Source organism: Magnolia sinica, chromosome 17, assembly GCF_029962835.1.
Source record: "Magnolia sinica isolate HGM2019 chromosome 17, MsV1, whole genome shotgun sequence".
Lineage (NCBI taxonomy): Eukaryota > Viridiplantae > Streptophyta > Magnoliopsida > Magnoliales > Magnoliaceae > Magnolia > Magnolia sinica.
The window spans coordinates 39,779,892-39,924,070 of record NC_080589.1 but is presented as its reverse complement, the minus strand read 5'-3'; the positions used below and the strand labels follow the sequence as shown (position 1 = coordinate 39,924,070).

General features: G+C 38.8%; 3 protein-coding genes and 1 non-coding gene across 11 annotated transcripts in view; 1 reads left to right on the top strand and 3 right to left on the bottom strand.

Moving 5' to 3' along the window:
* Window positions 1-7,181, bottom strand: part of LOC131231107 (transcription factor MUTE) — a 7,301-nt gene extending 120 nt beyond the window's left edge. Inside the window, exons 1-3 of the mRNA XM_058227199.1 lie at window positions 7,056-7,181; window positions 4,375-4,758; window positions 1-463 (exon numbers count right to left, since the gene is read on the bottom strand). The exon at window positions 1-463 is cut by the window's left edge and continues 120 nt beyond it. Coding sequence (XP_058083182.1) covers window positions 398-463; window positions 4,375-4,758; window positions 7,056-7,151 — 546 coding nt within the window. The 5' untranslated portion in view covers window positions 7,152-7,181 and the 3' untranslated portion in view covers window positions 1-397. The remainder of the gene's footprint in view (window positions 464-4,374; window positions 4,759-7,055) is intronic.
* Window positions 7,182-45,676: 38,495 nt separating this feature from the next.
* LOC131232090 (small nucleolar RNA R71) lies at window positions 45,677-45,783 on the top strand. Its single transcript, XR_009164693.1, has one exon. It is a non-coding gene; the product is annotated as a small nucleolar RNA R71 (small nucleolar RNA).
* Window positions 45,784-65,041: 19,258 nt separating this feature from the next.
* On the bottom strand, window positions 65,042-123,615 carry LOC131230405 (dual specificity protein phosphatase 1-like). Of its 8 annotated transcripts, none has more exons than XR_009164017.1 (8): window positions 123,501-123,615; window positions 116,924-117,171; window positions 115,881-116,016; window positions 104,388-104,508; window positions 89,087-89,232; window positions 88,478-88,666; window positions 66,106-66,162; window positions 65,042-65,268 (listed from the first exon to the last, which is right to left on the bottom strand). XR_009164017.1 is itself a non-coding variant. In XM_058226311.1 (7 exons), the coding sequence occupies exons 2-6, from the start codon at window positions 117,029-117,031 to the stop codon at window positions 66,137-66,139; spliced, it is 537 nt and encodes a 178-aa protein (XP_058082294.1). In that variant the 5' UTR covers window positions 117,032-117,171; window positions 123,501-123,615; the 3' UTR covers window positions 65,042-65,268; window positions 66,106-66,136. The 8 variants fall into 8 exon arrangements, 3 of the variants coding, with proteins under 3 accessions (XP_058082294.1, XP_058082295.1, XP_058082296.1); XR_009164015.1 differs by lacking the exon at window positions 88,478-88,666 and adding an exon at window positions 78,298-78,360 and having other exon boundaries at window positions 66,106-66,194; XR_009164013.1 differs by lacking the exon at window positions 88,478-88,666 and adding an exon at window positions 78,298-78,360.
* Window positions 99,283-100,942, bottom strand: LOC131230404 (uncharacterized). Its single transcript, XM_058226310.1, has 2 exons — window positions 100,139-100,942; window positions 99,283-100,029 (listed from the first exon to the last, which is right to left on the bottom strand). The coding sequence occupies exons 1-2, from the start codon at window positions 100,343-100,345 to the stop codon at window positions 99,496-99,498; spliced, it is 741 nt and encodes a 246-aa protein (XP_058082293.1). The 5' UTR covers window positions 100,346-100,942; the 3' UTR covers window positions 99,283-99,495.
* Window positions 123,616-144,179: the final 20,564 nt, after the last annotated feature.

Here is a 144,179-nt window from a genome sequence, read left to right as displayed (position 1 = left end):
TAAAATGATAGATCAGCTGTCTCTGATACATTGGTACACATGCAGTACTATTATCTATATCATTTTCACGTAAATAAAGAGAGCTGATCACCTACAGAAAGATGTATGCCAACTTATCTGCCATTCACGTATTTATGGAGATATACCCACTCGTGCAGAACATCCATACCATGCAAACAATAGAACCCTCCACGACAATCACACATCTTGAAAATCAGACCGATCCATTCATTAGGTTGGCAATTGATTTCAATATCATGCATGGCCCACCTGGTGAGCGCCTACCATTTGAGTTGTACAGATGAGCTGCATTAGTGGCATGTTCGTAGAAATATGGGACTGCATGACAAGTTAGCATACATCCCACTGAAGGTAGTTCTAGCAAGTAAATTGCACTTTAGTTGAAGCTGTGCTGAACTTCGATAGCTAGTTCCTCCACGCTGAGCTGACATTCGAGCCCAATCTGTTGCAAAAAAAGGAAAGAATGTTTCGTGAATCTACCGATTGCTATATATATTTCGGACGGTTAGGATGAAAATGTCGAGTGCTAAATCCAGGAAACAAATGAAGAATCGTCAAATGAACTGAATATGCGGCTATGTAGGGCTGAAAGTGGGGCGGGTTCAACCCAACTGACCAATGACCAACCCGTCATTGGGTTGAGCTCACGCTGGATGTATCGGGTTTAGTCTCAAGCTTTGAGTTATATAAACACCAACCTGATAAAAAGCTAGATCGAGCTTGGGTTGAGGTCTCAAGTTGTCCGACCCAACCTGTACACTATGGATATATAAGTTATAAATTATATTTGAGTGCAGATCATCTGTCTGGAAGGCATAGAAAATTCTACTGCATTGGGTCTCATTGGTCCACACCATTTACGATAACTCAATCTAACAAGATACGCCGGATTCCTCTTCCTAAATATAAATTTTAACTTGTTTGTTTAGAAAAAATGAAGTTCTTTAAGATAAATAACTATGTATATATTTACTAAAATTATAATTATAAAAAGTAAAGTGTGCATTGAAATGTGATAGATTAATGTAATAACGAAAATATTACCATGTATCCACCTGGCCAACCCCACCGAGCCCACTTGAGTTAGGCTCGGGTAGAGGATTCCCAACCCGAGGTTGGGTTGGGTTGGGTTGGGTTAAGGTTGAAATATAGGAACCTTGGCCTAGGCTAGGGTTGAGCACCAACCCAACCCAACCGGCCGACTTTCAGCCCTAGGGCTATGATCTATACACACTGCGTCAAATCATTTAGATGGTTTGGATTAAGGGACACATCTGCCACGTGCACTGCGGCTAAATGCATGCCTACGGCTCTCGTGCTCTGCCACTCCATCAAATAAGGTAGGTCATGAAAATAGCATGCCATCCTCGTAATTCTTAAACAATGGAAGATGATACGGTAAAGCGCGACGAACCGGAATACGACAGGACCACATCTCTACTGCAAACGTGGCAGGCTCATGTTTCAATAAGGACTGTCCATCTAGTGTCCCTAATTATGGATGGCGTATATATAAAAAATCAAACTTCTTAGAGGATCGTGGGCATCACTTTTCTTCACATTCTGACAATTAATTTTGACCATTGACTGCTTTTCTTGACAACCGTCGCATTGAATTCATCACTTGAGTTGACTACGATCATCCGATAGGTGTGTGTCTTAACTGTGGTAACATATTCACCGTAGACACGCAATTCATGATACAGATCTAGAGCCGTGTTACACACGATTGGTAGAACATAGCCCAAGATCCACAGCGAGCAATCGGACAATCTTAACCATCTGATTAATTTGCCTGTTGAATCTGAACGTCTGGTATTTATATTATGCTTGTCCATTTGGTGCTGCAAATTAGACGGTTAAGATCATTTCATGAGTATGAATTTAGGGCTACACTCCTTTCGAGATGACGCCCACAAATTCGAAGGTGTTGATGGATGTATATGTAGGGCCACAATTTAAAGGAACTGAAATCAATAACTACTCTGATCCATGCATAACGTAGGATCCACTCTGCAGATGAGCTGATGAAAGTATCAGGTAGAACATCTCTTACGAATCGGTTTAAAAATTCTTGTCAATGGTTTACTTCCAATTTACGTGCATGGCCTGCCTGATGAGTCCATCCCCATGATTTTTTTTGCGTCAGATCATCTTACCTTATTCACGGGTCAGATGCGCACTTGCCAGTAGAGCTGGACAACTCGACTGGTCCGACTTGTTTAGACCCGATTTATTCCGAACCAAGTGAGTTGGTCCAAACCTAGTAGGCTTTGCCCAATCTGAACTCAAACCGAGTTGAGTTCGAGTTACCCAATAACTCGACCTAACTTGACCCGAAACTCGATCCGGTCAGACTTGACTTAATCTGAAACCCGACTTGACTCGGATTCAGATATATAATAAAAAATCCTAATTTTTATGTATCTTTAGCCCTACCCTGCAGCATTCGACTCAACTTCAATCTATCCCAAACTCTCTCTCTCTCTCTCTCCCTCATCCTCCTCTTCCAAGCCCGACAATCACCCACCACCATCACTACTCTCCCTCCTCCTCTTCCAAGCCTGTCAATCACCCACCACCATCACTAATCTCTCTCTCTCTCTCTCTCTCTCTCTCTCTCTCTCTCTCTCTCTCTCTCTCTCTCTCTCTCTCTCTCTCTCTCCAACTTGGTGCCAATTCTACCTGACTCAATGCTTTTGACTAGATTGGACTCGGTCCGGATCAATCCAGGCCAGACCCGGACTCGAATCGAGTCAAGCATGCTAGACTCAGTGCTGAGTCGGGTTGAGTTCAGGTCAAGCATATTTCAAAACCAGATCGAGTCGGATCAGCCCCAACTCGACTCGATGCCCAGCTCTACTTGCCAGGTATGGTGCATTCGTTTGGAGTCAAAGTGCATTAGGAATGAGTCACACGTGGGTAATAGCGGACAGGCTAGTTAAGCTATCCTCACTGTCTTGGTTTCATGTATCTAAAATCAGGCAAATAATCAAGTGGGCCCATGTGTACAGCAGTTTTGGACAATTGGACAATGTCACTTTACCTTTCATATGTGGTAAAGGCGTGGTCCACCTATTTGATCATATAGGCCTGGATTTTTGCATGTGGTATCCACATTATTTGGATCTCCTGAAGGGCGGCTTTGATCTCTCATTGTGGTATTCACAAGGTAGACATTCACCTCATTTCATTGGCAGTTAGAAGTCTTTGACGCAAACTGTTGGATTTTTTTTTTATTTTTTTTTCAACAATTGAAGTCGTTTATGTGGTAAGGCTTTCCTTAGATTGGATATTTGAATATTTTGATTATATAAAGGTTACTATAACTGTTCATGTTAAAAGCAAAAGAGCCAAATTACCATAGAATTGAAATAATCTAATTGAGATTTTTTAGTTGTTGTCTATCCACCCTACAAGGAGAGAATGGACATGTAAACGGTTTGGATCATTTGAAGATAACCCAAATTCAAATGATAAAATGCCTACCTATTTTAATTGTTGCAATACATCTGAGTGTATTTCTAGCCAACCTGGTTTCTTCAATATTGTTTTTAAGGAATGACAGCATCTTTAATAACTAATGAGATCCACGCAACTACTCACATACTTATTATCTGGACCTTCCAATTGAAGGGCTGCCTCTTGAATGGGCCATAACCCATATCATATAATACACTTGTGTAGGAGACCTAGACCATTTAACAAATTCATAATATGTAGATAGAGATACTATAGATAGTTATATAAATGGATTTATATATATTTATTTAGATTTTCTAGAGATCTTCTTCCTTTTCCATATATTTCAATCATTCTCTGCAATTTGAGTCATGATATTTCAATGGTCTACCTATCCATAAACCCCTCATTGCCGCACATGTAGCAGCTTGGCATGTGTATGAGACATCCATCCATATTTGTGTACGTCCCAACTTGTGCATAGCCTCTGTCCACACATGCATGTGGACCATTGGAAAACATTCTAACCGTCCATTTTTTGTACATGTTATAAACCTAACAAGTTGACTGGCTGGATTATTGGTCCATGTCATCAACACTAATTTACCCACCTGATACATGGATAGATGTCCCATATATAGGTACGTATAAATTCCTACATCTTCCCTTTGTTAATATTGCTTTACATATTTCAGTTCATAGCAAGCCAAAAGCATTAGGTTGCGTTTGGATGCAGTATAAAATTGACTTGCAATTGTTATTCTAATAGAGTAGAGAAAACCAAAATCGTAACCTTCCTGCATACATATCAACCTGTTCACAATTCAATTCACTTGTGCATCCAAACGCAGCCTCGGTGAAGTTTATTGGATTAGCGACATGATTTCATACCTTAATAACGAAGGAGTAGAGGACAGTGTCATCCATGCTGCTGATGTTGAGATGAATAATCTCGAATGAGAGATTCTCTAACGTTGTGATTATCTTCGTGACCTGGCCAGGGATCCGCCTTGAGATCGTCCTCAGGATGACATTGGAGCCAGAGATCTTGGCTTCAACGTCTGCGATCGAAGAGTTGCAGCATGCACTCAGCTCCTTCACATGATCAAACCCAAATGAGCCATCAGGTGGAGGGGTGACCTTAAACGGCCTTGGGCTGGGACCAGGACTTGGACTTAAGCTTTTCCTTTTTTTCGTGGACTCGAGAGACTGTAGGACATGGTGCAACTCCTTAATGAATTCTATTACTCCACCAATAATCGATGCTTGGTCTCCCTTCATGCATAGCACATATCAAAAGTAAAACAAAATATGAGAGAGAGAGAGAGAGAGAGAGAGAGAGATGTAATTTAAGTGGGACACTTGAACCGTCCATAAGGAGGGCCTCATCAGAAGCTAACCTGGTGTAACAATCAGACTGGTTTACTCATCATGAAAGGCTACACTTGTTCGTTGAATCTGGAACTTGGCAGGAATTTTCTAGCATCGATTGTTTTTACAAGGGTGGCCTGCTGGTTAATGGACCAGCCTGATTTTGGCCGCAGGTCAACTGCACAGTGGGACCCACCTTATGCACGTATGCTGCATGTTTAGAGGAGAGGTGTAGAGGTGGCACACCTCGTCAAAGGAAATAGTTGCTCTCTTAGAAAATAGAAAATACGAGATTTGTTGAAAACTAGAAAATAACCGACTTTTTCTCACACAAAGAAAATCAAACCACTTTTTGAGCCTATGGATTCTCTGTCCAAAACAGAAATAGAACTGATCACCTACTGCTGACTGCATGTAAACTTAGCATGTAGTCCAATCTTTATAACCAACCTATTATTTTAGGACAGAATATCATCTAACGCAAAGATCATGGCCAGTCCACTTGTCAGGTGCCTTACACCATTGAAATAAATTGATAGCCAATGGTTTTGACTCCCTTTTGATGGGTTTTTAGTAGAGGTGTACACGAACCAAGCTAGCCTGGTTAACTCGCTCGACTCGGCCCGAAAAAGCTTGACTCAGCCCGACCTGGAACTGAGTTTCTATGATTTTATATTGAGATAGATGTCTTGAACAAGAAACAAAATTTCTGGCTTTGACCTGGCAATACTCTGCTTTATATATATATATATATATATATATATATATATATATATATATATATATATATATATATATATATATATATATATATATATATCTATCTATATATCCTTACCCTAACCATTTGAATTTGTTAAAGCCATTCCCATGAACTTGCTGTAAGGTCTCAAACTGGCCCGAACTCGCCCGATTGCTGACCGGGTCGAGTTCGGGCTAGATATGTTGGCCCCGTGACCGGGCCAGGCTGGGTTCGGGCTGGGTATGGCTGGTGGCCGGGCCGGGCCGGGTTGAGCCCAATTCGACCCAGTTCAGCCCGATGTACACCACTAGTTTTTAGTTCCTCCCGTCTACATAGCCACACACCTCATTCGACGAGACCCATGACCGTAGATGGGTTGTACCCCAAAAACAAACTGACCTGAAGATCGTAGCCACTGATCAGAGGACTTTAAGTAGTGAAAAATGAATGATTAGACAAAATAAAATAAGATAAAAACATCCAACCAAGGTTAACATTCAACTGCAAAAAAAAAAAAAAAAAAAAAAATTGTCCTCCACTGACTGGGATTATTTGACTATCGAGTATCTTTGTGGTATGGACCATCCTCAGTAGAGCCAAATACATGGGTCGTCTGAAATTGGATCTTGTTCATGATTGTGCTTCGTAAAGAGAATTTTATTATTATTATTATTGAAATCTTTGAAGGTAAATATCAAACTTCTACCTGTATATAATAATATAGTGTAGTGCATTTGGTAGCAGCTCTTCTTTCAAAATAGAAGTCATTCTACACATTAGAATAGCATCTATTCTAGAAAAGAAACTGCCAAAGGAAGCTTATGTTGGTGTTATCAAATGCACCCATAGTCTTCCAAAACATTCAGCTTGCAAGAAGTATTTGATACTAAGAAAAAGCAATGAAATCATCATTGGCATCTTTTCTTTTCTTTTTGCATTTTATTATTTTGAAGTTATTCTTTTCTATATTGGTTATTTAAAAAAGATGGATCACCTGCAACTGGTTGCACGCTACTAAACTCTATGCCTTCAGAATTTTGGTTTCCAAATTTTCCTTTCACTTACAATTATCATGTCTTCACTATAACGTGATGCTACTTCAAGACATGATTTTGAATCCATGAAATAATAAATCTAATAAATTAAAAAGCCTAGTAAAATCACATCAGCGATTTTTCTAGGCTGGAATTAGCTGAAAGGACGATTGGGTAGAGTGATGGATACATCATGGATAGGCCATTGCCTAAAATTGGCATTTTAGGCATGATTTTGTTGTTGTTGTTGTTGTTGCTGTGGCTCACATCCTAAGAGGTGGCCCACTTTTGCAAGGAACGATCCCTCATCATCTGCAATAAACGGCTTGTAGGTTTGGTAGAATTTACTAAACGGTACGATCTCAAAACATTTGCCATATATAAGTATTTGTTTCTCCTAATCCTGGTGATGAGGAGATATTTACTCTTTTCACGTAGAAACACGGCGTCAACGAGCGTAAAACCTTGAGATGCTCGTTCATTTGCTTTCTCCTGTTTCTCTCCACAGCTATATGAGACATGGCTCTCTCTCTCTCTCTCTCTCTCTCTCTCTCTCTCTCTCTCTCTCTCTCTCTCTCCACCCTTACAGATTTATATACACATTTCTACGTGGGTGTGGGTGCATGCATGTATATATACGTGTGTGCATTGCCAGCGAGAATAATTACTCAATAGGATGTGTACATTCTCAATAAATGGGTTGGGTTGCACTCTCGTGAGCTTTTTTCTTTTGCTCATATGGCATCTCACGTTTCTCACCTTGGCTTCATTTACCCGAGCGTGAGATAAAGGTAAAGGAGCAACCGTCTCGTGAGGCCCAGGTGTAGGGTAATGGATATGGAGCGACATTATGTAATGTAAGGGAAATGATCTGGGCCATTCATAAGGTGGGGTTAACCATGGACATACCATGCTCGAAAAATCAGACACGTGCACTCATCTAATGGGGAAGAAACATGTGAGAGAAAAATGGACTCTTCGTATTTTCTTCTAACCTTTCATTTCTCTCACCGCTTTCTACCCATCTAATGAGTGTAGTGGCATGCTTTTTGGACCAGGGCTCACGGTGGGTGCACCTGATGAATGGCTAGGATCTTGCATGTGTGCTCCCCAACGATATGTGTGTTGCAAAAACTTCCCTCATGTAACCCTCGGAAGTCTTTTTTTTCACCCTCAGAAAACCTGAGCCTAATCAGTAGGGGATGCTTATTAGTATTGTGCCCTGAACAGCCCATGTTAATCTTAAACATTGATCACGATAGCAATGGGTCCTGTGTGAACATGTTAACTAATGCTGTAATTAATGTGAGTTTACTTCAAATCGTACATAGATTTATGGGTTAAGAGACAGGGGTTCTTCTGTTGTGCGTGGGTTCTTAAGAGTGGACACAACGGCCAGATGCCTCCACGGGAGAGTTGTGGACCATGAATCTCATGCTCAAAGTTACCATGACCATTTAAGCTAGCCTCTAGTGGCTCGTGGTCATATCTCTACGATTGGACTTAACGACATGTTTTTGCTTTGTCCCTGTCCCACATAGAATGTTAATGTTCACATATATGGGATCTTTTTATTAGATCCTCTAAACACCTGTCTTGGAGGATCTTTTCAAGTCTATCGACCAAGAGGCCTATTTTTGTCATGTCCAAATCAATTTATGTATTTATCATCACTGGTTGATCATTAGACCTAAAGACATGGGGAGTGTTTAGGTCGTGGTCATACAACAGATCGCCACTTTCTCCGAAGCACACATTCCAAAATCTGATCGACAACCGGAAGATCATCAACTCAATGCCCAGGACTACTCCTGCGCCATTCAACATTCTCCAAAATCCCATACCGCAACATCAAGCAGGCCCTAGCTCATCATATGGTCCTGTCATCAACAACATAGAAGAGTAGTATCCCGAGTACTTCTTCTCTCCTGCATAGTCCATACATAGTGTCTCATACGACTGGAAGGACGCACCCCTAGTCTTACAAGGGGCACCTTCTGATCCATTTGAACCCTTGGTCCTACAAGGGGTTGTTGTTCCCTAAAATTGTGTTAGTTGTCTAACACAACACCACACTACGCGAAAGTTGACAGAGCTATAGAATTAATGGTTTCTTAGGAGGTGATTAAGACAAAAAAAAAAAATCAATTAAAACTTAATTACTTAAACTAATATGCTAATTTAAACTAAGGCAATTAACACTAAGGCTTCTAAGTCAAAGTGGGTCCAATCACATAGACTACAATAGATATGCCAATGAAGCAACTAGTATATAATCGATAGTATGCTTGTGTGTGCTTTAGAGGTTAAGTGCCTAGCATACAATCCAATTCAAGCATTCAAATGATTTAACTGATCAAACCCATAAGCAAGAATTAAATATATACACAATTCACAATCTCAAACGCAAGCATGTATAGTGGTTCAGTTTCCCTACTACACTTCCAGTGGATGCACTTTCCTTGAGTGTATTGCTATTCACTATTGGGGGTTTTTAATCAAGTTCACCTCTAACCTATACAAGCGAACATTCTCACTGGAAGCCTACACAAGGATTTATCAAGTATACACTCCTATAGGAAGTTCCCACAAGAAACTTTAGTTGATTTTCTATCAGCTAACAGATATACGTTTACTCCCGCTGAAGGCTTCCATAAAGACTAACATATACACACTTATACCTAGTGAATTCGACCCTACATAAGACCCTACGTCCTACACAAGAACCTATTCGAGTTTGGATCACAAAATCTTACCCTCAATCTTATATAAGGAAAGAGAATATATAGACTCATTAATTTGCACGTACTTATCGAATTAAGGCTCTTTGATGCGTCATGCTTGTTTCGCTTTTTCAAAGTTATCTCGTGCTTGAATCCGCTCCTCAATTGATTTTTCGACTGTTGATGTCGATGCTTACTAGTATTTCAGCTCTAAGAACAAACACCCAGCATAAGATGTTCCATTGAGGTGACCAAGGTGATAGGATATTCGGTGAATCTCCTACAACTCATGTGAAGATTGTAATCCTAGGAGAGTCACATAGATGAGTCTTCTAGAGGATTTAGACAAATGATATGCTAATAAAATCGGGCCTAATCTCTAAAAAATGGTGGAGTTCAAAATCATCTTTAAAGTGGAGGTTAGAATCCTCATTAGAGTGAAAAATCTCAATGAATATGAGTTAGAACTTATGGGATTAAAGGTTTAGGATGTGTGGTACGAGTGGAAAACACCTAGCCTTTTATTGCACCAAAAAAAAAAAAAAAAAAGCATCCGTAAGACCAAATATCGAATGCCCTATATATAAGAGCTAAGTTCCAATAGTAAAAAATATGGACAGAAATCAATCGGTTTAATAGATTAAACTCCTCTTCGATTAATCAGGTGATGCACTGATCGATCTCTGTAATTCTAGCATTTTATTGAATTTGTTGCTCGACGATTTAGTCCATGTTCGATCACTTGAGCCTGATTGTAATCAATCGAGGATCGATCAATGACACTTATGAGTCTGGGCGATTTAGTTTAAAAGCAACTTAGGACCTCTATAGTCTATCTAAGCATGTTGAAATGGAGCTTCTCAGGCTATATGGATGATCAAAAAATACTTACCTATTAAGTCATAATCATCTAAAGGTATAAGGTTGTTTTGGGTCAAGGTTAAGGTCACCAAGGCACCTCATATATCTGTTCTTAACGTCCTTGATGCTCCAGTCTTCATGTGTCTTCAGTCTTTAGCTTCCAAGGGCTCAATCGACTCTCTGACACACAGACGCATGTGATTGACAAACAAGGTGCACAAAATAAGTGCACCAACACCCCTTATACTGCAAAAGAGTCGATGATCTTATAACGAGCATTCTCTCCTCATCCCTCGTCGTTGCCGCCAACCATGCAAAGGGCATTCTACATTAATCTAGATTGGGAATCGGTAGTCCTATAAGAAGCCTCCCCCACATAGGAGCCAATTATTATACAAGGGGTTGCTTCAGCCTCTGTACCTTTCGGAACACTCACTCTTATGCCGCATCAGCTAGCCCATGCCGGAAAAATTTTCGATCAACATCTGGTAGCAACAAGAAGGTGTTTTCTTGGGCCAATATTTATTCCGGTTGGGCACCGTACAACCAACTCAAAATCATGAGGGGTAGGTTAACCAGGTCCCAAATAATACTAGGAATGGAGGGACCCAACAGACAACAATTCCATATGAAGGCCCGTAGACCCCCACTAATTCAACAACCCAACCATCTCTCTTTAAAGCACCACTAGTTCTGGAAGGAAAAGTAACTCGGTCCTACAATGTGGTCTCCAAGCACTACCCTGAGTATGCCGAGGTGGGAAACATGAATCCTAATGGACTGTGCATCCAAAGAGATAATCACAACCAAGGGAAGACCCAAAGGCGCTCTATCAGAACTAGGCAACAAAAATGAAGTAGCCTGTGACATCACAACCCCACTAAAGACGATTCCCACCTAGATCTCTCTATGGGAACTGTTGTGCACCTCGCGCATGCACAGGGAAGCTATCATCAAAACTCTAAATGATGCACGCATGTCTTTAGATACACCACCTGAGATGGTCGCTTTTATAATTGGGTAACTTCTCACTCCCTGAGCAATTACATTCATTGACGAGGAGCTACCATCGGAGGGATGCAACCATGGGCAATGCTCGTCGAATATAGTCGTACATCACAAGGACCCTCGAATCTCAGTGGTCCTCATCGACAACTGTTCCAGCCTGAACGTGTGCCCCCTGAGAACTACAGCTCAACTATCAATCTCATATGTCCAGGTTTGAAGCATTGCAACCTGTTCCTTAGTCTTCGGTTTTTTCATTTATGAAAAGAATGAGCAAGATTGGCCAGCAAATATTTCTAAATATAAGATAAGGCAAGAGTTTTGCAAATATAACATTTTTAAGAAAACACTTGAAAAAAATGAAAGTTATATGCACAATTTATCAACAACTCAAGTACAACTTATCAATTAACACTAAGACCAATTTCCTTGGTCAAATTGTACTCATAGCTTAATGCACTCAACATTACTCATCACTCAGTATAAATCAACATAGAGTAAAACCATGACTCAGCAAAATCATCACTCACATTCGGTCATTTCCAATTAGACAGATGGGTGCCTTCATCTTGGCCACACTAAATTTCAAAAGGAGCTATTCATTCATAGGGATTTTCCCTAATGGACACGCGACCGTTTCTCATAATTTATTCACTCAAATTCATACCTCACAATCACTCAAAGAAGTCACTCAAATCAAACCTCACCATCACTCATAGCATGGCCTCACCATCATTCTTTGAATGTCACTCTCATATAGCTTTACAACCACTCAAATAATCCTCACTTTCACTCATATGATTTCCTCCTTTTAATGTTATAATGAATGAAATCAACTTTCTAAAACTAACTTGTTTTCATTAAAAATTTTCAAAAATAGAGTAACCGACTAGCACTTCCCAAAAATAGTAATTTTGTAATAATTTTCAAATATATAACTTTTCAAAAACAATACATAGCACAATTATTTTCAAATATAAGGACCTTCCAAAATAACACGTGTCATAAGAATTTTTCAAATATACATCTTTTCAAAAATAGCACTCTGAAGAGGAAATCAGGAAAACTAGGAAGGTCTTGGATTTAGAACCGCTTACCAATACATTTCCACAATTATGTAAGGGACACCCATTGGGGTCCTTCGCATACACCTCATGATATATTTCCTTTTTGAACTTTTTTTTTCCGAAATGACTAGCTTAGTTCTTTTAATTGATCGATCTTTGTCCTTCATACTATTTCAAGAAACTTACTATAAACAACCTTCTTAATTGGAATTTCTTCCTAGTACCGGCAACATACTTGGTTTGACCTATAGCTTCTCTAACTTAGCCTAGGTTTACCCAAGTGCATCAATGGTCCTTTGTGTGTGACCCTAGGGTATATATCGTAATTTATGTTTTATTTAAATTACACATATGGACAGTTTATGACTTAGGCTTACTTAGGTTAAGTCATAGAGTTTTAGGTCCAAGTCTAGCTTCTAAAGTCAAAAGTATCTACTTAAGACTCAAACCCACCTAAGTCACACTCTAGGGTTTTAGGATCACGTCTTGAGCTAATAGAGAACCTTAATTCAAAGTCCAATATTTAAAATAGTTTGGTTGAACTAGGCCTTGCATGAAATAATAATTTTGGTTACCAAAAGTCCAATTGCTGAAATACTAGGCTCAAAAGTAGTGACTAAGTCCAAAATTTCGTACAATTAAGCGCACATTAAACATGATCATGATTTGTGGGAACATTGGTGAGTCCGGGTTAATTTATAGTGCCCCCAAGGCCCATTTTCATCCTATGCCCAGAATATATCTTTTCAATGTAGCGGCTTGCCATAACTAGACCCACTGGCCTTCAAGTAGTGAAGTACGACTTCCCCCTTTATTCTTTAAATGTCTTTTTTCACAATATTGGGGCCTTTCCAATGTCCCATGATCACCAAAACACATCAAGACAACAATTTTTCCAAGTTATACCTTATAATGGTTGAACTCACCTTAAGGTCCAAAAGTACTAAATGTATAATTCATCTCTAAATACAGGCTTAACAAGGTTTTTCTAACAAGATCAGCCCAAAAATATCCCTTATAAAAGTATTTGAGCCAATTCCTTCAATCCTAGCCTTAGCCAATTTCACACGGACGTTCAAAATTGAAATCCTTGTGGTCTAATGCCTGATTATGTCTAAATGAAATCTATATTGTTCACGTGGCCGGTACATCAGTCCTAAAATGTCCATAGAATCAATTCTCAGAGGTACTCTAGTTACCAACATGCACACATGAAACTATGGCCCTAAATCATATGTTATACTATGAGAATGTACACCATTGATTAGAGTGGATTCTAAGAATTTTTTAGTGGTTCCCACATTTGCCAAAAAGCATGCCAACATAGACTTTATAGCCCCACAAAACTAGACCCCGACAATGCCTACAACTGCTCAAAAACCGGTCCCCAAAGTGGACCGTGAGTGAAACCCAAACGCTGTCCAAAATGGGTAGCGTGGGGCCCAGTTACGGTCCTCCTTAGTACCATGATGACTGGTCTAGATGTCCCTCTAACAGGTCCTAAAAAAATCATCAGATCCTCAATATTCTGTACGCAGCACAACAACTATTTTGGCATAAGTTTCAGTCTTTATTAACGTCAAGAATAGCAAGCATTATTTTTGGAAAGTACCAAGGACACCTTGTGGGCCCACAATGTGTGTTGATCATGGCTATGGTGGTCTCTAGAATATTTGTCATAAATCAGCGACCACAATGGTGCACAAATTGGCAATAAAACCGGTGAAAACAGGCGCATGGTGGGTTGTTCATAAGGACGTGTGCATGCTGTCCTTTTTGGGAAAGCGTGGAGCGCACGTATGGCCTCCATTTTGACACATTTCCCCACTGTGTTTTTTCATGGTAGTAGGTCACACTTAGTTTCGTGGTCATCCATCCAATGGCACAAAACAACTGATCAATACATAATCATAGTAGATCCAATACACTCTTTTTCCATCATGATGAATCCTTTGGCCTGTTTAGGAGCGTGGATTTGGAAACCCTGTATTCAGAACCCCTGAATTTGAAAGTCACTGGATTTGAAGTCCTTTTGTTGTGTTTGGCACCCTGGATTCAGAATTTCCTATAATCCAAAAGTAACTATGTATAGTGTGTTTATTACAAGGGTTTGAATTTAATTACTAAATCAATTTTAATATCTCTAATTAGTATAAGGATGCAATGTTTGACATAATGGTTGTGATAAGCCCATTGAAATATATATTTTGCCTGAAAATGATGAAATTCCAAGTCTTGGATGGGCCACAAGCACAGGTTCACATCCGAGTGACTAACCAATGATTTTTAACCGTTGATTTACATGGAAAATGTTTGGATGGCACAAATCATCATATTAAAGTAATTATAGTAATGCAATTGATAATATAATTGTTTTGGGATATTATCAGTGGGCCATGTGTCCAATAGATTAATGGCCCAGTGACACGCATGTTACACATGCAACTCTTTCGAAGGATTTTAGATGTAATCCAAGCTTTCACCTTGGATTTCAAACCCCCTGGATTTGAAACCCCGGTTTACTTTATGTGCCAAACATACTAAGGGATTTGAAATCTCCTCAAATCCCCCCTCAAAAATCCATGGTGCCAAACGACCAAACTTGTTCAAGGTGCATTTGATGGCCTGGATTTGTTATGAATCAAAGGAGGTCATATTTAGTTGCAGTCAGTCCATAGATTATTCCAGTGCATACGTTAGCTACCTCCAACATTTCAGCCAACGTCATCGACTCCCTTCAACGGAGCCTCGCCTCCTTCCTCTGAGGCTGGTCGGATGGGATTAAAAAGTTGCATTGGGTGAGTTGGAAGAGGATTTCCATGCCGAAATCAGAAGGCGGTCAGGGAATTTACCCTCTTAAAGAGATCATGAAGGCTTTCAGGATGAAGCTCACGTGGGCCGTCAGATTTGGTCCTTTGACAAGTCTCTGGGTGGAGTTGATGAAGGCCAAGCATCATAGGGACTTGGAAACCCATAGCGCTAGTTCAGTGCAGACGTCCACTTGTTCTCTAGTGTGGAAAGCTGTCAGGGCATGCTTCTCGTTGGTCGATAGTATTGCGCAATGTCGAGTAGGTCAGGGAACCTGCAGCCTTTGGAGGGATAACCCTGCAGGTTAGGGACTTCCTGGGTTGTAATGGCCCCCTCCCACCCTCGACTGCTCTTTCTCTTCTTCCTCAAGAAGTCACGAACCATATTTTTCAATGCGGTTTTTGCATGTCCGAGGCCCTAGACTCCCATATCTGGCCCATGGAGCCGTCTGGTTGTTTTTTTGTTAAATCGGCGTGGAAGGCGTTTCATGTGAGAGGGCTGAGGAAGAGTTGGTCCAGGTGGGTTTGGCATTCAATGATGCCCCCAAAAATTTCGTGCTTCGTGTGGAGAGCTCTCCTACATGCCATCCCTATTGATTCTAAAGTTCAGGCTAGAGGGGTAGCCTTGGTCTCCAAGTACGTGTGTTGTACCACGTCGGGACTGCTGTCTGCTTCAGTGGAGACATTGTCACATTTGTTCCTTCATAGCAGCCTTTCAAAATCAGTTTGGGCTCATTTTGGAGCCATTCTCGGCATTGCGATAGGGCCCAACCAGGAAATTGAAACAAGATTGAATGCTTGGAGGAGTGCATCCTCGACTTCAGGCAAGTCGTCGACCATCCAGGGACTGCTTCCTTTGTTCATTCTATGGGAAATCTGGAAGGCAAGGAACAAGGCTAGATTTGAAGACAGAACGGCCCGCCCCGAAGAGGTAATTTTTAGGGTTGTTAGCGGGATTAAATCCCTGACTCTGGCCTACCCTGTTTGGCCCAGTCGGTCGTCAACCGATGCCATGGTGATGGAAGTCCTGGGCTTCCCTACTCCGTCGCCGCCAAGAATGGCCCCGCTGCTAGTTAAGTGGGTCCCCTCGAGGGAGGATTAGTTCAAGCTAAATGTTGATGGGTCCAGTAAAGGGAACCCGGGTAGCTCAAGGGGTGGGGGGATTTGTAGAGGGGCGGATGACAACTTCTGTTTCACCTATGCCATCGGGTATGGCATCAGTTCCAATAACATTGTTGAACTTAGAGCCATTTGGGATGGTCTTATGTTATGCCTGCAGAAGGGCTTGCAGAAGGTGCAAGTTGAATCAGACTCAAAGCTCACAGTGGATCTGCTGAATGGTAATAGTCGGGAGAACATTAGTTGGAGCTACTGGCTTAACTGCATTCAGTCCTTACGAAAGGGTGCACTTTTTCCTTTCACCCATGTTTTCAAGGAAGCGAATGATGCGGTGGATGGCTTGGCTAAGTTGGCTAGTTTGTCTCAAGCTCACTCTATTTCAACAGTCGCTGACCTCCCTCGATCCGTTCGGGGCGCGGTCCTTCTGGATAAAATTGGGTTGGGCTTCTCAAACGTACCGATGGAGACTGAGGGTATTTTAGTGTTCTGTCTGAGTTGTTTTTCCTTTTTAGGGGCTCTATACGATAGGCAGGCCCGATATCTTTTTGTTGGGGCCTGCCTGAATGTCCGTAAATCCTTCCTTTGTTTATAATATTCAAGTGGCATAATGCCACCTTCTAAAAAAAAAAAAAAAGATCAAAAGAAAGATGGCGCCACTTACATATTAAAAGATCAAAGGATAAAAATAAATCAAAGAAACTAGCCCCCACACATTGAATGGCTTGAATCTCCTCCACACACACACACTCTCTCTCTCTCTCTCTCTCTCTCTCTCTCTCTCTCTCTCTCTCTCTCTATGTGTGTGTGTGTGTGTGTGTGTTAGATATGCTAGTTTTTACTAATTTTAGAGAGGAAATCCAATGTTTTTCAATTTAGGAAGTGAATTAGATTTTACTAATTTTAGAGAGGAAGTCTGATTTTTATTTTTATTTTTTCAATTTGGGAAGTGAATTGGATTTTGTTAAAAAGAATAATATATTGGTGTTGGGAGCCTTTATCCCTCTCTCACCACTTATCCTTCCTACTAAATGGGCTATTTAATTCATTTTGAAAAACTACTCAATTCAATCAAGTTATTCTTGAATAACAAGATATAAGGGGAAAACAAAAGTAAAAAGCTAGAGGATAGGCCTTAAACAGCCAACCTCTCCTCAGTCTACTAATAATACTACTACTTGTCCAAGAGTCCTCATGTGTTAGGTTTACTCGAATTTCACTCATATTTAGTTCTCTCCATAGTTTCTACTTTAATTTAAAGATGCATCCTTCTAGTTCTCCAGGTGGGCCATATCAAAAAATGGTCCACATATATAGACTCAACTTTAGGTAACTAGGTAAGGTGGTTCACATGCACAAGGTATGAAATTTTATTATCGCGATCATGATACAAGGTTACTATATGGAAAATATACTAAATTTGCAATAACATGCTAATAAGAAAATTAAAAGTTCAAGATGTCGAAAGCACACCAAATTAGCAGGTTTTTAAATTTAGAAAATTCAATTCTAGTATAGAAAGCTATCATGAATATTCTATATATGCGCATGACAGAAACAATAGTTAACTAAAAATTAACAATTTAACATGTGATCTAAAAATAGTAGGTATTTAACGAAAATGGTAAGTATCCAAACATGGCAAGTCATGAAGATAAAAGAAATAAAAATAAAAATAAAAATAAATCATTTTTTTCTAGGATATTACAAACTACAAGATACATATTTCATTTTTCAAATGGTCCTATAACTTAGATGTTAAAACTTTAAGGAACGGTAGCATTGTCGACTACAGATGTTGAGTATATGACGGCAACGAAAGCTTATAAGGAGGCGGTTTGGCTTCAAGAACTTATGGGAGAAATTGGTTTTGTTGGTAAACCTATGATTTTTTTTATGACAATATAGGCGCCATTTATTTGGTGAAGAACCTAGTTAATTAAAAGAGAAGCAAGTATATTACAATTTAGCACCATTTCATTCGTCAAGTCATTGAAGATGACTGAATTCATTTGTTAAAGGTAGGAACGAAAGAGAATGTGGTGGACATGCTCACAAAGATTATTCAAGTGGAGAAGTTGGATTGAAGCTTGACTTCTCTAGTCTTCAAGCAAGGTAATGATGTTGGATTGGCAGGCAAAGAAATGATTTTGTTATTGAAGCAGAGGTTGTTAAAATAGTGACACCAAAATCAATATGGGTTTAACCACTTTTAAGCCCATATGACATATGTTTCACATAAGCTAACAATGTCCAATTGTTAGTGGACCCTTGGAGGGGTATTTTTGGCATTTCACTTGTCAAATGGGGCCTTTTAGGGTAAGTTGTATTGAGGTTAAGAGATAGTTATGAATTTTGGAGAGAGGGGTTTTCTCTTACATAAGAAGAAGGGTTTCAAGAAGGGTTTCTTCTTGAAGACATGATTCAAGATTTCAAGCATTTTAAAGTGGTGCTCCAAGGTTTTCTTCTCGAGGTGTCCAAGGTATAAATAAATAAATAAATAAATAAATATCTATTACTAGCATTGTAATGGTGGAGGGTTTTTCTTTTTAAGTTTGGATTCAAGGGAGTTTTGTTGTATTCTTGAGAAAAGTACTCTATTTCTTATTTTTTGTAATATCTCCTTACTATAATAGATTTTTCTATGTCGAATTGCTCGTGGATGTAGCTTAAGTGGTGAACCGCGTATATCTTGTGTTTTTATATGATTGTGTTTGTTGGGTTTTTATCCACTACCTTCTTTCTATGTATTACAAATGGTCTTTCCATATTCTGTGTGCCATTGGAATCAAAGGATGTTTGATATTGGTGGCGTATTGGTTGGGCGATCATTTAGTCACATCAAGTGGTCAATGGTGGTTTTAATTACTTCACATATTCAATATTCTCTCCATTTGCTTGGGAATCAAAGGATGTTTGATATCGGTGGCGTATTGCTTAGGCGATCATTTAGTCACATCAAGTGGTCAATGGTGGTTTTAATTACTTCACATATTCAATATTCTCTCCATTTGCTTTAATTTGGTTTGTCAAACAATACTGCCAGAGAAGTAATTAGAAATAGTTTCAGTTTTTTTTCCATTTCTAAGAGTTCCATTTGTCTCCATAGTGTTTGAAGCTGCACCTTTTTTTGTTTTTGTTGAAAATCGGATGCTTCAAATCTATGCTAAAATAGGGGCCATCAATCGGTCGACAGGTCAAAGGATATTGAAATATTCTGTTTTTTGGGAAAAACTCTCTGGACAATTTTTGGAGTTTTCAACAAGTCAAAAACTCTGGTCAACAAGTCAACCCAACCGATCGGCGCGTCTTGACCGGTTAAACCAACAGGTCAACGGATTGTACAGTTTGCACGGTTTTGAGAAATTTATTTCTATTTCCAGTTTTTCTTATATTTATGGGTGTACACGGGATTGGGGCATGGGCTAGACGTGCTTAAGGGTTTGAGAGGATTTTGGAGAGAGAAAAGGCTAGGGTTTTTCTCTTGGGGCTTCAAATCAGTAAGGTTTCAACTCTTGTAACTTTATTATTCATAGTGCATCATCACTTTGTATCATATTTTTTTCCCCATAAGGGTTTTTCCATGTAAATTTGGAGTGTTCTCTGTTGGATTTTCTTATGCGATTGTGATTACCTAGTTTGATTTCAACTTTGTGTGCTTCTGCAAGTCCCAACAAGTGGTATTAGAGCTAATGTTGGGAAGCAGATCGAATCTGAAGACAATGTATTTATGGCATATAGCATGAAGTTCAATGTAGAGAAGTATTCTAGAAAAAATAATTTTGAACTATTGAAGGTGAAGATGAAGGGCCTTCTAGTTCAGCAAGAATTGGAAGACACACTCCTTGGAAAGCGACTGGAAAATATGAAAGAAGAAGAGTAGAACAAGTTAGATCAAAAAGCCGATATCTCAATCTAATTGTGTCTAACGGATGAGGTCCTCTACAATGTTATGAGAAAGAAGACTGCGGCTGATACATGGGCGAAGTTAGATAACATCTATATGAAGAAGTATCTAGAGAATCATTTGTATTTGAAGCTACAATTGTTCAATTTGAAGATAGCTAGGGGGGTTGACGCTGAGACCCACATTAGTAACTTCAATAGGCTTATTTACAAGTTGTTGGATGTGGATGAAGCAATAAAGGATAAAAATTAAGCATGTTTTCTATTGAATTCTCTTCTAAAATCGTATGAATTGTTTAAAGACTCTTTGTCCACCGATAAGCTAACCATTAGCATTGAGACCATTATCTCAGCTCTTTAGTCAAAGGAGGTGAGAAAGAAAAGTGGTGAACTTGGTGCTTCTACAAATGCACTAGTTACGAGGGGGAGGAGTTCTGAGTGGGATAGAAGATCTTCGTAATCGAGATCCAAATCCAAGTGCAAGAGGAAAGATAAGCTAAAGTACTAGAGTTGTGGCATGATATGACACATGAAGAAGGATTGTCAAAATTATAAGTCTAGGAAGGAGAAAATAGAGAGTTCTTCCAAAGAGGCCAACACTGTGGAATCCAATGAGGAGGCGTGTGGTAGTGACGTGCTAACCGCTTCAAAATCTGAGTATTTTGACGATGAATAAATTTTGAACATGGGGGCTTTATATAACAGACCTCTCATACAAGTTAGTTCACCAGTTAGAATGAGTGCTATGGTGGCCAGGTGTTTATGGTCAATGACAATGTTTGTAACGTGGTTGGTATTGGATCGGTGCACAGCAATATGTTTGATGGCATGAAGCATATCTTGACCAATGTGAGACACGTTCTTGAGTTGAGAAAGAGTCTGATATCTCTAGGTGCACTCAAGGCACTTGGGTGCAAATTCACTGAGTTCAATCGTGTCCTTAAGGTTTTAAAGGGGGCACTCCTAGTTATGAAAGTGATGAGGAATAGTAACCTTATAGGTTAATCTAGAGCACTTGATCGGGTGGAGTTGCAGTGTCTATAATTGATTCCATGTCTGCACGTATGTGACATGCACACTTAGGCCACTTGAACGAGTAGGGCATGAAGTTACTTTCTGACCATTGTTCGATCCCAGTTTTTAAAAGTATTGATTTTATTATATACAAGCACTGTATATATGGTAAACAGTCAAGGTTATCTTTTAAGTTTAGGAAACATGTTTGTAAGGGGGTTCTAGATTATGTGCATTCTGATGTATGAGTGTCATCACCCATAGTTTCTGGTGGAAGGTTATCATAATTCATTACTTCATTGATGAGTATTCCAAAAAGGTGTGGTTTTATTATCTGGAAAATAAATTTGAGGTTTTCACCAACTTCAAATAGTGAAATGTGTTCACAACCTCAAGTGTAGGGTCGCGATGTAGTAATAATCTCAGTGAGACTGAGGTCGAATCCACAAGGACTAATCTTATGTATTTATTCTGAGAGTAATTAGAATCAAAACTAGGAAAAGATCTAACCTAAATTAGGAAAGTAGAGAGTAATTGTGAGATGATGAATTTAAAAACTTAAGAATTTAAAGGTGAGAAACTAAGGTTTCCAGGGATCCACTTGTGATTATTAGGATGTTTCTTTATTTGATTCAAGGCACTCAATTGGAATTGGAGTCCTATCCTATCCAATTGGAAGATATTTAATAAGATCAGATCTGAACTTCCATTGACCTAATTCTCAACGGATGAAAGTTGTGAAGATTAGAAGTGATTCCATCACCTAACCATTCCGAGGAGACTATGGTAGACAACAAGGTATACCGATCCAACAACCAACATGGGAGAATTATGAAAAATAAAGGGGATTCCATCACTCATCCATGCCCAAGGGACAATGGATAACAACATGATTTCCTATTTTTACAAACTCCAAATAGAAAAAGAAGATACTTCAAGCTATTGCAGATCCATTATAATTTAAGTCACAACAAACCACTAAACACTAAAAGTATTTCTTAAATATCAAGCTAGAATTAAAGGAGTTCAACAATAACAAGAATTGTGAGACTCGTATCCTAGCCTGTACCGTTCCATAGGCTCCCGCGGTCCTCCCGGTTGAATTCCGGCGACCTGCGACGCTTATATAGCATTTGCACGCGACCTTGAGTGTCATCATATAATTCTGAGTCGGCTTGACCTAAGACCTATGTCATTGCGACCGCATCGTCACTGCGGTTCCAACGCCGTGTCTCGTATGACAATCCGAGATGTACATTAAAAGATGTAGGCCACGCTTTATTTAAACCTTGATCGCATTTGTGGGACCCACCTATGGCATGGCACGTCACCCTATGTGTGCATGACATCATCATCCTCATAATTTTCTAGCCACCTATAGCTAGTTTAGACCCCTAGCCACCTATAGCTAGTCTAGACCCCTAACCCCTCCCTTACATTCATTATGACATGCATTTATTACTCTCTCTCTCTCTCTCTCTCTCTCTCTCTCTCTCTCTCTCTTCTCTCTCCCTCCCTCTTTCTTTCTTATTTCCTAGCAAGAGAGAGCTCCCAACGTCCATTAGAGCTCTCCATTTTCAACCCTTTTGCAAGCTCTCCACCCCTAAATCCAACCCTCCAAAATCAATCCCAACCATTGAATCTTGTTCCCTTGGAGCTCTAGATCACATTGGTGGAAGAAGAAGTCCAAGATCTAAGGTGGGTGCTTCTCTCTCTCTTTTCATTTTTGTGTGATGTGTGGCCCACTTGGAATGGACCCCACTTTGATATATGTCTTATCCAAACCATCCAAGTCATGTGAATCCTACCTTATGGATGATGAGAAAACACTATCAGACCCATTAGGTGGGCCACATTCATGTGGGACCCACCTTGATAAAGCATAGGCCACATACATGTGGGACCCACCATGATACTGTGTTTATCCATGCCATCCAGCGTCCCTGGACACTGGACGTGAAGCTGGCTAGCATGGAGTGCATGTACTAACATGGGTGCATACTAACAAGCTAACCAAATATATAAATATAATATATACATAACGTCAGTGGAATTTTAGACCTTTCGGTGGGTCATTCATACAGGCCCCACCTTGATACATTAATTTAATCCAAGTCGTCCATTCCATTTCTCAGATTATTTGAAGCGTTGAGCCAAAAAATGAGGTTAATCTAACTCTCAGATGGGCCCTAGCATAGCAAATAGTGTGTTTACCATTGAAATCCACCCTGTTGTTTTGATGGGCCAAAAATATAGTGAATATTGGACTTGTTTGGTCCGTCTCAGGTCATGGAATACAATGAGTGGTGTGGATCTGCCTGATGCGGGCCGCACATATGAAAAATCGTAAGAAAACGGTTTTTAAAAAATAAAATCAAATAAAATTTTCTAAGCAGCAACCGCCTGCTACTGCTAGTGCTATCAGAGAGGACGCGTAGGCGTCCTGCGCTATTGGCGAACGGGCGGGACAGGGTCCCACTCATTGGCCCCACTGTGATGTGCGGTAAATATCCACACCATCCATTTTGTAGGCCTCCTTCGGGCAGTGGGCCACCTTGAAAATCATCCATATACGTAACTCAGGTGGCCCACATCATAGGAAACAGCAGGGTTGAACGTCAGCTATTGAAGCCCCTTTTGAGCCTCCAAAAGTTTTGGATCACCTATGAAATTTGTTTTTTTTTCTTTCATCCAGGTCAGCATGACCTTATCAACGGGTTGGATGGCATATGAACATTATGGTGGGCCCCACGTGGGACCCACTATTGATGGATATGTCCATCTAGGCTGCCCTTCCAGCGTCAAGAGGTATGGACGCTGGACCCTTTGCAATCTCGCGCACACACACACACTTATATATATAATATATATTATTATATAATACAAGATATTATATTAATAAATGTTAATGGTGGGCCACTCTTACGTGGGACCCACCTTTAATAATGTATTCTGTCCCATCCACATGTAACTGGACAGTGAATCTGGAGTATATAAAATATATTATATTATATCTAAGTGCATAATATATATAATACATTAATATTATTTAATATATATCATTATGGTGGGCCACGTACGTGGGACGCACCGCTGATAGATGTGCTACATCCAGCCATCCATCCATTTGGCCAGCCATCTATTCTTTTGGCCATCCCACCTCAAGGCTTGAGGCTAAAGATGAAACAGCTCTGATGGTCAGGTGGACCACACTACAGAAATTAGGGGAGAATGAACGTCCACCATTGAAATCCCTTTAACGGATCCTAAAAGTTCTGGATCAAATGATATTTGTTTTAGCAGGGACTTGTGAACAGATTTGGGTGGAAAATAAATCTTGTGATGGCTCTGTGTGGTTTAAACAAGTGGAAAGCATTACCTCCACTGCCATTTGTGGTATGGTCCAGATGATCTTTGGATATGATTCATTTTATTTATTTATTTATTCATTTATTTAATGCTCTGTAATGATCTCTATTGATGGATGATTAGCACGGTCCATTCGATCGACCAATTGATTCGGCCCATTGGAGTTAACCCATTTGATTTGGCCCATTCGACTAGGCCCATTCAACTCGGCCCATTCGACTTAGCCCAATTGATTTAACCCATTGTTGTAGCCCATTTGATGTACATATGGCCCATTTGTCGAGCCCACCTTGATGTATTTTGTGGCCCATTTGTCGGGCCCACCTTGATGTATTTTGTGGCCCATTTGTCCACTTTGATGTATTTTGTGGCCCATTTGTCGGGCCCACTTTGATGTACTTTGTGGCCCATCCATCAAGCCCACTTTGATGTATTTTGTGGTCCATTCGAAGTGCCCACCTTGATATACTTGTGACCTAACTGTGAGACTTACCTTGATATATTTATGAGACTCATTGGTATGGTCCAATGATGCAGCCCACTTGTTGTACATGAGGCCCATTGGTGCGGCCCATTAACACGGCCCAACATGATATGATAAGGCCCATGTACAGAGCCCACTTGCTTGAATATGAGGCCTATGGGCAAGGCCCATTAGTGCGGCCCATCGATGCAGCCCAATCGATGTATATGAAGTCCATTGGTGCGGCCCATGGACGCGGTCCACTTGATGTTTATGAGGCCCACTGGTGCGGCCCATGTGATATGGCCGACCCGATATATATGAGGCCCATTGGTGCAGCCCGTGGATGCGATCCACTTGATGTATTTGATGGCCCATGGGTTGAGGCCCAATGTGATGTATATAATTGCCATGATTGAGGCCCAATAAGACGTATGTGGGGCCTTTGTATAGGGCCGAATGTGATATATATGAGGTCTATTGCGATGGGTGATTACTCCATAATGTATGTAAGAATTATTATGGCAGGTCATACCTTGGGAGCAATGATGGTTTAATGTCCACATTGATGGGCAATGACGGTTAGATGTCCTCATTGTAACCTTCCCTTAGGCCTTGTTAGGCCCATTCTCTTCCCATAGACAGATGGGTCCGTGCTATCGGATTGATATAACCACGGCCGAGAGCCGATCTTTACATTATTGTTGATTAGTTATCCATCTATGGACCCCGCCTTGTTTATACATGTTAATTATCGGTACCGATTATCAAGGCCGATTCCGAGTGTCGATTCTGAGTATTGAGGTCGAATATCAAGGCCGATTGTTGAGGCCCAATGCGATGTATATGCGGCCCGTATCTGAGGACCGTCGTGATGTGCATTCAGGCGGTGTTTAAGGCCTAATATGATGTATATGAGGCCTATGCAATGAGGCCCATTGGGATGCATTTGAGGACCAGCCTATAAAGCCCATTATGATGTATGTTAGGCCCATGAGAAAGGCCCATTGTGATGTATTCATGGCCCATGATGCATGGCCCATTCGATGTATTTGAGGCCCATGAGCAGGGCCCGCCTGTTGTGTATATGTGTCCCTTGAGTAAGGCCCCCTGTGTTGTATATCAGGCCTTTGTGTGAGGCCGTGGGCCCATTATATGTTTGGCTCTATGTAGGCCATTCCTTGGGGGCAATGTTGGTTACATGTCCACATTGTCGAGGTCGATTGTCAACGCCGGTTGTTAATACCAGTTATGAGTATGTGACAACATAGCATCATGATACATGCCCATACGCATCATCTGCATGTTTGTTATGAGATATGGTTGATCATTGCATATGTCATTGAGCATATTATTATGAGACTCTCTGATAAGCGGAGGTTATCTCACATGAGCACGCGGTATGCGCAGGATTGAGCATGACTGGATTGTATGACTCATGCATCTCGCATTATGATTACTGTACGCCCTAGCGACATCAGGGCCGTAGCCTCCACAAGCATATCGTGGATGGCCAAATGGGACACCGAAAATGCTTAGTTCTAGTATACGGGCCCCATAGATGTCCCTGGGTGAAAATCCCTAAACCTCCATGGTCAGGAGACGCCCCAATGTCGAGACCGAGTGGATACATGAGCGCCCGAGTGCCGAATACCAGGAGGTCGCGTCTCCCACTATGTCGTGGTCAGTTGGGAGGGGATGTGGCCTTACCCGCCCAAGGGTAGGGGGCAATACTAGGCTGAGTTTGACCAGCTCATGAATGGGTCCGCTATGACGTGCCGGATAGGTATTGGCAGACTATTGGCCAGGCGGATAGTGAGGTTTCTTATGCTCACTTAGACTGTGCGGCTAGGAGAGCGGCAGTGCCATTTGGAGTGTACTAAACCCTGGTGATGATCCCAGAGATGAACTGTACTGATATCTGGATTTAGTGAGCAGGAGTTGCATACTCATTCATGCATTCATTCATTCACTATCCACTTGGGATGGTGGTGCGCAACTATTTGTTACGTGTGCCTTCGCAATGGCCAGGATTTCGGTTGGGGCGCGCGACTAACCTAAGATCAGGAGTTTACCACATTGCGTCTGACTATCCAAATTTAGGTATGAGACTGGTTTGGATAGAAGTCCATTGTGATGGACCCCATAGCCTGCGATACAACGTACATCATCCCGACTTCACACTCCAGGATGGTCATTCCATTCGCACCACATATTGCATGACATTCACGGCATATGGCATTTTAGGTTACTGCGTTTCTACATTTATATGGTCTAGATATGGCTGACACTATTCTTGAACTCATCAGGAATTGTATATTGCATCGCATCCTCGGCATTTGATATTTGGCTTTTATGATTCCTTATTTGCATAGTTGTTTTATATTACTTACGCTATTATCTTATGATTTATGATCTTGTCCGTATTTCTGCTTACTCTGATAATTCATGATCTTGTCAGTCTTTCTTCTTATTCCGATAATGTACGATTTATGGATTAGTAGTATTTTCGGTATTGTATGATGATGGCATTGTATTGAATACTTGGCACTTACCTTATGCACACACTTACACCACCCTCTAAGCTTTCTATAAGCTTATGCACGATAGATGCGTGCAGATGATGATAGGTTGCAGCAGTGTTGAGCTTGGAGCGTGCAGCGGTCTTCTGGAGCTTGATTTTCGATTTATGTATTTTCCTTTCAGTATTGTATTAAAATGTTTATATTAGTGGATATGTCATGATGATGTTGTCTTTGTAATTTGGGTATACTTGTGATTATGCTTATTATGAGTTAAACGTACATTGGCAAAAAAAATCCTCCTTGTAGGATCCCAGGATCGGAATCTGGCGTATGAACGCTAGGAGCCGAGAATGGGGTACTACGGAGGCTGTCGGCACCAGATTCGGCGATTGGGATTCCTGTGAATCTGATTTCCGGGTTTGGGGCGTGACAGGAATCAAATAAGAAAAACATCTCAACCATGCTACAAGCTTCACCCCTTTGCCTTAGCTAAGGGATCTAGCCAACCATAGACATGATTGGATTAAAAACCCTAGAAGAAAGCATTAAAAATTAAGGAAAAGGGAAGAAGAACTCTTGGGAAGCGGCTCCGCCCTTTTTCTCTACTTCTCCAAACCCTTGATATCCTAGAAAGTGCCTAGAAACCCCTATTTACAAGCAAAGTTTCATGAAATTGCAAAACCGGATCTAACTTACGCAGACTTGAAAAGGCCTAGCTATATGTCCTAGAGGGGGGGTGAATAGGACAATGCCAAATAAAATTTATAACAGCGGAATTAAAAAGAATATGATAGCCAAAATAAATCACAATGCAAGAAAGTAAAATAACCTCAAAATTCAGATCTTGAGAGGTTGATACAAATGTTGTTCTAAGGACAACCTTACACCAAAAATCAGAGTTTATGGTAGGACAACCTTATTTCTAGAAAGATCTTTGTATCAAATCTCAAACCAAAGAGGAATACAGAAATAAATACAAACTGAATTGAAATATATTGTAATAACAAATGTATTGTTCTAGGGACAGCCATACACCATAAAAATGGCAAGGCAACCTTGCTGGAACAACTTTTAAAGGAAATTGAATATCAAGCTGATAAAGGAATAGCAGAAAATAAATTCTAAACTATTACAAAATTCTCACAATGCTTGAATTAAATGATTACAACATTCACCACCATACATACATCCCACAAAAGAATAATTAAAGATCAAAAATATAAATCATTCAACCACAACACAAGGGATTATAGTGGTTCGCCTGTGTGTTCACCAACTGTTAAACAACAGCCACACAGAATGCTACTCCACTCCTAAAATCCTCACACAGGGGATATTAGCATTCACTAACAAAATAGGTTTTTCCAGGTTCACCTAAAGCCTTTACAATTGTGTCTTTGTCTGTGGGCTTACACAATTAAAAAAAACCCCACTTCTGAGTTTTCCTGGCTCTCCTCAGATAACCAATACAACAAGATTTTTCTGGCAAATCTTGAAAGAAACCAAAACAGAAAGGAATTTACAATTAAATGTAAAATACCTGATTATCTCCTTCGTTGTAGCAGCCCGGTAGAACCAAATCAGAGCAGATGATTGAATGTCTAAGTTCAATGTCCAGTACTCAATTACAATGGTTCTAATTCTAATAGATTTTAAATTAAACCAAATAGGGCTTGCCTTAATTGATTTTGATTCCAAAGAAAGGGAATCACAATTCCTCTTATCAAATTAGATTGGAATAGCAGAAACAAAATCAATTAAATAAAGCTAAGGAAAGATAATATTAAATAAGCACACTTAGCTTAGATGGAGCACATAATTATCTCTCAGAAGTTCGACGAAGATTGGCTTGAATGGATTAATTAATTTGATGATTTCTTCTGAGATTCGTGCACTATTTATAGGTGAGCAGATCGCGTCTTCGACTGGTCTAGAGAGCTCTTCGACTAGTCGAAGCAATAACAGATATTTGAAAAATCAGGCGCGATAAGCTTTTACCGTTCTACGACTGGTCGAAGGTCTCCTTCGACTGGTCGTAGGTCACCTTCGACTGGTCGAAGGTCTCCTTCGACTGATCGAAGAACCTGAAAAACATCGCTGGATTTTGAGTCGAAAATGCAGTCGACACTGTTCCTTCGACTGGTCGAACAGATTCCTGAACTAGTCGAAGTCTAACAGATTTTATCCGAAATTTGTAACAAACTCACGACTGATCGAGGAATAGCTTAGACTGGTCGAAGCAACTCTAGGACTAGTTGAAGAAGGCCTAGGACTAGTCAAAGAACAGACCAAACTTATGTAAAATAAACATTCGATTTATGTATCCAAAGTGACCTACTTCTAAGGTCAAACTAAGGTCAGTCAAACCTCAACCATGAAGTAAGGACATTGAAACATTAGGAACTAGTGACCTTGAAGTATGAGCCTTGAAGTCTTGATGTAGTTCAATCTTGAAATCTTGATGTAGTTCAATCTTGAAAGTGTCTTGAGTTCTTTACAAACTGCCTTGTACTCTTCTTGAAGTCTTGCAGCTTGAGTCTTGTCTTGTGAGCAGTTCTTACATTCAAGATTGATCCTTGTACTTGTGAGCTTTGCTTGTTGTGAGCTTAACTTGTTTATGAATGTTGATCCTTGAGAGAGCTTCACTTATGCAATTATAAATAACAGTGATTTTGGCACCATAAATTTGACAACAGACAAGGATATAAACTATAGCACTTACAATCTCCCCCTTTGTCAAATTAGTGACAAAACACATAACCAAGATAAACATAAAGTAAAACAACTGGTTAAAGAGTTATGAACCAGGTCATATAAACTGGCTTACCTGCAAATCAATATTTAATATTCAACATTCAACATTCAACCAGTTTCATTCAACTAGTTTAAACATACTCCCCCTGAGTAACATAACCAATGCTACTCCTCTCACAATCACATCGTTAAGAACAAACCATTCTCCCCCTTTTTCTCACAATATGACAAAGGAAACAACAATAAAGGAGAACTAAATAAAGGGATATATGAGAGTAATCATGAGGAGTTATGAGAGTATAGCAAAACAGTGATAGAGATACTCAGCATAGCTTCACATAGAATAAATATCCAGCATAAAACATAGATAGTATCCAACTCAAAATCAGTCAACCAAGTGCTAAGTTATAAAGTTATTACAGACCAGAAGTCTCATATAAACTAGTCAGAACCAAAACCAGATGACGGAGCAGGAATAGAGGGATCAAGTTGGTGCATGCCTTTGCTCAATCGCCTAAAATATTTGCGCATGTACTTGAATTGTAAATCATGAGCAACAGACATGTTTTTCAACTTTACATTTATATTCTCAACTTTATCCTCTAATGCACTCAGACGAGCATCAACATCAGATGGTTCAAAATCTGGATTATTTGTTGAGTCAGAATCTAGTTCCTTAAAAATGTCATCCATATTAATGTCATCACCAGCTTCTTCATGACCACCACCACCACCACCTTGTTCAGGAAGTAGATCCAGCTTCATCTTATTAATATTAGTATTGTTGAAGATCAGATGATGGATTGGTGCCTCATCAACCGGCATATCGACTAACATATGTCTAGCCAATACAGTCATTAAATAGGCAAAAGGAATGTCACTATGACTAGGATGGAGTCTAAACTGAAGAATGAAATGACAAATTAAGGATGGTAAACAAATCTGAGTACCATTGGAAATAGCATGGATAACACGAACCATAAACGAAGTCAAGTCAGTTTTATTACCCGAACGAGGATACAGATTAAATACAAAGATTTTGTGGAGAATTCCGTATTTGGGTAACAAATACCTTGCAGGAAGCGCATTCCCTTTTTGTGTCCATTGAACATCCATGTTGCACAAATCTCTAGTGAGCATGCGTTTTTCAGACATTGAGGGTTTATCAGTTAAGTTATGGATAGGAATACCCTCATCATTCACAGGAATGTCCATAAGGCCTGAAATTAAATGACGATCAATGTCAAAAGGCCCTTCTCTAGTAGATATTTTAAAAGTTAAATTATCCTGTGAGAAAGCACTAATACATGTAAATATGGATTGGGCAATGGATCGGTATGCAGGCCCACCCCAATGTAATAAGTTAACCCAACCTACAGCTTCAAGCATAGGAAGGATGTCAAAAGGTGCAATATGAATAACATCAATAGGATGTTCAACAATAACATTACGTAATCTAATGTCCCTAACATAAGATGGATCATCATTCGGAACAAGAAGATGACGCTTAGAGATAATGGTCGATCTGGAGGAAGAAGAAGGACCACGGGAAGTAGTTTTTCTACCTCTAGAAGCCATTTGCAACAAGGATATCAAGGAAATAAGAAGTTGCAAAGGATTAAGAAGTGGGTTTACACAAAACAGATTTTTCAAAATCCAAACCCCAAATCTCAATGAAATCCAAAATACAAAGCTTAAAGCTTGAAAAGTAAACAATCTAGACACAAATCTGCAAGAAAAATGTAATTGGAACACTAACCTTGAAGAACATGAATAGTGGGTTCGACAAGTCGAAGCTCAGCTCCTTAGAGAGAAAAAAACGAAATGAGGAAGAAAGCAAAAATCTCCAAATTTTAAGTGATTCCCGAGTTCTACGACTAGTCGTGGATATCTACGACCGGTCGAAGGTCGACTGGTCGAGTATACTCACGACAGGTCGAAGAATGTCCAAAAATTCATATTTCTTGCAAATTATACAAAAATTAGAATTCAATCTAGCAAATATATACACTATAATACAAGTAGGCATAAATAATCATTTTAAAATGCACATGCCAAGATCAAATTTCATCTTTTTGAACCTGCTTTTATCGAGAGATTTTGTGAAAATATCAGCTCGTTGATCTTCGGTAGGAATATATTCTAGAGATATAACTTTTTCTTCTACTAATTCGCTTATATAATGAAATCTAATGTCAATGTGCTTAGTACGAGAATGCTGAATAGGATTTTTTGAAATATTTATCGCACTGGAATTATCACAATGTAATAGCATAGAATCCTGTTTAATTCCATAATCACTTAGCATTCGTTACATCCAAACAAGCTGTGTACATGCATTACCAGCTGCGATATACTCAGCTTCAGCTGTTGAAAGTGATATAGAATTTTGTTTCTTACTAAACCAGGAAACTAGACAATTTCCAATGTAAAAACAACCACCACTGGTTGATTTTCTATCATATAGATTACCAGCCCATTCAGTATCCGAGTACCCAGCTAATTGGACACTGGTCTCATGAGGATACCAGAGACCGAGATTTACAGTACTTGCAACATATCTAATAATTCGCTTGACAGCAATCAAGTGAGATTCTTTTGGATCAGATTGATATCTTGCGCAAATACCAACACTTAGAGAAATATCAGGTCTACTAGCAGTTAAATATAACAAACTACCAATCATATTCCGATAAAGTTTTGAGTCAACATTTTTACCATTAGAGTCTTTTGAGAGTTTCAGGGTAGTACTCATAGGAGTATCGAAATTCTTGTCATTCTCAAATCCAAATCTCTTGATTAGATTCAAAGCATACTTAGATTGAGAAATGAATATTCCTTCAGGTTGTTGCTTTACTTGCAATCTAAGGAAATAAGTCAATTCCCTAACCATGCTCATTTCGAACTGTGATTTCATCAAATCTGCAAACTCAGTAGTCAAGTCAGTACAAGTTGATCCATAAATGATATCATCAACATAAATCTGCGCCATTAAGATATGATCATTATGTTTTTTAACAAACAGAGTTTTATCAACAGATCCTATTTGAAAATTATGACTTAAAAGAAATTTCGTTAGTTTCTCATACCATGCCCTAGGTGCTTGTTTTAATCCATAAAGTGCCTTTTTAAGCTGATACATATAATCAGTATTTTTGGAATCTTCAAAACCCATTGGCTGTTCAACATAGACTTCTTTATGTAAATCGCCATTTAGAAAAGCACTTTTCACATCCATCTGATAGATCTTTATCTTTCTAAAACATGCAATGGATATAAATAGTCTGATAGATTCAAGACGTGCTACTGGTGCAAAAGTTTCATCGAAATCAATCCCTTCAATTTGAGCATAACCTTGTACCACTAGTCTAGCCTTGTTTCTAATTATATTTCCACACTCGTCAGACTTATTTTTGAAAATCCATTTTGTTCCAATGATGTGTTTATCTTTAGGTCTTGGTACGAGATACCAAACATCATTTCTTACGAATTGGTTGAGTTCTTCTTGCATCGCAACAATCCAGTTCTCATCAGCAAGAGCTTCTTTTACGTTAGATGGTTCTATTTGGGATGTAAAACATACATAATTACATATATCCTCAAATTGTCTATGGGTGCGAACACCGGTGAGAGGGTTTTCAAGAATTTGTGTGGTTGGATGATCTTTAACAGTCCTCAACTCAGAATCAGTCTGATTCGATGAAGTATCAGGTTTATCAAAGATTAGTACTTCATCATTATCTGAATTAAAAATTGGCGTGTTTAAGTGATCATCAATGACAACATTAATGGATTCTTGAATCACACCAGTCCTTTTGTTCAAAACCCTATAAGCTCGACTGTTTAAGGAATATCCTAGAAAAATACCTTCATCACTCTTCGTATCGAATTTTTCTAAATTTTCACGATCACGTAAAATATAGCACTTGCTGCCAAAAACTCGAAAGTATTTAACAGTAGGCTTTTTATTGAACCACAATTCGTAAGCCATTTTATTATTATCTTTGCTAGTGTAGACTCGGTTAATAATATAGCAAGCTGTGTTGACTGCTTCAGCCCAAAGATTTTTAGAGAGCTTCATGCTATTCAACATGACATTAGCCATTTCTTGAAGCACCCTATTCTTTCTTTCTACAATTCCATTTTGTTGTGGAGTTTTGGGAGCAGAGAATTCATGTAATATTCCTTGGTCGGTACAGAACTTCTCAAAATTGCTATTCTCAAATTCAGATCCATGATCACTATGAATTTTACTGATTTGAGAAGATTTTCCAGTTTGAATCCTTTTAAAAACTTTTCTTACTTCTTCAAGGGTTTCAGATTTATCCCTTAAGAAGACTACCCAAGTGAATCTGGTAAAGTCATCAACTATTACCAGGATATTCTTTTTCCCACCACGACTTTCTATTCTGGTAGGTCCTATCAGATCCATGTGGAGAAGTTCGAGTGGTCTTGATGTAGTATTTGAATTCACCTTTTTGTGTGAGTTCTTTGTTTATTTGCCTATCTGGCACTCACCACATATTTTATCTAATTTCTGAAGTTTGGGTAAACCTCTTATAAGTTCTCGTTTGCTCAATCTATATAAATTTCGATAATGTACATGTCCAAGACATTTGTGCCATAAATCAGTCTCGTCTGTATGGACCATGTAACATGTTTGATTAGATGAGCTGGATTCGCTAATAATATAGCAATTTTCAAACGTTCTACGTCCAGTTAATATTACAGAACCCTTATTGTTTAGTATCTCACAGCTTTGATTAGAAAACCGAACACTATGGTTATTATCACATATTTGAGATATACGAAGCAAGTTATGTTTTAAGCCTTCAACATATAAAACATTTTTAAACACAGGAAGATTAAAAAGTTGAACCGTACCTTGGCCTATAATCTTGCAGTTGCTACCATCACCAAATGTGACTGAACCATTAGTCATATCTTTCAGATCCGTGAATAAAGCTTTGTCACCTGTCATATGCCTGGAGCATCCACTATCTAGGTACCACTTTGAATAACTTGTTGCTTTGAAAGCAGTGTGAGCAACCAAGCAGGTAACTTTAGGACCCATTTCATAACTGTTTTGGGTTTAGGAACATAGTTGGTCTTCTTTTGTGTATATTTGTAGGAATGACCTATAGAGTTAGATTTTAAGAGCTCCTTGAGTAAATCAACTATCTTTTCAGCTAGTGGATTTCGTTTCTGATTAAAGTTGACATGGCTGTTTCTAGGTTTTTGAAAAGTTTTTGAATTTCTAGAAAAATCTTGATAAGTACTTTTCCCTTTTGAGTTTGACGACTCTCCTTTAACAAACATAGGAGGAGTATACTTTTGTTTAGGAGGTAGATTTTTATCATAGCCCAACCTGGATAGATCGCCACATTTTCTTAATCCGGATAAAAGTTTTTCTAACTTTGGATCACCTTGGGCATATTTCCATGTGTCCTTTAGACTCAGAAGAGAAGATACTTCAGTTTTAAGTTTCTCAATTTCAGATTTTAAATCAATAATTAGGGAGTTTTTGAATTCCAAATCGCATTTTGATTTTTTAAAACAATCTGAAATTTGTGATTTTTCTAAGACAAGTGATTCAAAACATTTTTTGAGTTTAGAAAACTTTTCTTTTTGAAGTTTAAGTTTGACAGCAATTTTACAACTTTCCTTATATAGGGCATTGTAAGCATCTTGAAGATCATCTTCATTTTCACATTCACTACTCAGATTTTCTTCACTTATTGAGTCATTATCTGAAAATGTGAATTTAGCTAGAGTCATAAAAGCTTTAACCTCATTGCCCGACTCAGTTTCAGAATCTTCTGATTCAGAAGAACCTTCAGAATCAGATGATTCATCCCATGTAGCCAACATACCCTTCTTCTTGGGTTTGTCCCTTTTAGGACATCTATTTGCTAAGTGCCCATATTCTTGACAGTTGTAACATTGACTATCTTTCAAAGATTTTCGAGATTTGGGTCTAAACTTCTTTTTATCATTTGATTTTTGAAAATCAACCCTTTTCTTGCTTTTGAAAATCTTGTAAAATTTCTTAGCTAAAAGAGCCATATCATCTTCTAAATCAGAATTTTCTTCTGAATTACATTTAGAAGATTTTATTGTGATAGATTTACCTTTAGGAGCTTTAAAGTTTAACTCGTAGGTTTATAGAGAACCAACTAGTTCTTCTACCCTCATATTATCCGTATCACGAAGTTCCTGGATCGCGATTACTTTAGAATTGAACCGTTCAAGAAGTGAGCGTAATATTTTTGCATACACTTTACTTTCAGGGATTTTATCGCCAAGACCCCACATTGAGTTTACAATGTCATTCAATCTAGTGTAAAAGTCCATAAACATTTCATTTTCCTCCATATGAATTTCTTCAAATCTGGTTGTGAGGAGTTGGACTTTAGATTTTTTGACAATTGTAGTACCCTCATGTGTCATTTCTAATATATCCCAAGCTTGCTTTGCAGTATCACAGGAAATGATTATTTTGAACTCATCCGGTGATAGTGTGCAAGTAATTGCATTTAGTGCTTTAACATTTGCATTACTCTCACTTTTCTGAAGAGTGGTCCATTGGTAATATAGTGTGACTTTCATAGATTTTGAACCATCAACCCCAGTAACTTCCATGATAGGAGGTTTCCATTCAGTCACTGTGGCTTGCCACACATTTTCATCCATTGATTTAAGGAAGATCCTCATTCTGGCTTTCCAATAGGCATAATTGGCGCCATCAAAGGGTGGAGTCCTTGTGACTGAAAGGCAATCAAAATTTGACATCTTAAATAACTTAAATAGTTAGCTCAGGAATTAAATCCAAGAATTAAAAAAGAGCTATTAGGCTCTGATACCACTTGAAAAGGCCTAGCTATATGTCCTAGAGGGGGGGGTGAATAGGACAATGCCAAATAAAATTTATAACAGCGAAATTAAAAAGAATATGATAGCCAAAATAAATCACAATGCAAGAAAGTAAAATAACTTCAAAATTCAGATCTTGAGAGGTTGATACAAATGTTGTTCTAAGGACAACCTTACACCAAAAATCAGAGTTTATGGTAGGACAACCTTATTTCTAGAAAGATCTTTGTATCAAATCTCAAACCAAAGAGGAATACAGAAATAAATACAAACTGAATTGAAATAAATTGTAATAACAAATGTATTGTTCTAGGGACAGCCATACACCATAAAAATGGCAGGGCAACCTTGCTAGAACAACTTTTAAAGGAAATTGAATATCAAGCTGATAAAGGAATAGCAGAAAATAAATTCTAAACTATTACAAAATTCTCACAATGCTTGAATTAAATGATTACAACATTCACCACCATACATACATCCCACAAAAGAATAATTAAATATCAGAAGTATAAATCATTCAACCACAACACAAGGGATTATAGTGGTTTGCCTGTGTGTTCACCAACTGTTAAATAACAACCACACAGAATGCTACTCCACTCCTAAAATCCTCACACAGGGGATATTAGCGTTCACTAACAAAATAGGTTTTCCCAGGTTCACCCAAAACCTTTACAATTGTGTCTTTGTCTGTGGGCTTACAAAATTAAAAAAAACCCCACTTCTGAGTTTTCCTGGCTCTCCTCAGATAACCAATACAACAAGATTTTTCTGGCAAATCTTGAAAGAAACCAAAACAGAAAGGAATTTACAATTAAATGTAAAATACCTGATTATCTCCTTCGTTGTAGCAGCCCGGTAGAACCAAATCAGAGCAGATGATTGAATGTCCAAGTTCAATGTCCAGTACTCAATTATAATGGTTCTAATTCTAATAGATTTTAAATTAAACCAAATAGGGCTTGCCTTAATTGATTTTGATTCCAAAGAAAGGGAATCACAATTCCTCTTATCAAATTAGATTGGAATAGCAGAAACAAAATCAATTAAATAAAGCTAAGGAAAGATAATATTAAATAAGCACACTTAGCTTAGATGGAGCACATAATTATCTCTCAGAAGTTCGACGAAGATTGGCTTGAATGGATTAATTAATTCGATGATTTCTTCTGAGATTCGTGCACTATTTATAGGTGAGCAGATCGCGTCTTCGACTGTAAGGAGCTCTTCGACTAGTCGAAGCAATAATGAATATTTGAAAAATCAGCGCGATAAGCTTTGACCGTTCTACGACTGGTCGAAGGTCTCCTTCGACTGGTCGTAGGTCACCTTCGACTGGTCGAAGGTCTCCTTCGACTGGTCGAAGAACCTGAAAAACATCGCTGGATTTTGAGTTGAAGATTTTCGACTGGTCGAAGATGCAGTCGACACTGTTCCTTCGACTGGTCGAACAGATTCCTGGACTAGTCGAAGTCTAACAGATTTTATCCGAAATTTGTAACAAACTCACGACTGATCGAGGAATAGCTTAGACTGGTCGAAGCGACTCTAGGACTAGTTGAAGAAGGCCTAGGACTAGTCGAAGAACAGATCAAACTTATGTAAAATAAACATTCGATTTATGTATCCAAAGTGACCTACTTCTAAGGTCAACCTAAGGTCAGTCAAACCTCAACCATGAAGTAAGGACATTGAAACATTAGGAACTAGTGACCTTGAAGTATGAGCCTTGAAGTCTTGATGTAGTTCAATCTTGAAATCTTGATGTAGCTCAATCTTGAAAGTCTCTTAAGTTCTTTACAAACTGCCTTGTACTCTTCTTGAAGTCTTGCAGCTTGAGTCTTGTCTTGTGAGCAGTTCTTGCATTCAAGATTGATCATTGTACTTGTGAGCTTTGCTTGTTGTGAGCTTAGCTTGTTTATGAATGTTGATCCTTGAGAGAGCTTCACTTATGCAAGTTATATATAACAGTGATTTTGGCACCACAAATTTGACAACAGACAGGGATATAAACTATAGCACTTACAAGACTGTGTAACGCCTTCGATGTCATCAAAGGGGTTTGAATCCGAAAGTCGCGCCTTTTCTTCTTTCACGCTGTGTAAGTCTCTGTGTCATCGAACCGCCCTTCGATGTTATCGAGCTAAGTTTTGATCCATCGAACAGGTCTTTGAATCATCGAAAATGTGTCTAAAATAGTCCAGCAAGTTGTTTCAATATCTTCAATAAATTTGATGTCATCGAGCAGTCTTCAATGTCATCGAACACCTTCCTTCGAGTCATCGAACATCTCTTTAATTAATCGAGAAAAGAACCTAATTTGTCCAGCAACCAACTTGATTTTTCCTCATAAATTCGATGTCATTGACCAATGTTCAATGTCATCGAATAGATCTTCGATGTCATCGAATGGTTCTCGATGACAGAGTCTTTGTGATTTTTGCACTTGTTCTTTCGACTTCCTTCCTTCTCTACTTGCTTTTCTTAGATCTTAGGGTCTTGAAATCTTCAATCTTGGTCTCCGAAGATCCATTCTTTGCTTTAGTGACTTTTAAGCACTAAATCCATGCTTTTAACATTCTTTTCATTCCAAGCTCTTAAATTCACCTTGCAACACAAACACATGTAAAATATACCATTAAGCCATATTATGTTTGTAAAACCAAGAAATAAATGGGGAATAATATGCAATATTTGACCCTCAACATAACCCTTGAGCAGCATTTTGCTAGTCCCGAGCAAAATATGCGAAAAATAATCTTCAATTTCAAGTTCAAAACCTTTTTCGGGAAACAATCTTTTATGCAATCAAGTATGGATGAGTACAGACAAGGACAAGAAGGTGAATTTTGAAAATCTTAGAGCTGAATCAAACATGCAATTGATCAAGTATATTACTTAAATTGGAATAAAAATTCAAATATCAAGTTTTCCAATGTATGTCAACTTACTTCCCCTGGGAGTACAAGTGTTTCATAATGTTTGTCATGTTCATCATATCAAAATAAGTCGAAAACTCAAGTATTTATTCCAAATATACCCCCTTTTCCTTCTTTCTCCAGTTTCTAAAAAAAAAATTATCGACAGCTACTTCGTATTTTGAACAATTCATCTTTTTCAGAGACCTTTTTCATTCTTCTCATCGATGTTATCAATCTTTTTCATTTTATGGCCTTTTGTTGATTTCCTTTTTTTTTTTACTGTTTTTTCATCTTTTAAGGTGGATAAAATTCTCAGACTCGATTCTCAATATCTATCAATAATTCCCATACTAATAATTAGAAACCCCAGCATATCCGAAGGAAGCAACTTGAATGTGTTTTGTGATTTAAATTAACATGATATACAAATTTTCTCTTAATCGTTCAAGAACCTTATGTGATAATTTACTTAAATGATCAAGCTCCAACAATTTAAAATCCAGTCTCTCATCTCATCATACTCAAAGCATTCTTAATTACACTATTTCTTATCTTCCAAATAGAGTTCAACTCAAAATATTGAAAAATTTAAAAAAAATTCATTTTTTTTTTGCTCAAAACTGAGAAAAATACTGATTAGGTTACCTAATCCCCACACCCCCCACAAAAATATACATTGTCCTCAATATATAAGAAATAATCATGTAATGCAAATGAGGCAATGAAAAGAAAGGGAATGGTGATGGAAAGATAGTACCTGGAGGAAGGAAATTTGAAGCTTTTCTACGGATCTCAAAATAAAATGGGTTAGCACAAAACAAAACTCAATAAAGTATAAGCAAACTATCCTAAAACAATAGAAGCAAACTACCCTAGTCCTATAAAAGTGATAAATCTACTTATACCTCCATCAGACTAGGAGATCAATCCTGGTAAACAAGATCACTCAAAGGTATGGACATGTCCTCTAAATCAAATTTCTCAAACAATTGGCTTCAACCGATGTCCATTTACTTTAAAAGCATTGCCATTGTTTGGATTCTCTATCTCAACAGCCCTATGAGGATGGACATTTGTAACAGTAAAAGGGTCGGTCCAACGAGATCGGAGCTTTCTCGGAAAAAGATGTGGCCGAGAATTGTACAAGAGGACTTTCTGACCTGTCAAGAATGATTTTCGAAGGATGTTATTATCATGGAACACTTTCATTTTGTCCTTGTAAATTCTCGAGTTCTCATATGCATCGTTTTGGATCTCCTCAAGTTCATTCAATTAAAGATTACGCAGTGAGCCAGCATTGTCCAAGTCAAAGTTCAAATTCTTTATAGCCCAGTAGGATCTATGTTCCAATTACATAAGTAGGCGGCAAGCTTTCCCATAGACAAGTCTAAAGGGATACATTCCAGTGGGAGTTTTAAAGGCTCTACGGTAAGCCCATAAGGCATCGGTCAAGAAATTGACCAATCCTTACGATCGGGGTTAACCGTCTTTTCTAGGATGTATTTGATCTCCCTATTGGAAATCTCAACTTGCCCACTTGTCTGAGGGTGGTATGGAGTGCTCACCTTGTGGGAGATGCCATATTTCTTCATTAAGTGTGCGAATGGCTTATTGCAAAAATGTGATCCTCCATCACTAATGATGGCCCGAGGCATTCTGAACTGGGAAAGGATGTTCTCTTTTAAGAATTTAATGACCGTCTGATGGTCATTATTCCGGCATGGGATCACTTCGACCCATTTAGTGACATAGTCTACGGCTAATAGAATGTATAAATTTTCATGAGATTGGGAGAATGGTCTTATGAAATCGATGCCCCAGCAATCAAATGCTTCAATGATCAGAATGGAATTTAAAGGCATCATATTTTTATGGGATAATACTCCCAATTTTTGACAACGCTCACAAGCTTTGAAAAACTCATGAGTGTCCCTGAATATAGTGGGTCAATAGAAGCCACACTGAAGAATTTCGGTCATGGTCTTTTTAGCAGAAAAGTGACCACTACAGGCCTGAGAATGACAGAAGGAGATGACACTCTGGTGTTCATTATCCGGCACACATCTCTTTAAAATCTGATCTAGAAAATATCTAAATAAATACGGATCATCCTAGAAGAATTTGCGTACCTCAGCAAAAATTTCCTTCTTATCTTGCACAGTCCAATTTGTCAGTGTGAAACCTGTGGCAAGATAATTAACAATATCAGCGAACCAAGGTGCGTGGGAGACTTTAAGCAATTGTTCATCAGGGAACATGTCATTCATGGGTGTCGTCTCAAGGGATTTTGGAAGATCGAGCCGTGAGAGATGGTCAGCCACTACGTTTTCTACTCCCTTTTTATCTTTTATTTCCCAATCAAATTTCTACAGTAAAAGGATCTATCTTATCAAGCAGGGCTTAGCATCATTCTTAGAAAGAAGGTGCTTAAGCGTCGCATGATCGATGTAGATAATGATCTTGGATCCGATCAAGTAAGATTTAAATTTGTCCAAAGCGAATACTACGGCCAAGAGTTCTTTTTCTATAGTAGAGTAATTCACTTCGACCGAATTTAGCGTCTTACTTGCACAATGAATAACATAGGGCTTCTTTTCTTTTCTCTAGCCTAGCACTACCCTAATAGCATAGTTAGACGCATCACACATAAGTTCAAAAGGAAGGCTCCAATCGAGTGGTTGTATATGATAGGTCCAGTGGTTAACACGCCCTTAAGCTTAGTAAAAGCTTCATGGCATTGCTCAGTCCACTCGTATAGTACATCTTTTTTAAGTAGATTGTATAAAGGATGAGAGATGTGGCTGAAGTCCTTTATGAATCTCATATAAAACCCAACGTGTCCTAAGAATGATCGCACGTCTTGTATACTTTTGGGTGAAGGTAAGGTAGAGATAAGATCAATTTTTGCTTTATCTACCTCAATTCCCTTGGACGAGATAATGTGTCTAAGAACAATTCCTTTACGAACCATGAAATGGCACTTCTCTCAATTAGTACCAAATTCTTTTCTTCACATCTTTTCAGCACACATTTAAGATTTTCTAAGCAATCGTTGAAAGATGGACCAAAGACCAAGAAGTTTTTCATGAAGACCTCTAGATATTACCCCACCATATCAGTAAAAATACTCATCATACATTGTTGAAAGGTGGCAGAGGCATTACACAGTCCGAATAGCATCCTTCGGTAAGCAAAGGTGTCAAAAGGACATGTGAATGTGGTCTTTTCTTAGTCTTCATGGGCTATCTTGATCTGATTGTAGCCTGAATATCCATCAAGGAAATAGTAATAGGAATGACCAGCTAGCCTTTCCAAAATTTGATCGATGAGGGGCAAAGGGAAGTGGTCCTTCCATGTGACAGTATTCAACTTCCTGTAGTGAATGCACATTCTCCAACCAGTAGTAACTCTAGTCGGCACGAGTTCAGTATTGGCATTGGTTACAATGGTGATTCCAAACTTCTTAGGAACCACCTGAGTTGGACTCACTCATTGGCTATTAGATATTAGGTATATGATACCTACATCCAATAGCTTAAGAACCTCGGCCTTAACCACCTTCTTCATGTTTGGATTCAACCCACATTGTGGTTGTCGTGAGGTCTTCGCATTATCTTTAAGATGAATGCGGTGAGTACAAATCAAAGGGTTAATTCCATTGAGGTCCGCAATCGACCATCAAAGGGCTCCCTTGTGCTCAATGAGAGTAGAGATGAGCATACTCTCCTGTTCTTGCTCAAGGTGGGAAGAAATCACCACCTAGTATGTCACGTCTTGACCTAAATAGGCATATTTTAAATTAGAGGGTAAAGGTTTTAGGTCAAGCTTCGATACCTTGAGGTTAGACGGTAAAGGCACTACATCAATTTGGGGTAATTCTTCAAATTGCGGCCTCCACTGGTTAACTTTAAGTACCTGCATGGTATCAAGCAAGGCCCCCAGTCTCCCTAATCATGTCATCATCAAAATCATAGGAGTGGGCCGGACACACCTTAAGAGGGTCATAGGATAAGGTCAAAATAGTTGTATCTTCCACGAAAGAGTCGATCATGTTAATATCGTGGAAATTGTCCTCATCCTCTGATTGTTTGCCTGTATTGAAAAAGATATTCAATTCCAATGTCATATTTTCAAAAGACAAACTCATGACTCCATTCCTGCAATTAATGATCACATTTGATGTGGCAAGGAATGGGCAACCAAGGATGACGGGAATTTGAGTGCTCATGTCCATGATGGGCTAAGTATCCAAGATGATAAAACCTACTAAGTAGTAGAATTTGTCAACCTGGACTAACGCATCCTCAATTATCCCTCTCGGTATATGAACTGAGCAATCAGTAAGTTGTAATGTGGTTTAGGTGGGTTTTAATTCAACCAAACCTAGCTGTTCGTAGACCGAGTAAGGAATCAGATTTACACTCACTCCTAAGTCAAGAAGTGCGTGCTCAATTCGGTAGTTTCCAATTACACAAGCGACGGTTGGGCTACCAAGATCTTTGTATTTTTGTGGCACATCTTGCTTTAGGATGGCACTCACTTTTTCAGTTAAAAAGATTTTCTTTTGAATATTTTGCCATCTTTTAATCGTACAAAAGTCTTTCAGAAATTTTGCATATGAACGTATTTGATTTACGGCATCAAGTAGAGGAATATTGACCTTCACTTGTTTTAACACCTCTAGAGAGATTTTGGTGCAACCAACCATTGGGGAAATGGGACAATTGACTTCCCTTGAGGTTCCGGTCTTAATTCTCGTGGGGCATGGCTAGATTTATCATTGTTGTCCTCTTTCGGGTCCTTAGACTTTTCAACCCTAACCGGAATGGTTTTGTCAATGGTCTTCCCGATCCTAAGAGTGGTGATAGATTTAGCTTGCTCTATCTGATTTGAAGAGCTTGGGTAGCTAACTTCATATTGCGGTTTTGGATTGCGAAGAAGTTGAGATGGAAGGCTCCCTTTATTCCCAATCGCACTTTTAGTCTCAAGTCCTTGTATGGCCTTTGTGAGATCTTAAAAGACTTATAGCATACCCTGATTGAAAAGTTCTTGATTTTGAAGATGCTTTAAAACTGGATCCTCTTAAGGTTTCCCTTGATGTGGAATTTGGTTAAGGAATCCTTGAGGTGTAGCAGTTTGTCCGTTTCTCCAACTGAAGTTTGGATGATTTCTTCAGCTAGGATTGTATATATTAGAGGTGGGCCCACTGAAAGGTCCTTAGTAATTATTTACGGCATTAGATTGCTCATTTACTGCCTCTTGAAAGGCAGGTATTGTTGGACAATTTTCAGTTGTATGAATGTTACAACCACAAATACCACAAACAGTTTCCCTAGCCTTATCCTTCTTTAATTTCATAGCCTCCAGTTTTCTGGTGAGATTAGCCACTTTAGCATTGATATTATCCTCCTCTCTCAGGAGATACATTCTACCCCTCCTTGGATTGAGTCGGCCTAGATATGGTGCTTGATTTTAGAGGGATGTCTCATGATTGTGTGTTTTCAGCAAGCTTATCAAAGTAGTCCCACACATCATCAACATTTTTATTCATGAATTTCTCATTACACATTGTCTCAACTAATTGGTGCATGAGAGATGTCAGTCCATCATAAAAGAAGTTTGTGATGCGCCACGTTTCAAAACCGTGTTGTGAGCATGAACTGATAAGATCCTTGAACCGCTCCCAACATTGGAAGAATGTTTCGTCTTCCTTTTGGGAGAAGTTCATGATCGACTTTCTAAGGGTGTTCCTCTTATAGTATGGGAAAATTTTCTTTATGAACTCTCTTGTCATATCATTCCATCTACTAATAGATCGAGGACGTAGTGAATGCAACCACGTCTTAGCTTTCTCTTTCAAAGAAAAAGGAAAGAGTGTCATCCTGACCGTATCATCAGACATGTTTGGAAAGTATAGAGTGGCTATAATCTCGTCAAACTCCTTCAAGTGTAGGTACGGATTTTCATATTCAAGCCCATAAAATTTTGGAAGGAGTTGGATCACCCCTGGCTTGATATCCATGTGTCCCGTATTTTCTAGAAAAACCATGCATGTGGGTATACTCACCATACCCGGTTGTAAATAGTCTCGCAAAGTACGAGGCGGGGGTGCTTGATGCACCACATTCTCATCTTGAACTTCCTCAACCCAAGGTTGAGGTTGTCTTCCCGATTGATTAACTGGTTGATTGACAACCATTACTTCAATTAACTTTAAGGATATCGAGTGGTGTCTAATCCTATGATGGATAGATCCCTCAACTAATCCTCCTTCACTCAAAAGATGTCAAGTGTTGTCACGGACCCACTTGGGCATGAAACACTCTCAGCCCTCAATTTCAGATTCCAACCTAAACCTAAAAGAGAGAAAGGAAATAGAAATCTAGAATTAGAAAGGGAGAGAATTAGAAAAAAGTTACCAAATTGGAAGTTCCTAATTTAAGATCCTGCAAAACAAAACAAAAGAAATCAGTTTCTAAAAACAGGAATAGAAAGATGAGTTAGTTTCTATTAAAAAAAACTAATTTTTAAAAATGAAAAAGGAAAGTTTCTAAAAACAAAAAATGGAAAGTTTCTAAGAAGACAAGAAAATTAGTTTCAAAAATCAAATTAGGAAAAATTTCTAAACCTAGAATTAGAAAGCTAAGCTAGTTTCTAAAATAATTCAGAAAAACCCTAACCTAAAAATAGAAAGTAAAAAAACCCTAATCTTAACCTACTTCTAAAACTAATCAATCTCAGAAAAACACAGCCGTTAATCCCCGGCAACGGTACCAAAAACTTGTTCACAACCCCAAGTGTTGGGTCACGATGTAGTAATAATCTCGGTGAGACCGAGGTAAAATCCACAGGGACTAATCTTGTGTATTTATTCTAAGAGTAATTAGAATCAAAACTAGGAAAAGATCTAACCTAAATTAGGAAAGTAGAGAGTAATTGTGAGATGATGAATTTAAAAACTTAAGAATTTAAAGGTGGGAAACTAGGGTTTTTAGGGATCCACTTGTAGCTATTAAGATGCTTCCTTATTTGATTCAAGGCACCCAATTGGAATTAGAGTCTTATCTTATCCAATTAGAAGATATTCAATAAGATCAGATCTAAACTTCCATTGACCTAATTCTCAACAGATGAAAGTTGTGAAGATTGGAAGTGACTCCATCACCTAACCATGCCCAGGAGACTATGGTAGACAACAGGGTATACCGATCTAACAACTAATATGGGAGAATTGTGAAGAATGGAGGGGATTCCATCACTCATCCGTGCCCAAGGGACGATGGAGAACAACATGATTTCCTGTTTTCAGAAACTCCAAACAGAAAAAGAAGATACTTCAAGCAATTGCAGATCCATTATCATTTAAGTGACAAAAAACCATTAAACACTAAAAGTATTCCTTAATATCAAAGTAAAATCAAAGGAGTTCAATAATAACATGAATTAAATAAGAAAAACATCTCAACCACGCTACAAGCTTCACCTCTTAGCCCTAGCTAAGGGATCTAGCCAACCATATACATGATTGGATTAAAAACCCTAGAAGAAAGCATAAAAACTAAGGAGAAGGGAAGAAGAACTCTTGGGAAGCGGCTCCGCCCTTTTGTTCTACTTCTCCAAACCCTAGAAATCCTAGAAAGTGCCTACAAATCCCTATTTATAAGCAAAGTTCTGTAAAATCACAAAACTAAATCTAATTTACACAAACTGTGTAACGCCTTCGATGTCATCGAATACCCTTCGAAGTCATCGAAGGGGTTTGAATTCGAAAGTCGCGCCTTTACTTCTTTCGCGCTGCATAAGTCTCTGTGTCATCGAACCGCCCTTTGATGTCATCGAGCTAAGCTTCGATCCATCGAACAGGTCTTCGAGTCATCGAAAATGTGTCCAAAATGGTCTAGCAAGTTGTTTCAATTTTTTCAATAAATTCGATGTCATTGAGCAGTCTTCGATGTCATCGAACACCTTCCTTCAAGTCATTGAACATGTCTTCGATTAATCAAGAAAAGCACCCAATATGTCCAGTAACCAACTCGATTTTTCCTCATAAATTCGATGTCATTGACCAGTGTTTGATGTCATCGAACAGTTCTCGATGATAGAGTCTTTGTGATTTCTGCGCTTGTTCTTTCGACTTCCTTCCTTCTCTACTTGATTTTCTTAGATCTTGGGGTCATGAAATCTTCAATCTTGGTCTCCGAAGATCCATTCTTTGCTTTGGTGACTTTTGAGCACTAAATCCATGCTTTTAGCATTCTTTTAATTCTAAGCTTTTAAATTCACCTTTCAACACAAACACATGCAAAATAAACCATTAAGCCATATTATGTTTGTAAAACTAAGAAATAAATGAGGGATAATATGCAATATTTGACCCTCAACACAACCCCCGACCAGCATTTTGGGTTGGGCAAGGAAATTTGGACTATGGCCGTTAACATGGCTTGTTACTTGGTGAATCGGTTCCCTTTATGGCTATTGACTGTAAAATTCTAGTGGAAGTGTGGAATTGTCAGTAACTAGACTACTCAAGGCTGTGAGTATTTGGTTGTGATACTTACTCTCACATACTGTCAATTGAGAGAGATAAGATGGTCCAAATGGCCAAAAAGTATATTTTTGTCGGCTATGGTGATATTGTGAAGGGGTACACACTATATGACTGGGTCACACGAAAAATCATCTTTAGTTGTGACGTCAAATTTGACGAAGGATCCTTATTCCGTAAGGATGAGCAGAATAAAGTAGAAAAGTTGGTTGTGGGTGTTTAGATAAAGAGAGATGAGACATAGACTGATACTAAGACATATATAGAGGTATAGAAGTAAGTGCAGGAGCCACTTGTAAGAAGGAATCCACCAAGGGATCGTAGGTTACGAGCGAGATACAGAGATGATTCAAATATTACATTTGCCCTCATTATAAATGAGGATGATCCGTCTACTTTTCAGGAGTCTCTTAACGACATAAATGTCAAAAAGTGAAAAGCGCTGATAAATGATGAGATAGACTCTTTGTACAAGAATGAGACATGGGAGCAAGTGAATCTTCCCATTGCCGTAAAGCGATCGCATGTAAGTGGATCTTTAGGAAGAAATATGATAGGTACAAGGCAAGGTTGGTAGTGTAGGGATATGCTTAGAGAGGTGTCGACTTCATGTTCACAACCCCAAGTGTAGGGTTGTGATGTAGTAATAACTCGTGAGAACGAGGTTGAATCCATAAGGACTAAACTTGTACGTATTCTAAAAAGAACTAGAACTAGAAATAAAAGAATATCTAAATTTGAATTCTGGAATAAAAGAGAGTAATTGTGAATAATGTTTAAACTATCGATTAAAGGTGGGAACTAGGGTGCCAAGGATCCACTGTAGCTATTAAGATGCTACCTTGCTTAATTCAATAAACACAATTGGAATTAGAGTCCTATCATATCCAATTGCAAGATAAATTAATTTAAATCAAATCTGAATTTTTATTGACCTAATTCTCAATGGATGAGAATTGTGAAGATTAGAAAGGATTTTATCACCCTACCATGCCTAGGAGACGATGGTGAACAATGGGATTTACCAATCTCACTATCTTAAAACAGGAAAAGAAAATATCCAAAGCTATCACAACATCTATTATAATTTGAATCACAATAAATCATAGAAAACTGAAAATATTCTTTTAATATCAAACTAGAAATCAATGAAGTTCAATAAGAACAAGAATCAAAGCAAAATAAACAACCCAACACGCTACAAGTTTCACTTCTTAGCCCTAGCTAAGAGGTTTAGCCAACAATAGATATAATTGAAACTAAATCTATTAAACAAAGCATGAAAAATAAACTAGGGAAGAAGAAAAATACTTTGGCGGCTGCTCCACCCCTTTGTTATGCTCCTTGAGACCTTTCCAAACCTTAGAAGATACTTTAGAGCATCCTAGGGAGTCATATTTATAGTTGTGGAACTCCAACTTTCACACCTGGTTGAAAAAATATAGAAACTACCTCAAATTTATGCACTCTCCAAAGTTTGTTAAATTAACTTCACTCTGCGCAGTTTTCTAAAATATACTTCACTCTGCACAGCTAAAATAGATTCCGAGTTTCAGAATATGCTTTTTCAAGATAATTTTAGGAATATGTTTATTTTCAAGACAATTTCAGGATTCCTTTTTTTCACTTCAAATCTTTAATTCTCTTCATTCCTCGCTTGGTTTTCTTAGATCTTTGGCATGTGAATTCTTCATTAACGACTTTCAAATCTCCAAATCTTCATTTAGTAATCTTTTGAGTATAAATAATCCTTTCAACATCAATTTCACCTTAAGCTCTCGAAATCAACTCGCACATGAAAACATGCATAATTAAATCGATTAAGCACTATTATGTTTATAAAATTAAGGTATAAATAGGGAGAAATATGCAACATTTCACACTCAACACACCCCCCAACCAACATTTTGGTTGTCTCGAGCAAAATATGCGTGAAGTGATTTTCAATTCTCAACGTTCAAAGTTCTTCAAGAAAATAATCATTTGTGTAAAAAAGTATGAATGAGTATAATCTAAAGAAGTGAGAGTCAAAATTTGTAAATCTAGAGCCGAATCAAATGAGCAATCAATCAAATAGATTCTTTCGAGTTCATATATCAAGTTTCCCAATGTGCTTAGTGAATTTCAATTTACTTTCCATAAAAGTATACTATCATTACATAATATTAGCCATGATCATCACCTCAAGATTAATTGAATAATCAACTACTGATTCTAAACTTATCTCATTTTCCTTCTTTTTCCAGTTTTTGATTTTATATCGACGGTCTCTTTTTATTTATTCATTCTTTTTAGACTTTCCATTATTTTCATTCTTTTATGGTATTTTCATTTTTTTTCCGGTCTTTTCATCATATATGAACTTTTTGTCGATTTCTGTTTTTTTTTTAAACTGGTTCTTTTCATCTTTTAAGGTGGATAAAATTCTCTAGACTTAATTCACAATCATCGATCAATGCTTCACATACTAACAATCAGAAATTCTAGCATAATTCATAGAAAGCACCTTGAACGTGTCTTGTGACTTAGATTAACATGATATTCAAACTTCCTCTTAATCAATTGAGTGCAAGAACTGTAGGTGATAGACTACTTAGTTGATCAAACTCCAACAATTCAAAATTCAATCTCAATCTTATCATCATATTAAAACATTCTTTACATACACAATTTATCATTTTCCAAACAGATTTCAATATAAAACATTGAAAATTTCAAAAAAAAATTACTTAGAACTAAGAAAACACTGATTAGTTTACCTAATCCACACCCCCAACCTAAAATCTATATTGTCCACAATGTGTGTGTGTGTAAGCATGTAATGTATATGAGACAATGAAAAGAAATTAGAAGTGATGGAAATATAGTACCTGAAGAAAGAGGATTGAAGCTTTTCTAAGGTTCTCAATGTGAAGATAGGTTAGCAAGAAGACTCAAACAAATTAAAAGCAAACTATCATAATCCTAAATCCTACTAAAATAATAAAAGCTAACTACACCTCCATCAGACTAGGAGATCAATCCTGGTACACAGGATCAGTTAGAGGCATGGACATGTCCTCTGAGTCAAATTTCTCAACAAATGGCTATAAACGATGTCTGTTCACTTTAAAAACATGGTTATTCGTTGGATTCTTTATCTCAATGACCCCATGTGGATAGACATTAGTAATAGTGAAAGGGCTAGTCTATCGAGATTGAAGTTTACCCGGAAAAAGGTGTAATCGAGAATTGTACAGAATGACTTTTTGACCAATTATGAATGATTTTCGAAGGATGTTCCTGTCGTGAAATACCTTCATCCTATCCTTGTAAATTCTCGAGTTCTCGTATACGTCATTCCAGATTTCCTCAAGTTCATTCAACTGTAGTTTACGCAGTGAACCAGCGTTGTCTAAATTGAAGTTCAGATTTTGGATAGCCTAGTAACCTATGCTCCAACTCTACGGGCAAGTGGCAAGCTTTTCCATAGACGAGTCTAAAGGGAGACATTCCAATGGGGTTCTTAAAAGTTTTACGGTATGCCCATAAAGCATCGGTCAAACGGATTGATCAATCCTTAAGGTCAGGGTTAACCGTTTGCTCCAAAATATGTTTAATTTCTCTGTTGGAAATCTCAGCTTGCCCACTTGTCTGCGGGTGGTATGGAGTGCTTACCTTATGAGAGATGTCATATTTCTTCATTAAGTTTTCAAATGGCCTATTACAGAAGTGTGAACCTCGATCACTAACGATAGCCTGAGGTGTTCCAAATCGGGAAAGGATATTTTCTTTTAAAAATCGAATGACCATACTATGGTCATTGTTCCGGCACGAGATTGCTTTGACCCACTTAGTGACATAGTCTACTGTTAGCAAAATGTACAAATTTCCAAAGGATTAGGGGAATGGCCCCATAAAATCGATGCTCCAGTAATTAAATACTTCAATGATAAGAATGGGATTAAGAGGCATCATATTTCGATGGGACAATGTACCCAATTTCTGACAACGCTCACAAGATTTACAAAACTCATGAGTGCCCTTGAACATAGTGGGCCAGTAAAAGCTGCATTGTAAAATTTTTGTTATGGTCTTTTTAAAATAAAAGTGATTACCACAGGCCTGCGAATGACAGAAGGAGATGACACTTTGGTATTCATTTTTTGATATACATCTCCTTAGAATTTGGTCTGGATAATATTTGAATAAATATGGGTCATCCCAGAAGAACTTATGAATCTTGGCAAAGAAATTTTTCTTATCTTGTGCATTTCAATGAGTTTGCATGAAACCTATGACAAGATAATTAGCAATGTCAGCAAACCAATGTAATTGGGAGAGTTTAAACAATTGTTCGTTAGGAAAAATACCGTTTATAGGTGGCGTTTCAATGGAATCAGGAAGATCAAGTCTCGAAAGATGGTCAGCTACTATGTTATCTACTCCCTTTTTGTCCCATATTTCTAAATCAAATTCCTGGAGTAGGAGGATCCATCTTATCAAGCGAGGCTTAGCATCATTCTTAGAGAAAAGGTACTTCAATGTTGCATGATCAATGTAGATGATGATCTTGGATCCGATCAAGTAGGACCTAAATTTGTCCAACGCAAACACTACGGCTAAGAGTTCCTTCTCCATAGTAGAGTAGTTCACTTGGGCAAGATTTAAAGTTTTACTTACCTAGTGAATAACGTAGGGCTTCTTTTCTTTTCTCTGGCCTAACACCGCCCTAATAGTATAGTCAGACGCATCACACATAATCTTAAAAAGAATGCTCCAATCGGGACGTTGCATGATAGGTGCAGTAGTTAACATACCCTTGAGCTTAATGAAAGCTTCCTGGCATTGCTTAGTCTAATCGTATTGTACATCCTTCTGAAGTAGATTACATAAAAGACGATAGATGTGACTAAATTCCTTTATGAATTATCTGTAAAATCTAATGTGCGCTAAGAAGGATCGCACATCTCATATGCTCTTGAGTGGAGGTAAGTTAGAGATAAGATCAATTTTAGCCTTATCTACCTCAATTTTCTTGGATGAGATGATATGTCCAAGAACAATTACCTTACGAACCATGAAATGAGACTTCTCCCAATTTAGTATAAAATTCTTTTCCTCACATTGCTTCAGCACATTTTTCAGATTTTCCAAACACTCGCTGAAAGATGGACCAAAGACAGAGAAGTCGTCTATGAAGACTTATAAATATTGCCCCACCATGTCAAAAAATATATTCAACATGCATTGCTGAAAAGTGGTGGGGGCATTATACAGTCCAAATGACATCCTTTGGTAAGTAAAGGTGCCAAATGGGCATATGAAAGTGGTCTTTTCATAATCTTCAAGGGCTATATTTATCTAATTATAACCCGAATATCCATCAAGGAAGCAATAGTAAGAGTGACCAACTAGTCTTTCTAAGATTTGATCAATGAAGGGTAAAGGAAAGTTATCCTTCCTCGTGACGATATTCAACTTTCTGTAGGCAATGCACATTATCCAACTAATAATAACTCTAGTTGGCACGAGTTCATTGTCGATATTGGCTACGATAGTGATTCCGGACTTCTTAGGAACCATCAAAGTTGGACTCACCCATTGGCTATCAGATATAGGGTATATGATTCTCACATCCAACAACTTAAGTACCTCAGCCTTAACCACTTCCTTCATGTTTGGATTTAATCAGCGTTGTCGTTGTCGGGAGGTCTTTGCATTATCCTTAAGATGAATGCAGTGAGTACAAATCAAAGGGTCAATTACCTTGAGGTCCGTAATCGACCATTCAAGGGCTCCTTTATACTCAATGAGAGTAGAGATAAGCATACTCTTATGTTCTTGCTCAAGGTGGAAAGAAATCACCACCGGGCATGTCTCATCTTGACCTAAATAGACATATTTAAAATCAGAAGGTAAAGATTTTAGGTCAAGCTTCAGCGCTTTAAGGATACACGGTAGAGGCACCACATTAGTTTGGGGTAAATCTTTAAATTGTGGCCTCCACCGGTTAACTTCAAGTACCAGCGTATCATCGAGTATAACATCCATCTCCCTAATCGTGTCATCATCCAAATTAGGGGAGTGGGCCAAGCATGTCTCTAGAGTGTCAGAGCATAGAGTCAAAAGTGCTCTATCTTCCATGAAAGAATTGATCACGTTAATGTCATGGGTATCGTCATCATCCTCTGACTATTTGCTTATATTGAAAACGATGTTGAGCTCCAATGTCATATTTTCGAAAGATAGATTCATAATCTCATTCCTACAATTAATGATAGCATTTAATGTAGCAAGGAATGGGCGACTAAGAATGACGAGTATCCAAGTGCTCATATCCAAAAGATGGGTTGAGTATCTTGAACAATAAAATCTACTAGGTAGTAGAATTTATCAACCTAAACCAACACATCCTCGATCATCCCTCTCGGTATACAAACTGATTGATCAGTAAGTTGTAACGTGGTCCAGGTGGGTTTTAATTCACCAAGACCTAGTTGTTCATAGACCGAGTAAGGAATCAGATTTACATTCGCCCCTAAGTCAAGAAGTGCATGCTCAATCCAGTAATTTCCGATTACACAAGTGATGGTTGGCCTACCGGGATCTTTGTATTTTTGTGACACATCTTATTTGAGGATGACACTCACTTTTTCTGTCAAAAAGATTTTATTTTATATGTTTTACTGTCTTTTAGTAGTGCATAGATCTTTCAAAATTTTGGCATATGAAGGGATTCATTTAACGGCATCCAATAAAGGGATGTTGACCTTCACTTGTTTAAGCACCTCTAGAATATCCTAAGAATTAGATAGAGGTTTTAGTATAATCAACCGTTGAGGGAATGACGCAATCAGCTTACTTTGAGGTTCCGGTTCTAAACCATGTGGATTAATGTTAGGTCTATAATTCTTATCTTCTTCGAGGTCCTTAGGCTTTTTAGCCCTTACCGGAATAGATTTGTCAATTGTCTTTTCACTCTTAATAGTGGTGATAGACTTGGCTTGCTCCATTTGATTTGAAGAGCTTGGGTCACTAATTTTACACTGTGGCTTTGGATTGGGGAGAAGTTGGGCTGGAAGCATCTCTTTCTCCCCACTCACTAAGTGTGACTCAATCCTTTGAATGAATGATGCAAACATTCTCATTGTTGTTTTGATATCCTGGAATGCTTGTACTGTATTCTGGTTAAATAGTTCTTGGTTTTGCACGAATTTTTGAACCGTATCCTCTTGAGGCCTTTTCTAATTTAAAAATTGAGTAAGGGCCTCTTGTGGGTTAGCCATTTGTCCATTCCTCCAATTGAAATTTGGATGGTTTCTCCAACTGGAATTGTATGTATTTGAGGTGGGTCCTCTGAAAGGTCTTTGGTAGTTGTTCACAGCATTTGATTCCTCATTCAATATCTATTGAAAAATGAGAATTGTTGGGCAATTCTTAATTGTATGTATGTTATAAGCACAAATACCACAAACAACTTCCACAGCCTTATCAGATTTGATAGGTTCTGCCTTCTTAAGTTCAATAGCCTCAACTTTTCTTGTGAGATTGGTCACTCTTGCACTCATATCATCTTCCTCTTTTAGAACATAAATTCATCCCCTTTCCTTTGATTGAGTAGGCTTAGAAGTGGTGAGTCTTGGAGAGGTGTCCCATGATTGTGCGTTTTCTACCAATTGATCAAGGTAATCTCACACATCATTGGCCTCTTTGTTCATGAATTCACCATTGCACATCATCTTTACGAACTAATGCATTGGTGAAGTTAATCTGTTATAGAAAAGCTTATTATTCGTCATACTTCGTAGCCATGATGTGGACAGGAATTCGTGAGATCTTTGAACCTTTCTTAGCATTGGAAGAAGGTCTCTTCCTCTTTTTAAGCAAAGTTCATGATTGTCTTCCTTAAAGTGTCAGTTTTATGAAACGGGAAAAACTTTTTGAGAAATTCATAGGTCATCTCGGCCCATGTGCCGATGGATCTTGGCTTTAAGAAGTGTATATATATCTTAGCCTTCTCTTTTAATGAAAAATGAAACAATTTAAGTCACACTATGTCCTCAGACACGTTTAGAAAGTGTAATGTAGCGACTATCTCATTAAACTCCTTAATATGCAAATATGGACTTTCAGAATTTAGTCCATGAAACTTAGAAAGGAGTTGTATCACTCCAGGTTTGATATCCACGTTTCCTGCATTAAGTAGAAAGACCATGCAGGAAGGTGTACTCACCCCCGCTGGTTATAAATAACCGCGTAGAGTACGAGTCGGGGGTGCATTATGCACCTCGTTTTCATCTTGAACTTCCTCAACTGGTGGTTGAGGTTAAGGTTGATTTGCATCAATCACTTCAATTAACTGAGAGGAACTCAAGTGGTGTCTAATCATTTAATGGATAGGCAACCCTTCAACTAATCCTCATTCACTCAAGAGAAGTTGAGTGTTCTCACGAACCCACTTGAGCATGAAGCACGCACAACCCTCAAATAACTAAACAATTAAACCTAAAAAGAAAACTAGAAAAACTAAAACAAATAAGATATCTAAAAAAAATAAGAGAGAAGGTTGGAACAAAATTATCGAATAAGAGTTTCCATGTTAGGAATCCTACAAAATAGAAAACAATGTTAGTTTCTAAAAATAATTTCAAAAAAAATCCTCACATAAAAACATAGCAGAAAAATAAATCATAATCTTAACCTAATCTTAATACCAGTTAATTCCAGAAAAACGTAGTCATAGTCCTCTGTAATAGCGCTAAAAACTTATTCACAACCTCAAGTGTAGGGTTGCGATGTAGTAATAACTCTTGAGAACGAGGTCGAATCCATAAGGACTAAACTTGTACGTATTCTAAAAATAACTAGAATTAGAACTAGAACTAGAAGAAGATATAAATCTGAATTCTGGAATAAAAGAGAGTAATTGTGAATAATGTTTAAACTATCAATTAAAGATGGGAACTAGGGTACCAAGGATCCACTCGTAGCTATTAAGATGCTACCTTGCTTTATTCAATAAACACAATTAGAATTAAAGTCTTATCCTATCCAATTGGAAGATGAAGCAATTTAAATCAAATATGAACTTTTCATTGACCTAATTCTCAATGGAGGAGAATTGTAAAGATTGAAAGGGATTCTATCACCCTACCATGTCCAGGAGACAATGGTGAACAATGGGATACCAATCTCACTATTTCAAAATAGGAAAAGAAGATATCCAAAGCTATCATAACATCTATTGTAATTTGAGTCACAATAAATCATAGAAAACTGAAAATATTCATTTAATATCAAACTAGAAATCAATGAAGTTCAATAAGAATAAGAATCAAGCAAAATAAACAACCCAACACGTTACAAGTTTCACTTCTTAGCACTAGCTGAGAGGTTTAACCAACAATAGACATAATTGAAACTAAATCTCTTAAATAAAGCATGAAAAATAAACTAGGGAAGAAGAAAAACTCTTTGGCGGCTGCTCCACCCCTTTGTATGCTCCTTGAGACCTTTCCAAGCCTTAGATGATACTTTAGAGCATCCTAAGGAGTCATATTTATAGTTGTGGAATTCCAACTTTCGCACATAATTCAAAAAATATAGAAACAAATAAAGTATAAATCTCCTTAAAACTTTCGATTTAATTATGTTAAAGATCCAGACTTTTCAATTCCTCATTGATAAGGTGTCAAATAAAGTCAGCGGTTGGAAAGCAAGGCTATTATCCCAAGCGGGCAGAATGACGTTGATCAAACACGTTCTTGGCAGTATCCCACTTCATATCATGGCAGCAGTTCGTGTCCCTGCTTAGGTTATATCTCGTCTCGAATGCAGCTTCTCTAAGTTTTTCTGGGGCTGGGCGGATGGTGCCCCCAAATTTCATTGGGTAGCCTAGGGAAAGATTACTAGGCCAGTGAGCGAAGGGGGCCTAGGTATCAGACGGCTTAGAGATGTTCTATCTGCCCTCCGTATGAAGATGGCATGGGAGTTTAAATATGCCAATAATGCCGACCCCTGGGTATCCCACATGCGGGCGAAATTTCCTTCAGACATTATCAGGGAAACCACCATTAGAAGTAGGGATAAGGCTTCTCCCTACTAGAAGCAAATCAGATCCTTTTTTCCTCTCCTCGATTCAAAGATCCAATGGCAGGTAGGCACAGGGGATCTAAACATGTGGACTGAGAATTGGTCGGGCTTGGGCCCCTTACAAGACCTTGCGTCAGACCCCATCCCCGATCACATTCTCTCTCTCAGAATCAGGGGCTTTCTGGGATCTGCAGGCCTGCTCCCGCTGTCAGCCAGCTTAGCATATCTGCCGCACTATGCGATAAACCACATCTTCAATGGAGGTTACACTACTTCTGAGGACCGCCCATCCTGTTTTTGGCCCCTCGACCCATCTGGCTTGTTCACAGTGAAGTCGGCATGGCAGATCGCTAAAACCCCGTCTCCTACTCCAAGATGGAGTAAATGGCTATGGTTCAAGTCCCTTCCAAAATTCTGTCTTTTTGTTGGAGACTGTTGCAGGGGGCTATCCCAGTGGACGTCCGTGTTCAATCCAAAGGAATCTCGATGGCCTCCAGGTGCTGTTGCTGTGACGCGATTCCTCCTGCCACCTCTGCCAACTATGAATCCATCTCCCACCTCTTCCTGACAGGGAATCTTGCCTCCTCCCTTTGGACGCATTTCGGGTCCATATATGGAATCTCTCTGTTGCCCTGTAATTCCGTGGAGGGCATTGTAGCTTACTAGAGAGAAGCATCAGCCCCTAGCACCGCCCCTCTCCTGACTCGTTCGATAATTCTAGTTTTGATACTATGGGAAATCTGGAGAGCAAGAATGGAGCCAAATTCGAAGGTAAAGCAATACAGGTTCGAGTCTCCATGGCACGCATCTATTGGTGGGCTAATTCTGTTCTTGGGGAGTCACCCTTGGGGAAGCCTCTCAACACCCACCGAGTGCTTGGGTGTTCCCCTGTTCCTCCTCGCCAATCTTGCTCTCTCATTGTCTCTTGGAAAAAACCGGCGAAAGGAAAGGTCAAGCTAACTGTAGATGGTTCTGCAAGAGGTAACTCGGGTTTGTCTGGTGGTGGTGGTGTTTGTAGGGACGTCGCTGCCTATGGGATGGGCTCCCATAATCTGGCCGAGCTGCGCGCAATTCACGATGGGGTCGTCCTCTGCCTGGAACGAGGGCTGAAGAATATCGAAATTGAATCCGATTCTAGAATCGTCATAAACCTCCTGCTAGGGAAAGTGCACCACCCGTGGCCTTGGAAAAATTGGGTCTCCAGAATTTCCTCTTTGATCCAACAAGGAGCTTGTTCTCTCAACCACATTCTCAGAGAGGGCAATAGGCTAGCTAATGCCATGGCCCGCATGGGTAGCGACCTTCAAACATCAGTTCTTATCCCCTCTGCATTGTCCCTTCCAAGGCAGGTCAGGGAGCTGCTTTTTCTTGATAGGGTTGGTCTTGGTACGATTAGAACCAGGCCAACTAAGTCCTTTTAATGGCAGCAGACCTGTTTTTTGTTCGTTTTTTTTCCGTTTTGATTTTCTTGTTACAATAGGAGAGGCCCTGTTTTGTGGTTCGCCCTCCCGAAGTCCCTGGTCTGTACGTCTCTGTTTATAATATCAATGATATAGATGCTTTAAAATAAAAAATTTAAAAAAAAAAAAAAGAATCAAAGTAAAATAAACATCCCAACATGCTACAAGCTTCACCTCTTAGCCTTAGCTAAGAGGTTTAGCCAACCATAGACATGACTGAAACTAAATCTCTTAAACAAAGCATGAAAAATAAACTAAGGAAGAAGAAAAACTCTTTAGCAGCTGCTCCACCCCTTTGTTATGCTCCTTGAGACCTTTCCAAACCCTAGAAGATGCTTTCGAGCATCCTAGGGAGTCCTATTTATAGTTGTGGAACTCTAACTTTTCACTTAGTTGAAAAATTCTAAAAACCGCCACAAATTTACGCACTTTCCGTAATTTGCTAAATTAAACTTCACTCTGTGTAGTTTTTCAAAATATACTTCACTCTACACAACTAAAATAGACTCTAAGTTTCAGAATATGTTTTTTTATGATAATTTCATGAATATGTTTGTTTTCAAGACAATTTTAAAATTCATTTTCTTCACTTCAAATCTTTAATTCTCTTCATTCCTCACTTGGTTTTCTTAGATCTTCGGCATGTGAATTCTTCATTAATGACTTCCAAATCTCTAAATCTTCATTCTGTAATCTTTTGAACATCAATCTTCCTTTCGGCATCAATTTCACCTTAAGCTCTCGAAATCCCTCGGACATGAAAACATGCATAATTAAATCGATGAATCACTATCATGTTTATAAAACCAAAGTATAAATAGAGAGAAATATGTAATATTTCACACTCAACACTTCACTAAGATATCCTTGCCTGTGGTGAAGCAAGTATTTATCAGATTTGTATTGGTGCTGGTTGCCTAATACAATATCGAGCTAGAATAAATGGATTGGAAGACTGCTTTCTTACATGAGGAATTGGAAGAATAGATTTACATGAGCAATCAGAAGGACTCAAAATATATGGGGTAGATAACAAGGTTTATAGGTTGAAGATGTTATTGTACAGCTTGAAACAGTCGCCTAGGCAGTTGTATAAGAAATTTGATTGTTTCATGATGAGTTAAAGGTTTATTTTCTTGGTATCGTATATTGATGACACGCTTATCGTTAGTCATAACATGTTTAAGAATATACTAAAGGCTCAGCTCTCAGGGACATTTGAGAAGAAAAATCTAGGGCTACAAAGATAGTTCTCAGCATTAACATACATAAAAATAGGAAGATGAGCAGGTTATGGTTATCTCAAGTTGAATACCTTGAAAATGTATTTATAAAGTATGGGATGGACAAAGCAGAGCTGGTCGGCGTTCCCTACAAGGCTCATTTTCGGGTTTTTTTTTTCCGATTGGTGTCTTAAAATGGATTTTTTTTTTTTTAAGTAGGTTATGTCTTAACATACATCTAGTTTTAGAAGATCGGATTGAATCGAACCATTGAGCTATATTTCTTGTACACAAATGTACACCACAGATCAACCTTCCTTTGAATTGACTCCGGTACCAATTTGACATATGATCTCACCTTTTTTATAATTAATGATGCAAAGCTTCAAGCTTGTTATCTATGTAGAAAAAAATATTCTTAAATCTTTTATTCAAAGAAGTATCCACCTAATTATAAAGGAAAGAATATAATAATAATAATAATAATAATAAGAAGAAGAAGAAGAAGAAGAAGAAGAAGAAGAAGAAGTTACTAACGATAGCTAATATAGAAATAATCATGCACAAGGACTCTTAGAAATATCCTAATATGGCTATTTAACCAAATCAAAATAACTAACAATGGATATATATAACTATCCTTATTAACAAATTCTATTACCAAAGACTTTATTACTTCCATCGTGTTTCAATCAATCGACGACAACCAATGTCACGTACCAATTCTTCAGTTTAATACCGGTACCAAATACCAAAATCAATGTTACAAAAACATGATAACCATCTGAAGTGTTCTGCTCAATATTCATGTTAAACATCAAATGATGAGAATATCCAATCCAACAACAATCCACGAATGCTGATATTTCTATTTAATAAAGAGGCATATCCTATGGCTTAACTCAACACTTTAGACCTTCTTTGACAACGTAGGCGATCCTAACTACAATAATGACTTTATAGAGGGAATCTTCTCAATTTTCAAAAGCTAAATGGATATATATTCACTATTTGACTGTTGAGCTTTAAAACTTTTACATATATCTATGAAAAACTGAATTTTAACTTATCCTGTCTTTTTTTTTCTTTTTTTCTTTTTTTTTTCTTTTTTTTTTTTACACACGCAGCCACACCCCACACTCACACACCACGGTGACAAAGAAGTGCATGTGCATTGAAGGATTCAGAAATTTTTTTTATTGACCTGTGATTCATAGAGTCATAGAGTAGGCTCAATTTGCGTCAGATATCTATGCTGGGATCTACACTATTTATGCCATGAATAGGCAGCAGTAAGGGAAGCGGATTAGCTGTTACCCGGGTTACACTTACCCTAACCGTGTAGGGCCCACCTTGATGTATTTGTCGTATATGCATGCTGCCCATCTGGTTTTTCATCTCATTTTACCGAGATATCCCAAAACAGTGTGGGTACGTGTCGTGCCAAGACGAGTGCTGACGCTCCTCGATCTCCGAGTTGTACGAACGGTCAAAAGAATATCAAAATAACGTAGTTATATCCACGCCGTGCAACCGTTTTCTAGCCCAAAAATAATCATATTCAAAGCTCTGAGTAAACCACACTACAAATAGAAGTGGTACAATAATTCTCACCTTTAAAACATTAATAGGTCTCCCATAACATTTATTTTCCATCCAATTTGTTCGCAAGCTCACGAAGACATGAATGAAGAGAAAAACAAATATTATATTAATCCAAAACATCTGTAACCCCAGAGGGTTTCAATGGTAGACGTTCAATCCACCACTACTTTTTACAGTGTGGTCTGTTCTTCGGATCTGTCTTATTTTTTAACTCAAGCCTTGAGACTAGCTCTCCAAATGGACGGACGGTTTGGATATAACACATGCCTCATGAGTCATGATGTAACCTATAAAACTTGGTAACATCAACACACCAGCCAATCCGCTTCTGTCAGCGCTTCGCACGACACGTACTCACATCAGCCAGGTCGGTGGTGTGTGTGCACCACCACCCGATCCGCTTCCATAACAACACGATAGTACAATCTCACCACTCACACAGTCTAGAGCTCCTGACAGTTCCCAGTTGGAGACTGGCGTGTAGGACGCAATCCGCGTTCGTATGAGATACTTCACCTGCGACCCCGGATCCAGCCAGGTGGATGCAATCCTGACCGTGGGGCCCACCTAGATGTATGAGTTGTATATCCACTCCGTCTATCCGTTTTTCCAGTTTATTTTAGGGCATAGTCCCAATAATGAGGCAGATGCAAATCTTAGGCGGACCACACAATAAGGATTGAATTCCCATCATTAAAAGCTTCTTGGGGGCCCCACAAAAGTTCTGATGAAGCTTTTATTTTTCTTTTCCCTTCATCCTTGTCTATATGACCTTATCAACAGTTTGGATGGAAAAATAAACATTGCGGTGGATCCTAGGAAGTTAATAATGGTGGGAGTTCAATGACTACTGTTTCCTGTGGTGTGGTCCGCCTGAGATTTGGGATCTTCTTCTTTTTTGGCACGTCCTAAAATTATCTAGGAAAACGGATGGACGGCGTCGATACACAAAGCGGATGGACAGCGTCGATACACAGCATACATCAAGGTGGACCCATAGGGTCGCACCCACGTGGCCGGATCCCGGATCACAGCTAATCCGCGTTATTCACTCGCGGAGTAGATACTCGCTACTGAAGTGACGTCACCAAGTTCTGTGGACTCCACTATGATGTATGTGTTGTATCCGCAACGTCCATCCATTTGGAAATATCATTTTAAGGTATAAGCCAAAGAATGAGGCAGATCCAAAGCTTTAGTGGACCCCACCATAGAAAACAGCAGGAAGATTGATGCCCACCGTTGAAACTTTCCTAAGGCCCCATATGGTGGATTTTTACATGATTGATAAGTGGAGCTTACATGGAGAGAGTGATGATAATGGGCCAGAATTGGACCAGGCTCAGGTAGGCTGCTGTTTATTAATCTGGCCTGAAAATCAACCCAGTCTCCATTATAAGGCCCAGGCACAGCCCCTAAAAATCAAAAGCAGGTTTGGACCTGGGCTTAAGGGTAGCCTCAGTAATAAATAAAAATCTAAAAATCTATATATATATATATATATATGGCCAATAAGCTTTGGCTTAGTCCACTTACTGATCAAGCCAGAAATTTAGGCCCCAGATCTAGCCCACGGGCATACATACCGGGTCCAATCCCACCACAGAACTTAACTGGCCAGCCCATTTATTGGAGCTCATAGAGCATGCTCATCACACCCATTTTGCAAAATATATCCAACCATGGCCTCTTCTCTATGGAGCCACTATATAAAGCCAGTCTTTTTTACGACACCCATTTCTACATGAGGTAATACAATACATAAAAACTAGAACTGTTTTGTTATGAGAAGGGAAGAGAGGTTTAACTACAGACATGCAGGGAGTAACTATCCATTTTCCGTCGAAATAAAATAAGGGTAGAGCCATTACCAACATGGGTGCCTGTGTTGCAGTCATCTTATCTCCCTTCTATTGCTAGTTTCTCTTATTTTATTGTTATTATTATTATTTTGGTTATTCAATAATTACACTCTCTCCTTACGTAAAAGGCATGCTAACAACCACCTGAGATATATGTAAAATAATTTCTTTTAAAAAAATTTCAATAGTTCCATGGACTACCCAAATGAAGAAGAAAAAAACAAACAAAAAAGAAATCTACCAATACCAGCATGCAGGATGGGAAACATTAGACCATCCTGATTTTATGGCAAGACCATCCTTAACAACTTGGATCTTGCACGTATGTACTTGCATGCAACACATGCAGTTCCCTACTAGTTTTCTGGAAAAGTATAATAAAATGGCAGTTTGAATTAGCTAAAAGTGCCCTTGATTGCAATTTCTACCTCAAACTCCTTGTAGTTTCGCCCCGATTGCCTGTTTGCAAATAAGGAATCTATTAATCTCAGTTCCCATCTGATACAATGACCATTACTACCAAACTATGAAATCAGTAAATACTTTTAGAAATAGACCTGGAGACGAGAGTTTCCTAAGCCCTATCTCTGAGGGAAAAAACACTACATCTTATCTGATAGATGGAAATAGTGATTTGATTGGACGAAATAGGCAGAGCTCGCACATACAAGCCCATGTCCTAGGATATGTGATTAGAACCAAAAAAAAAAAAAAAAGAAAAAAGAAAAAAGAGAAGCTCTATTTATAAACCCTTTAGAAAAATCCGCCATGACCACATGGCCACTTCATCCTTCCACGAACATGTGGGCCTAGCAAAACTATCTTTAAAGATCCACGATTGCACTAATAATTCGTGCACTTGTTTGGGTTAATAGAACTCTTAAAAAACTAAACAGCCCACTAATACTTGCATTGGTAACTTAAACCATGGGAAGGGTCTCCGGCTCATTAGATGAACTGGCAGAGACAGTATAGTGTGTGTGAGTGATCCAGGGTTCAATCCCTATTTCCCTGGTAGGGTTACCTTTCCATAAAAAATAATAAATAAATACACAATGGGGAGGACTCCAGGTCAGTAGTTGAGTCAGTTTGCATATGCCCCCGAAACCTGCCATGACAGCAACGGGGTGATCGACCCTTGTTCATGATTAAGAGGTTAGGATGCATGGACTTAGGAAATGAGTTAGTGGGTCCCATTAAAGCTTATCCACCAAAAAAGAAAATAAATATAGATTAATTGCTGTAATCCCAGATTCATAGAATCTGAAGAAGGTTTCGGCACAGAATATCACATACCGTGCGACTGGAGCAGTCTTTCCACATCAAATCACTTTCTTTCTGAATCTCGCTTCACTACATGAGCAAAGTTGAGCATGAGCCACAATCTTCAAAAACAATAGTCAGAGCATTCTTGGGAGAAAATATCGAATTCATAAAAGAAGCACTTAACATTACCAAAGATCATCTAGTTGGAAAGGAGAACAATTTGCATTAAATTTCAGCATGTACAGGAGAGATTTTACAATGCTTGACCCAGAACAATGCACCCGTGTAATCAATTAGTGCAAGTGCACCCAGTGGCCACAACTGTTGATATAACAGGCCCCACTATCAATGGCCCATGTTTCAAAATCCAACACACCTTTTAAAATAAACCAACCTAACCCATCAACAGGTTGCCAGAAAATAGACAACTAAGAAAATACAGCAACCATATTCAATTGAAAAAGGCCAAAGCTACAATGACTAAGATCTTCAAATCCAGAAAGTTTTGGCATATGGAGCATCCATGGTGGGGCATCATATCAACAGTTTGGGTCACTGAACCATGGTCCCTGCTTGTTTAAACTGAAAACCCAAGCCTATTGTATCCATTCTTGGGTCAAGCATTGGATATTACATTTGAATGATAAGGGCCACATGTTAGCTTCTGCCTCTGAAATATTAGCAGTCCAAGTATTGGCAATCAAATGAACTATAGAATACCTGGCATCTCACTGAAATATTCATTTTTATGAATGTATTATTCATTCAATTAATTTCAAATAAGTATCTTGCACAGACCAATCAATAGAGCTGAGGTTATAGTTGAAGCAGCCATTATAAAAACTGAAATAACTAGTTACATAGGCATCAAAGAGTGTGTCTATATATATATATATATATATATATATATTAATGATTATGAATGTTTTAATGGGAGGGGTACCCTCCCAACTGTTGTATGTGGTGTGGCCCACCCAGGTCATGGATTGACTTGATTTTTAAGCCTGTGGTAGAATGGTGCATCTAACTAATGGGGTAGATGTTTGACACACATCAGAGTGGGCCCACACAGCTCGACCTCATGGGAAGTTCCCATGAGGTCGACCTCATAGTACCATACATCACGGTGGGACCCACACCACTCGACTTCCCATGATGTCGAGTTGTGCAGGCCCCACCGTGATGTGTGTCAAAAATCAACACCGTGCATTTGATGGGTCCCCTTTAGGTTACAGGATATCCCAAAAAGCAACCGTATACGGAACGCAGATGGGCCATACCATCTAAAACCATGTGAAGACTTGCCTAAAACATATAAAAGCACTTGGTGGGGCCCACCTGAGTTTTGGATGAGGCTGAAACTTGGTTCAACCCCTCTTTCAGGTGGGACACACGCAATGGATGGGCTGGATTTGTGAATCCCATCTTGGTGCACCCAATAAATGATTATGAATGTTTTAACGGGAGGGTAACCCCTCTCAACTGTTGTATGTGGTGTGGCCCACCCAAGTCATGGATTAACTTGATTTTTAAGCTCGTGGCCCACCATGGAATGGTGCATCTGACTAATGGGGTAGATGTTTGACACGCATCACGGTGGGGCCCACACAGCCGACCTCATGGGAAGTTCCCATGAGGTCGGGCTGTGTGGGCCCCACCGTGCGTGATGCGTGTTGAACATCAACACCATGCATTTGATGGGTCCCATTTAAATTATGGGATATCCCAAAAATCAGCCGTATACGGAACTCAGGTGGGCCATACCATCCAAAATCATGTGAAGACATGCCTAAAACATATAAAATCACTTGGTGGGGCCCACTTGAAATTTGAATGCGTCTGAAACTTGGTCTGACCCCTCATCCAAGTGGAACACACATAATGGATGGGCTGGATTTGTGAACCACATCTTAGTGGACCCAACAAATGATTATGAATGTTTTAATGGGAGCGTAGCCCCTCTCAACTTTTATATGTGCTATGGCCCACCCAAGTCATGGATTGACTTGATTTTTAAGCTTGTGGCCCACCATGGGATGGTGCATCTAACTGATGGGATAGATGTTCGACACGCATCACGGTGGGGCCCACACAGCTCGACCTCATGGGAAGTTCCCATGAGCTCGACCGCATAGAACCATTTCCATATATATATATATATATATATATATATATATATATATATATATATATATATATATATATATATAGAGAGAGAGAGAGAGAGAGAGAGAGGCATGCTCACCTACGCACCTACGCACGTGCGCACCTTTGCACACGTGTCACGGGTGTCGAATCCGAACGGTCCATAAGATGCGGAATCCCATGAAACCTTAGGGGGTGAATTTTCACCCTGATCTAAGATTCTGGTGGGCCATAGAAAAGAGTAGTTCAAATCAAGGGAAGAAACTGTTTGCATTTTTCATGGCCCACCGAAGTTTTGGATCAAAGTAAAAATTCATACCAGGGGGTTTCATGAGGTTCTGCTTCATGTGGACCGTTCAGATTTGCGAGACTCATCAGATATGATGAGTTCTCAAAAAAGTTCATATGTAGTACGTACGAACTGGTTTGCAGGTGAGCGTTTCCGTGTGTGTGTGTGTGTGTGTGTGTGTGTGTGTGTGTGTGTGTGTGTGTGTGTGTATATATATATATATAGCGCTTACCTAAGTTTCCATTTTTGCGAGATACAAGGATAAGAAAAAATACAGATGGAAAAAATCAGTTCCAAATGTAACACGAGCCGTGATAATTTGGCATGTTGCCTGTTTTTGAGTAATTGAGTGCAGATGGATATGCCAAAAGGTAGCTTGATATAGAAGCAAACATTATACATGACGTAGCAAAGAATATGTGTGACTTGTGAGATTCAATACAACTCAACAGTGTTGCTCTTTATGCATGCTTTTGATTGATAAAGAAATCAAGAATTGAGGTGAAATGTGTGAAGTAGTTAGTCCACCAAGAGTTCACAAATTGAGACCAACCGCTTCTACATCGAGCCAATTGATAACATGGGACAAGCATGGTGTGCCATAAAGACCATTATAGAGCCATAAACGTCGTTACGTAAAGGTAACAATGACAACCGTTACACGTTACGGGTCGTAACGGCCATTATGAAAAAGAAAAAAATAATAATAAAATAAAATAAAAAATTGAACCGTAACCGTCGTTATAGCCCCTGTAGTGGCCCGCTAAGCCCCTGTAAAAGCCATAACAGCCCTGTAATGGCCCGTTACAAGGTAGATACAGGATTTTGGCGTTTTTTCTTTTTTAATAAAAAAAGAGACCGGAATGGCTGTTACCACCTATATCATAAAGGTAATAGACATCAATACACACTTAGAAATGAGAAATAATGAATGGCCTTATTTCAAGTAACAAGTGTCCCCAGATCAGTGGTTATTATCGTACAACCAACCAGATTTTTATACTACAACTTAAATGGGAGTGGGCTCCACAATTTAATTGGTTTAATTTTGGATTAATTTATGTGCCCCTTAATACCATTTTTTTTGGTTTTGTGTATCAAGCATAAATACACAGCCAGAGTATCAAATACCAGAACTTTTAAAGAGGTCTCAGGTCCAACCAATTAGACCACAAGCTATGGTCCACCCAGCAGACAACTTCTAACATTTCATTTGCGCTTGACATCTCACCCGACCAATAGGTTAAACCCATCACGTGGACCATCTTGTGCAAAATTCAGCCATATCCACTTATTGAGTGGGCCACACTTGTATTATGCTACTTATCAATGGCTAAAATTCTTTTCTATAATTTGGCTTGTTGATTAGTAGATGGGACTGATTAACCCATCACGTGGATCATCTTGTGAAAAATTCAGCCATATCAACTAAATGAGTGGACCACACTTGTATTGTGCAAGTTATCAATGGCTAAAAATTCTTTTTTATAATGTGGCCTGTTGATTAGCAGATGGGGCTGATTTTTGCACTAGTTGATCCTTGTGGTGGGACCGGCCCATTGTAAGGATTGGATGTTACATGTACAGGATAGGTTGGAAATTATCTATTGGGTGGACCATTACATGTGGTCCAACCAGACCGTCTCCTTTTTTTTCTTTAAATATATTAAGCTAAGGGCACCCACCCTTCATTTTTTCAGGGCCCACTATGATGCGGTATGTGAAATCCACTCTAACCATTAGATATGTGTAATCTCACTTTAGGCCCAGGACCAAAAACTCAAGATGACTTGTGATTCAGGTGGGCCACGCCAAAGGAAACAATTGGTAAAGAGACTTCCACCCTTGATTTTCAGAAGGCCCACCACGATGATTATATAAAATCCACTCCAATCATTAGATGCCGCAACAAATTTTTAAAATGGGACCCAAAAACCAGGCCTATCCATAATTCATGTGGGCCACACCAAGAGAAATAGTTTGGAGGATGAGCATTTCCTATGCACTATTTCCAATCAAGTGGTCCACCTAAATCACGGATGGGGTTGATATTTGGGCCTTGGGCCTAACATGGGATGACACACTTGGTGGACAGGTTGGATTTCAGATAAACATCACAGGGGGCCCACCCGAGTCAATGAAGTAATAAGGGCTTATGGCCCCTTATTTATTTCTAAAGTCGAAACGATTGAGAGTGAGCCGTTGAAGTAATAAAGGCCATAGGCCTTCTTTTTTTCCTAAAGTTAGGGGTGTTGGAAGGGGAAGAAGAGATGTTCTCTTCTTTTTCTTTTTCCATTTTTTTCTTTTAGTTTTCTCTCCCTCTCCTTTAAATTGAAAAGGGTCAAAATCCTCAGGGGATTGATCTAGGGGTGGAGAGGATTTGAAAAAATAATAATGATCATTTTAGAGAGTTTTTTAATGATTTTTTTTCCCAAATTTTACTATCGGTTTCCAACAGCATCTGACAATATCGGTTGGAATCGATCTACATCATCAATACAAACCAATTAATACAAAGAGTTAGGCGTGATATATCACATGATATCGACATATCGCCAACATCTCGCGATGCATTGCAATATTTTTGCCAGTACACAAAATTTTGGATATTACTAACCAGTGGACAAGTTGTCGATATCGCTACAAGTTTCACTAGCCAAAGATAAAGATAAAATATCTTATTACTGATAGTGTGTGTAGAGAGAGAGAGAGAGAGAGAGAGAGAGAGAGAGAGAGAGAAATGTGTGCATGTGTGTGTAAATATCAGTGTTTTAAATAGCGGTAGCATGTTGCGTAGCGTTCAACCCTCCGTAGCGCGTAGCAAAATAGCGTAGCGTGTAGTGTAAGCTACACAATACTTCTATTTAAAAATAATAATAATAAAAATAAAGAAAAATATGATAAATCCACCACTTCACGCACCTCAGTGGGCCCCACGTGGGCCACACCATAGAAAACAATGCACATCCACACATACGCACACCACAGTGGGCCCCACGTGGGCCACACCATAGAAAACAATGCAAATCCACCCCTTCACACACCTCAGTGGGCCCCACGTGAGCCATACCATACAAAACAATGCAAATCCATCCCTTCACACACCTTTGTGGGCCCCACATGGGCCATACCACAGAAAACAATCTATATCTACAGAGATATTGAAAAAGAAATGAAAAAAATTATAAAGAACAAAAAAACGCACAGTAACCGACATTTGAAAAAGGAAAAAAAAAAAATGAGAAGGAAAAAAAAACTCAAAATACAAGTTATTTTCATTGTACATCGAAAAAAATTCAAAAAAAAAGGAGTACCTATTTTTGTCTCAAGATGAGATTGAATTAATGAAAACTGTAAAAGTTGAAGTTTCATAGCCGATTGGAATCGGAATAGGGGAAATCTGATTTCTCCGTCATTTCTTCTCCATTGTTGATGAAACTGCACCAAATGGACCTCCTTATAGTCTCCAACAATTGGCCAAAGAAGCCCCCTTCAAAGGGCTTTTCGATCGCGAGACTGAAGAGGGGGGAGAGGAAGTTGCGTTGACTTAGGTTTGGAAGGGGTTTTAAATACCCTGTTCAATAGTTTACTTAAGTTGCTTGTCGTGTGAGTTCACCACTGTTTACAGCAATGAAAAAACATATATATATATATATATATATATATATATATATATATAATATATATATATATATATATATATATATATATATAATTACAGAGTAGCGCTACACGCTACGTGTCCGTAGCGTATGCTACGACCCCTGTAGCGTGCGCTACAGGGGATTTGCACTATTTGGTGTGCTACGTAGCGCTACGCTACGAGCGCTACTTAATACATTGGTAAATATACATCATGTGTGTGTGCGCGCGTGTTGGTAGGTATGTATGATTGGTTGATAACGGTGTTCAACAAAATTGTAACATCAAAGAAAATGCTAGACAAATGGAAGAAAAGTATTGTGGTACCTACTTATAAGAATAAAGGAGACAGAGTTGCGCTAACTATCGTGGTATTAAACTTATGAACCATACTATGAAACTTTGGAATAAGTGATCAAGCAAAGACTAAGGCATGGAATGAACGTATTAGAAAATCAATTTCATTTCATGCCTGGGAGGTCTACCACTAAAGTTATTTTCCTTCTTAGACAATTGGGAAAGAAATATATGGAAAGGAGGAAGGACCTCCACATGGTCTTTATAGACTTGGTGAAAGCATATGATAAGGTCCCCGGAGAGTTAATTCGGTGGGTGTTGGTAGAAAAGAGTTTCAAGATGATATATTGATATGATTAAGAATCTGTATGAGGGAGTTGTAACAAATGCAAAGACCACTAGTTGAGAAACAAGTGAGTTCCAAATTGTTGTAGGCTTGCACTAGGGGTTAGCATTGAGCCCATACCTGATGCAGGACAATTAACCACTTGCTCTAAAAGCTCAAACTGATAGAGAGTGGTGAATCAATCCCTTCATATCATAGCCCAGACCCCACATCACATGGGTTAGGACCTCGGCCGAACCTCCTCATAAGCCCCACTTCACACGGGTTCCGCTTCACACGGGTCGCCCACCCCGAGTGCGTCCCCGCATCCCACAAGCTACCCCACTCAAGCCCGGTGTGAAAATGCTCATGCATTAATCACCGCCGGTGAGGAGTCTCGAACATGAGACCTCCCGCTCTAATACCACTTTAATGCAGGACAATTAGTCACTTGCTCTAAAAGCTCGAACGGACAAAGAGTGGCAAATCAATCCCTTTATCTCATAGCACAGGCTCCACATCGCATGGGTTAGGACCTCGACCGAACCTCCTCATGGGCCCCACTTCACATGTGTTCCACTTCACAAGGGCTGCCCACCCCGCTTCACATGGGTCCCCGCATCCCACAGGCTACCCCACTCGAGCCCAGTGTGGAAATGCCCTTGCATTAATACCTTTTCAAATTGGTTCTATACGAGTTAATGAGGCATTTGCAAGAAGAGATTCATGGTGTATGTTGTCTAAAGATGACATAGTTTTGATTGACAAGATGAGGGAGGGTATAGATATAAAGCAAGAATTATGGCAGGATGCTTTAGAATCTAAAGGATTTAAAACTAGTCAAGCTAAAACAAAGTATATGGTGTGCAGTTTTAGTAATAATAGGAGCGTAAATGAGGAAGGGTATAGATATAAAGCAAGAATTTTTTAATTTTTTTATTTTTTGTAAATCTTTTTTGAAGCAAGTATCAGTTAAGATGGTTGACCAAGAAGTTTCCGAAAATGACCACTTTCGATACCTTGGGTCAATAATTTATGAGAGTTGATGGAGGTTGTAATAAAAGACTTAATGACATATGGTCTAACTGAAGGTCCGGCCCTTGATGCAGTGGAATGGCGGAATAGGATTCATGTAGCCGACCCCAATTTAGTCAGGATAAGGCTTTGATGATGATGATGATGATGATGTATATATGGGTAGTGATCTCCCGGTCCATAAATAACTTTCATGACAACTCATCCGAACATGAATTGTGCACGATATCCAACTCGTCCATCAAATGTGTCACCTCTGTGAAACCCCTAAGGCCTAAAAATCAGCCCAATCCAAAACTTAAGTGGGCCATGGAAAAGGGAACACAATGGGAAGGGACACCCACCCATGATTTTCACTGGGCCCACCTGAGTTGCAAAACAACATAACTTTTACATGACCCTTCATGCAAGCCGTATGAAGGGTTTGATGGCCTAGATTGCACGCATGCACACACGGTGTATTTTAAATGACACATGGAATAGCCTATCGTCAATTTGAACCATTCATTCATTCGTAAGATTAGAAGTAAGCCATGGTACAAAAATCATGCCAATTCAAATTATTCTAAACATTCGATCAATAGCATGGAAAATGGACAGTCAAGATCGAGCAGGGAAATGAAATAGATCCAATCATCATCTTGAAACATTTATTAGATAGATTCCACTTCATATTGCTTACGGTTCCAAAGTAGTAGGTTTTGATGCTTCTAACCACCTAACAAATTGGCACCAATCCCAAGGGATTAGGATAATCTGACTGGCATGATTCTTTTACCATGGCTTGCTCCCGATAGTACTATTGAATGAACCATCCTTATTGACAATTGAAATCCCTCCTCTTGTCAATCAAAACTATGTCATCCGTTGATTCAAAATACATGGCAATTACTAAATGGAATTTCACCACTATTCCTAAATATAATGCAAAATGTTAGCTGAAAAAGGTTAACATTAAATGGTTGCAATGTTATTAGCCACAAAAAGTTAACATTAGATGGTTCCAGCGACACACTGGATCACCTTTGTTTATTGCAATGTATGGCGATAGCCAATTTTGGTTTTGGTTATTTTTTACCTAGCTATTTAACCTTTGGGACAAGTTAATACCTAAGGCTAAGAAAGATGTTGAAGAATACATCTCCAAGGAGTCATGGGCTCTCACAAGATACACATTAATGTTAGACATTTGTATAAACATGAAAGATTATTATTTCATTGATGTGGTTGCTCATTCTCCATGAAGGGTTATTTTCCCTAACTCGGCTGAGAGGTAGAAAGAAAAAAAAAAATTTGTTTTTTCTTAGAGATTTAATTGTTTCTATTATAGAGGACTCTGGAATACAAAATGTTGTACAGATTATTACGGATAATATTTCAAAGTGGTTGAATGCATTCTGTGCTACAAAAATGATATTGAATTATATGTATAAACATATAATCATCTTGAATCTAATGAGGGTTCACACAAAAAACAAAGAATTAAAGAAGTCTTCTAAATTTAGATTTTCTCATCATCTTTGAATGCTTCATTACATCCTTAAAGTTGAAAATAAGTTAAGGTTGATGGTAGCATCACCTTACTAGAGAAGCATGAGTTATAATAAGAATGCAATGCAATGTTATTAATGATGAAGCCATCTACAAACCATTTAATGTTAACTTTTTTCATCACCTTAGCATCACCAACATTTAATGTTAACTTTTTTCATCATTACATGCAATGTTATTAATGATGAAGCCATTTGCAACCATTTTATCGACTCTCTTTATCTCTCTCTCTTTACATGTTTCTAGGAAGGAAAGGGCTACAAAAGAAATTTGCATTGTTTATCCCAACTTACATTCCAGTGCGTGTCACTGCCCACATGCTGAGTGGACCACCCATGTTATTGACTCTATGCTGTATGGAGCACCTTAAGAAACTTATGTTGAACGGATGATTGTAACCATAACAATTTGTAGATGAATTTAAAACTATGAAAAGAGTTTTCAATGGTTCACATTCAACTATTAAAATCAAAGGTTAGGATCATCACTAAAGTTGATTATGGGCAATTACTTATTTACAATATTTTCTAGATTATGGATGTTTCAAATTTGCAAATCATCTCAGCCTAGTGGGATGCGACAAAAGCTGGATCCTGGATCATGATTCATGACAGAGTCAAAACAAATTCTTGCGGAAGATAGTTATTTAAGTTACTTTTAGGAGGTTGGTTCCATTAGTGTTTACCATATCGGTATCGCATTACATATCGCACCCTTGGGATATATATATATATATATATATATATATATATATATATCAGTTATCACATGGATGTATCGTTTGTATCGGGTAATGTATCACACTTTTTGGAAAACATGGGGAAACATTAGGAAATTGGTTGAATTTTTCAATGAAACTTCAAGGATTGTTTAAAAAGACATTAATACAAACTTTTAAATCATAACATCACAAAAAATAAGTGCACATAATAGGTTTCCTTTGTATAGGATCCTAAGTTATGCATTATCTGACTGAAATGATGCAAAAGAATATTATGTTGGCAAATGCAATGTACTACATCTATAATTTTTAACATTTATTAATTATATTTTCAAAAATATATATATATCAACACCCTCAAATGCTCTAAAAATGCAGTCGATTGACCACTAATAAAAAAGAAATTTTGGAAAAAAATTAATTTTTAAATTTAATAAAAAAATAAAAAAATCTCCAAAACTACATGAATCAGTAGATTGGGCCTCATACATGTTTGATTTCATGTTTAGACAATCAAAATTGCAACTAATTTGGGAGAAAATGTGGAAATTTTGAAATTTTGAATGTACGTGATGATTATTTCATCAAACACTCCTACATACTCTGAAATTGGGCCCAATAGATTGCTAATAGAAGTGGAATTTCAAAAAAAAAAAAAAATTGAATATTTTAAAACCATTTTTAATTAAAAATAATTTTGTTCCTAAAATTCTCCAAAATTAAATGAATCATTAGATCAGGTGATGGAGACATCATCCACACGCCCCCTCTGCGCACGTATTCAAGGAGGAGGCGGGCCCCACTTTCGATTTGGATTGACGACGATGACATCTTTGGAGGGCCTCATAATTAGGGGGCTGCGTTATGGAGCATTGGAGCGGACCCAATCATCACATAGATTCTACCATCGGATCTCATGATCGTGGCTCACTACTTTAGATGATCTAGGATTTTGAGTTTTGACTATTTTTGTTATTAGAAATTTCATGAACGGTTTTGATTGCTTAGATTAGTATTTATTTGCTTTAGCTTTGGTATTAGTGCGCGCACATGGCGCAAGGGTAATTTTGTCTTTTTTGGGTTTAGGGTTTTCTTATAAATATAGCAATCCCATGTAGGTATTGCAATGATGTTTTACGAATAAAAATTTATGCATTTCTTCTTCTCTCTCTCTCTTTGGGTTGAAGAATCGAATTGGGTACAAAGCCCTCCCTTCCTCGAAGGGCTAACTACCATGGTGTGAAGCCACATCTGCTCCCAATCATCTCCACCTTCTTATGCACCACATCCATCACCCTCTACACACCCCTTCCACCTTCAGATTCACCCACTTCGCATCCAAGTTTTCTCCTACAGCAGTGCACAAACAGATTTTCAGATTCTGGCCAATCTGAGGGGTTAAAACTTCGGCGGAGTACTACGCACACACCTAGCGACGATATGAAACTTGGTATGAAAGCAGCCCATCCCTGGCCAATTCTAGCCTAGAAGTCGGTTTCCGACTTTGTGGGCCCCACACACGTGCAGACAACCTGTCACGCACGTGCGTCCAAGCCCATCTGCAGTCCAGCGCGCATGGCTCATCCCGGGTTCTCTTTTTCCTCTATTTCCTTCTCTTTTGACTAAAAAAAACCTCTTAATCCAAATCTCTAACCCTAAAGAGTCCCAAATCCCAATTATCCCCAAATTTTAAACCCTAGATTTTCCCTCAAATTAAAACTTAGTGAATCTCTTGAGTTGGGAACAATCCTATGCAAGAATGGATGATTCTTACACTCCTTTGGGCTTGTTTGACTTATAATTTTATTTGATCCAGCCCTAAAGTTGTGTAGGCTTGGATCCCCATAAATTTCCTTTTTTGAATGTTTGATAGTATGTAGGATGTGGAATTTTGTGACTATTTAAAATTGGTATAATCTCAAGCTTGATCTCTTGCTTTCCATATTTAATTTCATGTCCTGCATCATCAGGCCTCATTCATGTTTGATTTTGTGATTAGACTAAAAGATTGAACCAATTTAAGAGAAATTGGGGAATTTTCTATTTTTCCCAGAATTTCCACCAAATTGAACCAACGACCCTTAAATCTCGAAATTGAAGTTTCAAATCCTTAAATTTCCATGCAAAACATGATGAATTAAACATTTCTAACCTTTTGGCACTAATTTGCTATGATTTAAACAAAACAAAAACGGATCAAAATACAAAAATACTTACCGAATCAAAGCCGGCCCCAAATCCGCTTCGATCTTGATTCTAGCTTGAAAACCTTGTTTTTCTCTAAAAAGATTCAAAACGATGGACCGAAATCCACCCTAAAGGTGTTTAGAAGAGGAAAGAATGAAAGAAAAATGCGAAAAATGGAGTATTTTGCGATTTTTGTGAAGACAATCACGGTTTCCCTAACGATATCGACGATACCTATCGATATCAATAGGTATCGTCAATATATAAGAAAATTACAAAGAGTACAAGAACAATATCAAGTGATATATCATGATATTGGCAACATTTCACGATATCCATCAATACATAGTGCAATACATAGTACGATATCAGGGATTTTAGATACTCAAGTAAGGTTTTGTACTGCTAACATGAGATACCAATAACGTCGACTAATATTATCAATATTGCGATCAATGGTTCCTATACAAGTGCTTGTAGAAAAATATTATTCTACAATGGTTATGCTTGAGGCACACCATGGCGTGTGCAACAACAACCTATCCAACAAGCAATGTTTTAAATATCGTTATCGCATTGCATGGGATATATCGGTTGTATCACGTAATGTATCGTTGTTGTTGGGAAACATTGGAACATTGGGAAATTGGTCGAATTTTTCAATGAAACTTCAGGGATTGTTGAAAAAGACATCAATACACACACAGAAATCAAAACATTACAAAAAAAAAAAAAAAGTTCACATAACAGGAGTTTCCTTTATATGGGTTTCCTAATATATGAGTTGTCTAACCGATGCAAATATATTCAAAGTCTATTTATATAATTTATAAACATTATAAACATAAGAAGACATGTAAGGAAATACAAACAATACATTCAAAAGCAAAAGAAGAATCACTAGATCAAGTTACACACATGTTTGATTTTGTGTTTAGATACAAAGATTGCAACTGATTTGCGAGAAATTGACAAATTTTGATTTTTTCCAATTTTCTGCAACTTTGCCATCTCCCTAAAGCTCGAAATCGAAGCTCGAAATCCATGATTTTTCATGGAAAACATGAATAATCATATATTTATAACCATTTGCACTGACTTAACGTGATTTACAACAACAAAAATGGATCGGAAATCAAAAATGCTCACTGGATCAACTAGGTGGGATATATCAGCACTACCTATGCGTTTCACATCGCACATGTGGGATGCAAGATATATCGTGGGATATATTAGCCAATATCGTCGATATTTAAAACACTGCTAGCAAGTGCCCCAAGATGAAAGTCGGAGGCCCCAAATAAGGCCAATCCAACCATCATGTGGGAAACCTCATGACTTTGGAGGTTTTGGATGGTGTCAATTGGCTTCATGGTGAGGTCACTTAATGTGCAAGATGGATGACGCACATAATAGTTTACAAGGGTTATGCATGGGGCACATCGTGGTGTGTGCGGAATCCAACCTATTCAGTTGGTGCACTAAGATGAAAGTTAAGCTCCAAAATAAGGCTAGTCTAACCATCATGTGGGCCACCTTGTGACTACAAAGGTTTTAGATGGTTGTCCGCTGGCTTCATGGTCAGGCCACTTATTGTGTAGAATGGACAGCGCACATAGTATGGTGGGCCCACATACGCAATAATGCATAAGCACGTGAATAAGCAGTAAGTTGGTGAATAACTTTTTACACTCACATGAATAACTTGCAGAAAGCCTAATCTACAAGGACTTGTAGAGGAATTGGCCTCTACTTTTAGGTTGTGAAATTTGAATTCTTCTATTTGAAGTGCAAAACTTAGTGCCTATGTATAAACTACCATACATTAACAGATTATTGAAGTTTTTAAGGAATTCTCGTCTTAAGAAACATGGTAGGCTACTATTATAATCTTGCACCTTTTAAAAACAGATGGGCCAAAGGGTGTGGCGACTGGCACTACTAGTGGGGCTATGGTCCTTATAGTTGGAAAGAAACAAAAGATGCTTCAGAAATCGTTCGAGCAAGTCGAGGAAGTCTTCAAGCAAGAGAAATTGCTCGTGATAGCATAGGCAGTGGCAACTAAGGCTATAGATCATTTTCTGGCAAGATGGGCTGATCTATGAGGGTCAACGGTTTCTTGGGCTATTTGTAAAGTTTTTTCTGTTTTGTATATTCTGGCTCTGGTTCTTTCAATAATTTTTTTCCTTATCATCTTCCTCACATGTGCCACTCATGTATAGCTATCTACACCATCCAATGTAGGGTACATTGCAAATGAACAATTGAGGGTAATCACCATGAACAATTCAACAACCAAAAAATCATATTCTATGTAATTCCAACCTCTAATCAGTGGACACATGTTAATGAATTCAGTCCATTGGAACTGTCGAATAAATGTTCACAAATCAGCTACTTAGATAATAAAATTAGTATAATTTTTATTTTAAAATCTATCTTAATCGTAAATCATAATTTAGATGGTTCAATTTGAGTTACTTCTATGATACGTGAACAAATTCTTAGAGCTTGCGTATTAACCAATCACACCCTCCTACCATAACAAAGTTTTTCTATGATCCATCACAAGCTGTAGAAACATTAGTATATAGGCTTGATCTTTAAATTATGTAATGCGGGGGCATTTTCACACCGGGGTTGAGTGGAGTGGCCTGTGGGATGCAGGGGCACACTCGGGGTGGGCGGCCCACAGAACCCATGGATTTGGGGCCCACGAGGAGGGTTCGGCCAAGGACCTAACCCATGGATTTGGGGCCTGAGCTATAAGATAAAGAGAATAATTCGCCATCTTCTATCAATTTGAGCTTTTAGAGTAAGTGGTTAATTATCCTGCATCAAATTGGTATCAGAGCAGGGGATGTCTCGTGTTTGAGACTCCTCACTGGGGGTGATTAATGCAGGGGCATTTTCACACCAGGCTTAAGTGGGTTGACTTGTGGGATGCAGGGGCACACTCAAGGTAGGCGGCCTACAGAACCCATGGAGTTGGGGCCCACAATGAGAGATAAAGAGATTAATTCGCAGTGCTCTATCAGTTCGAGCTTTTAGAGCAAGTGGTTAATTGTCCTGCATCATTATGTGATAGTTCATGACAAATTTTCAAAATGGTGGCTACTCATCCTCCTCTTATATGGTGCTTATGTACGGCTGTCGGCTATCTAGGCCAAACAAATTGTAGGGCACATTCGGGATGACATTTACCTCTAAAATCAGACTGACCAGTATGTGCTTCAGACATCCTTTCTTAAATGGTGGTGACTCATCCACAGTACACAGCACAAATCTAAGTCACTCCACAACCACTTGAAATCATGCATGATTGATTTCATTGTTATGATCCTCTAATAATTGCAATTTTGAGAAATCGTCTCTTATTGGGGCCGACAACTGCCATGGTCTAGAGTAACCTACATGTAGCCACGTATTAGATATAAATTGCCACTATTGAAGAAAGCATAGAGAACATATAGTTTGGAGTACCCAAATCTACCCTTCAATGTTTTCTTCTTTCTAAATTTTAATTTTTCTTAGGATTTGAGATATTATGCAATGAATCTGTTCTAAAACTTTTTTTATTTGTTTCTTCAATTGAAGTAGTGGAAGAAGATGAAAGGTACAATGGTTGCACAAATACCAATTTTGCGAGTATGTTGAAGATTTAAAGGACTTTCTTCATAAATTTTGTCAGCATGAGCATGCCCAGGGGAGTAACAAGGTAAAATCTAATTTATCTAGACTAAAATGTTATGATATTACAGTTTGTAACAAAGTTCCAGAAGATGTTCCAGCTTGTCTTCACTCTTTGTTCAAAAAAAAAACTTAAAATTAAAATCAGGTCTTCTTCTTTAATTCTTGAGAGAAGTGACATTAGTTTCAATAGACATGATTCTTCACCAGGACTAGGTCAAACACCCTTGTCACAAATATGTAGGAAGAAAGATAAAAGGGAGTGAATAAAATGGCCGTCGATGCATTTATGAATAACATTGCATTCAATGTTATTCAATTAACCATGGTTTATTGCAATGTTGTGTAAGGTTGTAGCCAAATTTGGTTTTAGTTATACTTTATGTAGTTATTTAACTCTTTAGGGCAACTTAATACCTAATGTTAGGAAAGACATTGAAGAATGTATTTCTAAAATTAAGGAGTCATGGACTGTCACAGGATGCACATTAATGTAGACATTTGGACTAAAATAATATAATCATTCTTTAACTATATGGATGCTTATTTTGCAAGAGAGATTGTTTTCCTACTCTTTTAAAAGATCGGCAGAAAGAAGATTCGGTTATTTTCTTAGACATTTAACTGTTTCTTATATGGAGATTGGTGTAGAAAATGTTGTACAGATTATCAAAGATAATGCTTCAATTATGATATTGCCAGTGAAATGATTGTCACAACATATCCTCAGAACTACAAAACTTGATGTGTTGTTAATAGAATCCAACTTGTTTTAAAAGATAATAACAACGAGGTTGAATGAATACAAAAGGTTATTAATGATGAAACAACAATAGTGGAATATAAGCATAAACATGGTACGTCTTGAAGCTAATGGGGATTCACACAAACGAAAAACATTTAAAGAAGCCTTGTAAAACCAGATTTGCCTCTCGCATTTTATTGATCCATCCTCTAAGTTTAAAGATAATTTAAGGATTATCATTTAAGTGGGAGGCATGAACAATGGTACGACAGTGATGGCACAAAAGTCGCCCTAATTTGGAATCAAGGAGGTAATATCATTTATAAAGTCATTATTGGAATTTGTTTAGTTGATGATGAGGGTCAACTATAGGGTACTTACATGATGTGATAGAAAGGGCAAGGGTGGAACTCAAAAGCTGTCGAGCAATGTTCTAGTAGTGTTCTGGTTTAGTACATGAAGTTATGAGAACTCTTTGATTCAAGGCCAGAAGTAAATGTACTTCACATAATACACATAGCTACTGCATTTTTAACCCATCTTTCATGTCAGATGAAAAGATCAGATATGACCAAGCCAATCTAAGAGATGGTATGAACTACATTGCATAAGGCATGGTTACTTGAGAGGATTAATTTTATGACACAATTATTGCCTACAAAATTACAAGAGTTCTTTCCTTGACAATAATGATAAATGATCATCCTTGTAAGTTTAAAAGTTTCATCAACTCTATTTAAAAAATAAAAAAATAAAAAATCTTGTATAATTCTACATATGTATGCTAGCTTTTTTATTACATATACAAGAATGGTGGGAATTAAATGGTCCTAAAGCACCTTCACTACAAATGATTGCCACACATATTTTACACAAAATATGTAGTTTACTAGAATTTAAGTGAAACTATAGTGCATTTGAAGCAGCACAAACAAAGCACAGAAAAATGTTACTACCGAAAGTGTTGGTGATGAGGACATGCGAGCGCCATACCAGAGGGCTAAGCCAATCCCCTTATGGCTAGACGACCATTACATGGGGCCCACTTGGCCCAATTTACAATCCTAGTAATGTTGAAGACCCCACATGCATGTTCATTCATCTTTGAACACCCCACATTGGGAAGATGCACGTGGGCTGCATATTGGAGCTTGATGGACATGATGATCAGACCGTTGGATTAGGTGGATACAATGATCGGGCCGTTGGATCATCGTCATCAGATATCTTAATCGTGGACCCCCATGGGCCATAAAATAGTTTAGCTGTTTAGATTGTTTACATGCTTGTTATTTTTGGTATACCTTATGTTTGTGTTGAGATTAGAGAGTTACGAAGAACTTTTAATTTATTAAGCGTCTTTATGTTGAGAATCTTATCAAAGAGTTTTTTTTTTATTTTGTAAAATGTCTTTTTTGAGACTATAGAAGAGAAAGATGGGCGTGTGAAGCCCTAATGCCATTATTTTGAAGAAAAAAAAGTTGTGTTTTCTCTTCTTCATGTGATTTGAATAATACTCCATGTGATTTGGAGCTTGGGTGTGGTATGATTCCATTCCTCATTCAAACAGAGGTGCAAGGCTTCCATCTATCATCTTCCTTCTCTCTTCCTTTCTATCCAAAAGAGGTATTTTTCCAAAAAAAAAACTTTATTTCTCTTCTTCCCTTCCTGTCCAAGACTATCCAAATCATCTTTTTCTTCAACTTTTCATCATCCAACTTCAACCCTAACCGAAATCAACCATTGAGGACCCAAAAACCCTAGCCAACGACCCGCACATGCGAGCCCCTAGGCTGACCATATGGACAACCACTCAATCCTTTGATTTCCTATTTTGCTTCCCCCATCAAAACCCATTGATTCTCCATCCATAACCCTACCCAAAACCCTAAATCCCTAACTTCAAAATCCCTAATTCTCATGAACCCTAATTTTCCAAATTTCAAATTCTCCCCTTCCTAACCCTAATCATAAAACCTACAAATTAGTCCCTTGAGTGTGGAACATGCCTATGCTAAATTGAAAGTTCTATCCTTCCATTGAGCCTAGTTTTAATTGATTTATGTGATTTCTGAGCGTACACGCATGTGATTTAAGTTAAATCAGATTTTATTTCTCATTATTTACTCTTAATTACTTGGTGGGTTAGCATCTTTTGTTAATTGAATTACTTTACGGACTCTTTCATTATCTCCACGTTGCATGCTAGCATTAAATCATGTGTCCTGCATCAATTGGGAGATTTAGTTTATGTAAGGATTACCTCAATGATGATGGCCAATACCATAACCTTGAAATACGAGATAGAGCAGTACTCAATCTAAAGAAAAATGATGAACTTCCTGAAGATTTAAAGATTGATGAACTTCCTGAAGATGCGTATGATGGTCATGAGGGGTTTCAGAATGGAGAAGGGCGACAAATGATATAGGTTATATCTCATGGCTTGATAGCTTGGAACTGGATCTTCACAAACTCAACCAATGTCATTTAATTATGAAAGTTAAGCTCTTTAAATCTTTTAAAAGCTTAAGGACCATATAACAATTTACAATCTATAGGTTCTATGAGAAAGTGGCTTGGTTATATACTTGATAATGCAGAGGAATTTTCACACCGAGCTCAAGTGGGGGTCGCTTGTGGGATGCAGGGGCACACTCGGGGTGGGCGGGGCCCACGGTGGAGGTCTTGTGTTCGAGACTCCTCACCGGGGGTGATTAATGCGCATTTCACACCGGGCCTGAGTGGGGTAGCCTGTGGGATGCGAGGACACGCTCAGGGTGAGCGGCCCGTGTGAGGCGGTACCCATGTGATTTGGGACCCACAAAGGGAGTTCGGTCGAGGTCCTAACCCATGAGAAGTGGGGCCTGGGCTATGAGATAAAGGGATTAATTTGCCATGCTCTAATAGTTCAAGCTTTTAGAGCAAGTGGTTAATTGTCCCATAGGTCATCGGAGTCTACAAATCCTTTGCACATCACATTCATTCATTGCATCAAGAAATCAGGCGAAAGATCAATACTCTGATTCATGACCTCTTCCCGACACATCTTCCCAGCCTCTACCTCCCATACCTACCCTTCCCACACTCAGAGAGGAGATAGAGGATATTCTCAACCATCAGATAGTATCGACGTCGGACGGCGGATTTCAAAAATTCTTAGTCAAGAGGAAGTCACGCCCAACTTCAGACAGCGCGTGGCTCACTAAGTAGCTTCAGAGACTTGATTCTGACATCTTGGAGCGATTTAGGAGTTTTGTTTAACCAGTGGCGAAATCTTCGTAGTCGGGGAGAGTTGATGGGGACATCATGCGCACGCACATGCCCCCCACCCTACACACGTACTCAAGGAGGAGGAAGGCTCCACTATCGATCTGGATCAACAACAACATCTATGAAGGACCTCTTAAGTAGGGGGTCGTGCTATGGAGCATTGAAGTGGACCCGATCATCATAGGGATTCCAGCATCGGATCTCCTGATCGTGACCCACTACCCTAGATGATCTAGGATTTTGAGTTTTGGTTATTATCGTTATTAGAAACATCATGAATGGTTTTAATTACATTGATTAGTTGTTATTTTTGTTACTTCATCTCTAAATAATAGTGTGCACACATGGCGCAGCTTTTAGGGTTTAGGGTTTTCTTATAAATAGGCAACCCCATGTAGGTTTTTTTTATTGAATTTTATGAATAAAATTCTGCATTTTTTGTTCTCTATTCATCGGAGTTGAAGAAGCTAATTGGGTGCAAAACCCTCCCTTTCTCGAATGGCCAACTACCATGGTGCGAAGCTACACCATCCCAAATCGTCCCCACTTTCACCCCACATCCATCATCACCCACAGCCTTCCCATCTTCAGATTTATCTTTTCTTTGCACCCAAATTCTTCTCTACAGCAAATTTTCAGATTCTGGCCCACCAGGGGACCGAAACTTCGGTAGAGCACCACGCACACACCGGACCGCGGATCGACGTGAAACTTGGAGTGCGGGTGGACCTACCCTAGCAGACCAACCCCTAGCTGGCCATTTCCAGTTTTGTGGGCCCCACACACATGCGGACAAGAACCCCACGCATGTGCGTCTGAGCTAGGCTGATGTCCACATGTGTGGACTGTTTCAGGTTACTCTCCTATTTCACTCCACTCTCGCCTTAAATCCCTAACCCTAACCCTAGATAATCCAAAATTCCAAGTTTTTCCAACTTTTGCAAACCTTAGACTTTCCCCGAATTGAACATGGTGAATCTCTTGAATTGGGGAACAATCCTTTGCAAGAGTAGATGAATCTTACACTCCTTTAGGCATTGTTTGGTTTATAATTCTATTTGATCTAGCCCTAAACATGTGTAGGCTTAGACCCCCGTAGATTCACTTGTTGAATGTTTGATCGTTTGTGGGACGTGGAATTTTGTGATTGTTTAAAATTGTTATGATCTAAAGCTTGAAATCTTGTATGTCATATTTAATTTCATGTCCTGCATCAAATTGGTATTAGAGCGGGAGGTCACATGTTCGAGACTTCTCACCGGAGGTGATTAATGCAGAGGCATTTTCACACCGAGGGTGATTAATGCAGGGGCATTTTCACACCGGGCTCGAGTGGGGTCGTCTGTGGGATGTAGGGGCACACTCGGGGGTGGGCGGGGCCCACGGGGGAGGTCTCGTGTTCAACACTTCTCATCGGGGGTGATTAATGTGCATTTCATACCGGGCTCGAGTGGGGTAGCCTGTGGGATGCGGGGACACACTCGAGGTGGGCGGCCCGTGTGAGGAACCCATGTGATTTGGGGCCCAAGAGGGGGGTTCGGCCGAGGTCCTAACCCGTGAGATGTGGGGGCCTGGGCTATGAGATAAAGGGATTAATTCTTCATGCTCTGACAGTTCGAGCTATTAGAGCAAGTGGTTAATTGTCCTGCATCACTTGAGGGTTTTATATTTGATATTTTCATTTGAATTTATCTGTAAGTTAACAATTGGTGATGACTTCACGAACACACACGCGCACACACATACACAAACTAATACATCTCCAACTTTTTGGAGTTTCCATATTCTGTGGCCTAATTTTTAACCAAATTTTTTTTATTGTCTACACTGAATAGTACTCAAAACTTTTGTCAGTACCAAATTTTGCCATATGTCAAACTAATAATATTCCACATATCCAAATGATGGAAATGAAATATCTTTGAGCCCCTTGTCCAAGTTATTAAAGATTAATCAACGCGAACTTGCCCCCGTATCCCATCTTCCATGCATCCAACAACTACTTACCTATTACAAGTCCATTGCTTGTAGTATCATTGTAAGGCAGAACTCAGCTTTAGTTTTTGCTATTTCATGACCATTTTCTACATCCATATGTTCCTCAGATTCTTCTTGGTGGCATTATGTCACCTAAACAACTGTAGATTATTAGCATACTCTACCTCGCTTCAATTACCACTAAAAGTACAAGAATTGAAAATCCAATAGCAACATAAGTTGGAAGTGGGCCATGCTTGATTTATGTTTATTTCAAAGTACCTTATGAGAAATGACAAGTGAACTCGCCCAAGTGAGATGGATGAGGGCTTCATGCAAATTTGTGTGAGAACCAAACCATTCATCACGTAGAGTTCACCGTGAGCATTCCATGGACCAATAGTCAAACTGGTCCATTCATCAAAAGTGAACCTTGATTGTAGGTGAAAAATGAATGGCTAGGAAAAAGTGACCAGCAATATATATTCAAGTGAAATATGTAATCAACCGGATGAGTGGACCGACCTGATTTTTGGTCCTAGACTTGCTCACAATGCACACACGAGATGAATGGCCAGGTAGAAAACATGTCGAGAGAGTAACCATACTGTTCCTTGTACTTTATTAGCATAATTATGTCTCATCGCCTCTCTGTCTTGAATCTATGTGACCATTCCTCTCACAACTTCCATGGAAGGCAACTACCTAATACCACTGAACAGGACATGCACAAGTGAGATTACATGTGATACGAATTATAGAGTGTGGGCAGCAATATTCCAGCTGTACTTTTCTCTAGGAATATTCCACAGGTGAAAAAATAAAGGTTTTAAGTGAACACGAGGAGATGACTCACCACTCTAGAGGTTCCAAAGTGGTAATAAGATTCGATGTCAATGAGAAAATTTGTCGTGTGGTGGAAACCATACTAATACACACACACACACACACACACACACACAAAAATCCGTTTTGCACAAAAGGAAAGTGCATAAATGTAACACTGATCCAGGCCAAAGACAACATTAGTGAAGAACTTGGGCACTGTCATAATCAAAATCAATACTGCTTCAAGCTCAAAGGCTACAAAAACTAAAAGATACTTGCAAGTTTGAAGAGCTGACAAGCAATTACCTCCAAGGGATTTCTGGAAGTTTTGTAGTTGTAAAATAAAACCATGATTAGGAGCTATTTGGGGCCTTTTACTCCTAACAAGGTCCAAAGCCTGAGATAGACTCATTTGATGCTTTTTCATCAAGTATGCAACAACAACTGTGACACTGCAAGGTAAATTTTTAAAATTTGTCAGAGTTATACATATAAATTAGTGAACTCCAGCAAATAATGTAAATTCTTGTCTTTAATCTCCTATTTCCATAAGGAACTCCAGTCAGATTAGAACTTATAGTCTAGATTTGCTAAATTCTAACATTCCGAATGCTTTATTTTCATTCCCATCTACATGCCAGTATGTCAAAGGCCTACATAATCTGTGCATTCCATCAGGTAAGCCATAATAATAAGATGTTTTGCACCAAAATCAGGCAGATCGACCCATCAGGTGGGCCACATGTATGAAACAAATAGACGAATAAAAAAAAATTCTTTTCAGCCATCCATTTGTTCCAATGGTGATGCCGTACCGGGCCGTTACGGGCCCGTAACGGGCCCGAAACGGTAACTTTTTTTTTTTTCATTTTTAGCTCGTTTTTTGCTGTTTTTTTGAAACCTTTTGCTTCCAAACTGTTTTTCACTCCTTCTACTACTAATTTCGACCAACCTTAGCTAGGTATTTGAGATAAAAACACATTATATCACAAATTTTTTTGAATCAAAGCTCGGTGGGCCATTTTTCAGAAATTCGTCAAAAATAGGTATTTATACTTTTTTAATATGTTTTGCTGTTTTAATCATGTCATATGATGTGTTAATCATATTAGAACATGTTTATGTACATTTTACAGATTTGGGGTGCCATTTAATAATTTTTTAATAATTTTTTCTATTTACGCATGAATTTTGGCCCCTTTTTTTAAAATTCGAAAAATCAAATTTTAATGGTTGTTTTGCTGTTTTAATCATGCCATTTGATGTGTTAATCATAGTAGAACATGTTAATGTGCATTTTACAGATTTGGGGTGCCATTTTATATTTTTTTAATATTTTTTCTATTTACGCATGAATTTTGGCCCCTTTTTTTAAAATTCGAAAAATCAAATTTTAATGGTTGTTTTGCTGTTTTAATCATGCCATTTGATGTGTTAATCATAGTAGAACATGTTAATGTGCATTTTACAGATTTGGGGTGCCATTTTATATATTTTTAATATTTTTTTCTATTTACGCATTTATTTTGGCCCTTTTTTTGAAAATTCGAAAAATCATTTTTTAATGATTCTTTTGCTGTTTTAATGACATCATATGATGTGTTAATCATAGTAGAACATGTTAATGTGCATTTTACAGATTTGGGGTGCCATTTTATATTTTTTAATATTTTTTTCTATTTACGCATTTATTTTGGCCCTTTTTTGAAAATTCGAAAAATCATTTTTAATGATTCTTTTGCTGTTTTAATGACATCATATGATGTGTTAATCATAGTAGAACATGTTAATGTGCATTTTACAGATTTGGGGTGCCATTTTATATATTTTTATATTTTTTTCTATGTACGCATTTATTTTGGCCCTTTTTTTGAAAATTCGAAAAATCATTTTTTAATGATTCTTTTGCTGTTTTAATGACATCATATGATGTGTTAATCATAGTAGAACATGTTAATGTGCATTTTACAGATTTGGGGTGCCATTTTATATTTTTTTAATATTTTTTTCTATTTACGCATTTATGTTGGCCCTTTTTTGAAAATTCAAAAAATCATTTTTAATGATTCTTTTGCTGTTTTAATGTTCTCATATTATGTGTTTATCATATTATAAAATGTTAATGTGCAATTTTAATATTTGGGGTTCCATTTTTTATTTTTTTTAATATTTTTTTCTATTTACGCATTTATTTCGGCCCTTTTTTTGAAAATTCAAAAAATCATTTTTAATGATTCTTTTGCTGTTTTAATGATGTCATATGATGTGTTAATCATAGTAGAACATGTTAATGTGCATTTTACAGATTTGGGGTGCCATTTTATATTTTTTTATATATTTTTTTCTATTTACGCATGAATTTTGGCCCTCAAAAATAATTGCAAACACCTAAATGTAAGATATTTTCATATTACATTCATTCTAATATATCTATCATTGATAGTAGATAGTTAGAAAATTAAATATATGAATTTTGTAGTCAAATTCAGGTTATCGGGTTCATAAATTCATCAGACACACTATCCTATTGCCAACTTTATATACTATAATTCTCCTTCACCTTCCTACTGTAGCTTTCTTTCCAACATTTTCGCTTTCACAGTTCCTTCTAGCGTTTATCAGGCTCTCACTCTCCCTAAGTAGAAGCAAGCTATGCTCAAGGAGATGCGTGCCCTAAAAAAAGGGGACTAAGGAAATTGTTCCGCTGCCTAGTGCAAAAAAGGTGGTTGGGTTAAATATGTGTTTACCATCAAGCATAAACCTAATGGTGTTGTAAAATGTTACAAAGCACGTATTGTAGCTAAAGGGTTTGCTCAGACTCAAGAAGCTGATTTTAATGAGAATTTTGCTCATGCTTCCAAGTTGCATTTTGTACATGTGTTACTCTCCCTCGCTACTAATTTCTCATGGCCTCGCCATCAACTTCATGTCATTTCCTCCATGGAGATCTATATCAAGAAGTGTATACGAATCCTCCCGGATTTCTTTTGACTGCTAGGAAGGCTCCGTGGGTAAGCTCCGCAAAGGTATATATGGCTTTAAACAATCCCCACATTCATGGTTCGAGCACCTCCATCAGTCGCTAGTGAAGTTAAGCTACTCGTATCGTTGTGTTGATCATACCCTCTTCTTCAAGCTAGCTGAGAGGCTCTCAATTGTCCTTGTCCATGCAGACGATATTATTGCAATGGGAGATGATCATAGTGTCATTCAATCCCTTTAAGTCATTGCTTAGCACGGAATTTGATTTTTTAAGGATCTTGGCCCTCTTCACTATTTTTCTAGCATTGAAGTTGCTCGACCTAGTCTGGTATTGTCATCTCTCAATGGAAGTACACACTTGACTTTCCCTAGGACAGTGAATTTCTTGATGCGCAACTCATCGACACTCCTGTTGAACAGAATCATCGTCTCCAACTTGAATGAGGTGATCTTTTACCTAATGCCAATAGTATTTCAATGCTTAGTCGGCAAACTCATTTAGTTGACCATTACTTGACCAGATATTACTTATTCAGTGAATGTAGTAAGTTAGTGTATGCATGAATCTTGCACCAGTCACTTAGATGTCTTTTATCGCATCTTGAAGTTTCTTAAAGGCTTCTATAGTCTAGGTAATCTCTATTCTAAGCATAATCATCTTCATGTTTAAGGACTATACAGATGCAGATCTCTCTCTCTCTCTCTCTCTCTCTCTCTCTCTCTCTCTCTCTCTCAGTGAATGTAGTAAGTTAATGTATGCATGAATCTTTCACCAGTCACTTAGATGTCTTTTATCACATCTTGAAGTTTCTTAAAGGCTTCTACGGTCTAGGTAATCTCTATTCCAAGCATAATCATCTTTGTGTTTGAGGACTATACAGATGTGGATCTCTCTCTCTCTCTCTCTCTCTCTCTCTCTCTCTCTCTCTCCACTATTTTTTCAATTAGCTAACATGGTTCAAATGTCATTCAAACAGGGTTTAGTCATAACTTACCTAACAAAAAGAAAAACCATTGGGAATAAGAAGAAAATGCACGATGTGAAAATCATTTTAACTAACATTTTGGGAAAATTGTTATGGAGTTAACATGCACAAAGCTAGAATTGTGGAGGGGTCCTTAAGAATCTAAAGAATTTAGCATTGGTTGAACTAAAATAGACCATATGGAGTGCAAGTAATAATAGGAGTGAAAACAAGTAGTTAGTTAAGATTGTTGACGAAGTATCCCAAAATGACCACTTTTGAAACAAGTAGTTAGTTAAGATTGTTGATGAAATTTCCCAAAATGACCACTTTTGATATCTCGTGTCGATAATTCATGAGTAGAGAGATTGAGAAGGATTTTGCCCATAGCATTCAAGCTAGGTGGACGAAATGGAGATGTGCCTCTAGAGTTTTATGTGATCATCGTGTACGACTAAAACTGAAAGGGAAACTTTACAGGATAGCTATAAGACCAACCTTATTTCATGGGATGAATATTGGGCAATTAAGGAATAGCATGTTCATACAAATGTTAAGATGGATGATTGGCAAGATGAAAGATAGAATTAGAAATGCATGCATTCAAGGGAACTCAAGAGTAGCACAAATAGGTAATAAGATGAGGGAAAGTAGATTTAGATGGCTTGATCATGTGGAATGGAGACCAAGGACCGTGCCAGTGAGGACTAAGTTGGTACAAGTTAAACGCTCTAAAAGGACAAGGGGAAGGCCCAAAAGGACATGAATGAAGGTGGAGGTGAAAGAAAAGACTTGACCTATTGTCTATCTGAAGATAAGGCCCTTGCTAGAATGGAATAGTAGAACAGGATTCATGCGGCTGACCCCAATTAAATGGGATAAGGCTGATGATTTCTAAAAAATCATTTTGACAAAAAAAAACAATGAAACTTTAACATGAATGTTGAGGACAAGCACTAAGAGACAACTTCTTCATCATCATCATTGGAGCTTTTGTCCCAGAAATTTGGGTTGGATTTCAAATGGTAGATTGGGAAAATTTTTAAGAGTGGCTGCCACCAGACAAAAGCTTTCCTCTTTTAGACAGGCTCTTGAACCTGCCAAGGTAGGGGTTCACATTGAAACCAATCACATGCCAGCCAAGGTATACAGTATCGGTTACATATCGGTCGTATCGGCCGATACGTAACGGTAATGGCCAACCCCATTACGCGATACGAGGTCGTAACGGCAACCCCCCCAATTTTGTAGCCGTAATGGCCCCATAACGGCCGTTACTGCCCAGTAGCGGTCAAGGCGTAACGATCATATAACGGCTAGTTTTTTTTCTTTTTAAAGTCCAATTTTTTTACTGTTTTTTATACTTCTTTCTTCCAAACTCTTCCTAAATCATTCTATTGCAATTTTAAACCACTCTTAGCTTGAAATTATGGATAAAAACAACTTATATTAAGGATTTTTTTGATTTGAAGCTCTATGTGCCATTTTCCAGAAATTCAATGTGTTGCTGTTTTAATGGTAGAATATGATGTTAATCATAATAGAACATATTAATGTCCATTTAACAGATTGTTGTTATGATTTTATATTTTTTATAATTTTTTCTATTTACGCACTATTTTCGTCCCTTTTTTTAAAAATTCGAAAAATCAATTTTTATTCAATGTGTTGTTGTTTTAATAGTAGAATATGATGTGTTAATCATAGTACAAGATATTAATGTCCATTTAACAGATTGTTGTTGTGATTTTATATTTTTTAATAATTTTTTTCTATTTACGCACTATTTTCGGACCTATTTTTAAATTCGAAAAATCAATTTTTATTTAATATATTGTTGTCTTAATGGTAGAATATGATGTATTAATCATAGTAGAACATATTAATGTCCATTTAACAGATTATTGTTGTGATTTTATATTTTTTCTATTTACGCACTATTTTCGGCCATTTTTTAAATTCGAAAAATCATTTTTTATTTAATGTGTTGTTGTTTTAATGGTAGAATATGATGTATTAATCATAGTAAAACATATTAATGTCCATTTAACAAATTATTGTTGTAATTTTATATTTTTTTATAATTTTTTTCTATTTACACACTATTTTCGGCCCTTTTTTTAATTCGAAAAATCATTTTTTATTTAATGTGTTGTTGTTTTAACGGTAGAATATGATGTGTAAATCATAGTAGAACATATTAATGTCCATTTAACAGATTATAGTTGTGATTTTATATTTTTTTATAATTTTTTTCTATTTTCAACCCTTATTTTAATTCGAAAATCATTTTTTATTTAATGTGTTACTGCTTTAATTGTAGAATATGATGCATTAATCATAGTAGAACATATTAATGTCAATTTAACAGATTATTGTTGTGATTTTATATTTTTTTATAATTTTTTTCTATTTACGCACTATTTTCGGCCTTTTTTAAAAAAAATTCAAAAAATCATTTTTTATTTAATGTGTTGCCGTTTTAATGGTAGAATATGATATGTTAATCATAATAGAACATATTAATGTCTATTTAACAGATTATTGTTGTGATTTTATATTTTTTTATAATTTTTTTTATTTACGGACTATTTTTGGCCTCTTTTTTTTTAATTTAAAAAAATCAATTTTTATTTAATGTGTTGCTGTTTTAATGGTAGAATATGATGTGTTAACTGTTAATCATAGTAGAACATATTAATATCCATTTAAGAGATTATTGTTGTGATTTTATATTTTTTTATAATTTTTTTCTATTTTCGAATTAGTGACTTTATGTTTATATTTTCTTATATTGGACGAGTTTTGGAGCTTCTAAAGGTTTAGAATATAAAATCATCTTTATTGATTAGATTTTGAAGTTCGAACTATCTGTTATTAATCTATTTACATTAGGTTTAGAACATAAAAGTAAAAACTATATATAAATTTAGAATAGCGAGTAGAGTAGATTCACAATCTCACATAAACAAAGGTCATATCTAATCTACCTAAGGAAATGTCTGGGTCTGGCCAACAAGTGAGGATATTGGATAGCAACATTGTCAGATAGTTGGTGGTAGTAGGCACCAAATGAAGTGCAACTATTGTGATAGACTAGTAACTGGTGGAATTACGCGTCTAAAACAATATTTGTCATATCGAAAGGATTAAGTTACGGGATGTACTAGAGTACCGAAAGAGATAATGATTTTAATGCAAGCCAGTCTGGATTATTCGAAGGGGAAACGTGCTGCTAGACAAAAGAAGAAATATGAGATTTTGGCGAGGCCCGACAGGAGTTGTTTGGTCCTGAATATATGGACGTTCGTGATGAAGATATTATTGATTCTGACAAAGATTCGGATCGGGAATTAACTATAGCTAGGAGAGAGAGCTTGCGTCTAGCTCGTAAAGAGGAAAAACGTCGCCGCATGTTTGGCGCGAGTGGGTCAATACGTGATACAAAAGGGGCAGTGGGAGTGAGAGTGCAACTGAGTGTGCGACTACTTTTGCAGTGGGGTAAGTTTGGTGGGTTAAGACGTATGTTTGGGAGCTGACGAGAGACATCTTCACGTGATGCCCCTATACATTTGGATGAAGAAGTAAATGAGCCTAGGAGACCCTCTATTGATCCAATCCTGTTTAGGAAAGAATCAACTAAACAAAAGAAAAAACAAATGTGGAGTAGAACTTCCGTTTAGAAGCTAGGTAGGGCAGCAGCAAAGTTATTTATACATGCCAACATACCACCTAACGCGATCAATTCTCCATATTGGCAGGTGGTAATTGATGCAATAGCAGAAGCAGGCGAATGAATTAAAGCTCCCACGGCTAGGGATATTAGGGGGAAATGGACAGATGCAGAGTATTTGGATGTGAAAGCATACGTGACTACCTTTAAACCTTTATGGCAGGCCAAAGGATACACGATCATGTGTGATGGTTGAACTGGCCCAACCAGATGTAGCATGATCAACTTCATGATGTACTACCACTTAGGAACTATATACCATAAGTCAATTGATGCCTCAGCCATAACAAAGATTCTAATTATACTGCTAGACTAATGGATAAAGTTGTGGATGAGATTGGAGAAGAGAATGTAGTGCAGATCATAACAGATAATGAAGCATTATATAAGCTTGATGGACATAAGTTGATGAAAAAGAGACCACATATTTTTTGGTCACCATGTGCTGCCCATTGTATTGATCTTATATTGGAAGATATTGGGAAGAAAAAGAATGTTAAGGAAATGGTAAAAAGGGCAAGAGAAATGACGACGTTTATTTACAACCATAATCAAGTAGTCGCAATAATGAGGAAGTTCACGAAAGGACGAGAGTTGCTAAGGCCTGCGGTGACTAAATTCGCAACAAACTTTATAGCATTAGAGAGTTTCTACTAGCATTGGGGAGAGTTGAGTGAGATATTCGCTTCCCGAGATTAGCTCAACATAAAACATGGGCAGAAGACATTATGGACACCAGTTGAAGTTGCGAACACCATACCGGACATTAAATATTGGAAGAGGATCAAGTCGATCATAAAGGTGATGGAGCCACTAATGAGGGTACTCCGTCTTGTTGAAACCGACGAAGCATCTACTATGGGCTTCCTATACGATGTCATAGATAAGGCAAAGTTGACAATTCAACGTGATTGTAGAAGCTGGGAGTCTTATTGGAGGATAATCGACAAGAGATGGACAAGATAATTCCATCACGATCTTCATACAGCAGGTTACTACGTAAATCCTAGGTACAAATATGCCCAATTATTTTTTTACGGATAATGAAGTTCGTGTCGGGCTAAAGAATGTGATAAAGAGATTAGAGCCTAACTTAGAAATGCAAATAAAGGCGTTGAATGAATTAGATACATTTGGAAATCGCCTAGGCAGCTTTGGAGATGCTCTTGCACAGCATGCAGTATCTAGGTTGCAACCGGCCGAATGGTGGATGAATTTCGAAGAGAGTATGAAGGCTCTCCAAAAAATTGCAATAAAAGTTTTAAGCCAAACAACATCTTCTAGCTGCGAAAGAAATTGGAGTTGTTCTGCACTTATTCATTCAAAGAATAAGAATAAATTGCAGACTAAGACATTGGATAGACTTGTCTTCATGCACTACAATATGAAGCTAAGAATGTGACGACATCATAAGAGCATTACAGCCACCAATGACACAGACTACTGTCCAATAAACTTAGATAGTATTTATGATAAGGACGACCCGCTTCAACCTTGGTTGGAAATAAGGGAAAAGCAAATTGAAGAGGAAAGTGAAGATTGTAAATTAATGACCCATTAATACGCCCAACGCAACAAGAGAGTCATGCAACTGTGTTGGACCCAGAAAGAGGAATAGCTTTTATGCCAAGTACGACTCAAGATCAACAGAAGAGTACGAGCAGTGGTAATGTGACCGTTTCGGATGATGGTGATGATGACGCCCTTACCCCTGGTGCTGGCACTTCTAGTGTTGCTCAGCACACCATACAGCCATCTACAAATTGCGAGGCCGATGAACATCGACAAGGTAGTACACGAAGTCGGACTTATGAGTATACCGAGTCACAATATAGTCAGCAGGAGGGTGAGTCTAGTGGTGCACCAGGTCCGGGACGTCCGGAACATCAACAGGCTCATAGTCCTGGTTATTATGATGGATATTCTTGTGGCCAATTGGATTATGATTATAATTATACTGAGCCTGTTCCATCACATTTATGTTGGAGTAGTCCTCCCGATCCATATCCACATGATTATAGTCATAAATATCCAGATTTAAATCCAAGTTACTCATCACAGACACACTCTCAATCTCAAGATTCTCAACAGCCTGAGTACGGGCACCAATATGGCTATTCGACGGGCACTGGTGGATATCCTTACTCGGGGTCAGAGTCGTTGCCTAGTTAGGATCAGTCATCATCTGGTTTCATTGATCTAGTATTTTCTTCTAGCACTGGATATTATGGATATGCAACACCTCCACCTATTGGACAGCCTCAGCCTGATGATGACGATGACGATGATGTGGAGGTCGAGCAACCACAAAAAAGTAGATTTTCATTTGGGTGGTGACTTGTGAATTTTATTACGGTAATTGTAAGTATATATTTATATTAAGGTAAGTATTTGCAGCAGTATTATGGCAAGCACACACTTGACACTGCCGAACTTGTATTTAAAATAGCTCCCCTGACAACCAATCAAGTAATCCTTAATCAAGCTGCAGGGGAGTATATCAAACATTGCTATTTTTTTTTAATATTCTTGACTTGAGGATGGCAGGTCACAGGACAGGAATCACAGTCACAGTCACAGCCACTGAGCCACAGGAACAGGATAGGAGGAGAAGTCTCTGACAATGTTGTCAAATAGCATATGCAATCGTGTGCGATTGCATATGCCTGTGCGCATATGCGATCGCACAATTGCATATGCGGTCGCGTACTTTTTTTTTTGCATTTTTCAAAAAATTAAAAAAAAAAATCAATAAAATTAAAAAAAAAATCAGAATAAATTATTATATGTCATTGGCCCTTGAAATACATAAGTAAAATAAAACCAATTACATTTACAATTTTACATAATGAATTAAATATCAAGTCATCATTCATCAACAATTCTACATTCTACAATATAGTTAACTTAACATTTAACAAATAAGAAATATTAATATTCAACATTCAACACTACATATACATTAACAATCAACATCAACACACTTAGTAAACAAAATGAAGAAGTTATTTATTTATTATATATCTAAACAATAATCATATGCATTGATCTAATTGCCATTGTGGCATATCACCACCAGGTCCACCACCACCACCATCATCATCATCAATATCATCATTCGAGTCATCTCCTTCTTCCACATACACTTCTTCCGTTTCTTCATCATCTGTAGATACTAATACTTCATCAACATCCAATGGTGGATGATCTTCAGCTTGATCATCATTATCACCATCTCCTTCTTCAATCTCTTCAACGGGTTGACGGTTACTACTCGCCCCCGGCTCCCCCATCCTTCGCCTTCGAGTGGTACTACCTTCACCAGGTGTCGATCCGTATGCGGCATCTTCAACTTGTGCCCATGTCAGGTTCTCTCCAGCAAATGTCGGGTCCCCCGTCTCTACAAGCCACTCGTTATCTGCATCCAACTCATCTAAGCAGATAGGGTCAAAAAAACCAGGCTTTTCTTTCCTAGTTTGGATTCGTTCTCGCCATTTTTTATTGTATTGAACGAAAACCAAGTCATTGAGCTTTTTTTGCTCAAGGCGATTCCTTTTCTTGGTATGAATCTGCAAGAAAGAAAGCGCATTTGGCATTAGCTATTTAGGTAATTAATTTAGCTTAAGCCTTACACTAAAAAAATTGAAGTTATACAATTACTAAACAGGTTAAACTTACCGCCTCGAACATGCTCCAATTGCGCTCACAACCACTGGCAGAACACGTGAGTCCAATAATCCTCATCGCTAGCTTCTTTAGAGCTGGATCCTTCCTATTCGGGTCCACTCCATAGGCAGCCCACCAGTCAGCTAAGAAAAATAGTTTAAGTAGGTTAGAGACACTTTGTAGAAAAACTATTTGTAAAACACTAAGACTAACATTCATAGTAGTACTTACTGGGTATTTTCATTGTCCGATGCCTTATTACAATATCCCTTGAGAATATCCCCTCACTTTTTGTGTAAAAGTCCAGCAAAGTTGAGATCTTGTCCTGTTCTCCTCTATCTGAAATCATTCTTTCCAATACATCAATAAATCCAACCATATGCATAGTTAGTGCTTCTGCTGGATCAGCAGAAGCAAATAAACAGGCTAGGTTAAGGATTTAAGCAGCCGAATACAATGGCGATGACATTTAAATGCCCCATCTTCTATCTATAATATCTAAAATTGGCTTATAATCACGGTCTCTATAGTTAAAATGGTTCATGATCTTATTTTTCGCCCTCTCCATCGCATCATATATGTAGCCCATTGCAGGTTTCTCATCCCCATCCACCAATCGCAACACAGTGACTAAGGGCTCGGATGCTTTTAGCGTCTTTACCACTTGTGTCCAAAAACTTTGAGAAAGGATTGTTTGTTGAACCCATTTCCCTTCAGCCTTCTTTCACCAAGGCCCACTTGTAAAATCGACCAACACTACAAAGCTTCTAAGTTCTAATTTCTTTGCATGTAATCTTTGTAGTGTTAAAAAGGTTGTAGCAATACGGGTGACTGCTGGACGTAGCAAGTTACCCCCAATGTGTTTTCTCATTCAACTGAGAAGAAGGGCGTGTTTGTACTTAAAGACCGTGCCCTTGCAATCACATTTATAAATAATCCACTTATATCTTCTAACATAAAATCAACACAATGGGACGCACAACAGTCCAAAATAAACGACGCCGCTTCTCCATAAGAAGACAACCGACCATTACATATGAGGCTGCGTTGTCTATAATTACTTGTATAACACATTCCTCATCTATTTCGTCAATTACATTATATAGTAAGCTAAACAAATATTTTCCAGTATGTGAATGACCCGGTGCATCCACAAACTTCAAGAACATTGTCCCAGCTAAACAATTTACAAAAAAGTTAATGAGAGACCGACTGGATCTATCGATCTCCATCAGCCATTAGTGAATACCCATATATTTTCCACAATTCTTTATATTCAGTTATAAAGGATCGTGTATATTTAATTTCAGTTTTTAGGCATGTCTCCCTTATTTCATGATATGAAAGAGGTTTAAGCCCGGGTTCAAATTGACCTATAGCCTCAACCATTACTTTGAAGCTTCTCGATTTAACGGCGTTGAAAGGAATGTCGGTTTGGTATAACCACTTAGCAATATATTGAATAGTGATTTTCCTATCTTTTTGTTTATACCAGTTCTCTAAAGTTGTCTGAACCGGCCCTCTCTCTACCCCTTTGGTTGATCACATCCTCGGGGTGTGGTCTACACCATCTATCCATGGGCCCATGCCCTCGGGCTCTTTTCGAGACCATTGATTGTACTTATGGTCTAGACCGGCCTGTCGAAGTATGGGGAGAGGGACTAGCTTCATCTACATTAACTATGTTTATATCTTCATATGCATCTTGTTCCAAATATTCCTCCTGACGTAGGGCACTATCGCATCTTTCTTAATTGTTTTTCTGTATACTCCATGATCTCCCTTCAGATTTCTAGAGTAATTTTGTCGCATGCTTTTGCATTTAACCCCGGTAAATGTGCAAGGTGTTGCTTGTGCCTTACAATACCACTGGAACTCACATACCCACATAACTCACATACTATGTGAGTCTTTTCCGTAACACTATGGTAGTGGCCATACTTCCAACCCGGGTCATTCAACTTGGGTTTCAAAGAGGAAGATTGGGAAAAAGACATTATGTTGATGGTGTGTGTATTGATTGCTAGTAGCCTAGTGTTAAAATGTAACTAGAAAGTAAACTAAAAAGTAAAAATTAAAGTGAAGTAAGAGACTAAGAGTAAAGAGACTAAAGAGATGGGACTTAGGGGAGAGAGAGAGAGAGAGAGAGAGAGAGAGAGAGAGAGAGAGTTACACACACACACACACACACACTTACACACTTACACTAGTAGTAGACTAGTTGTAGTCTAGTAGAAACTAGAAAGGGAGAGGGAAAAGAAAAGGAAATGGAGAGAGAGAGAGAATTGAGTTACACTTGTAGAAAGGGAGAAGAAGAGGGAAAAGAAAAGGAGAAAGAGAGATAGTTGAGTTACACTTGTAGACTTGTAGAAAAGAGAGGAGAGAGAGAGAGATTTACACACAAACAAAATTACAATTATAAATTTAAAAAGAGGTTCCAAATTCTTCAATCTTCACTTTTGTCTAAGTTGTCTTCTCTTCACCTTTGCCTTGAGTCCTTGACCCTTGACTTGAGTCTTGATCTTGATTCTAAAATTATGTAGAACGTAGACTTGTAAAGTTGTAAGTTGTAATTGTAACACTAAGTCACTAACACAACATTAACTTAATGTAACTTGTAACAGTAACAAAGTAACAAACAAACTATAAAAAAAAAATGTTAGAAGTTGTTAGAAAACTTAGAACTTGGATACTATGGAACTTTAAGAGAGAATGAGATAGAAAGAGAGGGATAATAGATTTAAAACTAGAAAGAGAGAGTGGTGGGTGTGTTGTGTGAATATTTATAACATGGAAAAATTATTTATAACATGAAAAAATTAGAAACTAGAAAGAGTTCAATTCAATGGATGGAGAGTTTGGTTGTCTTGTAATGTCTCTTGAATCCTTGTGGATGTATGTACTTGTCCCTTGATTGAAACTTCAATCTCCATCTTGATTCTTGAAAGAAATATGGATGGAGGAGTGGAGCTTGAGGCTTGGAATTGTGTAAGAGAGAGTGTAAGAGAGCAAAATAGAGATAGAGAGATAGATTGAGCTTTGAGTGCATGTAGGAGTGCTTAGAATGCCTTTTTATAGAGGAAATAACTGGATTTTAAATTTTTTTTAAAAAAAAAATTGCAACGATCAGATTTCTGACCGTTGGCCAATATGCGATCGCATATTATGGCACATGTGGCATATGCAATCGCATGTGCAGTGATCGCATATGCTATGTGATCAGTGCACATATATGTGCATATGCGAATGTGCGATCGCACATGACAACAATGATCTCTGACATTTTGAAGAATGAAGACTTTAAAATAGAATGAACATTGTAATTTATGCAAGTCTGGAGTCTCTAGACTCACTCTAGCATAGAGTCATAGACTCTAGAGTAGAGAGCTCACTCCTCCAGCATGTTAAATTGTTAATAACTTAATATAAAATAAATTATGAAAAATAATTGCAAACACCAACATATGTAAGATATTTTGATATTACATTCATTTTAATATATCTATCATTGATAGTAGATAGTTAGAAAATTAAATATAGGAGTTTTACAGTCAAATCGAGGTTGTCTGGTTCATAAATTCATCAAACAGTCTGATACAACTTCTCACCAAAGAATGGACCGTTACACCACCATAAATATGTTCCAATTTATAAATGAATGCATATTTGGAATACTTAGAATATTCCGCATTTAATCCATATTTTTTCATATTTTTTTGGCAAAAAAAAAAAAAAAATGCACCGTTACGGGCCGTTACGCCCCCATATCGCCGTTACGCCCCTGTATCCGTATAGGTAACAGTGGGCACCGTTATGCCCACCGATACCGATATGCGATACCTTGATGCCAGCACAATCCTACCTAGTATTGACCCCCCAGCCCAAAATTTCAATCCAAACCCAAAAGGTGAATAAGCAAAATATTATGGAGAGGCAATTTCCATGCAAACTACTGAGCATGAAGCACCCATGCACATGAAGGGACATGCTCAAATAGCTGGGACCAGCATCTTTCACATGCCAGCACGGTCGTGCCCCAAGCTGCACCTTATCACACTATTGCACTCTAACCGCAAGGGGGAATTTGCAAGCAGTTCATTACTAGAGAATGCAATGCCAGATGAGCCGCTGAAAGACAGTTTACATTTACATAAAAAGAACTTTCATGAATTTTATGCCAGTGTAAACCATAGGAAGCTCATGCCTTAAATAACATCAATGCTACAAATGAAAAGAAGAGAAGAAAAGAAAAGAAAATCACCTCCTTGATCTTCCAGCAAAACAATGAACTAACACGCCACCACCTGCTCTTTTAGCTTCATCGATGAAATCAAAGCACTCGTCAAAATGCTGCTCTAAATTTGTATCTGGGCTGTCAAGCACTAGTTCCTCCAATTACATGGCACACAATAAGATTCTAAAAAAAACAAAGCTGGTGTGCATGATTACATTCCTAACAACTCACATGATGCATCAGCATCTAAAATGCCTAATGGGACTGGTTCAACAAGTAAAATAAGCTATTTAACAAAAGAGAAAAAATATATACAGATAGCTCTTTCTACACCAAACATAATAACACAATATATATGGCATGCATAAATGCAAATGGGAATCAAATAGAATACTACAAACTCATGAACATGAAATACAAAAAAGACATCCAAGTGGTGAGCTAGCTTCACTCAGATCCTGTCCAATTACACTGCATTTAATGCTGAGGTGAAGGTTAATTTTTGTTATGCACAGTCATCAACATATTTTAATAAATTGCACCTTAACCAAGTGCCATCACCTTCAATTCTGAAAAGTATAAATTTTGTGAAAAATTAGCTTCTACTTACCTTGCCTATTGCTGTGAGAGAGAAGATGGAAAATGAAGAGAAAAAGGCATGGGAGGAGGAAGGTAGACGTCTTCTATGCATTTTATTATATATTTTTGAGGAAAAAATGTATCTAACAACATGGCTAAAGTAGCCACATGAATTTCGTTGGAATATATGTAAGATGAATTCCATTGGACTCTAAAAGGGCACCTTGCAGCTGGCTATGCAGACCAGCTCTTTGTATTCTTTAAATATTGTTAGCAATGCTGGATGGATCAGTAAAGAGGGGGGCAGAGAGGAAGAAGTGGAAGAGGACAAACGGAAGAAAGAGACATGGAAGAGCAGAAACACAAATGCAGCCGTGGAACAAGAAAACCATTTTATCTTTACTGGAGATGAACTGCCAATGGAAACAAGAAACAAAAGATCCACTCTTGCTGTATTTGTTTCGCACCGATTAGAAAAGATACAATGTCTCAGGCGGACCACACGTAAGGAAACAATGTCTAGATATTGAAATCTTCCAAGGGCCACTGTGGACTCCTTGTTCGTCCAAACAAGTCAAAGCCTATTGGACTCCTCTCGAACTGGCCCATCCGGTGGACGAATCGGATTGTCCGAATGGGGCCTCCTCTCGAACTGGCCCATCCGGTGGACCAATCGGATTGTCCGAATGGGGCCCACCTCGATGGTGGAGTTCAAAAATGTATATTATTATTATTATGCCCACCTCAATGGTGGAGTATTATTATTATTATTATTATGCCCACCTCGATGGTGGAGTTCAAATTATTATTATTATGCCCATCATCATCATTTAATAATGGTGGGCGTGGAGTGGGGGCCACACATGGGACCCACCATAGTGCATGTATTTCATCCATGCCACCCCTCTATTTGGCCAAATCATTTTAAGCTAGGAACCCAAAAATTTTGCCGATCCAGATCTCAGGTGGGCCGTGCCATGGGAAACAATAAGGGCAATGATATTTATTGTTAAAAGTTTCCTTAGACCTCTTCCCAGCCCACAGGGCTGTGGAGCCTATTTTAGGGTCCCACCTGGGGGATGTGTTGTCTACTCTACCATCCATCTTGGTAGGGGTGTGGGGCTTGGATTTAAGTGGGCCACATCATGAAAACAGAGTGGTTGACTGCCTGCCATTGAAAATCTTCCTAGGCTCACTGTAATATTTAATTGTTATTCGACCTGACTGAGAGGCCCGCCATGATTCCACCTTGATATATATGTTCTATCCAAACTGTACATCTGTTTTATTATCTCCTATATGTGTGTAGGCCCAAGTATGGGGCCGATTCTAGTCTCAAGTGGGCCATGCCACATAGACCTTTACATTTGTAGTGGGGTTTGTTGTTTGGGTCCCACTATGTATAAGATGTGCCAATTAAGGCCGATTATCACCTGATATATCTAATAACATGCTAGTTTACTTGGCCTGATAGGACATACTAATAACATGCTTAGTGTAATGATATCATGCCTATTTATATGACCATACGCATCATTTGTATACATGTTGTGGATGATGATGATTATAGCATACGCCTTTCGGCTTGATATACTTAGTAGACCCCATATGAGATAGGGTTGCCCCACATGATCGCACAGTACGTGCAGGTTGGTGCATGACTTAGATGGTATGACACATGCATTTCGCATCTTGTATGTCACAATCATATTACACCCTAGCGACATTAGGGTTGTGGCCTCCACGGCATATCGTTGATGACCGGATTGGATACCGAAAATATGTTCTTGCATTAGGGCAATATGAATGTCCTTGGGTGAAAGTCCCTAAACCTTTGTGGTACCACAAGGATGCTTTAACGTTTAGACCAAGTGGATAACATGAGCACCCGAATGCCAAATACTAGTAGGCCGCATCTCCCACTGTGTTGTGGTCTGTTGAAAAGGGGTGTGACCTTATTCGCCTGAGGGTAGGGGGCTGTAAGCTAGGTTGAGTTTGACTAGTTCGTAATTAGGTCCACTATCGACCAGCCAGGTGGGCATTGGCATACCACTGGCAAGGCAGATAGTGAGGTTTCTTCCACTCACTTGGTCATGAGCACGATGGGTCGGCAGTCTATGTTGAAGTGTACTAGGCCCCAGTGATGTTTCCAAATACGAACTGTACTGATATGTGCCACCAAAATCAAACGCCCCATTTATTCCAATGGCATACGGAATATGCGAGGATCGTATGCAATAAATAGAAAGAAGATAATGGAGAAAAAACCCAAAACCACAACCACACAAGAACACACGATATATGTGGTTCACCGCTTGGGCTACAACCACGGGCAATCCGGCAAAGAAAATTCACTATAGCAAGGAGAGAATACAAATAAACAAGGAACGGAGTACCTTCTTCAAGAATACAACAAAACCCCCTTGATTCCATGCAATGTTTTCAGTAGCGTGCGTAGCGTAGCGGTAGCGTACGCTACGTAGCGTAACATAGCATAGCAAAATCGCTACGTAGCGTAGTAGGTAGCGTATATCCCCTGTAGCGTGCACTACAGGGGTCGTAGTGTACGCTACGGCTTCGTAGCGTGTAGCGCAGGTAGCGTGCGCTACCTGTAATTTTGGGGAGAGCATCGTAAATGCCAAAAAATAAAATATAAAATATATAAAAATTGTAAGAAGGTGATTTCGGTACCTGCAGAAGCAGTACGCCTGATCGGAAGAAGAATTCGGTGGGCCTTGATCGACAACAGTTGAGTTTCGGTCTTCCGCAGGTACGAAAAAACCTCCCCTTTTTCTTTTTTTCTTCGAATGGATGAAAATTTTCAAAATCAACGAGAATTCCGGCGAATAATCTGCGATCTCTCGGGAATTTTGGTTCGATTCGAAGATTTGGGTTCGAAATGGAAACCCTCAGATTGGAATTTGGGTTCGAGATAGAAACAGGAAACCCTATTCCCCTTTCAAAAATGGCATCGAACCCTTTTTTTCAGGCGCGGATTAGCTACTGACAGGTTTAGTAGCTAGACTCGCTACTGAAGTGACGTCACCACGTTCCGTGAGCCCCACCATGATGTATGTTTTGTATCCACACCTTCCATCCATTTGTAGATATCATTTTAAGACAATATCCAAAGAATGAGTTAAAAACAAAGCTTCAGTGGACCCCAGCACAGAAAACAGTGGGGACAGTGACGCCCACCATTAAAAACTTCTGAAGGACACAAAAGTTTTAGATCAACTGATATTTGTATTTTCCCTTATTTCGTGTTTTTTGGAACATTTGAACAGGTTGGATTTCAAGTAAACATTATGGTGGGCCTTAGAATAGTTTCAACAGTGGGAATCACTTTCCCTACTGTTTTCAGTGGTGGGGTCCACTACAGCTCTTTATCTGCCTCATTCTTTGGTTCATGCCCTAAAATGATATCTCAAAATGGATGGACGATGTGGATACAACACATACATCATAATGGGGCCCACGGAACTTGGTGACATCACTTCAGTAGCCCACTCGCTACTCAACCTCTCAGTATCTAATCCGCGTTCTTTATTTGACGCTGCTCATGTTACAGTCGTGAGTCGCAACATCATGGGCCCCATTATGATGTAACGTATTTTATCTGCTCCGTCCATCTATTTTGGACACTCATTTTATGGAATGAGCTTAAAAAATGAGTTAGATCCACATTTCAGGTGGACCACACCACGGGAAACAATGTGATTGAACGTTTGCCATTAAAAAAAAATTTAAGGCCCATTGTTCCTTTCTTTTGAATTTTTTTCGATGTGGAGACAAAATAACTTGGTATTTTCAGTTTTTTCCTGATTTTTTCCCTTTTAAAATGCCGGTTACTGTCGGTTTTATGTTTTTTATACTTGTATTGTACTTAATGCTCTTAACTTTGAGATTTTTATTTTGAAGAATGTAACATTTATATATTTTGCTTTTTTCTTACTATTTAATATTTATCATATATATTTAAAATTAAAAAAATAGAAGTATTGTGTAGCTTACGCTACACGCTACACTATTTCGCTACACGCTACGGAGGGTTGTACGCTACGCAACACGCTACCGCTATTTAAAACACTGATTCCAAGCTTTAAAGAAAACCCCCCCACCATTGCAATGCTAGCAATAGATCTTCTCACCTTGGATACCTTGAGAAAAAAACCTTGGAGCACCTCTTGCAAAACCTTGGAGTCGTGAATCAAGCCTTCAAGAAGTAGGCCCCATTTCATGAAACCCTCTCAAGCAAGAAGAAAAAAAAACTCTCTCCAAAATTTGTAACTCTCACTTAACCACAATACAACTTACCCTTTAAGAAAACCCCTTTCATGAGGGAAGTGTCAAAAATACCCCTCCAATGGTCCACTAACAATTGGGCCTTGTTAGCATGTGAAACATTGGTCAAATGGGCTCAAGAAAAATGAATAAACCCATAGTGATTTTGGTGTCACTATTTTAACAATCTCCACCTTAATAGCAAAATCACTTGTTTGCCTTGCCAATACACCATCATTACCTTGCCTTGAAGCCAAAAGAAGTCAAGCTCCAATCCAACTTCTCCACTTGAACGGTCTTTATAAGCATGTCCACCACATTCTCCTTCACTTTGACTTTCAACAAACGAATTTGGCCATCTTCAATGAATTGACAAATAAAATGGCGTCAAATTGCAATGTACTTGCTTCTCTTGTGATTAACCGGATTCTTCGCCAAATAAATGGCGCTCATATTGTCATAAAACAAATCCATGGGTTTACAAACAAAACCACTCTCCCCCATAAATCCTTGAAGCCAAACCACCTCCTTACAAGCTTTCGTTGCTGCCATGTACTCGGCATCCATGGTCAATAATGCTACTGTTCCTTGAAGCTTTAACATCCAACTTATAGGATCATTTACAAAACGAAATATGTATCACATAGTCAATCTTCGCTTATCAAGATCACCAGCAAAATTTGCATCAACAAAACCATGCATCGCCTTTGCCTCTTTGCTATATGTAAGCACGTGGTTACTTGTGCCTCTAAAGTCTCAAGTATCAAAGTACCTATTTTGCCGGCTCCCAATGTGGTTTTCCCGAATTTGACATAAAATGACTAAGCACCCCAACCGCATAAGCTATGTTTGGCCCAGTACATACCATAGCAAACATTAAACTTCCAACCACACTTACATAAGGAACCCAAGCCATATATCATTTTTCCTCCTCCAACTTTGGACTTTGTTCAGAAGATAGCATGAAATGAGCCACCAATGGAGTCTTTACCTACTTTGCATTGCTCATCCCAAACTTGTCGAGCACCTTTTCAATGAACCTTCTTTGAGAAAGTGACAAGGTTCCACTTTGTCTATCACGTTCTACCTCCATTCCAAGGATTTGACATGCCGCCCCTAAATCCTTCATTTCAAATTTTCTACTTAATTAAGCCTTCAACTCATCAATCCTTATCTTTACATACAAAAAGCATATCATCAACATACAAAACCAAGATAAGAAAATTTCCATCACTAAAAAATTTGAACCGCAAGCAATGGCCATAATCACTTCTTTTATATTTAAGACTTCACCTAAAAGAGTCAAACTTTTTATACCATTGCATTGATGCTTGCCTGGGGTCATATAATGATTTATTCAACTTGCATCCGAGATTCCCCTTGCCCTTCACAATAAACCCTTCCAGTTGTCGCATGTAAACTTCTTAAGATCCCCATGCAAAAATGCCGTTTTCACATCCATTTGCTAAAGTTCCAAGTCTAGTAAAGCTACAAGTGGAAGAATAAACCGAATCAAAACAAGTTTCACAACTGGTGCAAAACTCTCTATACAATCACTAGCTTCCTTTTGTGCAAATCCCTTGGCAACTAGTCTTGCCTTGTATCTTTCAATTTTACCGCTTACGCTCTCCTTGATTTTATAGACCTACTTGCAACCAACCACCATACAACCCTTCGGCAATTCTACCAAAACCCATGTTTGATTTTATTTTTATTTTTTAGGTGCAAACATTTCTTCTTACATGGCCTTCTTCCAATTTTCTAAATCTTCAACCCGTATAGCTTCTTCAAAGGAACTTGGTTCTTGATCTTCAGTGATTAGAGCCCTTAATGTCATAGGATCCACATAATTTTTGAGATGTAGCAATTGACGGACTTCACGACATGGGCGGTCCATCATAGGTTATGCTTCTTCACCATCTTCTTCATTTTCTTCAATTCCTTCAATTTCATCTTGATCATCTTCTTGATCCATGGGATTCACAATATTTGGAACCGAACATTCCGGTGCATCTTCAAAACATTGAACATCATTTTGTTGCGGACCTTCTTTCTCCTCATTTTGACATTTTGAACCTCGTAAAAGTACATGAGACTCATCAAAATGAATATTCCGACTAACGATAATTTTCTTGCCTATCGGATCCCACAAACAATAAGCCTTTTGCTCATTTGCATAACCAACAAAAATGCACTTCTTGGATTTAGGTTCCAATTTGTTTCTTTGACAACTAAGAATTAAATTAAATGCACCACAACCAAATATCCTCAATTCGGAATAAGCACAAGGAGTTCCAAACCATACCTCTTGAGGTGTTTTTTTCCTCTAAAGCCATAGATGGTGATCGATTGACAAGATAGAAAGTCGTTGATACGGCTTCCACTCACATTTCTTCCTCAAGCCCCGCATTAGCCAACATGCTTCTAGCATGCTCCATTAGTGTACGATTCATTCTTTCAACCACGCCATTTTATTGAGTTAGAAACTGTAAAATGTCACCTGATTCCTTCATCCTTGCCAAACTTGAGGAATTCATTTAAAGTAAATTCCTTCCCATTATCCGTCCTAAGAATCTTGATGCAGTGCCATGTTTTCTTATCCACCTCGCCCTAAAATGCTTGAACACCATGAACACATCACTCTTGGACCTTAATGTTTTCACCCATATTTTCTTGAGAAATCATCAATGAATGAGACGAAGTATAGAGCAACACCATATGAAGCAGTCGGTGAAAGCCCCCACACATCTGTGTGTATGTAATCAACCACACCTTTGCTTGTGTGACTGCCTTTTGAGAACTTCCGCCTATGTTGTTTCCCTTAGAGACAATGTTCACAAAAATCCTTTTTGTCAAACTTCATCATGGGTATTAAATTTCTTTTCGCCAACACTTTTATACCTCTCTCACTCATGTGACCCAACCTCCTATGCCATAACCGCAATAGAAGTTCACTATTCTCCACAACCGCATTTACCATGTCATTTGTCACTATGCTTCCTAGCAGCATATACAAATTTCCAACCCCGGATGCCTTTCATTATGACACAAGCTCCTTTGGAGACTTTAAGTACTCCCGCTTGCCTTGTAAATTTACAACCGTCCGAATCTAATTCGGAGAGGGAGATCAAGCTTCTTTTAAATCCCGGTACATCCCTCACATTTTCAAGTCTGATAGTCATTCCATCAAACATCTTCAATGCAACAAAACCAACCCCAATCGTTGTGCTAGTTAAGTCATTTCCCATCGATACAATGCCACCTTCATGTGATTCATATGTGCTAAACCACAAACGATGAGGACACATATGATGAGTGGCACCACTATCAAGTATCCAATTTTGATAAAATGTCGGATTAGAACCTACCATCAACACCTCATCTTCAATCGACACCGATGTTGACACCTCTACTTGATTGGCTTCATTCTTGGATTCGTAAAGTTGTTTGTCATTGTTTGCATCGGATTTTTATATTTCCTTTTCCAACAATCTTTCTTCAAGTGACCGGTCTTGCCGCATACCCAACAAGCGCCTTTGTCACCCCTTGATGTTGATTGGCCCCGAGACTTGCTTCTTGAAGAATTCTTCAGTTTGCTACCGCAATCATTCGGCCTTCCTCTTGTCATAAGAGCTTCCGCTTCCGACCCACTTGAACTTTCTAAAGATGCTTTTTTTTCAAAGTTCATCGACAAGCAATGCACTACAAGTACAAACCGTATCCCAACCGAGTGAATCTTCCTTGGTACAACTCAATGATGTAACCAGATTATCATAAAATTCCGGTAACGTACGTAACAATGTCACCGCCTTGTCTTCCCCTTCCATTCTAACACCTATGCTTTTAAGTTGACAAATAATATTGTTGAATGTATTTAGATGGTCTGAAATATTTGTACCATCCTTCGTCCATAGGGAATATAATTTCCTCTTCAAGAAAATCCGGTTTGTGACGGACTTTGTTTGATACAAGCTTTCTAGCTTCTCCCATAAACTCGTCGTGGTCTTCTCGCCAATTATGTTGAATAACACATTATCTGTGAAAGACAAGTAGATAGTAGATAATGCCTTGAGATCCATCTCATCACAATCATCATCAGTCTTAGATTCCGGTTTCTTTGCCTTACCGAGCAATGCCTTATGTCACCCTTGTTGAACCAACAAATCTTGAACTTTTAATTTTCAAAGTTTAAAATTCTTTTGCCCATCAAATTTCTCCACCTCAAATCTACTGTTGGCTATCTCTTCCAATTTACTACACAAACCCAAAATCTCTGATATCACTTGAAGCGATTAAAACCACCGCCGACCACTTGATGCGACTTAAACCACCGCCCAAGAAACACACCACCAAAATCAAACGCCCCTTTGATTCTAATAGCACACGGAATATGCGAGGATCGTGTGCAATTAATAGAAAGAAGATAATGGAGAAAAAACCCAAAACCACAACCACACAAGAACACACGATGTACGTGGTTCACCGCTTGGGCTACAACCACGAGCAATTCGGCAAAGAAAATTCACTATAGCAATGAAAGAATACAAAGAAACAAAGAATGGAGTCCCTTCTTCAAGAATACAACAAAACCCCCTTGAATACCATGAGAAGAAAACCTTGGAGCACCTCTGGCAAAACCTTGGAGTCTTGAATCAAGCCTTCAAGGAAAAAAATCCCCTTTCTTCAAACCCTCTTGAGCAAGAAGAAAAACCATTCTCTCCAAAATTCGTAACTCTCACTCAAACCTAATACAACTTACCCTAAAAAAAAAACCCCTTTCATGAGGGAAATGTCAAAAATACCCCTCCAGGGGTCTACTAACAATTGGGCCTTGTTAGCATGTGAAACATGGGTCATATGGGCTCAAGAAAAGTGAATAAACCCAAAGTGATTTTGGTGTCACTATTTTAATACAGAAACTTCCAAAAATCTACACTACTCTATATGCCTCAACATTTTCTGGAATCCTCTACACCTCTACACGCTATATACATAGCCTCCATGTACAAGAAGAGCCAAAAATGGCCAAGACCCTGATTAAGCCTCCTACACATGTCCAGTCCCTAATAACATGCATTCAAAGTTTACACTGGCTGTTTGATCCTATAGTAAATGATATAGGCAGGACACGCACTTACAAGTCACATATACATGCAGTGGCACAAGGCTTAACCTTATGGCAGATGATATGGGTAGCAGAGGCACTCAAGACTTCTACATGGGCAGAAAACGCAATCCATGCACTCAAAATTTTACACCATTGATCCCATTGCTAAGTATATAGTTAGCGCATGCATTCACAACGTGTATACTAAAATAGAGGACATGGAAAACAATTTATACTCTTGAAAAATCATGATTGGAATCATACATGTCACTGAAATTAATTCTTACTGTTGAAATTTCAGACCCACTGTAGATTAGTCACTACCCAAATGTGATTGATAGAATGATCCAACCTATGTTTTGCTGAATTTGGACCATTGACTGTATGATCTATATTATCTCTCAAAAAAAAAAAAAAAAGGAAGACTGTATGATCCATATTGAAATATGTCAAACTACTAGCCTATCGAACTAAGCAAACCAAAAGTAGGAATTGGGCGAATTCAAAAAATGAACAAAATGAGCCTACCCTAAAGAATTGAAGAATTTCTGAAAAGTGTCAAATTGCAAACTACAAATTCAAAGGCGAGTTGACCATAATGTGACTCAGGTAACCATGCTTTAGTCTATCCCTTTTTATTGGCAGAGATGGTGCCTTTATTTTAATGCATTAGTTTTCTTCTTTAAATAAAATTTCATTTTATCATGGTCGTTGTCATAGCCTTGACCCAGATATTTGGAGTCAGATTTATCCTTAGTAAGTGAACCACATTATATCTCATCAAACAGGAAGGCATGTTGCCACTCTATCTTACTCGCAGGTATATATAACCAGAACTCTAGTAGTTCTTCAATACATGCCAACTATGAAAACATTGACGCTTAGCATAAAAACATGTTACAGAGAACATGGAAAAGCCTGTGTGGGGTGTGACCAGGAATCAGCAAGCACATATCCCCCACCATAAAATAATTGTGGGCAGAAATACTCATACTTCAAAATGGGCTTTTGAATATTCTCATTTGAAATGGTTGTTATTTTCCCATCATCTCTACATATTGAAGATATCTGCACCAAGTCTCCAAGTGCACTATGGGCATTGAACTTGCCCCAAAAGAAAATTAGTAGGACATGGCTACTAGAAATTTCAAAGCCAATACTCAGACTGCATAGAACACCAAAATTCCACTTAGCTTTGTTCGGGAAAAAAAAATCCATAATCAAACACGTTTCATTAAGCCATCCTATTTTTGCAGAATATCAAAATGTTACAACTTTTCGTAGTGTAGAATTGTTAATCGTAATTGTGTTCGCTGTTCCCAGATGACAAAGTTGAAGCTCTAAACTCAACATATAAACTTTTAGTTGCTGAAGAAAGAAAGAAAAAAAAAAAAAGATTCAAAGATGATACTTGCACATGCAAAGAAGCTACGAAATTTGATAGTGTGGTCTTGCCATTTTTATATAATATATGTGTGAAGTGCTTGTCCATATGAAAGAAGACACTATTGCTTGTAAGGCATTAATGCTAGAGGAAATGTTTGCCTCACCTTCAATTTTCTTGTATATGAAATCGTCTGGATATGCAGGCTCCAAAGATTTCGCCACTGTTAATATATGAGTAACATTCAACCCCTTCAAGGCATCCTTGTTATATGCAACCCCAACAGAACCTAGGAAGAGACCCTAAAACAAACATTCAATGATATTAAATGATTTTCTACAAACCAAACTATGCTATTAGAAGTTATGAAATCCACTTTTGTCAGTGAAAGAAAATCACAAGTCACTACATGTACACTCACTGTGTTTGGTATATAGAACTATCAAATTGGTCGAAATTTCCAGTAGATTGATCATCACAGATATTTATGCAAGAAATTCCCAAAAAAACCACTCATGAGAAAAAGAATGAAAGAAAGGAATCCCCCACAATTTATGTGGCACCATTTATAACAAGTTTCCATGTCAAACACATGTTAGCATGGATACATGCCCGGCACACATCACCACTATTGTCATGGAAAAACTCCCAGCTTGTCCTTTTCTGATAATCCAAATCAGGTAGGCTATGTACTTTGAACTGGTGTCGAACATGGAGGTGAGATGTCAGACATGACGACTCTAGAAACCCGGCACGTTGGAAAGTCCATGCATATATAATGGTACTGAGAAACATATGATTATAATTATCTTAATTAACTTATGCATAAGATAACTTCACCTCGTAACAATGTGCTAGCCGGTCCCAACCTCGATAAAGGAGAGTTGATGTCAAGTAGGCAGCCAGTTGTTGAACACTTCTGCCAATCAATATTAGAAAGCTGACCCCAAATAGCTGGGACAAGGCTATAATGATGACAATGATGACATGCATAAGTATAAGCTAAAATAAGGTTTTCCTAATATAAGTGTCAACCTCTATCCAACACAATGAAGATACTTTTTAGAAATAGGGAATTGTTTTACATAGGGAACTCCAAATTTTTTAGGAACCTGGTACCATTGAGAGATCCTACAGGTGAGAATGATGAAGCAGAGGACACTTCGTAAGTGAAAGGAAAAGTAGATTTTAGATGCGGATTTTACTTACCTCTTCAAGTTGGCATGGAATGTTATCTTCCTTAGCATATTTTGATGCATACAATGCCCGCAGAAATGTTGCTATTCTGTTTTTGTAAATCCCGTCCATTTGAGCCATTGCTTGTAGTGAGAAATTTATCTTCTGAGAGAAGGCATAGAACTGTTGGAAATAGCAACTTAGTAATAAATACTACAGACCTCCCTTGATTGAGTATCCCAAATTCCCAATACCAAGTTCATCAAAAGAGTGCAACAGACCTGCACAAAAATCTCAAACAATTAAAGCACAATTAAAAAGAGGAAAATCTGAACATGATTGGTCTTATCTACTTCCTGAGCTTCTTAAATCCATGCACACCTCTCCACATGCATGGATGCAGCCAAACATGCCAACATAGCACGTAAAGAAGACATCCAAGCCATGCATGATGCATCAAATGGGCCCTTTGTGGAGATGATCTGACCCAAAAAATCAGGCCAGTCAACTCATCAAGTGGTGACACATTTAGTTGAATCTTGACTGTTGCCCTTTTTTTTACTGCCTAGTATTTTTTGACAGATAAAACTTAAAAACTGCCCATTATTTACATGCATGTGTGACTCACCCTATGAGTTGGTGGCAATTTTTAGCCAGGTCTTTTAAATGGTGGGACCCACATGATAGACAGCTTTTATGTTCCACACCTACCAGATGGGCCCTCAGTAGAGGTGTCAAACAACCAATTTCCCTAAAAGCGAGCCGTTAGAGGATGGTGTATCAATATCTATCAAGAGACTTTCACTCCAACACTCCCACACGTGCAGGGTGGAACTCCGCATGGGATCATAATGGGCAAGGGTGGAGGGACACTCACACCATAAATAGGCCGGGCTTGCCCTCCATGAGAATACATTAACTGAGGCATATTTGCTGCTCCCAGGTGCTGCTCCCAGGATTCGAACACTTGACCTTCCACTCTGATACCATGTCAAACAACCAATTTCTCTAAAAGCTTGAGCCGTTAGAGGATGGTGTATCAATGTATATCAAGGGACTTTAACACTTCAACAAGAGGTGCATGTGGAAAGGTGTGCATGGAATTCAAAGACCAACTTCCATATCATACAGCAAGCATGCAACACAATTTGATAACATCTTTGAGAAAGCATGCATCTTTTTGTGGCTATGCATATTGCTTAAAAGGAAAACAACAAGAAAGGAACTACCCTCTATTCAAACCAACATCTGAGAAGGACCAAACAAGAAAAAGAACTAGCAACTTTCAAGAGCTAACCTCTCTTCATGAATTCACTTTTCAAATGAAAAAAAGAAGAAGAAGAAGAAGAAGAGGAAGATCAGGAAAGAAATTTGAGTTTTATGGCTATGATTTGGGAAGATTAGGAACTGAGTCTACACGAGGCATAAGGGGTCGTTTGGGCACCATGGATTTGGGGGGATTTGAGGGGATTTAAGGGGGTTTCAAATCCCCTGGTTGTTTGGCACCGTAAAGTAACTGGGGCAAATCCATGGTGAAAGCTTGGATTACATCTAAAATCTTTCCAAGAGTTGCATGTGTAACATATGTCACTAGACTATTAATCTATTGGACACATGGCCCACTAATGATATCCCAAAATAATTAGATTATCAATTGCATCACTATAATTACTTTAATACAATGATCAGCGCTGTCCAAACATTGTCTCTGTAAATCAACGGTTAAAAATCATTGGTTAGTCACTCGGACGTGATCTTGTGCTTGTGGTCCATCCGAGACTTGGAATTTCATCATTTTCGAGAAAAGTATATATTTCAGCGGGCTTATTATAACCATTGTATCAAACATTACATATGCTCACTAATTAGAGATATTAAAGTTTATTTAGTAATTAAATTCAAACTCCTGTGAATATACTATGCATAGCTACTTTTGGTTTAAAGTTTATTCTGAATCCGGGGTGCCAAACACAATAAGAGGATTTCAAATCCTGGGGGTTTCAAATCCGGGGGGTTCGGAATCTAGGCTCCCAAACGGGCCCTAAAAGTATGCAGTTTGGAAAAGAGGGAAGGTGGGAAACTAAAAATTCCAAAGTGACATCACATATTGGAATATCAAATGATTCATTTAGAAAATATATAAAGACTTTTCAAATTTATAGATTTTGAATAAATTTGTAGAATTATTCTTGTGAACAAAAGAACAGCAAATATATCATAGACATGGAAAAAATATGATGGAAGAAATCTCTAGGGTCCTTATGAAAATGCCCATAAATTGTGAACAGGAGCATACATTAATTCAGGGGCATTTTCACACTGGGCTCAAGTGGAGTTGCTTGTGGGATGCAGGGGCACACTCGGGGTGAGTGCGGCCCATGGAGGAGGTCTCATGTTCGAGACTCCTCACCAGAGGTGATTAATGCGCATTTCACACCAACATAAATGTTTCAAGGAATTCAATATAAGGGACTTTGTGATGATCTGAATCAAGCCAGAGCGGTACCCTCAGGGAGCCATTCGAAAATTACACGTGTATAGTGCGGGACCCTTCAAAATTATAAAATGAAACGGTCTCAATGCGTATGAAGTAGATTTTCCACCTTCTATGGGAATTAGTTCAACATTCAACGTAGAGGATCTAGTTACTTTTCAGGGGACCACTGATACTTTGTCCGGCCCTTCGCCTACCCGTCCTGATTCTCCAGATTTATCCCTTGATCCATGGCCCCCTCCCGACCCGTTTTTCCAGCCTCTACGTCCCATACCTACTCGTCCCGACCTATTTTCCCTGCCTCCACCTCCCATACCTACTCTTCCCGACCTTTCTTCCCAGCCTCAACCTCTCATACCTAACCTTCACACACCCAGAGAGGAAATAGAAGATATCTGAACCATCAGATAGTTTCAACGTTGAACGGCAGGTTTCAGAAGTACCTGGTTAAATGGAAGTCATGCCCAATTTCAGACAGCACGTGGCTCACCGCGAAGGAGCTTCAGAGACTTGATCCTGACATCCTAGAGTGGTTCAGGAGTTTTATTTCGTCAGTAACGAAATCTTCGTAGCCAAGGAGAATTGACGGGGACATCTCGGGCACGCACGCCACCCCACCCACGCATATATGCACGGAGTAGGAAGACCCCACCATCGATCTAGCTCAATGACGACGTCCAGGGAGCGCTTCTAACCTAGAAGACAACTTTTTGTTCAAAAAAGTGGGTCCGATAGTCAAGAAAAGCCCATCATGGGATCTCATGATCGTGGCCCACTCGTCGGATTGATTTCATATTTTAGGTTTTGCTTATTGTTATTATTTAGAACATCATGAATGTTTTAGATTTCTTTGTTTGGTCTTTATTTTAGTTTACTTCATTGTCAGGTAATAGGTTGCGCACATGGTACGAGTTTTTGGGGTATAGGTTTTTTCCTATAAATATGCGCCCCTTGTAGTTCTTTTCATTGATTGAAAATTAATAAAAATTCTGCATTTTCCTACTCTTTGAGTTGTGAAGCCTAATTAGGTGTGAAGCCCTCCCTTCATCGAAGGGTTAACTACCGTGGTGCGTAGCCACATCTATCCCAATTCGCATCCATGCATCGCCATCTCTACTACCCATCTTCTATCATCCCTTCTTCTCATCTCACCCCATCATCTACACTTCGAATCAATCATTTCTTGCAGCAATTCTCCTCCCCACAGCAGAATTTCAGAATCTGGCCCTACAGGAGGGCTGAAACTTCGGCAGAGCACCACGCAGAAACTGTACATCGGATCGAGTTGAGATTTGGAGGTTTTGGAGTCCAAGCCTGACCGACCAGGGCCAAGGTGGCCTTTTTTCTGAATAATGGGCCCCACACACGTGCGGCCGGGATCACACGCACGTGCGTCTGGGCCATTGTTGTTGTCCACGCTTACGGTACTTCTCTGGTTCGTCTCTCTCCTCTCTTTCACTCCACTTTCAACCAAAATCCCTAAACCTAACCCTAAATTACTTAAATCTCCAATTTTATGCCCCTTTTCTTACCCTAGGGTTCCCCGAATTGGAATTTCTAAATTCCTTGGATTAGAGACTGATTACTATGCATGTGTAGATGATTATTTCTTATCTTTGAGTATCGTTTGGTTCATAATTTTTATTGATCCAACCCTATCATGTGTAGGCCTGGACCCGCATAGATTCCCCTTAATTGAATGTTTGGACTTTTATTTGGGATGTGGAATTTGTGTTATTGTTTCTGAACTAACATGATTTTAAGCCTGAAATCTCACACATCATGGGATGCCGGGACGGTGGGCGGCCCATGTGATTTGGGGCCCACGAAGGAGGTTCGGCCGAGGTCTTAAAACCCATGAGATGTGGGGCCTGGGCTATGAGATAAAGGGATTCATTCGTCATACTCTAACAGTTCAAGCTTTTAGATCAACTGGTTAATTATCCTGCATTAAATTGGTATCAGAGCGGGAGGTCTCGAGTTCGAGACTCCTCACCGAGGGTGATTAATGCAGGGGCATTTTCACACTGGGCCCGAGTGGGGTTGCTTGTGGGATGCAGGGGCAAACTCGGGGTGGGTGTTGCCCACGGAGGAGGTCTCGTGTTCGAGACTCCTGACTAGGGGTGATTAATACGCATTTCACATCAGGCTCGAGTGGGGTAGCCCGTGGGAAGCGGGGACACGCTTGGGGTAGGCAGCCCATATGATTTGGGGCCTACGAAGAGGGTTCGGCCGAGGTCCTAAAATCCATGAGATGCGAGGCCTGGGCTATGAGATAAAAGGATTAATTCGCCATACTCTAAAAGTTTGAGCTTTTAGAGCAACTAGTAATTGTCCTGCATCAAATTAGCATCAGAGCGGGAGGTCTCGGGTTCTATACTCTTCACCAGGGGTCATTAATGCAAGGGCATTTTCACACTGGGCTCAAGTGGGGTCGCTTGTGGGATGCAGGGGCACACTCGAGGTGGGTGCGGCCCACGAAGGAGGTCTCGTGTTCGAGACTCCTCACCAGGGGTGATTAATGTGCATTTCACACCGGGCTCGAGTGGGGTAGCCCATGGGATTGCGGGGACACACTCGGGGTGGGCAGCCCATGTGATTTGGGGCCTACGAAGGGGGTTCGGCCGAGGTTCTAAAACCCATGAGATGTGGAGCCTGGGCTATGAGATAAAGGGATTAATTCACCATACTCTAACAGTTCGAGCTTTTAGAGCAACTGTTAATTGTCCTGCATCATACACCCACTGCCCAAATGGGAATTGAATGATTACAGCTCAGAGATGTTTTATCATTCAATTGTCATTTTGGGCAATTTCTGCAAATAGGGATATCGGTGCATCCCACCATCCTCAAATTTGGGGATGCAAAAGATCCTTCCTTCCGTATTCTGGGGTGATCCAAAGAGCTACTGAACTTTTCATACAATAGTATGAGTACCCTTGAAAATGACTAGTGCCCAATTGGATGAATATTCTCATCATATGATTCCCCAGAATACCCCTTCAAAAAAAAAAAGGACAGGCTGGGCTGGGGGAAGAAAAACAAAAACGAAAGGACCATTGAATTTAATTCGATGAATAAATCCAGCCAAGGAAATGTTTCCTTGCCTCTGGCAACACCTTTACGTCAGCAAAAAGCCGAAACTGTACAAGATTATCACATTAGAAGCATTATGGCTCGTCATAAAAATAGGCAACAAAGCATTCAAATTAAAGTAAATCACTAAGCAATATTGTGGTTGATAAGTATAAAGAATATATCCATTGGTAACTCCAGTCCTTCAACGCCATGAATTGAAAGACTTCATGAGAAAAAGCATCAACAGAACAATAATCACCAAAAACAGTTTTCAATGGCAAGAACTCATCAGAAATCCATAGCATAGATAATTTATAAAAAAAAAAAAAATCTGTACAAACCAGATTGCAGAATTGGCAAATAAACATATAAGCATTTCCGAAAGGACCGGGCTAGCAACTCATCCACCCAACATGTTGCATGCATGCATATACATTCATCCAAAACATCAAAAGAATGGGCCCCAATGTGGATAGAGCATTGTCAATAAACAACACTGATCAGACGATTCTAACCGTCCAATTGGGGGGCACAATATAGATGGTTATAAAAAAAAAGTGATCAGTGGCCCAAATTCAACAGACAAAATCAGACTGTTAATCATCCAATTGGTGCAATTTTAAAAGCCATGAACAATCCACATGCAAGCCAATGATCCAGACAGTCTGGACTATCGTATATGTATGCCATCTGTTGTTAATATTGGTCAATGCACACCCTCCACACACATTAAAATTAAAAATAATAAAAACAAAAATAAAAAATAAAAGAAAACGTGAAGAGCATTGAAAATTACCCATCAAAAAAGGATTTTCCAAGTAACCCAAATTATAAAAATTGCCTAAAAATAGCTGGGCATTGCCAAAAATCTAAATAGAATAATAATTAAACAAATCAAAAAAGTATTATCTTGCCTAATTATACAAAAAAAAAAAAACCCAGCAATATCAACAATCCTTTTCCTATTTCAGTCTAAAAATCTCATAATTTCAATTAACAGCATCAAATACATACATAGAAATTTAGAAGAAGAATTACCAAAAATCGTTCGGCGCTGTTTCTCAATTGCTAGAAATCGCCAGCCAAGAGAGAAAGGAACCAGAATTCTGGTCGTGGTGAGAGAAAGGAAGTTATTTAAGCCCGGTTTCGTATGTACTAGGCTTAGGTAGCGTAGAATAGAGAACCGACTTGGGTAATGTGTATACGTGACAAAAATCTATGGCCCCGCTGTGTATGTGTATTATCCACACCGTCCATTAATTTTTCTAAACCAATTTAAGCCACGAGGTCAAAAATGAGTTAGATCCAACGCTGTAGTTCAACACACCACATGAAGCATGGGATAACGGCGCCCACCGTTGAAACCTTCCTATGGCCCACTATTATGTTTATTTGCCATCCAAGCTGTTCATAAGGTCACGCAGATATACAGGAAGGGAAAACACAAATTTCAACTTGCTCCAAGACTTCTTTTGTCCTTAAAAAAAAAAAAAAAAAAAAAATCAATGGTAGGTGTTGATGACAAAAGCTGGATCACTCTCCACTAGGCATGGTGAACCTCCAAGGAACCCTTATCTTGCACAAACAGTGAGCAAAGGAGACCCTGGCTAGGCCGGGGGACCCTCTGATGCCTAAGTCAGGTCAAGGGAATCTGGGTCTATGTTGAAGAATTGAGGAAAAATGTCAGATGTTGCGTACCTATAGCAATGGGGTTTCCCTTGTATTTATACCTGACCATTGGACGGACTGGTCCGTTAATCTCGGCACGATTCGTTCAATCAATGGGATTTTCGGATCATAGAGATATTGCCCGTGTAAACACCCCACCCAGGCTAACATCTCGAGAAGGCTAAGACAATCCGAGAACCATAATCATATTCTAAACCAAACCCTAATCCCAGCTTAAACCTAAACCTAACTCAAAACTATGACCAGCCTCCAATCCGCAACCCAAAACCCTAATCCAAACCGTTCAACCCACCGGTAGCCCCCACCTATACCCTATACCTTGATCTAAGCCCTTTACCCGAACCCAAGTCCACTTATCTGAACCCCAAAGCCCCAAAGAGAGGATCATCGGACGAAACAATATACCAAACAAACCCACACGCTTGAGCCCGGCCCGAGCCCTTACCGGGCGGTAGTCCAACTACCGCCGGTGGTAGTTTGACTGCCGGTGGTAGTTTGACTACCGTTGGCAGTACTTGGAGTGCCACCGCTCGCGGCCCCTGTGTGAACTTCTTGGAACAACTGTCCCAGCGTCCGAAAGTCAACTTTCTTCGAAAATTACCCTCTCATCCGACCTTTTTTACAATTTTACGAATCCCAATGGCCAATAGGAGTTCGCCACGTGGCGTCTCCTTCCCCTCAACCAATCACCACTTGTCACATCAGCATTTACCCTTCCTAAACCCCATAATTACCATAAGACCATTAGAGAAGGCTATAAATAGCCCTCTCCTCTTCACATTTTATCATTCACTTCTCATTTCTAAAAGCTAAGTGAGAGAGAGAGAGGGAAAGAGAGAGAAAGAGAGTGACAGTGAGGAGGAGCTCCCAAGCCTCCAAATCCAGACTTTTCAACTATCCCCTTACTCTACTCCCAACCTTCCCAACCATCGTAATCTCCAAATCTAGCTCGAATTGATCATGGCTCAGTCTATGTCTTAGCCTGCTTAAGATCAAGCTAAAGATCTATTCATTTTGCATACAAGCATTCATCATAACATCTATTCCCTTCTCAAACCCCCTGCTTCTCTAGATTTCTAGTGAACATATGCTCTGTGGCTTGCCGTACACTGGATCATGTCACATCAGAAATTCTAAGTGATATAGTCTAGTTTTTTTTATCGCTTTGCATAAGTATCATCACATCCGCCTTCTAGACACGCCGTTGAACATATGCTCTGTGGCTTGCCAAAATCTCGGATCTTGCCGCATCAGAAATCCATGTGTGTGCCTAGTCCTATCTCGACCACATCATCCATCCCTTGAGATTGTTTTACCACACAAAGTAGAGACTATACATTCGTATAGGCAGAGAGGGTGTCTAACACCTTCCCTCTTTGTAACCGAGGTCCCTTACCAGGAATCCCGGATCGCAGACCAGGAGTCAATCTAAGGTAGGAGAGTCTTCGGATTTCTCAAACCTTATATATTTCGCGGGTTCTAGCCGACTACGGGATTCTAAGATTAATTGGCTAGTGGCGACTCCAACATCCACGAATCAGCCTAATCACCCCTACTACCAAAAACATAACATTTAAATCAGCGTGGGCACTGATTGTCAGTGTCTACAGAATGACGACTCCACTAGGAATATGCTAGCTCGCACTAGTCGAGACCTAACTTGAAAATCTGTGGTACTTTAATCTCAAGGGACATCATCACTGCATACAAAAAAAATAAATCTTTGGCTTGCACTTTCTTAGGTATAGATTCGAACCATGACCACTCGATCCCGCGCAGCCATGAGCTCTCAAGCTACCCATGAAGAAGAGCCGACAGCTCAACCAGCTCCTGAAACGTTAGCACCCGCACCTACACCAACACCCGCACTGTTACCTCCAGTAGCTCCAACAGACCCACAAGCCAATACAACCATGCAAGAGGTGGCCCAAAGTCTCCGAGCGATGTAAGAGCTACTACTTCGCCTAGTACCAAGTGTCACACTGAATACATAGGCAACCCAGCCTAGCGCCCAGAACAACTCAATCCCTCAAACCTGAAAAGACCAAGCTATATGTCCTAGAGGGGGGGTGAATAGGACTATGCCAAATTAAATCTTTAACAGCAAATTTTTAAATGAATAAAGGAAATATAGCACTTTAAACAAATCACAATACGGAAATGTAAAGCAACCTCAAAATTCAAGTCTTGAAAGGTTGATACAAATGTTGTTCTAAGGACAACCTTGCACCATAAAAACCAAGAGTTTATGGCAGGACAACCTTACTAGAACGGTTTAAGTATAAATATCTCAAACTGAAGAGGAATAAAAAGTAAATAGCAGAAATGAAAATCTAAACTATTACGACATTCCCCACAATGCTTGAAATGTAAATATTACAACATTCACATCCACACATACATCCCACAACCTTGAATGATAAAAGATATAATAAATAAACAAACATTCAAATCACAAAACACAAAGAATTATAGTAGTTCGCCTGTGTGTTCACCAACTGTTAAACAACAACCACACAGCTTACTACTCCACTCCTAATATCCTCACACAGGGAATATTAGCGTTCACTATGAAATAGGTTTTTCTCAGGTTCACCTAAAACCCTCACAATTGTGTTTTTCTAATGGACTTACACAATTCAAAAACCTCACACTTTGAGTTTTCTTGCTCTCCTCAGATAACCAACACTTATAGATTTTTCTGGCTTAATCTTAAAGAAATCAAAAGCATATATAGAAGACTTACATAAATGTAAAATACCTGGATTTCTCCTTTTGTAGCAGCCCGGAAGAACCAAATCGGAGTAGAAGTTCAAATGTAGAAGTTCAATATCCAATACTCACTTTGAAATGGTTCTAAGTTCTAATTAATTTTAAATTAAATCAAGTTGGGCTAACTCTATTTGATTTTGATTCTAAGAAGTGGAATATCACAATTCCTCTTTCAAATCGGATTGGAAGACAGAAACAAAATCAAATATAAAAAGCTAACAAAAGATAATATTAAATATGCACAATGTAGCTTAAAAAGAACACAAACTTATCTCTCAGAGTGATGCCTTGATTTTACTTTAATTAGATATAAAACTCTGAAATTCGTGCTCTATTTATAGTTGCAGAAATCGCATCTTTGACTGGTCCTGTGGACACTACGACTGGTCGTAGGACCAACAGCATTTTGAAATTTTGAGCGCGATCGGATAAAACCGTTCCACTACTGATCGTAGGCACTTCACAACTGGTGGTGACCTGCCCACGACTGGTCATGAGAAATCGAAATTCATTGCTGGAGTTTGAGTCGTAGCTGCAGGACTGGTCGTGAACGAGTCGGCACTATTCACACGACCAGTCGAGCAGACTTCAGGACTAGTTGTAGCTCAACCAAAAAATTCTGAAAATTTGCAACAACTTAGGACTGGTCTTGAAATTTCTTGGACTGGTCGAGCCAGTTCTAGGACTAGTCAAACAGAGTCCAAGACTAGTCTAAGAACAGACCAAAACACATATAAAATAAGCAATTGACTTATGTATCCAAAATGACCTACCCTAAAGTCAATCTAAGGTCATTCATACTTGAGACATGAAGTATGAACATTGAACATTCTTTTCTTCAGATAATGGATGATCTTTGAATATCATGAAGCTTTAGATCTCGATACTTGATAAAGCTTAAAAGCTTGAACTTGTAGTTCTTGAGTTGTACTTCAGAGATCTTTGGAATCTTGATCTTGTAGTTCTTGAATTGTACTTCAGATATCTTTGAACAAGATCTCGTAGCTTAAAAACTCTGAAGCTTTAGAGAAAAGAATAATGTACTTGATCTTGTATTTCTTGAAGTAGATTATTGTACTTGACTTGAAGCATTGTCCTTGAGCATGAGATGCAATGCCTTGAACATATATAACAACGTGCTACACAAGATAAGATTGTGGTATTGGCACAACAAAATTTGACAATCAAAGGAGCAAATAACCATAACACTTTCAATCTCCCTCTTTGTCAAATTTGTGACAAAACACACTCAATAAAAATGAGAGAAGCATCTTAATAAAGAATCATGCACCAGATATAAAAGGAAACCAGTTACAACCGGATTAAAGAATCATGCACCGGTTATCATCAACTAGCACACATCATCATGAAGTAGGCAAAACACCTCTATACTCACTCCCCCTTAATAGCACACATAAATTTATAAAAATTATGCAAATTATGATATGCTACTAACCCACATCCATATCCATTCCATATCCATAAAGAATCAATCCAATATTTCTTCCCCCTTTTTGTCACAATATGACAAAGGAAGCAAAGAAGAAATGAAAGAGGAAGATTTAACAAGAGAGTAATAAAGGAGTTAATTAGGCAAGATATGAAAGAAATATAAGCAAATTCAAAGATCACATATCAGTAATCAAAGTCAACCAAAGTCAGTCTCACAAACTAAAAGAAACCAAAGTTGACTAAGAGTTATTACAGACCATAGGATAAAAACATTTAATCAGATCCTGAAGAAGGAGCAGGTATGATAGGATCAAGTTGATGAAGGCCCTTGTTTAAGCGCCTAAGATACTTGTGCATATATTTAAATTATAAATCATGGGCAACATTCATGTTCTCTACCTTCTCCTCAAGTGCACAAAGACGAGCATCAAAATCGGATGGCTCATAGTCAGGATCATTTGCAGAGTCTGATTCAATTTCATCAAAAATGTCATCCATATTTATATCATCGGAGGAAGATCGCCACCTTCTTTCACATTCCCTGCTTCAGCTCCACCACCACCTACAACCACTTGTCCAGGTGTCAATTCTAATTTTATTTTGTTTATATTTGAATTATTGAAAATAAGATGATGAATAGGAGCCTCTCCAACAGGCATAGCAACTAGGATATAAGTAGCTAACACAGTCATAAGATATGCAAATGGAATATCACTGTGTCCAGGATGGAGACGAAATTGAATGATAAAATGACAGATCAAAGATGGAAGACAAACTTGAGTACCAGAGACGATGGAATGCAAAACTCAAACCATAAAGGAAGTCAGTTCTGTTTTGTTACCAGAACGTGGATACAGATTTGAAATAAATATTCGATGAAGAACCCTGTATTTGGGTAACAAGTACTTGGAAGCAAGCGCATTCCCTTTATGAGTCCATTGCACATCCATGTTGCATAATGCTCTAGTAAGCATGCGTTTTTCCGATTCCGAAGGTTTCTCAACTAGAGTGTGAATAGGGATACCCTCGTCATTAACATGTATGTCCATTAGAGCCGAAATCAGATGACGATCAATTTCAAATGGACCTTCTCTAGTCGCTATTGTAAATGTTAAATTCTCAGTCAAAAAATCAGAAATGCAAGCAAACATAACCTGCACAATAGACTGGTATGCTGGTCCACCCCAATGTAGGATGTTAGCCCAACCTACAGATTAGAGAAGTGGAAGGAGACCAAAAGAAGCAATGTGATCAAGATCAACAGGTCGCTCAACAATAACATTGCGCATTCTTAAATCTCGCACATATGGGAGATCATCTTCGGGTGACTAAAGATGACGCCTTGTTAAAGGAGTCGATCTGGATGAGGAAGCACCACGGGAAGTTTTCTTTTTCCCTCTAGCACTCATTTGCAACAAGAAAATAAAAGAAGTAAGGAGTTACAAAAAATGTGAAATGAGTTTTCTTAAAAATAGATTTGGGTGAAGAAAACCCCAAAATCTTTAAGAAAACTTGAAATCAAGCACTCCAAGGAAGAAAATGAAGAGATTAGAGCTTGAATCTACAAGAATAACTGAAATAATGCACCTTGATGAATCAAACATTTAGGTACGACTATTCGTGCTACGGCCCGTTGAAGAAGAAAGAGAAAATGAGGAAAAAAAGGTTTTTCCCCAAATTAAAAAGGTCCAGCGCGCTACACGACTGGTCGTGGGTCGTCCTCGACCGGTCGTGCCACGACTAGTCGAGTACGTCCTCGACCGGTCGTGCCACAACTAATCGAGTACGTCCTCGACTGGTTGTGCAAAGAAAAAAATATGCATTTTTCACATAATTCTGAAATTTAAAATTATAATTTAATAAATATATAAACTATAATACAGAAATGCATGAATAATCAATTTAAATTACACATATCAAGATCAAATTTCAATTTATTAAACCTACTTTTGTCGAGCAATTTAGTGAAAATGTCAGCAAGTTAAGTCTCAGTTGGAATGTAATCCAAAGAAATTATTTTTTCTTCCACTAATTCATGAATGTAATGATATCTAATGTCAACATGCTTGGTTCGTGAATGCTGGATTAGATTTTTAGATATATTTATCGCACTGAAATTATCACAATATAAAACTATTGAATCCTGTACAATTTCGTAATCACTTAATATTCTGATCATCCATACAAGCTAAGTACATGTATTTCTAGCTGCAATGTATTCAGCCTCAGCAGTTAAGAGCGATATGGAACTTTGCTTCTTGCTAAACCAAGAAACTAAGCAATTTCCGATATAGAAACAACCACCATTGGTTGATTTCCTATTATCGATATTTCCAACCCAATCAGCATCGGTGTACGCTGCCATCTGAACACTAGTATCATATGGATACCAGAGACCCAAATTAGTTGAACTTGCGACATATCTCATAATCTGTTTAACAGCAGTTAAATGAGATTCTTTAGGGTCAGATTGATATCTAGCGCAAATACCAACACTAAAAGCAATATCAGGTCTACTTGCAGTTATATAAAGTAAACTGCCAATCATAGTACGATATAATTTAAGATCCACATTTTTACCTGTAGAGCCTTTTGAGAGTCTTAAAGTTATACTTGTAGGAGTATCAAAAATTTTTTCATTCTCAAATCCGAACTTTTTAATTAAGTTCAGAGCATATTTGGTTTGAGAAATAAAAATACCATCAGGTTGTTGTTTAACTTGCAACCCTAGAAAATAATTTAATTCCCTAACTATGCTCATTTCGAACTTAGATTTCATTAAATCTACAAACTCAACAGTGATGTTAGTACAGGTAGATCCATAAATAATATCATCAACACAGATCTGCAATAATAAGATATGATCATTATGTTTCTTAACAAAAAGAGTCTTATCAACATTACCCATTTGAAAATTATGACTTAGTAGAAACTTAGTCAATTTTTCGTACCATGCCTTGTGTAATGCCCTGAAATTCGGGGGTCGAGCATAACTCAGCTCCCAAGTTTCAAAACATCACTTATGCAATATATGCAATGATCGATGTATGATGTCTGTAATAGTGCATAAAACATGGAATAGATTAAGCCAAATTACAAACATAATCCAAGGATAGGTGTAAGACGCAACGGAAGACTAAAGAAATATATGTGTATATTTATAAGTCCCTGAGATATGTATGCTCTGCCAGGTCATAATTACAAGTGTTTGTCTCAAAAGATAAGTATCAAAATGAAATAAACCATTACAAAATAAATCCTAAATCCCCGTATATCAGGACACGGCTCACATGAACCCACCTGAGAACTGCATAGAGGAGAACGCCTCCTCATCATCCTCATACTCCTGCTCTGCCTCGGGGTCGCATCATCATCTGCATCTACGATAGAGTCTGGTTGGTGTCGAAACACCATCCCAGAACGTAAGAGTGAGTGATCAACTCAGTGGAACTATACAATAAAAGTTAACATATTATCAATTCAATCAAGCAGTAATGATAAGGCAATACAATCAAACATGTCCTAATTACTCTTGTTAATGCAAGGATGTATGTAGAAATGATGCATGCCCTCCCCTGCACTCTCTCAGCGTCTTCATCTTACGTTACGCATGACAACCTCTCGCAGTGCTCCACGACGCCAAGGCACATACAATGCGGTACATGAATATGATTACCAAGTTGTTATTAGTCCTTTTCATACAGCATGATTTGGGAAGCTAAGGTACCTTCCTTATATCGGTTCCCAAATAGTGATCCATAATACGGTCGTCAGTCCTAGACAATCTCATACGATATTATGGTTCTAGGTCACTGCAAAGGGCTCGTCACCAATCAATGCATGCCTAATCATACCTTAGTTGCTACAATAACGCTCGTCGCCTAAATGCAGTATCAAGGTATGCTCGAGGTCACTACAAAGGGCTCGTCACCAATCAATGTAGGCTGACAACACGAATATAGTGTCCCATACCACCATAATCGGCTCACGAGTCTGAATTGCTCACTGGTCACTACGGGGAGGCTCGTCGCCCTAGCTTAGGCCGACAGCTAGACCACGGTGTCCCATACCACCATATCTGGCTCATGGGTCTTAGCGGATCAAGGTACAATGGTTAACGGGATTGCACTGGTAAGTTTGGTACCCTAGATTCAAACAGTAGTGTCCATACATGGTGAACATCCATCAGGACAATTGGGTTACTTGACGAGCTCGACTAGCACGAGCGCACGTTGAGTTGAACGACATGAAGTGCGCAAACACTCCGTGTGGCCAAACCACTGCCGACAACCCTAATATGACTCGGGTTCGTCAAACACGTCCTACGTGGCGAAAACAACCTCAGCCACGAACTCAAGCTCGTTACTGATTTCCTGGATTATTTCGTAGTCCCAAACACCTTCAATTATAACAGATATTCATATGAGCAATTCAGAACAGTAAAGGAACAACAATCCCAATCATACAAGCATGTGAGTATTTGATGGATTTCAACTTAACATGAATTCACACCTAAGTAGCGCCTGAATTTAAATAAACAAAGAATGTAAATTGCATGTAGGAAATCATACACATCAAGAAGATAGTTGAGAATCTCTTCTCAACGCCCATAAATAGGATAATATATTACACACTTGATCATTCAGACATTTCTACAAATACTTAGACTATATATTCCAACATAAATGACGTATGTTGGTGATAACACACATTTGGACAATTCCTTTCGCCAAGGAGTTGATACACGTACAACTAGCACAAACACACGACAATTAATCATGGCAAGCACATGCTCGTATTTCATACGTATAAGGTACTTTTTACCTATACATGGAGTACACAAATCTCAATATAGTTCATATATATCAGAAACGCAATATAAACATCGCATTTGGCATGTGAAATTTCACCCACAACAATAATAAACCATCAACCGACTTTGAAAGCCTTGAAAACCATAACCTATACGAATATAGTTCGCACCTTACACCAGAAAGTGCGTGACAGATCTGATTTAGACGATAAGTCTTCGTCAACGATGACTAGACAACCTAAGGCATGGATTAAATTAGCTACATTAACACTTAGACTATTTTAAGCTCCAAAACAGGTTAGGGTTTGATTGACTTAGCCAAGAATGAGATTAGAATCGTCGGAATGACGATTCAGATGGGATTGATTAAGTACGCCGAGTAACTGGAAAGAATGCCAAGATGATTCACCAACTTCTCACTCTCTTTCTCTCTCTTTCTTAGCTAGGGTTTAGAAAATTCGTATGGAGTTTGAGAGTGAGGGTTTAAGGTCTTTATATAGGCCTAAAATTGATGGAAATAGCCCCAGGGCCAAGGTATACTTAGGTTATAACCAAATCGGGTCTATTTCAATCCAATGGAGCGTTTCTGGAGGTCCTTTTTCTGAGTGAGGTAGGACTTAAGCTCACTAATATTGGATCTTAAGCAAATTAAATAGTCCGATCGAGTTTCCAGATCACTCCTGGTGAACCAATTTCAATTCATCGGTCACCGAAACTTGGGGGCCACAAGCACTTTGACATGTGTGGGCCATCTTCCCTGATCCGAGGGTAAATTTGGGTCAGAATCCAACGGTCAGAATGCTTAAAATCGGCACGCAAGCGACACGACTCAGATTTCTTAAATTCATATTTAATTTCTAAACAATTTCACCTTTCTCACACTCTTTACTCCGGACTTAAGCAAATCGTCTCAGGACATCATCTGGACTTGATTTTTGAGGTAATTGTCAAGCCCAACAAGGTGATCATAATTGTCTAAGATTATCACTATCGGACTTTTGATGTGCGGTCCAGGTCCGATACAAAGTTTTCAAGTACTCCCGAGAGCAACTGGATTTAGCATTGAATCCTAGATTTCAGGGTAACGTAGCGCTAACGATTCTACAAGTTTTGGGTCTTACAGATCGAATTTAAAGTGATTAATACCAATTTCACAGGTAATCGAGTTTAGCGCTAGTTAACTCACATTTAACTTCTAAAGGATTGAGTCCTAAGAGAATCCTCATTGAGGTAGTACTCGAGTCTTTGCATAAAATTTTTCGGGATATTACACCTTGGGAGCTTGCTTCAAATCGTAGAGAGCCTTTTTTAAGCGATAGACATGATCAGGATTCTTAGGGTCTTCAAAATCCATTGATTGTTCAACATAAACTTTTTCATGCAGATCGCCATTTAAGAAGACACTCTTTACATCCATTTGATAAATTTTGAATTTTCTAAAGCAAGCAATGGATATAAATAGTCTGATTGATTCAAGACGAGCTATTGGGGCATAGGTTTCATCATAATCGGTGCCTTCAATTTGAGTGTATCCTTATACAACCAGTCTAGCCTTGTTTCGAATTATATTATCAAGTTTATCAGACATATTTTTGAAAATCCACTTAGTTCCGATAATATGTTTATCTTTAGGTCTAGGAACAAGATACCAAACATCATTTCTCATAAATTGGTTAAGCTCTTCTTGCATCGCTACTTTCCAATTTTCGTCAATAAGAGCTTTTTTTACGTTAGCCGGTTCTATCTGGGATGTAAAGCACACGTAATTACATATATCTTCTAGTTGTCTACGAGTGCACACACTAGTGAGAGGGTTTCCAAGAATTTAACTGGTTGGATGATCTTTAACAGTCCTTAGTTTAGAGTTAGTTTGATTTGATGAAGTATCTGGCTTGTCAATTAAAAGAACTTCATCATTATCAGAACTTGAGGCAGGTGTATTTAAGTGATCGTCAATGATCACATTTATGGACTCTTGAATAACATATTTATGGACTCGTGCAAAGACAAGTGCAGACGCGCCTCGAGCTCTGAGTTGTACGAACGGCTCAAATGAGATCAAAATTACATGGGCCCCACAATGATGTATTTATTATATCCATACCATTTATCCATTTTTCGTGATCATTTTAGAGTATTTGAAAAAAAATGAATCATATCTAAAGCTTAGCTGGACCCCACCGAAAATAGCAGTGAGGATAATGATTTTCACTGTTAAAAATTCGTAGGGCCCACCATAACATTTATTTTCCATCTAATCTGTTAATAAGGTTAAAAATAGATGGATGAAGAGGAAAAACAAATTTCATATTAATCTGAAACTTCCGTGATCTCCAAAAGGGTTTCAATGATAAACGTTCAATCCCACACTATTTTTTGCAGTGTGGTCCAACTGATCTTTAGATCTGTCTTATTTTTTGACTCAAGCCTGAAGACGAACTCTCCAAATGGATGGACAGTTTGGATATAACACATACCTCATATTTTGACCCACAGACCTAACCCGATCCGAACCATATCTAACCCGATCCGACTCGGTTTCCCTAACTGAGTTGGACTTGGTTCGGGTCAGGCCAACCGTGTATCGGATAGGTTCGAGTCAGATGTCCTGGACTCGGTCCCGAATCGGTTCGAGTTCGGGTTAGCCTATGTAGATTTCGGACCAAATCGAGTTGGACCCAATCCGATCCGACTTGGTCCGATGCCCAGCTCTAGGCATCAGCCACTAGGTTGGCTTTGCCCGGGTGGTAGGAAACCTCAAACTTGAAGTCTTTTAGTGTTTCCATCTAGCAACGTTACCTCATGTTCAGAACTCTTTGGGTGAAGATATACTGGAGGCTCTTATGATCAAAGAAGAGTTCGAACTCTTCCCCATAAAGATAGCGCCTCCATAGCTTAAAGGTGAAGATGACTGCCACTAACTCGCGGTTGTACGTAGGGTAGTTCTCTTCATGCTTCGTTAGTTGCTGGGAGGTGTAGACGATCGCCCTGTCCTTCTGCATGAGCACGCAACTTAGGCCGACTCGGGAAGCATTGGTGTAAATGGTGTACTTGACCCCTTGCTTAGGTAACACGAGTATTGACACCGACGTCAACTTGTCTTTTAGCTCGGAAGGCTGTCTCCGCCTTCTCATTCCAAGAAAACTTGACGTCCTTTTAAGTAAGTTGGGACAACGGCTAGGCTATCTTCAAAAAATCTTTAATGAACCAGTTATAATAGCCTCCGAGACCAAGGAAACTCCTCACTTTTGTAACTGAACCCAGTTGTTTCCAATCTTGTGTAGCCACCACCTTGGCGAGATCTATGACAATGCCTTCTTTGGAAACCATGTGCCCTAGGAATTTGACTTCTTTCCAAAAGTCATATTTTCAGAATTGTGCGAATAATTAGTTTTGTTTGAGTGTATTGAGAACTGCCCATAGGTGTCCTTTGTGATCCTCATAACTTTTTGAGTATACTAGGATGTCGTCGATGAACACGATGACAAATCTGTATAAGTAAGGCCTGAAGACTCTGTTCATGAGGTCCATGAACACCGCCGGCACGTTCTTGAGTCTGAATGGCATAACTAAAAATCCGTAATACTCGAAGCTAGTTCTAAAGGCTGTTTTTTGTACATCATCCTTCCTAACTCGCAATTGGTGATACCCCAATTGCAAGTCTATTTTCGAGAAATATTAAGCACCTCTTAACTGATCAAATAAGTCATCAATCCTTTGCAATGGGTACTTGTTCTTCACCGTGACGTGATTTAGTCTTCTGTAGTCGATATATAGTCGCAAGGAACCATCCTTCTTTTTCACGAATAGTATCGGAGCACCCCATGGTGAGACACTTGGCTGGATGAAGCCGGACTGCAACAAGTAGTTGATTTATGTCTTCAACTCCTCCATTTCACACGGGGGCATGCGATGTGTCGGCAAGGAGATGGGTGTGGTGCCTGGTATTAGGTCAATGGAGAAACCAATTTTCCGCTGGGAGGGAGTCCAGTTATGGGCTTGAACACGTCTATGAAGTCTTAGACTATCGACATGTTCATTAGTGAGGGGTTGTCATATCCCTCTTAGAAAGAAGCATAACATAGAATTCGGTGCTAGTAGCTGACCTGGACTGGGAATGTGAAGGAGGTATCTTAGGCTTCGTGTATTATCACTAACCAAGCCTTACAATCGATCTCCACTTTCATTGTGGTCAACCAATTCATACCAATGATGACGTCGTAATGGAAGACTTTTGTCACAATTAGGTCCACACGCACCTCCTTACCCCGAGTATTGAAATTTCTCAAGCGTTACCCAAAAATGTAATGTAATATGTACATGTGTATGACACCAATCTAGCTATACTTACCTTACATCCATTCCTCAACATGAATTTGACCGTTGATTTAGAGACAAGACCATTCATCATGTGATCTGACGTATGTACCTTCCCTTAAATGAATTGGCAAAAAACTCCTTATTTATAATGATTTAGATGTAAGTTCTTTTGTAAGAATTATTTAAAAAAGTGCATATAACCATGTAGAATCATTAAATTTCATAAAACTCTTAGATCAACAATAATTACGAAAATGCCACCAACCTAAACCCTTGAATTCTACATTACATAGTTCCCACGATCCATATAAAGTGAAACTTTACACTATGCCCATGTATCATAAATTAACCACACACATCGAATTTCAATCCTTATATTATTGTAAAAGTGACCCAATTGACAGATCAGTCCCTTAACTATTGGTTTTGGTGTCCATCGAGTGAAGAAACGTCATGGGTAGTCGTGGTAGGATATTTTCCTTCATCCATGTCTGTATGACCTTATGAACTGGTTAGATGACAAATAAATATCACTGTAGAGCCTAGAAAGGTTTCAACGATGGGAATCATAGTACCCATTGTTTCATGTGTTATGATCCACTTGATCTTAGGATATACTTCAACTTTGGGCTCAACCCCTGAAATTAGATGGAAAAATGGATGGATGGAGTAGATCCCTGAGAAAATACCCCTGTGGGCCCCACACCCAGGTGCGTGTACACAAAGAGCGTGTACGACCGTGCTACACCAGAACAGCTAACCGGTCAAACAGCGTTTGACCCGACGGTTTTCAAAAGAGTCCGTCCCCTTCACGACTTCCCACCATCTCTGTTTCAAACGGGACTCCTGAACCAATCTAACATGGGCCACCACCACGGTAGACAGGAGATCTGAACCGTCCGATGACCTCTATTCCGAATTCTGATCAAGGCGAGCCTTGCACGTGAAGTATCAGGGCCGCACATTGTTTCCAACAACCACGTCAGTCCCGGCTATTTTATAACCATGCGAACCAAACCCGATCGAAATTAGAAGCCCCGGACTTCTTACGTATCGAACCAACCATCCTCTAAGGAGAAACTTTCGACATTAGTCCAGATAAAAAAAGGAAATTGGTTCCTTTCGTGCGTTAAACAGCGGAAGATCGTCCGCTGAGATAATGCCGGGCCATCCTCTTCATCTGAATGAATGATCTGAGCCGTCTAATGTTCCCATACGAGAATTTCAACCAAAATCTGTTGGCCACGTGCATCCATGCACGCACAGGTGCCCATAGCAGTAATCGCAAGAGACCGAGGTGCCTTCCGCAACATAAACAGACTGCGTCCGTTTGGAGACGTTGTGGTCCACCATGATTGGCTGACTGGAGGATCTAAACCGTTTAACTTGTTGGCCATCCAAAACCGACCAAAGGCACGTCATCAGTAAAGGAAGGAAGGAATCCAGTGGGATTTGTATTCCCCGATTTTCACGCGAAATTGCCACAAGAACGGAAGTTCCGTCCGAACAGACCTCCTTGCAGGGCCATAGGTTGAACGTCCTTACACCCAAGAACGTAGCCATAGATTTCTTCTGTGGGTCCCATTCAATGAACACTTCAGATCCATCAGAAAGGATTCGAGGGGAGCAGAAGGGACGCCTTAAAAATGGACGCCGCAAGCGTCCCGCAGACACGCTGTTACACTTTACGCAACCGGAATTTTGCAAGAAACTTCCAGATCTAAGCTGCGTAAGAAACTCCAGGTACGGACCGGCTTTAAAAAGCCCTGTCCGCTCCACAAGAAAGAAACAAGAAAAAGAGAGAGAGAGAGATCGACCGTAGGAGAGAGAAAATGGGAGCAGGGAAAAGAGAAGAGAGGGGTGTGTTCGTTGGGAGCAAGAAAAGGATGCCGGCCCTGTTCGAATTGAGCGACTCGATAAGCAGCGAGTTAAGGTCTAAGGTAGGTCCACGCCCAACCTCTTTTACACCTAGAATCCTTCCTCTTTTCTGTTCTCAACGTTTTGATCCAAATCACGTCGAAAACCATTGAGTTTAAATCAATGCTGACCACTCAAAAGGAATCGTTAATACTAGATTAAAGACCTAATCCTTCAATGGCTGCCTACGTTCAAGGAAGGAATAACATTTAAGGTGAGGGTTTTATCCTTTAGGCGTACATTAATTTAAGTTATTATATTTACCTTGCCCTTACATGCCATCTTGTTGTTTCATCTTGTATTTACATCCCTTCGTGTTATCTCTATCTTGCCTTTAACATGCCTCGTATTACTTTGAATTCTTCCATCAATTATATGTTTTACCATCAACTATCTGCTCTTTAAGATTATAGTATAATGTTGCTTACAAGTGATCTTTATGAATTTATGTGGGGCCATGGATACAATCTTTGCCCTTGCCTTTATTAATTTATTGAGTCAGCTCTTGTCACTCTCCTTTTTGTTGAGTTAGCCATTGCTATTCTCCTCTATATTATGTTGGCCATTACCACGTTTATCTTTGCTGAGTTGGCCGTTGCCACTCTTCTCTTTATTATATTGGCCCTTTGCTATTTACCTTTAAGAGTTGGGCGTGTGTCTTGATATTCCAGAACCTCCATAATTTAATCTATCTGTCTATAAGTGTAAGTGATGTGTAAGATGTATCACAACCGGTAATTCAAATATTCTATCATGGACGTAATGCGCTCTGGGTAGAGACCCTCTTGGTCATCACGTAATTCCATGGGCCTTTAGGTAGTGGTGCACAAATTGATGTGCGTAATTCATAAATGCATTGTCACATTACTTCCAGGATTGGATGTCATAAATAGTCAATATATGATCAAATCGTGTCACGTAATTCACCTAGCTCATGTGTTATGCGCCTTGAGGAGTTTAGGTAAATCCATGGTAGCGTTGCCCATGTCGGTAAATATCCGTATTTATGGGATGCGGGTCGAGCCAGGTTTTTTATAAATCGTATTCCACATTGCGGTGATCACTATGTATGATGAGCCCCACACACTTTGCTAGGCATGCATCTCATATAGGTTCTTTGCGCATTCTGATATCCTCGTATTGGTGGACTGCGGGACATCAAAACCCTTACTTTACTTTTATGAATCTCTTGAATTATTATTAATCTTAAAGGATACACATCACTATGAGTAGGGCATTGATCCTCTCGCAACCGTATAGATTGAAGACCTAGTGAACAATCTTCCTAAGGAAGATTATATTGAAAGAATAAGAAGACGATTTTATGATTTAGTTTTATACTTTTGCTACAAACTTAATAAATGTAATAAGCTCCCATTGAGAGGGCATTTGATTATTCTTTTTACTATGATGAAATATAATCAATACAGATGATTTTATTTTTATGAATGTTACCTTCATGAATGTATCTGGATGTGATCGAAATGAAAAAAAATAAGGTGCAATTTTCAAAAGCATCCAATTTATACATCATTAACACCCAATTTTCTCGGGCATGAGTATAAACTCCGGCTGTGAAAATTCGGGATGTTACAAGTCGCGATATATTTTAGTGGCTTCTGAGAAGGTCCTTGCGATTGCAATAATTCTTACCCCTAGCATAAGGGTGGTGTGGCACTCTAAATGTCTGGTCGTTGTACATGATATTAGGACGTAGTGGATCTAGTGTCCACCAAAAGGAATATGGGGGTACCTCGTATGTGGGCCGTCACCTCAAATGTTGTGGACGTGGGTGTGTCCGCGTTAAGGCCCTCCGTTGCAATTGCGTGGACTTAAGCCTGTTGCGAGAGATTGGGCTACTGCATAGGCTATTGCGGCGGCCTATTCTGGTGTGTAGGAGGGCGATGAAACTGTTGGACAGGTCCCAGTCCTCATTGAGGGGGAGCATGCATTGCTTGTTGTGGAGGGCGGTTGATGCGTTGAGGGGGCAAGTAGCCATTGTCCCTCATCCTCGAGAAATAGAAAGGCGCCGAATGGCCCACTCTCTTGCTATACTCACATAAGTGGTCGAGTTGTGTAAAGGGGGTTGGGGGAGCCGTGAGTCTTGGAGGCGAGTTCGGGCATGGCTTCTTGCCCGGGAATGATAAGGGTTGCCTCTTCGTTCTAAGTCACGGGTCCAATTGCAAACGAGCTCGAGAGACCCACTCTCCATCTTGCTCACATTGCAGGGATATCTCCACCAGGTTAGTGTATGTATGAATGTTTGCACAACACATTTTTGTGCGAATGTCGGGCCTTAAGCCTTCCGAAAAATGCGGCATCTTGGTTTCCTTGTCTACCACAATTCGAGGAGCGTATTGTGATAACTCGGTAAAGCCGTTCTCATACTCGTCTACGGACATCCCTCCCTGCTAGAGGCGGAGGAACTCATTCTCTCTCATTGTAGTAAGTTTGTGGGAAGTACTTCTTAAAGAAGTGGGACTCGAACTCATCCCATGTCCACACAAGCCCAACAGGGACGGACCTCCACATGCTATCCCATTATATGTCGGCTTTTTTCTCAAACAGATAGGAGATCAGTTCCACTCATTCTGTCTCAAAGCAATGAAGGGGCCAAATCATCTTGGATACCCGATTTAGCCAATATTAAGCCTCTTTGGGGTGGTGGGTGCCGGTAAAAGTGGGCGGCCTGAGCCTCTGGAACCATTCTAATAAACCGCTCGTCGCGGTCATGGAGAGAGCTTGTGCCAACTGCTTTGGTGGGGTCACATTCAGGTTGTGGGCCATAGTTCCCACAAGTGTGGCTAGGGTTTGCTGCTATTGCTACATTAGGAACAACATTTACCCCATCATGTCCACGGTCGGGGCTGCTTGGGGTTTGAAAGACGTAGCCTGGGCTTGGCCATGTGTTAGTGGCACTTCTAGGATTGCCCCTTGGGCAGCGCCCCCCGTACTAAGCGAGTCTACCAAACCCTGGCGACCCTACTGCTCATTAGGAGCAGTGTGATCTCTTTTAACTAGTCCACCATGGGGAAGGCAGACCAAATGACTGTCTCCTTGAGGATGCATCTCCTGTATGCACATTCTGGGGGGTTAGGCACAAGGAGATCATATATATTCGAGCATATTCAATACACGGGTCGCCACATTGTTAGTACACTCATTTTTGGTTTGTTAATCACATGAGTCGTTGTGTTGTACATTCGGTTAAGCCTTTGGAAAGCAAAGATTGAAGACACAGTGGAGCAAAAGCATCAAGGCAACAAGTACAGGTAAACAAGTGGCCTTGGTGACCCTAACCCTTGGCCCAAAACAACCATATAGCCTCTAGATGATCTTGACCCAAATAAGAAACCTTATTTGGATCATCCCTTAAAGCCACTTAAAGTTCATATTTTCCATCTCTCTGGATTTGGCTTTCAAAAGTTCAAAGTTGTTAAAAGACAAGAATTGAAACAAGAAAATCTGTCACACCTTAGGTGGCAGAATGTGCCACCAAAGCTACCACCGAATGCCACTGAAGCTGCCACTGAAAGTGACAATTTTCACCCAGCAACTTTAGGATTTAATTCGGTGTCACCGACTGCCACCGAAAACTAGTCGTTTTATATCCATTGGGACCTTTTCTCTATAAATATAAGACCCAAAATTTTATGGAAAGTGTGGACTAAGGCATTTTAGAGACTCTAGTGCATCCCAAGTCTAATCTATTGCCTAAAACTCTTTTCCATTGAGATTCATGTCCTCATCCTTGTAATTTCTTCACTCAACAAGCATTCCATGTTTCTATTAGGGAAGAACATGATCTCATGCCTTCTCTAGAGTATCGAGACCAACCTTATAGGTATATCTATAGTCTCTATGATACTCTAAAGTGTCCATCGGTTAAATCCCCTAGGATAAATAACTACCCATTAGTTGTGGGAGATTCAACTCACTCCCATCACCTTGGTCATCTTGAAAGAAGTATCAAATGAAAGAGATTGATCATGGAGTTGAAGCCTTGGCAAAGCAGCAACAACATGATCGGGGGAGCATCAGGGAGCTGATTGAAGCATTGGAGAGCGGACATTAAGCAAACCAAGAGGAGCTATAAAAAAGGACTCAATTCGACAAGTGTCATTGTTAGGAGTCCGTAAGCTACCTCATTCCTAGTTGAGGATTAAGGCTAAGAGTTTGCTATTCTCAAACTCGATCGGGTTCGGGAGTAAAATCCTTACTTTTGTGTAGAACATAAATCTTAGGTTCAGGATTAGGACCTTGGCCTATGTGGCCTAACTTGTTGGCTTCGGGAGTAGGACCCTTGCTCTTGTGAAGAGCATAAATCTTAGGTTCAGGATTATGACCTTGGCCTATGTGGCTTAAACTGTCAAGTTCGGGATTATGACCTTTGCTCTTGTGAAGGGCATAAATTATAGAGTCCTTGTGTAGGGTTGTAAAGGTTTGAAGTGAACCTGATTTAAAACCTCCGATAGTAAAATCCGGTACACTCATGGGTTGAGTGCGTTCACCGGGAGTAGAGTAGGCACATAGCCGAACCACTATATATGATTGTGTTTGGGATTACTATTCGTGCATTTGTTTAATTATGCTTATATGTCTTGATTGTTTACATATGATGCATGATTAGATGAATGTCTAGGATTGACAGGAAACACATTCCACACACTCATATAAACTATCTTATATAGGCTAGTTGCTTAACTTACATATCTAGTGTAGCCTATGTGATTAGACCCTCTATTGGCTTAGAA

Excerpts from the sequence above, each read along its gene's own strand:
- LOC131230404 (XM_058226310.1), bottom strand. The coding sequence starts at position 100,345 with ATGAATGTTAGTCTTAGTGTTTTACAAATAGTTTTTCTACAAAGTGTC. Across the intron at positions 100,030-100,138 it reads ATTGGAGCATGTTCGAGGCG|ATTCATACCAAGAAAAGGAA; the intron begins GTAAGTTTAACC and ends TCTTTCTTGCAG.
- LOC131230405 (XM_058226311.1), bottom strand. The coding sequence starts at position 117,031 with ATGGCTCAAATGGACGGGATTTACAAAAACAGAATAGCAACATTTCTG. Across the intron at positions 104,509-115,880 it reads CATATACAAGAAAATTGAAG|TGCTTGACAGCCCAGATACA; the intron begins GTGAGGCAAACA and ends TGGAGGAACTAG. Across the intron at positions 66,163-89,086 it reads CTTCCAGAAATCCCTTGGAG|TGAAGCGAGATTCAGAAAGA; the intron begins GTAATTGCTTGT and ends TTGCTCATGTAG.